The sequence below is a fragment of the Amblyomma mixtum genome, chromosome 2 (genome assembly GCF_055824585.1).
Source record: "Amblyomma mixtum isolate Tamu chromosome 2, ASM5582458v1, whole genome shotgun sequence".
Lineage (NCBI taxonomy): Eukaryota > Metazoa > Arthropoda > Arachnida > Ixodida > Ixodidae > Amblyomma > Amblyomma mixtum.
The window spans coordinates 130304609-130427687 of NC_143013.1; the positions used below are offsets into that span (position 1 = coordinate 130304609).

Consider the following 123079-nt stretch of genomic DNA (forward strand, 5'->3'; position numbering starts at 1 on the left):
AGCACCGATCAGACCGCCCCTTCGAGCCTGTGCAGTCCTTCTTACCCGCCTAATATGTTATCAGGCAGTCGTCGGCCTCACCGCAGCTCCCATAGCGAGACTTCTTGCAAAATAAGGAAGATATGGTAACAGCCACTGATGCTTCAGATTCTAGTGGAGGCTGTTATTTATGTCTGTCAGTCAAGCAAGGTCTCCTTCAAGCAGTCGCCTTCCGTTTGTTACGCAGAAAAAAGGGAAAGTGAAATAAGTTCTTCTCGCTGCTTCTTGTAATCTTTCTTCTTTTTTGCGGTCTTGGTTACCTGTCTACTCTATGCTTAACTCTTGAACATTTTATCTTGCTTGTGGCTTGACACGTGCTGTGATTCTAGTTTTACCCTAGTGGGTGGTTCCTTGAGGGTATATATGTGGAGGTTGGCGCCTTTCTCAAATAAAGTTGCAGTTCAGCGCTCGTGCGTGTGTTTCCTCGTCTTGTGTCCTTGTGTAGCATGCGCTGTTGAAATTATTATTAAGCAAGGTTATGTTATACGTCCTGTTTTGCTCTCGAACAGCGACAAGCAGTTTTTGATTACTCTGCCCTTTCATAGACCAAGAGTGTATCAAACAGAGCGTGTGAAGTTGGACAGGGCATATTTACTCTAACGCATGCACGCACACGTAGAGGTATCATGAGCTGCCTGCTGTCTTCTTCTGGTAGCTGCTGCTATCGAGCGAGACACTGAACTCTCGCTGTTTCGGTTTAGATTTCGTTAGTACAAAACTAAGGCTCCTAGTTTCCTCTCACTCCCGTTGACCTTCGCGGGCGCTCACTTCTGGACCTCGCCGAAGTAGGCGTGCACGTTTTAGAAAGCACTCAGGTCGGCGTTGTTGAGCATCTCTTTCTAAACCTCTTGGTGGTCTGCAAGACCGGAGGCTTCATCAATGCATCCTGTGTAGGACCTCAGGGTATGGAGAAAGAATAAAATAAAAAATCCAACGAGTATTTCGCAGCCACGTGGTTAGCACGAGCTGTTGCCACTCGACGAGCACGGCGCTGCTTTTGCTTTGTCATTTCTACGGCCATCTTACGCCACGCACCAGGAGTGGATGCCAAAGTTCGTGGTCGCCGTAGACAGTTGGACAGAAGGCAACAGTGGAAATATGTTCCACTTTCAATCCCCGCAGGGCAGCAGTAAGAGAATAGAACGCTTACGGACCTATTGTACTTATTAGCTGCGCAAGCATTTTCACATTTCGAACACGAGCCACAGCAGTGTATACCGATCCCTGCGCATGCTTCCTCGGGCGCAACGCAAGACAGGGAAGAGCGCGAACGTCTGCTACTCCTGCCAACAAGCGCTTTTCATTATCAAGGCAACCCGCTCTCAGCCACCATTTCCTACAGGGCTGCACTTATGCGCTACACCCCCAACGTCTACCTCAGCCCGAAAAGGCCGCCTCTCTTGATTGCAGTATAGCCTGGTTACCGCAGCGCACGAAATGCTGGCTCCGAATAGCCGTTTTCTCGAGATTTTTTTTTTATTCACGAGAAAGCTGGGCCTTGGCAACATACAAAGAAATTAATGTCATAATACGGCAAAAAACTTCGATCATTTTGTTCATTTCTTTCCATAAATTTAGGGGCGGCATAATATTTCGTGTGTTCAGTTTTGTGCACATTCAGCGAAGTCATGCTCAAATTAAGCTTTTAAACCACGCTGTTGTCTCGAACATGTGCTCGCAGTTTTAACGCACACTATAGCAGGTGCGATGAGGCACAAAGGAATGCCATTCGAACATTTATTAGTACTTCTTACCAAATACATCGTAAACAGTTTTGCTTGGATCACTGGCAGATTTCGTTCAGTCTTCTTGCGGCGCACATTTCCTGTCGATGACCTTGAGCTTTACCTCGTTGGGAATAAGAACGAGGATGCTTGGGTGATACTTCGGAGGGATCTGAAAAGCAGCGCAATTTTAGCCCTCGCGAACATCAGTTCAACACGACCACGCATATGAACAAACAGGTGTCGTAACAGCAAGCATTTTAGACAGTGTTATCCTGAACGCAATCAATTTTTTTTACGACCACAGCCAACCTCCATTCCGGCCACTCACAGCCAGAAGCGGCGGTGATTTTGAGGAGGTAAGATAAATCTTTGCACCATTAAGGGGCACTTCCGTGCCCCTTCCGTGCCCCGGCGCGAACTCGCACATTTGCACTTTCCCAAAAGGTTGTAATGTATAATTGTCACACCTGTGCAGCCAGGTTGTGATCATTACCGTTGCACCTTTTCTACCACTGCTCTACAGCTCCTTAGGTGTTTACTGTTTGAAAAGACGCTCGTCAGTTGTTTTTTTTTTTTGCGTGCTCTCCTGGAGGGAACCTAAACATTACGTTCGAAAAGCTGCCGACGACCTGTAACTTTGCACTCCGATTGTGGCAGGCATTCCCAACTGTAATTATGATACCCATATGCACCACCTGTTCAAGGGGAAAAATAACCGAGACAGGAAAAGGATGAGCGGTCGAGATACCCTTCGTCCTGTCCACTTCTCTTCCGCGGTTCCTTTTGTCCTGGAACACGTCGGACCAACTGGCCCAGAACTTCACCGTGCTGAATATGCACGGCCACTCGATCTGCCAGATGTCTCTTTTACGGCGTGTGTGAACCTATTTGCTGTGAAGTCATATTTAGGATGCCTGCTGATTTTTCTGAGTATATTCCAAAAGGAAGAAAAAAGCGTCCCAAAAGATGCCAACCTGCAGCAAACCCGCTCTCATAGTAAGCAATGCTAGCATGTGCCACGTATTTTTGGCACTATAGCTTAAACGAGCGTAAGCGCCCTTAAAATGAGCCATACAATGCTACTGAGGTGGCAGAGCTCAACTAAGAAAACAGCACGTCTGCACGCTGTACTTACTTGCCTATGACGGCCATACTTTCGCCAAGTTTACATATGCCATTTCAGCGATCCCCCATTTGTGGTCAGTGATCCTTAGCACTTCAGCTCAAATAATTCCGTTAAATATCACATTATGGAGGCTCTAATCGCAGTCATAGCTGGAAACACCAAAGCTGCAGCTGTCATTTATTGGAAACGTCGAATAGCTCACGTAATTTTTAAACAAAATGCTTAATAGAACTACTCCAAAGTTATTAAAAAAAATCAAAGGTTATCCGTATACCTTTACGCACCCGTGCACCGGAACAGTACAATACCCTTGCACCCGTGCACCTTTGGAAGGCTGCATATGGGTGTATCAACGGTGCGAACGTGCTCAGCGCACCCTTTCAAAACAAAAAAACCAGAAAAACAATGGTGTGGAAAGAGTGCCGTCATGACTGTTAGGCTTTCAGGGGTGAAAAATCTTTTACTGTGTAGGGGTCAGTGCCAGTCTGCTCTGCAGTGAAGTTCATTCGAAGTGCCTGATCAAGGCGAGTGCCAATACCTATAAAGAGCGCGATAGAAGCGAGCTGTTAGTTAAAGGCTGCCCTCTTACAGGCGCGGAATGAAAATACACAAAACTATCTTGATGCTAACAGCGCGAAAGACGCGTACGAAAGATGGAAGAACACAGGACGAGTGCTGACTTCATTTCTAGTACCTCGGGCTCTGCTATTTGTCACAACCCTTATCTGGGTAACCCGGCCCTCTTGGCTTCGTTGATGGCTGTGTGTGTGACAGCGCTCTCCTCTGTTTCTTCCTCTTTTTCCCCTTCTTTTGCGCTTTTACCCTCAAGAATGCACAACCACCTCGCCCGTTTCGCAGTACTAGTGAGAGAACTGTGTTCTTTAAATGTGGGACACTGGTATATGTGTACCTTAATATGTAACAATGTCTCTTATTTCTTCCTTTATGCTGCTCGTACACCAATTTATTCGTCTATGATCGAATTCACCAACTTGAAGCGTGTCCTTTGTTTGCACCGTCCTTGAGCTCGGTGCAGCATGAATGAGTGCTTACCGCTGTCTCGGTGCACGTTTCGAATGAAAACCTTGACAAGACGTGAAAGAGGCCGAGCTTCACCATGAGCAAGGCAAACTTCATGCCGGCACACTGTCTCGGGCCCTCGCCGAACGGCAGAAAGCTGAATGGCTCAATGCTGTCGCGGTTTTCCCCTAGAAACCTGAAATCGACCCAAGGAAAATTGATTTAAGGGCTTTCTTACAGAGCCTGGGCACAGCATGCACTCATTTCTTGTGCGATTGATGGCACTAATGGTTTTCTTAAGCACTTCTTCTCCTGGAGGACCTCCGCAATTGTCAAAGTGCGACGTACTGTTCGATGCTAATTTATGGCATTATAATCAAAGAAATAGCATTGTTGCACTTTTGTCACCAATTTAGCACCTATTTATCAACAACATTTTCATTTACACATTTACAATTTACACATACTGTCGTCATGTCTCCTAAATTGCCCCGAAAAGTAGGCGAGCAAAACGCTGCTATTGTACAAAGCACTCGACGTAGCTCTTTGTGTTGACAAGTATGGAGCTGGAATACATTTCTCTCTTTGGAATCGGCACCAGGCTCATTTTCAACATTAGCGCTGACCTTTGGGTCGGTTACTGAAAGATCATTGCAAAAAATCTGCGCAACAAAGACGGCTCTTCTGGCAGAAAAGCAGACAAGCTCGAATCTGCACCTGTACTGTAGGAAATCGGAATCGAACCAAGGAAGTAAGAAATCTCACAGTTACTGGTGCACAACACACTCAAAGTAAAAATTAGTCTATGGGAGCAAAAAAGAGAGCAAGCTGCGCAGCAGCGCTCTCTCTTTTAGGGGAAGGGTATGCTGCGCAAGTACTGGGCTAGAATTCGGTCAATTAATATATGAAACGCTTTCTCTTGGCGACGGAGGCCTATTCCCACCACAAAAAATAATACCCTGATGCAGTCAGCAGTGAGTGGAGGCTTTTCAACGCTGCACTGCAGGCCTTCGTTTTATCAGTTGGAGGAGATAGAAATCGCGGATGAAATCTTTGTAACTTGTAGGACTTCCACGGTTTGAAGGAAAAATTTGTGTTCGTTGCCAACCGCAAGTATTCGGTAAGTTTATTGACAGAAATCTACCCCATGGCTCGAGCGGAATACCTTGCCCCTAAAAGGCATTGCACTAGAGGAAAGCTTACTCCGTTGTTATTCCCGTATACGCTTATTCGTACTTAGAGTGCAAGTGTAGAAAGAATCAATATCTGCGCTTCTATTGTCTGTGCCCCACATCATTACAGTAGGCGACAAAAAAAGTCGTTGCACACACCTTTACAGTAGCCGAACAAAAAAGTCATTGCAAGTGATACACAACTGTGCAATTTCTTTTATACTACACAACTACACGCGTGGCGGTGTTATTGATGTATCAATGGTTTCAACTTCATGTAATACCGCACAGTCGATATTTCAAAAGTTCGAATTAACTAAATCATTGCCGGTCCCCTAAGTGCCGCCAGTTGCATTAAGCTCACCATCAAGAGCAGTGGCCACCATGACAGTCTCTGAGGTTGCCCATGTAGGCTGTAAAGGTTCAGCGGATATGTTCGCATAGAAGCAATGCTTGGTACCTGGCCAAGTATGCGCACTAGCAGACCTGTTAAATTTCACAAGCACCCGGTTAAAAGAGTTACACGAAAACGAACGAGTAAACCTATTATAAATGCGCCAGCATACATGAAGGCATGGGGAAAATTCAAGAGACACTTCAGGTCCGCGTTAAGCATATCACTTGATAGCATTAATCGGTCCCTACAGCAGCATGGGGCCGTCTTCACATATCCTTTCGCAGACACGAACACTGTTCTTTTATATTTTTTTATTTGCCATAAAACACACAAGGCCAGCCCGCCCTAAAATCAAGTCGCACGGATGTTCCTCAGTGATCGAGTGGTTTCAGACGTTGAACCCCGTTTTATCCTTTGCAATGGTGCGATCTTTTTTTTTTCGAATGAGCTGCAAAGGACGCTAAAGAAGGACTTTGTTTTAAATTCCCACAGTGTACGTTACAATGTGGCCACTCAACCTGATTACGAAACCTGTGACATGTTTTCTCTCATTGGACTTCGTAGCCTGTGGAAACCGCGTGTGTTAGACCGCAACACTGAACCTCTTGTTTCAGCCAGCAGCCATTTAAGCCGAATGATGCTCCATCTCATGGACATTTATGATGCCAGAGACCCAGTGTGGTGGAAATTGTTTCCCTGTAGAAATTAGGCCTGTTCGAGAGGGTAATGGCACCAGAACCACATGACCTCGCGCGGGTAATTCAAGCATCCCACATTACAGTACAACAGTGATGATGTCACTAGAAATTACTCATTAGTCTACTGGGTCGTGACGTCATTCCACACCATTACGTAGTACCTTTGTAGAAAGACAAGCAATTGCACTGAAAAGGAAAACGGCCGAGCCGGGACTCGAACCACTGTCGCTTGGATCGGCGCGCTGAACTTCGTCCACTGAGGAACTTTTTTTTCCAACAGTATTCATTATACAAGGTTATGGTTTCGTTTATGAGGTTCAACGTCCCAAAGCGACTCAGGATATGAGAGACGCCGTAGTGAAAGGCTCCGGAAATTTCGACCACCTGAAGTTCTTTAACGTGCGCTGACATCGCACAGTGCACGGACCTCTAGAATTTCGCCTCCATCGACTTTCGACCGCCGCGGCCGGGATCGAACCCGCGTCTTTCGGGCCAGCAGCCGAGCACCATGACCACTGAGACACCGTGACGGCTTTTGTCCAAGGTTATGTATGTACAGACTTATGCCAAACTTATGCACTTCCCTTATGTATTCCTGATGGGAGGTCCCCCAGACAGTTTTCACTTTGGGACGTCCTACTGAACTAACTTTTTTATGAAACTTACAACTCATTTGTATTTCGTTTTAATAAACCTTCAAACCTTCAAGGGGCTATATGCAGGTTATTTACAAATACCTCAGCAAGTGGCCGCACTCCACTGCTTTGTCAGAAGACAACACAGCAGAAAGGCTGGCAACGATAGACACCGTATCAACAACGGAAACCAGTCTGGTAGAAAGCACCTTCATCTTAAATGTCCCTGAGCTGGAGCCTCAACCGGCTGAAATAGCTTCTGGGTGAAACAAGAGGTCAGTGTTGCGGTCTAACACGCGCATTTTCCACGGGCTAGGAAGTCCAATGAGAGAAAATATGTCAGAGTTCATAATTAGGTTCAGTGGCCACAATATAGCGTACACTGCAGGAATTTAAAAGAAAGACCTTCTTCAGCGTCATTTTCAGCTCATTACAAAACAAAATCGCATACTTTCAGCTGATAAAACAGTGTTCAGTGCCTGAAACCACTCGATCACCGAGCAGCATTCGTCCAACTTGATTAAAGGGCAGCCTTGTGTGTTATGAGGTAAATATAAAAAAAAGACAAAGAACCGTGTTCGCGTCTGCGAAAAGATATGGCAAGAGTACGCAGGCATCTGTACGGACCCATTAATGCTTTAACGTCAATGCTTAAGGCAAATCTTAAAATGAACGCCATTTTTTTTTTTTGAGAATTCGAGGTTATCGAAGAATTCGAATCTAGGAAGTTTCTACGTAAGCATGAAAAGTGTTTCGGCTCTAGTATTTAAAATAGATTTTTTTGTAGAATAAATACACGACGAAGTTCACGCTTCTCTTCAATGCGTTAGAGAATGCGGGTGAACTCGTAGTGACGTCACTATCACCCACATTTCAGATATCCGCTATCTTCGCCTGCACAATGCTGTGCGTTGTCCGATGCCGCCAAAAAATGCTTAGTGGGCTTCCCCTTCAATCGCGTTGGATTTCTTCCATGTAACGGCAGTTTCTTTGCTGGAAACGTAACGCCACTGTAGGTGACGTCATTATCTGGGGCCGGCTTCTGCCCGTCGCAGAGTACTGCTGAGAAGCCTCAGCGCTAACGCCACCTTATTCGGCGATTACGCCACTATCTCAAATGCCAGCGTAAAGAGATTCCGCAGGCTTTACGAGCATTTTTTACAATTCGGCCCTTTTTAATTCATCGAATTCTAAAACCTCTTCAGCTGCCCTTCAAGTGTCCCCCGAATTTTCCCGTTCATTCAAGTATGCTGGCGCATTTATAGTAGATTTTCTCGTTCGTTTTCTTTTCCGTTGTTCATACGGTGTCTATCGTCGCCGCCCTCTTAGTCGTGATGGTCAGGCTGGTGGAGTGCGGCCACTAGCTGAGGTATTTGCAAATAATATGTATATAGCCGTTTCTGTACGTACAATCGGGGACAAAAGTCGTATACTCCACGCGGCGGGAGCCGGGGCAACGGAAAACTGCGGCATTTTTTCAAGCTAAAGTACGAAACATTGAAACGAACCAAGCGGCATGCCTGTTGATAATAAAGGTCATGCATTGGCTGTCTCGATCCCAGATGCCGCCTGTAAATGGCGCTACAACGCAGTTTTCCGTTGCTCCAGTTCCCGCCGCGTGGAGTGTACCGCTTTTGTCCCCGATAGTACATTGCCACCTGACTCGTCATCAACAACTATGATATGTACCACGTCCTGGCACCAACTACGGATTGGAACATTAAATTATGCTTTGCCTACCCTGCTTAACCGGTTCGGCCTACCCAATTTTTCCGATCGGTTGCCCCCACACAAACAAATATAAGCTTCATTTCTGTGAGTGACTATGGCACTGTATGTAATGTTTGAATGATAATGTATGACATTTTATGTAACCTTTGAATGATAATGATTGATAGTGCATGTAATCTGTATGTTTGTATGAAAATGCATGCAGTTTTTTTGTATATAATGGTCACCTATCATATTAGCCATTTGTTTTCGTTGTAATGGTGAATTACGGAAGCACTTTGAAGCTAAACAGCTCTTAGTTATCTCTGCAACTGATGTAGCTCAGGGAAGGGAAACAGGGTCAAGCCGCTACACTACGGTTTGTTTCCTCCTTCTCCTCAGCCATGTGATACACATGTCTGAAATAAAAAGCCTCGAAACATTGAAACCTGGTAAAGACTAAATTCGAAACAAAAATAAAAAACTACCTCAGTGGTCGAGAAGCAGCGCGCCGATCCAAACGGCAGCGGTTCGAGCCGCGGCTCGGATGTTTTTTCTTTTCAGCGCAACTGCTTTTCTTTTTTCAGAGGCACGACGTAATGGTGGTGCAATTAAGTCGCGACCCTGTAGAACAATGAGTAATTGTGTAGTGACGTCATGACTGTATTACCGTTGCGGGGTGTTTGAACTACCCGCGCGCGAGGTCATGCAATTGTGACGCCTAAGACCCTCTCGACCAATCCCAATTTTCTCGACATGTCAACTACGGTGGTTTCTGCGCTGAATTGAACACTTAACGATACCGCGTTAATGTTTAACTCAGGACAGTCGAAAAATCGCTGCATGTCGGGAATTCAAAGTGTCGAGTCGACTAGCTCAGCCCGGTTCCTGCACGGAGCGTTTAACACAGGACAGTGTACCTTCCATCCTTACCCATCTCCTAAACTGCAGAAAAGTTGTGCATACTTTATGTGGATGTATAGTGGCAGCAAACGACGTTTGCATATGTCCACAAACACGTGCAATTGACTTGAAGGAACCCTATCCGTGAGTGGTCATACTTAATTGCTGTGCATCTAGTTTTCTCTGAAAACAAAAACATTCTTGCAGCGATTCCTACAAATCTACTCGTATGAAAAATTACAATGCATTCTCTGGAAGCCCGAAATATTTTCTTCTTCTCAGTGTGGAGGTGGAGGAGCAGAAAACGTTTATCACAACACTGTACTGAATTGGGAAAAGGTAGGTGGGGATGGTCGTTGTGCTTTGTGGAAGTCCGTATTCCGGCACGCATTGGCCGCCGCCGCTACCCGTACTCTCTGGACAAAGGCCCGCTGAGCCTCTAGGTCCGAGCTGGGCAGGGCCGCAACCCAGCCGCCCCCCCCCCCCCCCGCCCCCTAGTTGGCTGACTCGTAACGGCTATGTGTGTAGTGTACTGGCATGCCCACGCCATGTGGTATACGTCGGTGTGCAAGTGGCTCGAATATGCGCCAAACAGGGTTAGGCTTAGGAGCCTACAAGTGCGGGATACTTAATTATCACAGAAGAACCTAGTTTGCACAGGCGAAGACAAAGTGAACACCCACGGCACTGCCTTTCAACTAAGCCTACTAAAACGTTAGAGATTACTGCGGTTACCAGCATTGGTGGAATGCGAAAGCACTGACGCCTCCTCGGCACTCGTCGCCCCTCTTTGCCCCTCTTTGCCTCTCTTTGATTTTCTTTGCACTTCCTGGTAACCGTGCTGATCAATTATCGATGAACTGATTAATTTTAGATAAATTGATTAATTATCGATTTTTAAAACTTATGGGTTAATGATTGATTACCCATTTCGTTGTTTATATTCGACGCCTTAATTAATTTTCCGGCCACTTACTATACAGGGTCTGTTCTGAAAGTAGTAGGACTGGTTTTTTCCTTGGCGAACGGGCGCACGAGAGGTGGTCTGCGCGTGCAGGATCGTTGAAGGGGGATATTGGGAATGCTGGGGAAAATCGGCAGTCGGCTCTCGGCCGTTGAAGAGAGGAGGTCACTTGTACTGCGAACCCCTGTCGAAACGTCTCGTCACGCAAAATCGTCGAGCGTTTACTGGATCAGCGATACGCGATCAAATTTTGAGTAAATCTTGGTAAAACGGGCAAACGGACTCACAACATGATTAAGAAGGCGTACGGTGACGTTTCCATGGGTAGATCAGGTGTTTTTTGAGTGGAACAAGCTTTTCCGAGAAGGTAAGGAATGAGTGGAGGAAGACGACCACTCCAGACGCCCTTCGACCAGCAAGACCAACGAAAATGTGTAGCGAGTGAAACATTTACTTAACAGTGATCGTAGAATGAGTATCAGAATGATTGCTGATGACTTCAGCATTCCTCAAACCCAACTTTTTGAGATCGTGACAGAAAACTTATCCATGAGGAAAGCGTGCGCGAAGTTGGTGCCGGGAGTGTTGTCAGAGGAGGAAAAGGCCAACCGGTAGGATCTTCTTCATCATATGAATGAGGACCCGATAAACTGTTTCGTTTGTGAGCCTTTGGCTCCGACCCATTCTCTGGCTTGCGATCGGGGAAAGCTAGGCACCAAACGACCAAAATTCTCTTTTCACTTGGTAGCTGGTCTCCGCAGAGCTTGCCGCGCTGAGCCGAGGGTATCTCCTTTGTGTCCGAGAGCGCTACCCCCACACGCTCTAAGGTTGTCTGGGAACGCAGCGCTAAAGTACGCGAAGTGGTCACACGCGCCACAACCCCGCTTACTAGAGAGAAATAGGCGCCTTTTCGTTAAGTAGTTCTTTCTGAACCAATCTCCGACACAACGCCTCTTATCTTCCACGAGAAAGTGTGCCGGTCTACAAGAGGCGAGCTAAAGCAGTAGCAGAGCGCTTCTGTCAACGCAACATGTGCGGCTCGCAGCCCTATGCATCTAAAAAGCACCACACACTATGCAAGCGTGATTCGCAAGGTTTCTTCATGGGCTGAGGGGTGCCACTCACAAACAACGACAACGCCAGAGGGTCCCTGCGGCTTTACCAAACCGCTTAGCGAGACAAAGGCCAACTTATCGGGCTCCTAAGCCGGAATCCACTTATTGTAACTTTTAGTGAGAACACCGTCACTCTTACCTTTCCGGGTCAAACGTCTCAGGACTGGAGAAGTACTTTTCATCGTGGTGAATGGAGTAAATTGGAATTCTGATGAGCGTCCCTTCATCGACAGGAATTTCACCGACTACAGTGCTGTGAAGGCAGGTTCTGTATGTCCTGCGAATAAAAATAGAAAATGTCGGTAGCAGTTTCGCAGTGCATGCGTCTGCAAGTGGTAGTGTTCAGATGTTTCCCGCTTAAGTGCTTGAGTTAGTTACTAAATGAAAACAAGCAATCAAATGAAAGAAAATATTGGCAGCTCAGAACTGTGGACCGCAATACAAGAATACGATATGCGAAGAGCACACGCTCTTTTGATCACTTATTTATTTATTTATTTATTTATTTATTTATTTATTTATTTATTTATTTATTTATTTATTTATTTATTTATTTATTTATTTATTTATTTATTTATTCAGTGCATACTGCAGGCCCATGTGAAGGGCCCTGGCAGGAGGGGCACAATAAACACAATACAAAAAGCACAAAACAAAGTAGAAGGCAAATCAAAAACATCAATGAACTGCCTGTTCAATGGAATCAATGTCAACTGTTGATGATGATGGTAACTGATTCCACTCGATTTGTACATCAAAAGGAGAATTTTCCATTACAACTTGCCCTATATCCGCCCTGCTTACTGAAGCGGCTGTGCTTCGGCCGGCATTTTTGAGTATGAGTATCTTAGACACAGACACCAGTTTAGCACCAATCTTTCAGGTTGGGAATTTTAGGTTACTCGCTTCAATAAGTCGTCAAACACGCAATTTTAGCGAGTGATGACGTTTGCGATGCACTTTCAATGTCCTGCTGCGGGAGACGAATGACAGAAGGGAATAAAAAAGTGGTTAGTTTAAGCCAAAGAAAGATCGATAGATTTCTTTTTTTTTTTTTTGAAGCGAGAGCTTCAAAACGGGACCTCGTGCTTCGATCACCGGGTGTCTAATTTTGGCCTTCAGTTGAGTTAGAGGTGAAACCATGAAAAAAAGAAAAAGAAATTCAATCAATATTCATGACTGGGAGTCGAACGCACGGCTGCACGAACATATCTCGTTTAAAGGCCGCTCAACGAGACCACTAGGCTATCGCCACTTTTTATTCTTTATTGCATGAAAATAGTGCCGAAAAGAAAAATCCAAGCACGCTTACGTCATAAAACACCAGGCCACCATACCCCTGCATGGCCCCATGGGAAATTTTCAGCGTTGCGTGTTTAAGAAAGAGCACAATAATCACTTTTTTCCATCCTCACGTATTGTTCCTTGTATTCAGGACACTTTCAAAGGATTTGACGAGACAGCTCTTACGGACTGACGGCCTATAACTGCCAGAATCCTCGAGTATTCTCGCTAGTAGTCAAGGACCTTTCAAAGGATTCGGCGAGGCAACTCAAGCGGGCTATTGGTCTATAACTGCTAGGGGAGGTAGGCGGCTTTGCGGTTTACAGAAGCGGTACAATAATAGCTTTTTTCCAATCCTCAGTTACTCCTCAACACTTTGTTGAAATTTTCAAAATTGCCTCTACCGAAGGCTTGGAAAGCTTGGCCAATATTCAGTGGTGGATTTCGTCGGGCCCCAGAGTAGCTTGTTTTCCAGAAAACATTACTCTATTGACTTCTGGGAGTGCGATGAGACCGTTGTTTCGTTCACTTGCGCTGCCGCTAGGTGGGAGCCTTTGTTTCTCGGCTAAGTTTATGTGCTTAAAATAAAGTTTGTGTGGCGTGAGGAACTCGAAACTGCAGCAATGTGCTCCGCTAATATATCTGCCTGTTCCCCTGTACTTCTGTGTACCAGTTGTTGCCAAAATAGGAATTCTGAACGATGAGAAGTTGTGGTTTAATTTTCGAACCTGCTCGCCCATTATTTTTTGTGTGAGTGATCTGACTATTTATCGATAAGACATAGCTGTGTCATGAAGCTTTCTCGGCGCTGCGACCGACGTACTAGCACTAGCTGTTGCGTTTTTAAAATTTACGAGGTTCTCCTATTTCGGGTGCCTCCGAGATATGCCTCAAGCTTTATGTATTTTTGCATGCTTGTGTCCACCACGAGAGAGAGAGAGACTCTTTAATGAAGAGCAGAGAATTTAGCCGGCGTTTAAAAATCGCTGGCATGCTACTCTGCGTAGGGAGGGGAATTTGGGAGATAAAAACAGAAGGAGAGCAGAGTGGAAGAGGTAAAAAAAAACGAAGATAAAATGCGGCCATGAAATGGGTACTAAGGATGCAATGGCGAGGATTGATGTAACCTATGGAATGATGGAGTGCATAGTCCGTCAAATGGGCTGACGAAGTTCACTGCATGAAGAATGCATGAAGGTAACGTGCAAGTGAATTTAAAGCGTATCGAGATGTCCAATGTCTTAAATATGTGAATAGAAAGTTCATTGCAAGTCTCTGTTGCCTAAGGCAGGCTAAGGGACCTAAAACTTTGTCCATTGTTAGGGGCACTGAGCAGAGCTTCTGCATGCAATGTTCATAGTACGCACGCTCGTTAGCATACGCAGGGCACTCAAGCAAGATATGCTCCACCGTTTCTATCGCGGCACAGTTGTCACAGTGCGGACTGTTCATTGGTCTAAAACGGTATCGTAAGCCGTTTGTATTTGCAGCATTCAGACGAAGTCGATGAAAAAGTGTTTCCAGATGTCGAGGAATTCTGGGTGAGAGTCTTAATCTAAGATGTGAGTCGATTGAGTGAAGAAATTGATACTGATGTGTCGGCAAACTCCAAAGCCGATACGTTTCTTCGGAAGCAAAACTTTTAGCCATCTGGGACGCATCAGATTTCGTGAAAAAAGTTCTAATGTATCTCCGATGTTGATGGCCCTTACGGGCCACTTCATCTGCTTTTTCATTAGCCTGAATGCCACAGTGAGCAGGTACCCACTGAAATGTTATGCAGTGGCCTGCGGCAATAGCTAAATGATGTAGATATCCGATGTCCAGGGAAACTGGCTGGTGATTCGTTTTCTTCAGCAGGTTGGCCAGGATCTGCAGAGATGCTTTCGAATCGGTGAAGATAACCTAACGGCCGGCGGTTCGGCGCAGGATGTAAGAAACAGCTTCCTTAATGCCGTGAAGCTCAGCTGTCGTAGAGGATGTCCTCCGCTGCAGCCGGTAAGAAAGGGCATGGCCTGTTGAGGGCACATAAAGGCCACATGAAGAGGTTTTTTTAGTAGTTGAACCATCGGTGAAGATATGGGTGTGTTGCCTATATTCCTCCGTTAAGTAGGCAAGAGTAGTTTGCAGAAGCGCTGCCTGTGGCATGCGGCTCTTTGCATTCACACGTGGAACAAACTTCTTCACCTTTAGAGGAGAGAGTGTCCATGGAGGAAAGGCCAGAGGTAGTAGTTTCTCTGGCTGATTAATAGTAGGGATGGGCAGGAGCTGCACTGCCTGGTCAAAGCTAGAGTTGCTGTGAGTTAGGTGGGCACGGTGCAGGAAGTGCTTCTTCCCTTGAAGAACATGGCGGAGATGGGTACGCAAAGTTTCCTGGGCTGCAATCACCTCTAGTGGGAGACATCTTGCCTCCGCTACTGTTCCTGATGCAGAGGAACCCTTTGGGAGGCCAAGGCATATTCGCAGGCAGTTGTTCCATGCGGCAACGAGTGACTTATTGCTTGATGTAGATAATCTTTGAAACGCTGGTAGACAGTAGCGCAAGGTTCCTTCAACGTAGGCTTTTTCAAGCTGTCCACCACGCATTGTGGTTTTGTCCGACCACTCCAGAAGACTGAGGAATACCTAATAATATTTTTCATTTATCTCATCGATGTTAAGGCTATCTACAGCATATTCTTCTAAAGTGGCTTCGGCTCTAGAAAGTTGCAATTCTGCTAAATGAAGCTTCCAAAGTTGCCGTTTTGTGGGATGACTTGCGGCTAAGATGCTAAGCTGATTAGTACAGGAAGACGGTCGCTGCCATATGGGTTCTCGATGAAATCCCATTGAACATCTCCAGAAGCAGGTGGTGAAGTAAAAGGCAAATCTAAGCCGTTCACTTTCTCAGAGGTTGTTAGCAGTATGCAGTTTTACCAACAAACGAATATTACTGCTCGTAAGAAATCATCTATAATTTGACCTTTGGTATATGTGTTCTCGCTTCCCCAGAAAGAGTTATGAGCATTAAAATCGCCAACTACCAGATAAGGCTCTGGTATTTGATCCAAAAGGAGTCCCAATTCTACGTCGGTTACTTTCAGGTACGGCTTGAAGTATACGGAGCACATTGTTATAGTTTTTTATGTAAGCAATTAGTTGTAAGTTTCCTTTCATGGCCTGTTTGCTACTTTGCACGACGATGGCTACCCCTCCCGCTAGCCTGCTTGCATGCTTTCGGTCACGGTAGAATACCTTATATTTTTAGTACAATTGTAGCTGTTGTCCTCGGTTAGTTTCCTGTAGGCACAAAGCAACAGGGGAAAATGAAGTTCAGATGTCACCGAACTTATTTAAAACTCCAGTGCAGTTCCAATGTATTATGAATTCCATCTTATTTTACTCATGTGGGGTGGGAAACTAGGTCTGGATTCGTCCCGTGATTCTGGGCTTGTCTTTTTTTTCCGACCCTGGGTGTTCAGCCGTCCTTGCGACGTCGACGGCACGGCGCTACCCTAGCACGTGTCAGCCACTTTTTCATCGGCGCTGGGCAATCGTACAGACGGCACGTGCGTTTTCGTGTCAGACCTCGCCTCGTGGGCGGAGGGCTTGACGCCGGCCGACCCGAGAGGCAGCGTGACCTGCTTTGGAAGCTGTGGAATAGTGTTAGCCACTTCCACCTGGGCGACGATGGCCCTGCCACAGTCTCACTGCGCGTGGTCTGGGAAGGTGCCAGAGGCAGTGTGATGGATCGCCGAGTCACACCATATCGGCAAAGTTTGTGTGTACAATGAGAGAAAATTTTTTGTCATTCTGATACGTGTTCTTGCCTCTTTAAATAAAATATTTTCTATTCTTTTCAATTATCATTTCTTTTTCGGACTTGTACGATGGACAAGACCTGGAGTAGGCGGGTTGCTGCCCGTCACATTCAGCGCAGCGGAATGCTGCATCACAGTGCTCAGAGGCATGCTCCTTTGAAGCGTGTTTCGCGCAGGTTTTTCGACCACGGCAGCTCTGGGAGTGATGGTCAAATATTTGGCGATTGAAGCAACGTCTCGAACTCGGGACGTACGGGCTCACTGCAATCTTTGTCTATCCTCACTTCATTAGAGTCAGGGAGTGCGCAACAAGTGAAAGTCAATACAAGGTGTTTTCTTAGGACTTATTTGTCGGCATTCCTTATTTTGTTTCTTTTTACTTTGGTGACATTTTGATTGGCAAAGCCGACCAGCACTCCTCCTTGATGAGATTCAGAAAATCAATTTCTGAAATCACACCGCGGACAGTGTTTAAAGGCCTGTGAGGTGTGACGAAGACACGAATATCCCAAAATGACAGAATATGTGAAAAGTTAGGTACCGGGATTGTCCCGGATCTCTACGAGAAAGGTGCCGCTATCTGGTCTGGTCACCTTGTAACCGAGGTCCAAAGCTTTTTTCAGATATTTAGCACCTATCAAGGGGATATTTTCCTTGCTGGTTTTTCGGGATCTGCTCTGTGGATCACGTATTATTTCACAAAGGCGTCTTTTGTTTTTTGGGCAAAATGTTTCGTTACATCAGTACGCCCGCTCTTGTGAGGGTGATCATTTGATGTCAGCGGGGAGCCATTGATACCGTATGTGTTTCGGCTACGATTCCAGCCACCCACCATGGAGCACAACGAGGGGATGGGACAGGAACTTGCAAGCAAGCCCTGCCCACGCCAGCTGTACACCCTTCCTATAGCCTAATATGACACAACTAAGTGTAGTTGACCACACAAGGTTATGTCTTGCGGCCAGGAAAAAAGAAAAACAAAGAAGGGAGGAAGAGACAGGCGAGTCGTGCGAAAGGAGAAATGAAAGTGAAAAATGAAGGGAGGATCGGAAAAGGCGACTGCCAATTTACCCCGGTCGGGTCAGGCCGGAGGTGCCCTCTACTGGACGCTGGGGCCAAAGTGGCGTCTCGGCATCGGCTAAACCACCAGGATCCCCTTTTCACGGCTAAGCGCGCGTGCTCGGGTCCGTCGTGGTGCACTGCTCACCATATTCCCCCTGCTGGGATGTCCCTGAGGATGCTTGGGAACCCGTGGTATCGCAACTGAGCAACGTCTGCATGTTGCAGACGCCCCTGCGGGGTCTCTACCTAATAATAATTCAAATAGCTTCCATTATATTAACAATTAGTGCCTCCCTGCGGAAATCATGTAACTATGCTTCGTCCTTCTTTCATGTGTCACCTTTGCAGTCTGTTCACGCATGGCATTCTCATTGATAAATTACACAGTGGCTACCGCTAGTATTACTTAAAAAATATTGCCTACTAGTTGGGAGATTACGGTTTCCTCCACGAAGACAACCTTTTCGTGTTGTCTGAAAGGCATACCACACTACCCTGGTGTGGTGTGCGAGTTACTCTTACCCCTGGCCTTACTTTCCCAACCTATGGAAATGAAGACTTCTTAATAGTAAAAAAGGGTTGTTATGGTGAGGTTCTGTTAAGTGCACGAGATAAAAATGTTACATGAGAAAGTAACGAAAGCAGAAAAATGCTGTTTGTAGCGAAAGCTACACTAGGCTAGCAGAAGCGGATTTCGCGCAGCCGGGCAATGGACACTACTGCGCGTGCGCCGTTACCATGGCAACCAGTTGCGCTCGAGCCACAGGTGTGCGCCGCATGCCGTCACTCCGCCGCAGCCGCTGCGCCGAGTTCCGCCACACGTTGACGTCATCACTCCGCTATTGGCCGTGATGCGCATGCGCAGAGTCGCCCCGCGCAGCTGGGGTATAAGCCGGAAGCGATGCGCTCGCTCCTCAGACGCGCACCGTGGAAGAAGGAGAGAGGCTGTGCTCGTCACGGCAGCTGTACAGGCTGCGTGAAATTGAGTCTTACGATCCAAAAGTCCTCGCATGGTACAAGGCCGGCCGACAGCGTGACAACGAGGCGAGAAAGGCTAAGCGGGAGGCCGAGACGCCCGAAGAACGAGAGGAACGTCTCGCGAAGAGACGCTGCCAAGCTGCTGAATGACAGCGACGACGTGTCGCTACCGAAATGCCAGTAGACGAAACTGCTTTCGTTATGTATATCCTGGCCTAGCTCAGCTAAGCAACTGCCAATTTGTTGTCAGCTAAATACTCACATGTGCACAGGTGGATTGATGCGAAGTACTTCCATGAGGACGGCATCAAGATATTCAAGTCCCATCAGGACCTCGTAGGTGACTTCATCCTGGGTAAGAAACATATCCCACCGTATTACCAAATTTCCGATTTTGAAGCAAATTGCTTAGAAGTGCAACGATCACATTGTCTTGATCGGTAAGTAAAAGGTGTCCTTTAAAGTAAAGTTATCATTATCATCAGCCTGACCACGCCCTCAGTGGGCAAAGGCCTCTTCCATATCTCTGCAATTGACCCCGTCCTATACCACCTGCGGCCGCCATTTCCATGCAAGCCTCTTTATCTCATCGACATGACCAGATGGGATTAAGATGAGATTAAGGCCACAGCTGGCAGAGGACAGGGTTGATTGGATAGATACGGTAAAGGGAGAGATATGGGAAAGGGCGCAGTAAGGCTGCTGAGGATGCTGCACCCTCCCCCAAGTTTCCCCCCAACTCCCCCAACTGTTCTTGTAGAACGCATTTACATAATAACGACAATATTTCGCTGCACTAATTACAGCAAGAGTGGATTGGCTGAATTAGGCAGTTTACTGTGCGAAGAGAGCCAAACAAACTATATTGGGTAATAAAACGCGTGTATCAATTTAAATCTACAGTCTGTCCAATTATCCAGTAAAGCTTCAAAGTAAAGGCCATCTTAGGTACAGTCGTGACATTTTGCTGCACCTTAATTCCTCCTTCATTATTTTCATCGCGCTTTCGACGCCTTCAAACATCATGCTTTCAAAGGCTTTTTTTTTTTCTCTTGGCGGCGTCCAGAGGGGTCACAGAGAAAGAGAGAGATAGCGTGAACAAGCTTAGTCACTCGTCTCTGCATGATGCATTTCCCAATTGGAAGTTAAAATCCCCATTAACAATATCACCATATGAAATGGCTATCCAAGATGAATTCAGGAAATACAGCACTACTTTTCGCCTTTTCGGGGCGTCAAGGGTCTCGGGAACGAGTTTATTCTCAGAGTGGCAATTCACCATTTATTAAGCGGGAAACCCAGTGGTGAACTTGTGCTTTGCACCAGGCACCATCGCAGCGCACCCTTTAGAACCTACTTCTTTCTGCTTCCGTGTCATTTGCAGAAACTAAAATTTCTTAGCAGCACAACTTTCAACTTGTCAGCCATCCAAACAATTGCAGAAAACTGACAAGGTGCCAAAATAGTCATCTATCAATTGGCACCGCATTATCACTAGACGCCGGTTATCCCCGCGACGCAGAAAGGACCGCGCAACTTGCGTGGGAGTGGAACGCTTCCGTCGCTAGAAGCACACTGCGGGACGCAACATTCACGTGTGTGTTCGGACGAAAAGGAAGAGAAGTGGGGCAGTATATAACAACACTGTACTGTCTAATGAGGTCACTTATTAACTCTATAACCTTAAAAATATTGAGAAGCATGTCAAGTCCAGCGCTTCAACTGTGTGTACTCCCCGAAGCCTCGCGCGCCTAAGGGCGCGTTCACACTACACCAAAGTTCCGGCGAGCGAAGCGGATTTGCTTCGCTAGAAAAAAAGGGGGCTGTTCTCATTACCCCACCCGCGACGGCGGATCCGACGCGGAACTGCGGCTGCTTCTCGCTTTTTCACGAATGCAGCGAGACCTCATGGCAGTTTCTTTTCCGGTATCGGGAATTCGCGAACGAAGCGAGAGCGCGCGTGAGCCCCGCAGACAGTTCGCGCGCTTTTGTCGCTGGTTGTTCGGCTGCACACTGTCCTGCGCCGTTTTATCGCAGAATGGCGAGCATTTCAGAGGAGGAGGAGATTGTTTCGATTCTTCTCTGCAACTCTGTAATGGCTATGCTGGAAGAGTTGCGGAAGGCAGAAGAAAGACCAGCTTCGCGGCGGAGGCGGTGGTAGGTGCGCTCGTAAGAGCAATATAAAATTTCCACCTCACCTGATAACCTGCGCCAGGCGCTGATCTACGGGTATCGCCTTACGTAATCTCGTGTCTTTTTTCTGAATACGAGCGCGAATACTGGAGATTTTATAAAAGAATGTTTATAGAAATGAAGTGTTGGCATTTATTTCATTAGTGCGCCTTTCGAGAATATGACTCCATGTATCTACGAAACGACATCAGTAGGCCGAAAGGAAAATTGAAACTCCTTTGCTTGGTCCTTTCCAACAAGGTAATTAGGAAAATTTTTTATGAGCTTTACCTCCCACGAGCAGGGACCAAGTTTCATCTCTAAAACTTCGAAGAACTGACTGTAATTGGTTTCCACATAACCGGCGTGAAACTATAAATCACATCTGTTCCGCTTAAAACCAACCAGTTCCACTAAACGAGATGAAAGGAAGCTGCCTGTTTCACATAAATTAAGCTGGTCCATCTAACATGAAGTTCAACTCAAATTTAGATGTGTGTATCACAGGACACGCGCGCGTTACTAAAATTGTACAAAATTGAATATTCATCACATGTCACTATGTCAATACAAACATGCATGCTAACTGCAGGGAATAAAAAGTTAATTACTCCATTGGTTAAAGATAAGGAGCTCTGGGAAAAGATCGGCAAAGAACTGGGAGTGAGCGGTACGTACAATTGCTTTTATATCTTGCTTCACGCCGATACACGCGAGAATCGTTTTTTTTTTCGGATGCCAGTGTAGTACGTTTCGCGTTGTTCTTTTTTGGGTGCGCCTCCTAGCATCACATGATGTTTAAATAAAGGCATTTTGTATTTGTATTTGTACAGTTCAGATGTGGTAACTGGGCGCTCACATTTTCCTCGGTGTTATGAAGGTACACGCTCGTAAGCGCACACAACCAAGCTGGTACAGGAATCAAACTGATTATTTAGAGGATCCCCCGGCGGAGCCACATCAAGATCCTTGGCTTCACTTTTCAACAATATTTGGGATTCGCCTTTCGCCCCACGAAATAAATCGCTAAAAATGCATCGCGCTCACGGTCCGCCCCAGAACTTGCCACGCAACTCCCAGCGCTGCTACCGTGATGATATACACTCCAAGATATTCGTACGAGCTGAACCTGCATGGGACAGGAGCTGGCAGTGGCACAAGCAAAGTAACGAAAGTACGTCGCGCGTGCTCGCACGAGCTGTGCGTGCATGCGATAGATGCAAACAGCGGCATAAGCAAAATAAGTGCGCCGGTTTTTCAGTGCGTAATGCATGCGTCGTACGATCGCGCGAGTCTGAATGCGTGGTATAAAAGCTAGCACCGGCGCGAAAACAACCATCCTTCCCGTAGGCTCAAAACGGGAAGACCACGCGAAACGTATACTGTATACGCCAAAACGTATACTCTACTGGCACTCGAAAACAGAGTTCTCAACAGCGGCATGAGCATGCGTCGTACACGATCGCGCAAGGTCCGCATGCAAGGGATAAAAGTTCACAGCATAACGAGAACAACGCGAAATGTACTACACTGGCATCCGAAAAAAAAAAAAAACGATTCTCGCGTGTATCAGCGTGAAGCAAGATATAAAAGCAATTGTACGTACCGCTCACTCCCAGTTCTTTGCCGATCTTTTCCAAGAGCTCCTCCTTATGTGACACGTCTTTAAAGTTCAGCTGCCGCTTATCGTAAAGGATTGGGTGCTCCTTTATAGCGTCTAGTAGCATCTCCACCGAGAAAGCGCTACCCGGCCCGCTGCCATGCTTGCCGCCATGCTGAATTTGTCCGGACATGACGTCAACGGCCCGTCGTCGCTTCCGCGGCGAAGGCGGAAAAATCGGTCCCGCACCGATCACCCTCTCGGCGCCGCTTTCCGCCTTCGTCGGCGTCAAAAGCGGCCGAATCTGGCCGAATCCGCTTAGCTCGCCGGAACTTTGGTGTATACTGTGAACGCGCCCTAACTCCTGAAAAAGCGGAAAAATTTCAGGGGGCACTTTGGCTCTCTAAAGTGCTGCAAGGCGAAAGCGTTTCCTTTTTATTTACCTTTTTATTTTTCATATTTTGTTTTGTATTTATTTTTTCCTGCTTTCCTTAAATTTATTGTTTTTTATTTTTATTTTCATATCCTATCTTTATTTTGTTTTATTTTTGTTTATTTTTGTTTTTATTTTTTAGTTTCCTTTCTTCACTTTACTCCTTTTATTTTATTTATGAAGCCCATGCATTCACTAGATGCGCCTTTATTCATGCTGGAACCTTGAGCCTTTTAAGCAGTGACGCCGAAAGGTGGACGAATCTGCCGACGCGTCTCTCGACACGGCTGCCGGCACGCCTGTCGACACGGCTGCCGACGCGTCTGTCGACACTCCTGCCGACGCGTCTGTCGACACGGCTGCCGACGCGTCTGTCGACACGGCTGCCGACGCGTCTGTCGACACTTCTGCCGACGCGTCTGTCGACACGGCTGCCGACGCGTCTGTCGACACTCCTGCCGACGCGTCTGTCGACACTTCTGCCGACGCGTCTGTCGACACGGCTGCCGACGCGTCTGTCGCACTCCTGACGACAGTATGAGGCATTAAAGGCTTTCGCCTTAAAAACAAAGGCGCGCAATTCTGGGTTGAACGTTAGGCTCTCCCAGCGTCTCATGATATCATTAGCATGGCTCGCAGACACAGTCTGTTATCGCATAGACTAGCACCTATAAAATAGGCTCAATAAAAGCTTTACATAAAATGCGCTCGGTCCTTTCTGCTTGCAACGCGGAATGCCTTGCAACATGCGGCCTTTTACGAGGATTGGCGCTAGGAAAGCTTCATATGCTCCACAGTGGTGTCGCGGAATACTGTGGAGCCCTCCATCTGCTCTAACGAGGCGCACGCATGGCCGTAATCACGAACGACGCTTTTCGAGTACAGCGTTTACAGTAACACCTCTCCAGCTGATTTGGTCGTTTTCGTGCATGGTTCCAACTGGTCGCAAAATAAGCCGAAGGAAAGAAACTGTATTATGCCGGCGAGTGCAGACTTCCGACTTTATACTATAAAGCCCAAGAAGGAGAAGTTAAAGCGTTTTCATATAGCAAAAATATCTAATGTTTGAGTACCATTGCACTGGACTGAAAATTCGAATACTAAGGGAGCATAAGAAAAAGGACACAAATAAAAGACTTCAAAATGAATTTCACATAAAAGACCTGTGGTCCGGCAAACATTACGAAAAACAAAAAGCAAAAATCATATGATCATGAATGTCAGCTCTCTCACGAATCGTAGTGAAGCAAGTGCTCCTTGTGCTGGACATTGACAAACACCCTAATTCGCGTGTCAGCGATAAATGACAAACAATTCACCTACTAACGGAGTTCATAACAGTACGAAAGATACAAGGATACATGTCTAGAAATAAAATGCGCAGTCTTGCACCAACGAAGAAGCCTACGTCAAAGTAAAGACACCATATGACAGCTAAAACCTAATAGGAAACACTGACGTTCCAGCCTAAAAGAAGTATAATTACAACCAGGAGCACGAAAGCTACCACAAAATATAACAGTAAAATTAAAAGATAGAGGCGCACCCGAAACGCTGAGTCACTCTTAGAAAACTAGCGACGAGTAAAAAAAAATACAAAACATTCCGCATTTCATTGTACTCGTTAACCTCCTCGTCTTTCCTCTACCTCTTTCTCTGGCCACTTCCGCTGTCGAGTAAATAGCGGCTACCCGGAAAACGCACGCACACATTGGTATTATTTACGTGCCACTGTCAAATCACTACTCTCTGCGCAAGCTCCTCCGAGCGTTGACATTTCTACTGGTTCAGTTCGATGGGTTCCGACACTCATGCTTTGGCGTTGGTCATTCGGATCTTTTTTTAATGCAGACCTCACCATCATCCTATCTGGCTACCTTATCGGCTATTTCAATTGAACTTTCCATTATTATACGGGTTATATTGTCATTTATCACCTGTATGCGGAGCTCTTTTTCGATGAAAGCGTAATATCGCAGAAATGCAGAGGAAAGCGGTATCCCCAACTCCGGTATTACCTCTCAGTTAACGCTAACTTTTTCAGATGTGTCTATTTATGGTGCGGAAGGCATGGCACGGTAAGGTATGGCATGACTTGACATGGTATAGTATGGTATAGTATGGTACGATATGGTACAGTCGGTATTGTATAGTATGGTGCTGTCCTGTTGCGCTTCTTTAGCGCTGTGTTTCTTCATAATGTTCAGTCGGCCAACAACTAACCTTCATGATATGGTACGGTATGATGCGGTATGATTCGGTATGGTACAGTACTGTACTTCACTGAACAGCATGGTACGGCATGTGCGGCTTAACGTCCAGTAGCTGCACACTGGACATGAGCACCGTTGTAGTGAAACGGTATGTGCTAATTAGACATCCTAGGGTTCCTTAACCTGCATTGGCACCGGACCGCCACGGGCGTTTTCGCATTTTGCCGCCAGCTAAATGCGGCCACCATGACCGTAATTAGACCCCGCATCCCTGGGCTCACCAGCCGAACACCACAGTCACCGGGCTACCAGGTAGGTAAACTAGCTTTAAACCTACGCTAAAAGACACGTCACCATCTGCTGGCCGCTATAGTTGACGTAAATATCCTGCACGAATCGGAGTGGCCGGAAGCAATTGTCTATGTCAGCTTTATTCAACCCATCCGGGATCTTTCGTTCCTGTTCTCCCTATAGTGGAAGAAGGTATTCATAACATACAAAATATTCCCTGTGCAAATTACCCTAACAGTTACTCCGCATACATCTCTGGTACTCCCGGATATATGTCATTGCCTTGTGGAAATATGGGGGTCAGCCTTCCGTCCGCGCACTTCCACTCCGCGGATGCAGCGTTCCCGCTACCCAACCACGGAGGGGTTCGTGCTGGATGGAACAAAGGGAGGCACGACAAAGCGTGGACACTCATCTGCTATTTATTACACTTGCACTCTGCCTATCAACTTCACAACGAATGCAGCAAAAAGTATTTAGGGTTATGTAGGCATGCGCGAAGTGTCACATGTAATCTCTCCAGAACGTCCATGATATGAGCTGACTTCAAGCACAAAGAGCCGCTGGGCGGGTTTCAACTTATAAAAGCGCGGGTACGTACGTATTTGCGAAGAGTGTCTTCAATTTCTGCTATCAGCCGAGTCTGGATTCTCTTGTGTCGCGCCAAGTAGTAGACAGCCATGGACATCGCATTCGTCGTCGTGTCGTATCCGGCGATGAAAAACAGAACGGCTTGCGCCAGCACTTGGTTCTTGCTTAAAACTGCAAACCAACCAACCAGCAGAACGCACACAATCAGCTAGATTTTGAAACCTCTTAAGAGGCGACGGTAGTGCTCCTGAGTTTAAAGGACGGTCAATAAAATATCTTCAGCTTCTATTCTAAGCATCATTCGTTTGCCAGGTATCAAATACTGCATACGATAATTCACGCCAGGAACATCCCTTTTTTACTCCTTATTGTCCCTATATTCTCAGTCCGCGAATTATGCTAGTTTAAGTGCTGTCAAGTTGAAAGGTGTCTCAGTTTTTTCTCCGCAATGCAAGTAAGCATGATGCAGCATTCCTTTTTACTGCGCAGCTCTTAAGCGCCCGTAGGTGGGGTAAGCCGCGTCGCCGACCCCGTTGTAGCTTTCGGTGAAGTACCTCCGCTAGCTCATTGATGGCGCCAGCGTGGTGCGCGCCGCGTCCGTCGTCGTCCATTAACACTGTCTGCATGCGCGGATAGGATGGCTGGAGACTGCAGGTCTGTCTGCGGCCGCACGCACCCGCGCGCTACCTCCTCGCAGTCGCGCCACGCTCCGCTACGTTGGCGGGCGGTGCTGTGAAATCTGCTGCACGCGACAGATTGTCTGCGTCGGAAACACCACCAACCGGAGTCCACCACCAGCCGATGGCGCCGACGACGCAGTGCCGGTGCCGCCAGGTCTAGGCGTTCGGAGGAGCTCGGTCCTTCTCAGCAGCTCGAGGCCAGTGCTGAGCACCTTCTGGATCTAGTCTCCCAGTGGCTGCACGCATGGGAGGTCCGTCCGGCCGCCCAAGCTGGGGAAGTGGAAGCTCTCCGGCGCGACATCCGTGGCCTAGTGCCAGCCGACCTGAACACAGTAGGCCAGGTGACTCTGGGAATCACCACTGCCGCTGTCTCCGACTCTGCCATCGTTGGGCCTGCGGGCGCTGCCGCCAATGGTGTGCTCGGCGCGGGTGCGTCGTCGCCGCAGTGTTCGTCGCGATTTGTGGATTTGCCCACGTTTGACGGCACTGTTTTGTGGGATGCTTACCGCATCCCATTGGGTGACAATGCGGAGGACAGAGGTTGGAATGATCAAATGAAGGCCAGCATGCTCGCCGCCAAACTGAGAGGCTGCACGACAGAACTGCTGCAAAATGTGCCGCCCGACCACCTAGGCTGCTACACTGTTCTGGCGAGCCGACTCGCCCGCAAACCGTTGCAGTGCCTCAGCGTCCCGGTGCGGGCTCTTCGATCCGCATCCCCTACTGCGGCTTCTGCCCCTCAGCGTGACCTGCTTCCGCTGCGGCCAGTGGGGACACTACGCGAATGACTGCCGGCCCGCGCACGTCGGGAGACAAATTGGCGGAACTCCGGGTACCCAGTTCCGCCCAATATAGTCCGTCCTCACCCTTCTTCGTTCTCTGCGTCCCCTCCTTTCATCGCCTCCGAATATACCAGATTTACCTTACTGGCTCGTCGACGTTTCCATGCTTGACCGGCAAGTGAGGGCCTTGGTCGACACCGGAGCGGCTGTCAATGTACTGGACAAATCGGTTGTTGTTAATGCGCCCACGTGCTTCTGCCAGCCGCTGAAAATCTGGCTCTTAGCTTTTAACGGCGCCCTGGTAGAACAAATCGGAGGTGTCATCGCAAATGTGCAACCACTCGTCAAGACCTTCTCCACCGAGTTTGTTGTCGGAGCGTTCTATTTGGTGCGGAAGCTGCCAGCAAGCGGGGATCGTCCTCAATTTCAAGCCCACAAAACCGTGGGCGAACCAACCTCTTTGGGGGGTCGGGTTGGCTTAGCCGGTTTTCCAACCTCGGTGTCGGCCTTTGCCAGTCTCTCGTGTCGGCGACCAAGCGTGCCTCAGCGATTCTGCGTTACCTCGCAACGAAGTGTCCACATGGAGCCCAGCCGTCCGACGTGACCACCGTGACTGCAGCGTCCGCCTTGACTGTGCCACCGGGTGCAGCAACTTGGGTACGTGCTAAGCTTGACATCCCATCCCCGTGACGGTGGACGTGCTTTTCGAACCCGCTGTTACGCTTCGCCTTCGTCGTGTGGGAAAACCGGCGCGGCTGCAGCGGTCTGCCGATGAGTAGAGGCCGGATTTTTAGGCACTAAAAAGCACGTTTTAGGCGCCATAAATAGGCGGCTAAAATTGCATTTTAGGCACCTAACGGAGAAAAATAGGCACTATAAACTTTATCAAAAGTGCACACAGTTCCGAACTTCAGCGCGCAATATCTGCCGTAAAATAAAACAAAAACACAGCAGGAATGATGGATCTTAAGCAAGGTGCGAACATTAGAAGTCGTTTTTTTAAGGCTGTCACGCAACTTTTCGTACAATACACATGCTTCAGCAGAGCAAAAGGGACGGTTACCAACCCTTTTAAAACACTTTGGTATACCTCGAAACAAACAATTCGCTTGTCGTGTACAAAAGTAGAAACAGTGAACACCTTAACAGGAGGCCATGTATTTAGAAATTGATAGAAACATTGTCAATTCAAAGCATCTGACAAATGAGTTCAGTCTTTGCTCACACAGGAATTGAACTTATTTATTGCAGGCATACACGATGCTTCAACAGTAATAAATGTGTTGTCATTTGTGTAAACAGTGTTTTATAGTTTATGGCTTCACGTGTCTGAAGCCACGCGACTATCAAATGGTGCTTGCCATTAGACGGGTCTGGAAACCATAAATTCGAGATACTAGAAAATGTTACACATAGCGTTGCCTGATGGGGAACATGCCGAAAAGAATCATAGTTCTGCACGGGCCTACGTACATCCACGAGGATCCATGGTAAAATAAACATCATCCATCTAGAAATCAGTGTTAAAGCTACGGAAGCAGCAGCAGACAAGCACCATCTGGGGCACAAGGGACGAAAATAAGGCAGGTTACCCAGGTGGAAATTTTAATCAGTTAAACTGTTTCCAGCAGGTTTATGGACCATTTTACAGTTGGTTTCAATTGGAACCAACTGGGAATTATTTGGACGAACCTATAACTTACTCCGTATACTTTCCGAAATGTGGTGCCATGTGGTCATCAACAAGCTGCCACGATAATATGGCAGAAAATAGGAAAAAGGTTGCTTCGATATTTTCAGCTGACGTGGTTGGTATTGTGTACACAGCCGGCGTAGGTGCAGCGTTCACCACAGCCAACTGACGAGGTCATCTAATGTTGCCACGTGTGTGTTCTACTCATGCCGAAATGGATTCGAAAGCAAAACGAATCTGAAAGCAAAACCACAGCGTATTTCAGGCCCATTCTCTTTAAAATAGGGCATTTTTAGGCACCGACGTCGGAAATAGGCATTTATAGGCACTATAAAAAGAGTATTAAACATATTGTCAACAGATGGTTTAGAAGAACGTCAATTTGGGCTAGATGGTGCATTATTTGAGACAGAAAAGGAAAACAGCGCTCCAAAATATTGTCAGCTCCTAATTCGGGCTCATATGTGAAAACAGTGCACCTACGAAGCGTTGAAAAAAATAGGCATTTGCCTAAAATCTGGTTTCTACCGATGAGTCACTAAAGGCCCGCGGGGTCAACTCCCGGATTGGCCACGGAAGCGGCGACAGTAATAGTTGAGTGGCGGGGTTGTTGCTCAGGAACCGATCGCGCATGCTCCCCGAAGCCGGTAGCTTGGCCTCCTTGGTTTTTTGTGCGTTAGCTTCTTGACGGGGCTCCTCCAGCAGCCACCATCCCAGCGCCACCGAAATGGGTATTGTTTTGAGACAAACGCGGCAGATCGCAGCAACGACGGTTAACCGGCAGTCAGGAGGCTCGCCTTGCAAGGTCGCGTTCGGGCCGCTAGACGCGGCCGATGCGCGGACCCCTGAGGTCTCGAAGGGTGTTAATAAGGTGCATTGGTGAACTAGTTGGTTGAAGATTGTATATTGAAGCAGCAGAAAGTGAACAAGGACGTTGAAGAAAGATACAAACGAGGACGATGCTGCATCGTCCTCGTCTATATGTTTCTTCAACGTCCTTGTTCACTTTCTGCTGCCCAATTATACGATCGAAGGGGGGCCTGTAAATTTATTGGTTTCGACCGCACAGCGCATGAAGGACCGGATGTCTTTGAGGGAAGCAGTAGTGAAGGGGGGGGGGGGGGGGGGGGGGTAGGCGCGATTAGGGCAGTGCGCGCGGTTCAGACTGAGTGTTCACCTTCCCTGCTCTCCCGCTGGCGTTTTTGTGCATTTGTGTGTGTCGGTGCTGTAACCAAGCGGAAATGCCCATGGTCTTCACAGAATTCGCGCAGTGCTCGTAAAAACAACCCCGTGAGCACCGCCGTGCTATTGGCTCCTTCAATTTGAACAAATTTCTCCTGATAGTCTCTGACAAGTGCATTTCCTATTGGTCACTAAAAAGGATCCCCTGAGTGCTCGGCAAGGGGATTTAAGGGCGAGTTTTTTGGCGCGGAAAGGTGAGATCAGAGGGCACGTCGCTGGTAAGCGCCCGTGCAATAAAGTACATAGTGTCCCCAAGAAATTGTCCAGTCCGTTCCGCACGTGGCGCCGGATCACAGAACCATTAGAAGATTTCGAGATCACCACCATGGATCTTCGGTCACCACCACCGGCCCAACATCCTCAAAATAAACTGCAATCCTTCCCGAAAGTAGCCAGCGCCGCTCTGTAGTACACCCTCATTTACAGGACGAAGATAGCTGCCAAGGACAGCAACTTGACCTTCCCGAGGGGACCAGGGGGTCAGCTGGGTCCAGTCATCAAGTTTGACAGCGGCATCCGTCTTCCAAGAAGAAGTTGACGGCGAGCGTTTTCCCTACCCCGCGATACTTTGCACGTAGCCTGAGCCCTGCACTGCCGAGGGGCACGTGCGACCCCCTGAAAAGCGTGGGAACGCCGCTCGCGGGCATTCCGGCGTCCACGCGACGTAAATGGCGCCTTCCTCTCAATCTCAACACGTGACGGTGGCGTGTTCCCTAATGAGAGAGGGTGTGATGGTAGCCACAGTAACTTTTCAGGACACGCCTTACTCGGCAGGCCCGATCTCCATCTAGGTATTTCAGGGAAAGAAAACCCTATAAAACTCCACACCGAGTACGGTCGAGTAGCTCCTTGTCATCGAGACTTTTACTGAGACGCACTGTCAGTTGCTGTTTGTACATAATGTAATTAACTTGTATAAAGTTCTCCTTGTCTCTCTCGTAACCTAGTCTCCGACCTCTCTCATCCCCTCTCTAGCCTGACCATGTTACGTGAGTCGCAATCGGTCGCCAGCGGTGGGATCGCGACAACGGACGTCAGCGGAGAGATGTCGTTAGCGGTGTGCTGAGCAGCAGAACGGCGAGTCGGGGGCAGTGCAACGAGCCCTGTGTGATGACTGGTGGCCTGCAGCAGAACGACTGCGCTTGGTTCTTGGCTGCGAGGTTTGGTGAGTGCGGGGCTTTCTTCTGCTTATTTTTGCCAGGCTTTTGTTAGTGTCAGAAACATAGCAGGTAATTGGTTGTCCTTGAGGCCGGGTTAGTTGCGGCAAGACAATTGCGGGCACTAGAGAAAGCAGCACTCGGAACAGCCATGAATTTGAGGTCGATGCGGGAACCGAAATTACTGCATCTTTCAAAAGAGTTGGGTGTGGATGTCTTATACAAAAACAGAAAATAAGAACTGCTGAAGGCTATTCTTGTGTTGGAGGCTGAAGATGACGAGCTTTCGGAATGCCTTGAGACGACTGAAGAAAGGGAGATCACAAAAAGAAAACGTAGAGAAAAACAAGAGAAATAGGAGCAGGAGCGAGAGCGGGAAATTATGCATAAACTTAACTCGATCACAAGGCTAAGAACGCGATCTCGGTTAAGTGAGTTCATAAGAGAAGAAAATTTGAGGAAATTTCTAGAAACTTTTGAGGTAATTTGTATGGAGGAGCAGGTATACCTGGGTGATTAGCCAATTGTGTTGATAGGAGCCCTCCCGTGAGAATCCGCCAACTTATTAGCGCGGTTGTCGAATGAGGATGCCGACAATTAGGCGAAAGCTAAGAGTGCGCTTTTCCCGCACTTTGGATTTTCCGTAGAGGTCGATTTCAAAAGCCAAATTGACAATGGTCAGCTACCCTACAAGAGTGTCAGATACCAACTCAGGAGGTCCGCTCTGCTCTGTCGCCGGATGATGCAACTGCTGCTCAGAACTTCCAGGATAGGACAGGTTTGGTTCAAGAAAGAAAGGCCACTTCGGCAGCGAACACCGATGATGTCGGTCGAAAAGCTAACGATAAGTGCAAATCCGCAAGCCATAAAGGGTCGAGGGATAGTTTTGGCACTAGTGCTAGGAACAAGGAAAGGTGCAAAGCGGTGGTTGTGAGCCCATAAGACCATGCACTTTCTGCGAAGGAGGCGCATTCCTGCGGTCGAGAGGATAGTAACCAGGAGAAGAACGCCCAAGGTTTCAGTGACCAATGAAAAGTCGTCCTTGGTCTTTTGAGGAACGGGAATTTAATGAAGGCCGAGTTTAATGGGATCCAAGAGTTAACTGTGAGTAGCAGCAACCCCGTCGACAACAAAGCGGAGCGAACTGCTTCGTTAGCGAGCACTGTAAACGCTAATAAAGGAAAAGCGGCCGTCTCTAGCCCGGAGGCAGAGGCTGCTTTGACAAGTGCGGCTGATGCTTTCCCTCACGAAGAGAGTAGTGAGCTCGCAAGCAGCGCAGGGAAGGAATCAAAAGACACCCTCCTTCGATGCGGCTGGCGAACAATAGTAGCCAAGTGTGGGAGAGAAAGCTTTGCTCTAATCAGAGTGACCGTGAGTCACCTGAGTGCGTCGCTGAAACCCCAGGCCAGAACGCAACGTTAGACAAAGAGCGTGGCTCAAATCAAGTTGCGAGCCAGGAAGTTAGGGTCGCGGAGTCCAATAGCAAGCTTCAGGAGAGCAAGTTGTTATGCTCAGTAGAAAATAAAGGGTAGTCGGGACAATTAGATGCTACGAAGTGCAGTGACTCATCGAAAGTGCGAGCCGATAGCCCAAATTTAAATGGGAAATGCAGCTCGATGCTGGGTCCAAGAGCAGATGCGGAGGATGAATGCACCCCAAAAAAGGGAGGCGTGCAGAACAGAAAAGAGGGCAGTTTCCGGAAGGCGGCCGCACGCAAGGAGAGCCAAGCCAAGGGGTGCTCTCCAGAGAAAGGAGAAAGTACAAGCCGAGGGCATTCTAAGGTTCAAGGCAGGCCAACAGTGTAATCGTCGGAAGCTGTCACCGCGGCACTCCGGATGCGATAGGCACTGCTCGAAGGTCAAGCTGACTAAGTGGGTTCGACAAAGCGAAGCCACCTTACCTTTTGTGGAGACACTGCGGAAGTTGTTGCAGGACGAGTAAAACTCGCAGCGGGCGACAGAGAAGACGCACTACTACCTCACGAAAGAACGCACCATAACGCGCTCTAGTGAAAAAAAAAATGAAACGAAGGGTATTCCAGAGTCGAGAGATTACACGCAGGCAGTTATTTTATACACGACCATCAGCCCTTCGCATTCGACTGTTCAAGTGCTGCTCGGGTGTTGGAGACGCGCGGCCGGGGTGCGGAACAAATTGTTGTTGCATGGCGTCTGGAGCTCTCAGGTGTCAACGCGCAGTTAAGCCCTTCAGTTTTTGTCGGTTGTCGGCTGCTGAAGCCACTCTCGGTCGGCGACCGCGCATAGGTGAACACACAACCTCTTCCAAAAACTCCTACCCTGGAGCCCCGCCTTACAACAATATTCATTTGAGATGCGTTTAAAAAAATGGGAGTCTCAACGGTTAAGTCGAGGACCCTAACGTACGAATTAGTCTCAATATTGCTATTTGCTGGCGTTTTTCTTTTTTTGCTGATGTAGCATTTTGATCATATTGCTTTGTTTAGTTTTCCGAAGTAAGACGGGTTTTCTAGTGTAATGCGCCGATTTGGGGGCACTTTCTAAGTGCTGCTGGACTACTCTAAGGGATTAAATGGCTGTATAAGAGGGAAAAAGCCTGGCATTGCTTAGTGGGGATTGTGTCGTGCCTGCTGACTGAGCGGTTCGGTTTTCGGCATAGTTGTAAAGCTAGCGGAGAACGAGTCACTTCGAAGTCACTTTGCAGTGGCCTTTGTGAACCAGAACGTGCGAAGGAAGCCTTCGGGGTATGCTGGATTCAGGAAGCGCCGAGAGACGACCGACTCCGGTTAAGAGCAGCATCGAGCGACATCCCTCCGGACAGCGGATGCAGCCCCCTGTCCATCGGTATCTACTTCTCCCGGCGGGGCAGTATGTTGCACTTTGCATTCGTAGTGTGGGAAAACCGGCGCGGCTGCAGCGGACTGCTTATGAGCGGACTGCCCAGCCAGGCAAAGCGTTGCTGGTCCGGGCACCCTCTCTTTCTTTGAAGTTTTTTGTTACCTTTTCTGAGAGCAGCACTAAAAAAAGGGCATCATTGCCTCTTCTTGTAGTCCTTGGTCCTCCCCTGTCGTCCTCGTACGTAGGAAGGATGGGACACTGCGCTTCTGCGTCGATTATAGCAAGCTAAATGCTGTTACCCACCTCGACGTGTATCCGCTGCCTCGCATCGACGACGCTCTGGACCACCTGTAGGGGGCCCGCTATTTATCTCCTTTCGGGATAGTGACAACGCCTCTTCACTGTGTCGTCCGTTTCCTTGCTTTTTGTGCTCGTCTTCGTTCGAGCTGTTTATTCAAGATGCTTAACCAACTAGCCCGCCAAAACGTGTTAACGCAACTTATTTCTTGTTCTTCGGGCGTCCCTACGGGGTATCTTGAGCCTCTTCGTGTTATCCTCCTTGTAAACACAGCGCTGTGTCGTTCGTTTCCTTGTCTTTTGTACTCGTCTTCGTTCGCGCTGTTTATTCAAGATCTCTGCAGCTCCGCCAGCTCAGGCTCATCCAAAAGGCGAGAGAGTTCTGGGAAGTCAACGGCGCCCTGGACTGACGACAGCGACCAGAAAAGTGTCATGAGGACCTGAGGGCAATAAAGTTTTTCCTCATCATCATTCGTTTCTCCTTTGCGTTGCTTCTTTTCTTTGCTGGCCGTTTCACACTGAACCCTTTGAGCTTCCAGTATGCGATGATAGGCTGGCGCCTCTGCTGCTCGTTGGAGCTGTTTACGGGATTATTTCCGAGGCCTGGACTGGGAACAGTTGGGGATAAGACTTAATGAAGAATACCCAAGTAATCTGCCATTCGCTGATGACATTGCTTGCTAAGACACTCAGGACATCAACTGCAAAGCATGATCAGTAAGTTAGACAGGCAGAGCAGAACGACAGGCCTAAAAGTTAACATGCAGAAAACCAAAGTAATGTTCACCAGTCTAGCAAGGGAACAGCAGTTTGCAATTGGTAGCGAAGTGCTGGAAGTTGTAAAGGAATATGTCTACTTAGGGTAGGTAGTGGTCGCTGATCCGGATCATGAGAGGGAAATAACCGGAAGAATAAGAAAGGGCTGCAGCGCATATGGCAGGTTCTCTCAGATCATAAATGCAGTTTACCAATACCCCTCAAGAGAAAAGTATACAACAGCTGTATGTTACCGCTACTCACCTATGGGGCAGAAGCATGGAGGCTAAGAAAAGTGTTCAGCTTTGGTTAAGGAGAATGCAGCAAGCTATAAAATATATATAATAGGTGTAACGTTAAGAGACCGGAAGCATACAGCATGGGTGAGGGAACAAACGCAGGTTAACGATATCGTATTCGAAATCAAGAGGAAGAAATTGGCTTTGGCGGGGCATGTAATGTGAAGGGAAGATAACCGCTGGTCCTTAAGGGTAACGAACTTGAGTCCAAGAGAAGGCAAGCGCAGCAGGGGATGGCAGAATTTTAGGTGGCCGGATGAGATTGACAAGCTTGTGGGGATACGGTGGCCCAGCTGGCAAAGGACATCGTTAACTGGAGAGACATGGGGGAGGCCTTTGGCCTGCAGTGGGCTTAGACAGGGTGATGCTGATGACGATGATGATGGAGATGAACACGTTCTTCCGCTAGCCCAGCTCACTTTGCTGCACTTTGCTGGTGCGGGACCTTCGATCTGTCTAGCCTCTCCCTGTCATTTCGTGTGTCGCTTTTGCTGCTCAACGCGGCGAGCACGCCGAACTGCGTGTAGGTCTCAGCTTAAGTGTGAAATACATCTTCGCTAGAATACTGGGGCTTGACTAATGAAATCCGGGAGTGCGCTAAACAATGACTGGCGAAGTGAGCCGGCGCGCAGATTTCCGGATAGAAAAGCACACTTCCGGAATCAAGCAATGTCCTTACAGAGCGAGCGACAGAGGGACCTTGGAGCCGCGGCCGCGCCTCTCTACTAATATTCTCTAATATTCTCTCCTAATATTCTCGCCTAACTAACTAATATTCTCTACTAACTGGTGATGACACTAGTTCCGGCAGACGTCACTTCGTGACGGGTGCAGCGACTTTCCCCATTACCGACCTCTCCCTTCACTATCGGCGCTGCTTCAGGCATTGCTCTGGCTCTCACGAATCCCAAGTCAAAACACATCATCACCGACTCGCGAGGGGCCTGTCGGAACTACGAGTTGGGCTGGGCTCCCCCGCTTGCCTGGCGCATACTGGAATATAACTGTCGATGCGAATATCCAACTCCACACAACCTGATTTGGGCCCCCGGTCACCAGGGACTCCAGGGAAGCGAACAGGCCGATCAGGCCACCCGCGCACTCTCTCCCCGGGCTATCTCCCTGTCCTTAGAAGGGTACTCCCAATCAGACAATCTGGCCCTTACATTCAAACAAATCACCGATTACTACAAGGAGGAGCACCGGCGCTACCCGGCCCCTTGTAAGGGTCTGGATCGCGCTGACGAGCGCCTCCTCATCAAAATTCTTACTAACACTGTACTGTGCCCGGCGGTGCTTAAACATTTCAATACATCCTTTGATGTCGCGTGCCAGTTCTGTGGGGAGGTGGCTGACACCTTCCACATGGTTTGGGCGTGTCAATCAAACCCATCTATCTCCCCCAACCCCAACCCCACCAGAGAGGACTGGGAGGCGGCCCTGCTCGGCTGTCAAGACCTAAAAAGCCAAAAGGCTTTGGTTCAACGGACGCGGGCGGCGTTGCTTGCCAATGGGGCACCGGAATAGGGGCTCCAGCCAGTATTGTAAGGGGAAAGGGCCAATAGGGTCCTACCCCAATCACCTTTCTGTAAAAAACTTAATTTCCCATAAATGTTTTTCACCACCACCAGACTATCAAGTGATCGTGTCGCTGACACGAGTGCTGCCAGGCACTTATCGTCCTGGAACTTACTACCTTGGTCCTAGCTTTGCGCCTTAACCTCGTCATTGCCAACGCGATGTGCACGGGGCTTCACGGCACCCTGACAGCAGATTCCGGAGGGGCAGGAAGGCGGGACTCAGTAGGAGTGCCTTTGCAATGAAGCGAATGAAGGATTGTGAGCCTGGGAGATGTTAGCGGTCGTTTCAAGAATATGCCGCCGCGCCCACTCACCGCGCCTGGTGTTGTTCTTCGCTGCGGTCGCTCCCTCGTCATCCCTGCACTCGGCGTTCATCAGGAGACGCACAAAGTCGGGCCTGTCCTGCAAAAATAAAGGAAAGACCGCCGTTCGCACGCTTTTCGCATGCCGCGATACAGCGCCGAGACGAAGTGTCTCGCACTTGATCTTTTCTGCGAAGCTTCAATGCAGCTCCTGGACACTTGGAAAACTCATTCCATTGCCGTCTTTTCCCCTTTTTCCTCTTTGTTCCCCTCCCGAAGTGTAGGGTAGCATACTGGGCATCATCTGGTTAACCTCCCTGCCTTTCCGTCCATTTCTCTCTCTCTCTCTCTGGGCCCATTAAAAGCGCGACCGCATTTAAACTCATTACTCAAGAAGCTACTCAAATGAAGTCTGGAGTTTCAGTGGGGTCTTCATTTCTCCACACTCAGCTGATTGCAGAGTGATGAATGCAGCAGTATAAACAGCACGTGTTTTGTATCTTTATGGTGGCCTGTGAACTTCATTAAAAGGAACAATGCCAGGTGACAGGAACAGCTGAAATTCCGCGAGTGGCCGGAATTATGTTTGAAAATTGTTATGCCTTTACTAAAAATGGTGATCGTCAAATAGATGCCTTCTTCAATGGCTCTCTGTTGGGCTTCGCGAAGCACGAGACTATTGTACACGCTATTAATAAAATCAACAAAACGTGTCAAGTTTAAGTTCATAACCAAACCCTCAGCGTCGTAACTGCTATCTTGACGACGGGTAATTAAAGACTAGTCTATTTACAAAGTGTGCCGCCGCGGTGGCTCAGTGGCTATGGTGCTCGGCTGCTGTGCCGAAAGACGCGGGTTCGATCCCGGCCGTGGCGGTTGAATTTCTTTGGAGGAGAAATTCGAGGCCCGTGTACTGTGCGATGTCAGTGCACGTTAAAGAACCCCAGGTGGTCGAAATTTCCGGAGCCCTCCACTACGGCGTCTCTCATAGCCTTAGTCGCTTTGGGACGTTAAACCCCATAAACTAAACTAAACTATTTACAAAGTTCTCAAAACTTCAGCGCCTACTCAGCAAGTTTCAGCAACTGTTTTGTTTGGAGTCTATAGAGTATCCGTGACTGCTGTAATATGAAAGAGGAGCCACTCGTTCAAAAATTCGTTAAAGATCACAGCCTAATAACTTGGCTAACACTGACCCATGGGCGTCCGGAGGGGGGGCAAGGGGGGGCGGTTGCACCCCCCTGGAAAATCACTCACTCGAACCGTGAGTGATGGCCGCACACCAGGGGCGGTGGTGCGCTCAGTCAAAAGGGTAAAAGCAGCCCCGCATGGTCACATCTGCGAAATGCCGCGTCCGGGCGTGTGTCGTTCCGCCGTTTTCAAACCACGCCATCGTTAGCTCTACTGAAGGGCGACCTGTTCCAGACATACAGCGGCACCGGCGAGCATGTGTTTCGAGCCGCCTTGAGATGGGTGTCTGTTTCTTTGATCTCTAGAGAGATAGCGACACGGAGGCAGACAGTGCACGGGGCATCTTGTTTTCGCCTATGTCGTTACGCCGGTCACCGATGAATTCTTAAGGAGGGAAGGACAAATCAGCCGTGTCCACCCCCGCTTTGTCGGGCTGCTCAGGGGCAAGCGGGCGATGAGTTGGCGCCGCCGCCGCTCGCTGTCTCCTCCGATCCACGTGTAGCGCAGTTCGGTAGAAGCGCCGCTTTCAGAATCTCCGGCAAAGGGGATTAGCTGCTTTTGTTCACGGCGACGCAGTCTCCCGAGGCGCCCCCACACCAGCGTTCTTTGCGTCTTCTGTGAAAACCAGCGCCTTTGGTCAACGCAGCCCGATGGCGCCTGCCTGGCTCGCCTGTCACCTCTGGCTGGGCCTCAAATCACAACAGCGCCCATGTACTGTGCGTGTCAGTGCATGGTAAAGAGACCCAGGTGGTCGACATTACCCGGAACTCTGTACTACTCCATCCCTCATAGCCTGAGTCGTTTTGGGGCTCTGAACCCCATAAAAACACAAAAACAAATTTTCCGACCGGAGTGGCGAGTGTCCCTTCCCCTCGGAAGTTGCGCGGCGTTCCTTTCACCCCCAAAGTGCGCATTCGGGGATACTGCGGCAAGTAAGCCCTCGCACGTGTGCGCGCCTCTGTGTTTGTGCTTGGGTGTTTTTTAGTGGCCGGTTGTCAGCGAAGCTGAGAACAACCAAGACAGCGGACGAGAAAACGACGAGCGGCGAGCAGTGTGTGTGGGGTTGCTCGACTGTGCGGATGCGCAAGCAAGATGGAGCGAGGTGTATGAAGCTGCGAGCGTGCATTTATCTTGTAAATAAGTTTTCGTTGTATATATAGTCATCTTTTGTTTTCAACGTACGCGTTCAACAGTTTTTCCAATCAATGTGTATGATGAGTGTGCACCGAGAGCGTGTAATGAAGCACAGAAGTGAATTTATCACACGTGTAATTACGCAATTCGCCCAGAAAAATCCGAGGCGCCTACAGTTGCTGTTCAAGGAAGACTGACTGAGTGACTGTAGTTGCGTGTTTGCGAACATATTGTGCTGTGTGCTGGTCATCAATCCGGGTGAGTCGAGAACCCGTATGCAGGAAGACTGAGCACTCTTCTCCACGAAGTGATATAGCATCTTTTTGCATTTTTTATTAATTTTAGTTGTTTCTTCGTTGATAAACTCCAATGTACCTCTCCTAGCCGCGCTTTAATTTGCTGTTTGTAATTTTTCTTTCATGTGTGCATTTTGTTTAATTTTTATTTCGAACATACCCCCCCCCCCCCCCCCCCCCCCCGGGGCACCAACGGGGCCCCCCCTTGCAAAAAATTCTGCGGACGCCCTTGACTGACCTTAATCTTCCTTTCCGCTCAACCCAAAGTACACTTAGTGAAAGCAGCGTCCACTTGACTTTCAAAATTTCTTAATCATCTGGCCGAAAATAAAACGAAATAGCTTTGTACATGCACAACCATCCGCTTCTCTCTTGAAAGGCTGCCTCGTATATCTTTCTGAACCTAAAATTCTTGAAGGTGACTTTCCAAATTCTGAAATGCAATTTTGTAGATGTGTACGAATGAAAAAAAAAACAATTCAGCTTAGCCTACGCAACAATTTTATGTTAAGCGCCCATAGAAAAACCAACCGCTAGCAATGCAACAACCGAAAATACCTTGCCTTTGTTTTCTTTGCGTCGATTTTCAAGCCACTATGGTTATTAATGTACCACAAATCGGGTCTTCACAAATAAGAAACGTAGAGAGTAGGGCTAGTTCTTGTAAATTCACCTTGGGAAACAGCGGGATTTTCCAAAGGATATCGCATTTATACCTTACCAGTTTCTTTACAGGCGCTAGGCCAAAAGTTAGTCGTTTGCTGCCGTTGTTTACACGCCTTTTAGAGCCGTTTTTGTTGTAGTTGTTTGTGTTTCGTTCACCTTTACTAACAGTTGTTCGAACTCACATTCTCATCCTTGTTCGTAGCCCTCCTCCGCAAAAGGTCAGCCATGACACCGCTGAAGTACTGCACGGCTTCGGGACAGAAGATCCTGATACCCAGCATAGTGCTCAGCCGAGGGAACTGAACTGGAAATGATGGAGTGAACGCGTCAAAATAATGTCTTTTTCTCGTCGTTTTTTCCTTGTTTATCATAGCAGGCACACTGTGTTTTATTACTGCCACAACGTTTTGTTTGGGGCTGTTGTGAGAGATGTTGGAGCGCATATTGCAGCCCCGCGCAAAAAAAAAGAGGGACGAACAGAGGAAAATACAGTCCCTCGTCGTTTTGCGCGGCTGCAATATGCACTCCATTGTCAACCACCAACTAGCCCGCCTTCACTTGTTACATATGAGAAATGTTTTTTGGCTGCGACAGCCACACGGCCTTGTAAATTTACTGTGCGATAACTCAAGCTTGTTATCGTATACTTCCTGTGGCCTACCTACAAACAGTTACCAAGTGTATGTTCTCTGCGTGCGACTAGCACTATTCTAGTCGCATGAGAGATAGGACTGGACAGGCAGGATTATTTAGATATCAATGGGAGATGCCTTTATTCTGCAGTGGACCTAGCAGGCATGATGATTATTACTAAATCAAGCTTCAGTAGGCTGGCAACGACTTCATTGCTTTGCTGTGATCAGTACCTAGTTCTACGAAGTGGTCTCTCTAGTCTCTAGGACCTACCTAACTTCCTCCAACACCAATAAGCCAAGCTCAGAAAATTTCTAACATTTCACACCATATATAAGAAGCCGTTTGCAACTTGCTGGAAGCCGTTTTCCCCAGTCAAACATAGGTGGCGGCATGCCAGCGTTAAAGTATGTTACGGCATGGTATAGTATGGTGTTGGGTGGTAAGTTATGGTACAGTATATTTATTTATTTAATTATTTTTGTTTTCATTTTTCCTTCTGTGGAAGGAGAGCGGCAGCCGCGAAAAAGCTGCTTCGAAAAGTAGCTTGAGGGGCGACTCCCCCAGTATTTGACGCCATTCGACAGCAAAAACACAACGAAGTCCATAAGACAAAAAACATGACAATAATACAAAAAAACACGTGGAGGGAAACAATAGCTTACAGGGTGCCTTGTACTAACTAAAACGAATAACTTATTTAGAGTGCGGTAGCCAAGAACGCATCTTCAGTAATAGCAAGAAAGCTGTGTTTTCCTTGTAGAGTTGCGCATTTAGTACTCTGCACCTGTAGCACGTAGAAAAGCATAGAACGGCACAAACCCTCTGGTGGAAACAGGCACGAACTATAATATAAAAAGTTCATGGACTTCTTTAAAGGGAACAAGCTTAAGGCATTTGCCATTATTAGATGAGTGTTGGTTAAGTAAGGTGAAAACACGGAAGCGAAGCATCAATTCTTTGGCAGACAGTGACGTGCTATCGTTCAAGATTACGGGCGCTATAAGCACGGAAGTTTTCTTGAAGCACCGCTAACAGTGTTAGTGTGTTTTTCTTTTTGCGGACACCTTGCTTATATAGTAGACCAATGCCTCTGCACCGGCAGGTGGCTGTTTCAAACACGGCCACCTAAGGGGCTTGTGAGAGCCAGGTTGCCCTTCCCGAGCAAAGAGAGAAGTAATAGCTTCTGCAAGACTCATTTTTGCACACACAGCTCTTTGGGAGGCTGTCTAATTTGCACGTAGGCCTGCTGTTGCCCTTTGCCCTACAAGTGGAGAGGGGGAGGGAGGACGGTTGACAGGTGGAGGTGGATGGTGCCACATAATTAAAAGAGAACTTATAACATGAACGAAGATGGTCGACAGATACAATTTTCATTCCCTACGTTCTGTCATCAATGCGATTTTGCACATCGTGCGTTTACCTACTGTCATCTCCCAAAAACTGAAGTTATGTTTTCTTCTATTTTGCGTCCAATGAGTCGCTGCTGAACTTTTGCATGAGGCGCAGACACCCAATGCGGCGTTACCATGCTGCCAGCTGCGCACAGGACATTTTCCCAGCAGTCATCGACGACAACACAGCTTGGCGACTTCACTATATGCAATAATAAAAATGCACGGCGCTGACCGCTATTCCCTTCACCACTAACATTTTGTGCTCATCTGCGATGCTTAATACTAATAATACCAATAGTATATCCATATTCAAGAACTCCTGCCTTGATTCATGTCTCAAGTTTTGGGCATAAATGGAATTCGCAGAAGCACTATTTCCTCTAGCAAGTAAAAACAAAACAGGCGTCTGCAGGTAAATGTTACAGCAGCCCGTCCTACATGCAGCCACATCACACAAATAATGTATTTAACTTGTAAAGCTTGGAGGACAAAGCACATTCAAGAACTTACACTCATGTATTCCAAGGCCTGAACTGATAACAGTTCTGTATAACAGTTAATAAAAATACCTCAGTCATCTGCGATTCGCTAATGACATTGTCTTACCAAGTCGCTCGGGGGGATTATTTGTAAAGCACAATGAGTGGCTTAAATAGGCAGAGCTGAACGGTGGGTCTAAAAATTAAGATGCTGGCAACCAAAGTAATGTTCAACAGTCTTACAAGGGAACAACAGCTTACACTTGGCAGTGAGGTGCTGGAAGTGGTAAGGGAATACGTCTACTTAGGGCAGATATTGCTGCACATCCGGATCACGCGTATGAAATAACCAGAGGCCTTAAGAATGGGGTGGAGCGCATATGGCAGGTTCTCTCAGGTCATGAATGGCTGTCCGATCTCCCTAAAGGGAAAAGTGAACAGCAGCTGTATATTATCGGTACTCACCTACGGGGCAGAAATGTGGAGGCTAACAAAGAGGGTTCAACTTTCATCGCGGACATCGCAATGAGCTATGGAAAGGAAAATGAGAGGTGTAACATTAAAGGACAGGAAGAGGACAAAGTGGGTGGCGGAACAAACGCGAGTTAATGACATCCTAGATGCAATCAAGAAGAAGGAATGGACTTGGGCAGGGTATGTAATGCTAATTAAGATAACCAATGGTCGTTCAGGATAACTGAATGGATACCAATAGAAGGCAAGTGAAGCAGAGGGCAGCGGAAAGTTAGGTGGGCAGATGAGATAGCGAAGTTTGCATTGATAAGGTGGCCAAAGTTAGCACAGAAAAGGGGTTAACTCGAGAGGTGTGGAAGAGGCATTTGTCCTGCAGTGGGCGTATTCGGGCAAATGATGATGCTGATGATGCTGACTCATGTAATATTCGAAGAGGTCTGCACTCTTCTACAGATCAGTATATTTGTATTGATGAATTTCACTCAAAAGGGCTACCACCCCTTATCAGCTTGCACGCATGGCGGTTGCAAACCACGATGAAGCTCCCACACGCTACCCAACGATTACACATGTGGCCGGAATGAACGATCAGATGAAGTTTATGTGATCACCAGCTTCAGCGAATGCAACTTCGTCCAGCAGCTATATTCATAATCGATTGAAAACGGTTTCGGCTAGGCCGCTAGGAACGCTCAATGCGAAATCTTCCTGCACCGCTGAAGAACGGCAACAACAAAATGGGCTTTAAATGAAACTGTTCCTATCAAAAACATGTTTACCGCGTAGTTGTCCGCCACATGCTGTTCCGGAAGCCTCCCACGCGTACACATTCTTGGAGAAACCCTATCTAGGAAAGAAAGAAACCTGAGGTGACCCTTAATGTACACCTTAGCCCTGCCTTAAGGGCATGACGCGATGGTGCTGCGTGGTCTCTTCAGCGGACTAAGGCCCTTTTTGCGTGTACCTGCTAAGTAACGTTCAGCAACACATAACGCTTAACGTGCCCTTCCCTTACAAAAAAAGTTTTAGACAGTCTATCGAGTGTTCTAGACTTCTGTCTATAAAGTCTATAGACTGTCTATAGACAAAAGTTTACAGGCAATACAAATGCCATGGACAGCCTATAGATAGTTTGTAGATTTATGGCCATACACTTTTAGTAGACTCTTATCTACAGACAGCCTATAGACTATGCATAGACAACCGCACAAGTGTTCCTTCTCTGTCGCCTAGGTTCTGCCTACAATACCATATATGCCGAACCGGTCATTGTCTACATTCATTGATAGCGGGGAGTCTTCGTACCATTTCTGGCTCAGTAGCGCAGCAATTATGCGATGCGCCACTGGCCCGTCAAGTGGCTGTTTAAAACAGAGCCATCAGTGGGGTTTGTAAGAACACGGCTGCTCTTCCCGACAAACCATTCGCGACCAATCACTAATTTAATTGCCACCTGCCACGATGGACAGTTTGCTTGCAATCCAGTGCGCAGCGTTTCTGCTCGATAACACTGTCGCCATTTTTTTTTTTGTAAAAGAACCCCAGGTGGTCGAAATTTCCGGAGCCCTCCACTACGGCGTCTCTCATAGCCTTAGTCGCTTTGGGACGTTAAACCCCATAAACCAAACCAAACCATTTTTTTCCTTCGAAGATTCCAAGAAATGGATGAAGTTTAGAAGCGGTATCCATTACTCGACGGTTTCGATAACAAGGGGACGTGCCATTTTTTCAATACTGCTTACATGTTTTTTCAACCTAGACTACACTTATTTACTGGCTAATTAGCAATCTGTAGTGCCGGTCCAGTATCTCAATCACTCTGCGATATACGTACAGTCCCGAGTAAAAAAAAATTAGCACTAGTGACGTGCCAACGGAGCTCCAGATAGCAGCGCTGGTCACTGCAGTTACGAACACGCCGATAACAAATGTGCCAGGTGTGTTGGCAAAGTCGGGCGCCGCGCCTGCCGCGAGGTGTGATTTTCACATCTCCGGTGACGTCATTGTACTAATCTTTTTTACTCGAGACTGTACTTATCTTTTAACCGCCCGTACAGCAGGCAAAGCACCCTGCAGGGCACTAGCCATATAAAATCACACCAATAACTGAGAGAAAATCGACTTCCTACGTACCAAACCGGTACCAATGTCCACAGATTATACGTATACTCTTCCATCAGACAACCAGCACCACTCCTTTTCCTGTCTGCAGAAATACCTGTTTGTTGAACACGCCATCCTCCTGAAGCCATGTCTGCTAGACGGTTCCGATCCCCTTTAGACATCCTAGGGCCGCATTATCTGACCCGTCGCTGTGGCTCGATGGCTTAGGTGACGGCTGCGGGTTTCAAGGTCGCGGGTTCGATTCTCGCCAAGGTGGCCGTATTCCGATGGAGGCGAAATGCAGAAACCCCCATTTGCTGTCCATGTTAGCCCCCGCTACAAAACACCAAGTGGTCTAAATTAATCTAGAGGCCTCCACTACGGCGTCCCATATAACCGATGTGTCACTTCCGTGCGTTAACGACCACATTTTAAATTTTCCTTTCCTCCTCGTGCTCCTTTCCAATGATTGTGTTAACGGATCCGGCGAGCCGCATTGCTTCCTGGCTACCTGCCATGATCTCACACGTACCCGCTGCGAACCATAAAAACCACCAATATAAAAGAAAGCTCAAAAACCATAAACCCACAATTTAAAATGTCATAAGCACACCATAATCCGCGGGGTTCTCTGGAGCCTCGTGAGAATGATCAGCATCGATTTTATGTGTCCGTCTTTGAAAACTCGGCGACCAACATGAGAATTGCTTAAATTGCACGTACAGCAAAAGAAGGCCCTCCAGTTGTATTCAGCTGCGAAGAAGCGCTTGGCTTGGACGGAGAACGGGTTGTGCACGTCGCGATGCGAGTCCAAGCTGAAGCTGAACGTTGTCTGGGCTACGACGTCCAGCCCGAACGCTCCAAAGATCCTGCATGGAGGAGCGCAACACAGAGAGGGCATGTTCCGGCACCTTCCGTGAATGCAACAAAGACACAATTGCAACAGAACGTTGGGCAGTCGGTCGGTTGGTTACAAGCCATTGAATATTTAGCCGTCCAGTGAACTACGGGACCGATGAGGGTCGGGACAACACAAAGCAAAAATGGCAAATATATTTGTCTGTCTGAAAAGACACCTGAAAAGGCTTGACACCTTTTAGCGTGTTCACCAACAGGTGGTGTTCATGAACAGCCTTAGGGAGTTTATAGCTTTCTAGCAACACCTTAAGGGTGTTCGTGAAGACGCTTGTTCTTGCTAGGGTGTTCATAAACTCCTTAAAAACATAAGGGTAACCCTGTTTGGTGTTCATAAGCACCCAATGAACATAACAGTGTTCACGAACACCCTTAAGAGACGAAGACAAGTCCCCTTGTCGAAACGTTGGCTCTAGCAACCTGAGGTTTTCCCCTCCCTTGTTCATTTTGTGATAGCCTCAAATGATGTTAGTCTTGGGACAGAAGCGTGACACCTTAAAAGAGGTGAACATTTTTAGAGGTAGAGTGTATCTGAACCATCATACTGGTGAACAGCGCAAAAAAGGCGGGACAACGACAAGACAAGCGTGTTTTGCGCTGTTCACCAGTATGGTTGCATACCAACTCGCCCAGATCTCAGCCTTACTATATCTGAACCATGTTGTTCAAGCGTGAAGTGACGCAGAACCGGGCGAAGGTTTATTGAATGGGCATTTTTGGGCTTGCTTTCTCTTTCATCAGGAGTGGCTGCTCCTCGATCTGTGCAGAGTGGTCCCCGATCAACTTCGTGGAAAAAATGAGCGCAGACCGCAGGTTATTCCCACATCACGAGCAAGCGAAACTCCGGGGCGATGGAAGTTTACGGACGCTGCAGGCTCGAAGGGCCGTGCTGTTCCGCCAGTAGCGCCGAGCCACGAGCCGTTCCAGCAATAACCAGATGATCATTGTCTGTCCAGGCGAGCCAGCTGGACTCTCTCTTCTCTACTCAACCCCCTACCTTCGAATGCGCAAAGGCGACGAGGACCAAATCGAGGTCATACATCCCAAAGCCATCAAACGGACTGTTCACCTTCCCCTTACCACATTCAACCAGCGTTTGTTGGACCTGGGGGTGGTCAACACCTACGGGGAACCCCGATACTCCCATCTCATCAACCATTCCACCCGCCTATCACAAACGACATCGGGTCGCCGCATTCTTGACCAACTCCATATCCAACACACCATCACCTTTGAGGAACGGGTACGAGCGACAGAAACCTGAAGACGCACCCTCAGGGCACGACTCATTCCCTGCAACATGTCACTCTCTGACTACAATGGTCGTCGCCAGGCGCGTGTGGAAGAACTGGAGCGTCATTATGGTCGACAACAACACGTGTACTACATAGACACTGCCGGTCCCCACCGTGGGAAGTGGTTCACCGCAGCAGTGATCCGCAACACCAACACTGGCAGGACTCAGGTTCCGCGCCTACAGCACAACATATGCGTAGGCAATCGCGATTGCTTCGCCCGCTCCCTGCCACAAGTGAAACATATCATTACCGACTCGAAGGGGGTTTGTCAGAATTGTGAGCTGGGTTGGATACCTCCTCTTGCCTGGGCTACATAATTACTGTCCGTGCGGCGACCCTCCAAACTGCAACCTCATCTGGGCTTCCAGCCACCAGGGACTCCGAGGCAATAAGTTAGCCGACCAGGCGGCCCACACGCTCTCTTTCCGGGCACTCACATTTGCTCTCGAAGCCTACTCCGAGCCCACCCAATCTCTAATTACAATCGAAGACATTACTACATATCATAAGGAAAATCAACGTCGCTTTCCGGAACCATGTAAAGGTCTCCGGAGAGCAGAGGAACGGCTCCTTCTCAAAACGTTTACAAATACAATGTTGTGCCCGGCAGTATTGAAGCACTTCAACATAGAATTCGATGGTGGCTGCAGCCTGTGTGGGGTGACATTCTCAGGCGTTTTCCACATGGCCTGGGTCTGCCCTTCCAATCCCCCCCATCCCAATTCTTCATCTCTTGTCCTTCTAGGGAGGCCTGGGTGGCGGCGCTGCTCAGCTGCCATGACCTGCAGTCCCAACGGACCATGGTCGCCATGGCGCGAGCGGCGTTAGACGCAATTGAGGCTCCGGAATAGGAGCTCCACTTAGATTTGTGAGGACCTGCTCCAATGGGACCTCGACCCAAACACCTCCTTGTTCATAGTCAATAAATGTGTACCATCACCGCCACCACCGTCGTAATCGCCTCTGTAACTTCATTCTTCATTCATTCACTCGTTGTTTATTCACGCCATATCTTGCAAAATGCAACCGAATTGCTCGACCCATAGCTGCAGCAGTGGCTCAGGGCTATGACGCTCTGTTTCTGACCCGAAAGACGCGGGTTCGATCCTGGCCGCAAAATTCTAGAGGCCCGTGCGCTCCAGCTGCTATGTCAGTGCACTTTAAAGAAACCACATTTGGTCGAAATTTCCGGAGCCCTTCACTACCGCACCCTCATGGCCTGAGTCGCTTTGGGACGTTAAACCCCCATAAACAATAAACTATAGCCCTATGCTAGTGTGGGGTCCATGGTTAACATAGGATACAAACCCAAACGCAGCAGGCAAAAAAAATGGAAGAAAAAATGGAAGAAAAAAAGGAAGCAATGCATAACTAATTGATGAAACATGCACGAGTGTTAAGTAGGGCACAGCATCCGTATTCAGGCTTCCACTCAAGGTGTCGGATGTGTCTTCTCCTGTGCAGTTCTAACTTAAGTGTAACTCCTACGTATTTGTTAAAGGCCACCTTCTGTAGTTTTGTGCCGCGTAGGGATACTTAAATTGAACATTAAATTAATGTTTGCGATGCGGTTTTGTAGTTTAGAACATTACCGTATCCTAGAACTGGGACGATGTAGTCTGATCTTCATCCCCGAAAAGTGCCGCACAATACCGAAAGAAATAGTTTATCTCCTTTTCTGACGTGCTGCGGTAGTGTTTCGGTTCTGCTCTTTTCGGAAGCTGGCCTTCAGGTCAGCTTATAAATCTTACCGCAACTAAATGTAAAAACATGCGAGTCCCTCATCGTCAGTGCGATGATCCTACCCCTTTATTCCTCAACGATTCCTTGCCAAAGTCAGTAACATAAAATAAATGTGATTCATGATTTACAGTGGTTTAACGCCCCAAAAGCGACTCAGGCCATGAGTGACGCCGTAGTGGAGGACTGCGGAAATTTCGGCCAACTGGGGTTTTTTGACGTGCACTGACATCGCCCAGTAAACGGGCCTCTAGAAGTTTGCCTCCATCAAAATTCGACCGCCGCAGCCGGGATTGAACCCGCGTCTTTCAGGTCAGCAGCCGAGCGCCATAACCACTCAGCCACCGCGGCGGCTCATGTAAAATAAATATGCTGACAAGCACATAACAAGCCACTCTTCGGAAAAATACACACTGCTTTCGTAACTAATAGAGCGAATCGTCTGGTGGGATTCTTTCACCGCGATCTTTCATTTGTCGCCAAACCTTCAATGTCCGCACCCCAATTTTTGTTACGCATGCTCAATTTGCCACCTCGGTCAACAAAATCTCTCACAAGCCATTGAAGCTATATTGAGCCGTGCCTTCAGACTTCCAGACCTCGTTTCACTTTTGTCTCTTCCTTAAAATATTGTCTAACACCACCGTTAAACGCCGCTTTACCCTACACGGTCACCGGTTTCAGGTAAGGAGTTCGTCGCCCGGCATCGGCATTCAATGAATTCTTTCATTTCCCGCACTTGCAGTGAGCCTAACCTCATACATCTACGTCCATCACCACCACGGGCAATCATTACATCTTTTATTATGCGCCTGCAATTTAGTACGTCTCTCCACACTCAGTCTCGGAGCCTTAAGAGAATCTAAATAAACGTAAAAAAGTCACAGGGACACATAAATACATAATGTGTTGGCAATGCGATTCCATTGGAGTGCCGCCTTTACATGCCTTTACATCGAGTTTTGTACACTTTTTTTATGGTTGTGTTCTCGCAGACCCGTACAAGTCTTTCTGCACACAACCAGACGTCTCATTGCAGGTGTTCTATCTGGGGGTTACATGTTTCCTGGAAGGTTTCTAGAGGTGGCGACACGGATACAATTAAAGCTACATTAAAATGTAAAACTGTCACAACCAGTCTGGTGACGTCACTTCCCATTTCGTGAATTATGTGACTGACTACGCATTTTTTCTAATGTTTCTAAGCTATCACACTGTAGTAAATTACAATTTACACGCATGACTCCATAAAACCGGGTCGGCTACAAGGCGCTCAAGGCAACTTTTCAGAGCCGTTAGTCAGCTTGTCAGAGCGTGCTGATAGCGCTGCATGGGCAAGCTTAAGTGTCTCTGCATTTCATTGCTTGCACAGAGCATGACACACACAAGCATGGCATTGATTCATTCAGGCCAGCCTCAGAATGAACGGTTTATTGGGGTTTAACATCCCAAAGCGACTCGGGCTATCAGTGACGTCGTAGAGAAGGACTCCGGAAATTTCGACCACCTGGGGTTTTTTTAACATGCGCTGACATCGCACAGTGCAGGGGCCGCTATAATTTCGAATCCATCGAAATTCGACCGCCGCGGTCGGAATCAAAAACGCGTTTTTCGGGTCAGCAGCCGAGCGCCGTAACCACTGCGCCACCGCGGCGACCGCCTCGCATTAAACGACTCCCACGTTGCTACGACACACCAGTACGGCAGCGACTATCGACAACCCCGCAGAGCAAGGATAGAGTGACGCGTGGCTAGGCCTAATCATAATCATAATATGCCCTACTATGCCCACTTCAGGACAAAGGACTCTTCCATATTACTCCTATTAACCCTGTCCTATGCGAGCTGAAGCCACCGTGTCCCCGTAAACTTCTTAACCTTATCCGCTCACCTATATCTCTGCAATCCCCTGCTACGTTCGCCTTCTATTAGTATCCACTTCGTTACCCTCAAGGACCAGCGGTTAGGTTGTGTTCGCATTACATGTCCTACCCTAGCCCATTTCTTCATCTTGATTTCGAATGGGATGTCATTATCCTGTGTTTGATTCTTTATCCACTCTGCCCTCTTCCTATGTCGTATCGTTACACCTATCATTTTTCTTTCATAGCTCACTGAGCTGTCGATAAGTTGAACCCCTCTCGTTAACCACCACGTTAACGTTACGTAGCCAGGCCCACAAGTACGCGCCAAACCTGCGCCGCCGGTTCGCCTCCCATCGGTACCACTGTTTGTTTTGCCAGTTGCTCTAGACAGCACTCAATTGACGCACATCGTATTGGCAAACAGTACCATGGTGTAGTTTCGAACTCAGTAAAAACGAATTAATCTCGCCTAGGCTAATATTAGGAAACGCTTGTAGCAGAGGAGCACAGCCAAAACAGGGACCAGTGGTAAAAAGTGGCCACAGGACGGCGATAGAGAAAGCCACTGCGAAGAATGCAAACCTGGCACTAATTTCAGATAAGCGCAGAAAAGAGGGAGATTTTCTCAGCCCGCAGAACTAAAACTGCCAGCGTTAAATGAGTGGAAATGGTGCCTAAGCAACTGGAGTAACAAATAAAGAAAATTTCACGGGTGAACTGACAAAAGTTATTGGTATTTTTATATCTGTAGAAAAGAAATTGCGATTCAAATCCGTTAGTTTCCGACAGTTTTGCTTGCAAACTGTTTACTTTAAAAAAAAAACGTGTATACAAAATTTCGTCTATTTTATAACAATGAAATAAACAAGGACTGTACACTGTATACATGCGGCGATGGCGTAGAGGTAGAGCATCCGCCTCGCGTGCAAGAGGACCGGGGTTCGAATTCCGGTGCCACGCAATTCTCCACCGGATTAAAAAAAAAAAAAGAAACTCCGCGTGTCGATGGAATTGCATAACCAGGCTTGGAGTGCGGCCTGATTTCGGTGACCAGAACCGACAACGCACTTCCTCACCAGAACAGGATTTGGCCACACTAGTGTAGTACTTGGCCACAACCTTCTATGAACAAACCAATTAACCCTCGGCCCTCAGTCCCCAGCGGCTGCGGAGCAACTGACCAAGGCGGCGGTCAGATCTGTGACGCAGCGGAGGGTGCTAAGAATCTCTGGCTCCGGACAGGCCACCATTGGAAACTGAACCTGGCAACGTTTAACGCAAGAACCTTATCAAGTGAGGCTAGCTTAGCAGTGCTATTGGAGGAATTAGCCGGTATTAAATGGGATGTCATAGGGCTTAGTGAGGTTAGGAGGACAGATGAGGCGTATACAGTATTAAAGGGCGGGCATGTACTGTGCTATCGTGGATTAGTAGATAGGCGAGAACTAGGTGTGGGATTCCTCATTAATCAGGATATAGCTGGCAACATCGAGGAGTTTTACAGTATTAACGAGAGAGTGGCAGCTATCGTAATTAGGCTTAATAAGAGGTACAAGCTGAAGGTGGTGCAGGCCTACGCGCCTACATCAAGCCATGATGACCAGATAGTTGAAAGCTTCTATGAGGATGTGGAATCGGCAATGACCAAAGTAAAATCACAGTACACTGTACTGATGGGCGACTTTAATGCAAAGATAGGTAAAAAGCAGGCTGGAGACAAGGCGGTAGGTGACTATGGCATAGGTTCTAGGAACAGTAGGGGAGAGTTATTAGTAGAGTTCGCAGATAAAAATAATTTACGGATTATGAATACCTTCTTCCGCAAACGAGCAAACAGGAAGTGGACTTGGAAGAGCCCCAATGGTGAGACTAAAAATGAAATAGATTTCATATTGTGCGCACACCCTGGCATCGTAGAGGATGTGGAGGTCCTCGGTAAGGTCCGCTGTAGCGACCACAGAATGGTAAGGTCTCGTGTTAGCTTAGATTTGAAGAGGGAACGGAGGAAACTGGTGAAGCGAAAGGCTATTAACGAGTTAGCATTAAGAGGGAAGGTAGAGGAATTCAGAATGTCGCTGCAAAACAGATTTTCCGCTTTAACTGATGAAGACGACCGCAGTGTTGAAACAATGAATGATAATCTTACAGCTATCGATACAGAGTGCGCCGCAGAAGTAGGTGGTAGGATGGTTCGACAGGATACCAGCAAGTTATCTCAGGAGACCAAAAATCTGATTAAGAAACGCCAAAGCATGAGGACGTCTAACTCCACAGACAGGATAGAACTAGCAGAGCTATCGAAGTTAATAAATAAGCGCAAGGTAGCCGACATAAGAAAGTTTAACATGGAGAAAATTGAGCATGCTCTAAGGAACGGCGGTAGCCTAAAATCAGTGAGGAGAAAACTGGGCATAGGTAAAAACCAGATGTATGCGGTAAAAGACAAACAGGGCAATGTCATCAGCAATATGGATAAGGTAGTTGAATTAGCCGAAGAGTTCTACACAAATCTATACAGTAGCGAATGTAATCATCAAGTTACTGAGGGAGGCAGTCAAGCACAGCAATGGGACATCTTGCCAGTAACGAAGGAGGAAGAAAGCCTTAGGAGCAATGCAAAGAGGGAAAGCAGCTGGTGAGGATCAGGTAACAGCAGATTTGTTGAAGGACGGAGGAGAGATTGTGCTACAAAAACTAGCCACCCTCTATACGCAATGCCTTGTGACCTCGAGAGTACCAGAAGCTTGGAAGAACGCTAACATTATCTTAATTCATAAGAAAGGAGATGTGAAGGACTTGAAGAATTACAGACCAATCAGCTTATTGTCCGTTGCCTACAAGGTATTTACTAAGGTAATCGCTAATAGAGTCAGGACAACCTTGGACTTTAGTCAACCAAATGATCAGGCAGGCTTTCGTAAAGGATACTCGACATAGACCACATTCACACTATCAATCAGGTGATAGAGAAATGCGCAGAATATAACCAACCCTTATATATAGCCTTCATTGATTACGAGAAAGCATTTGACTCGGTGGAAACCTCAGCTGTCATGCAGGCATTGCGGAATCAGGGTGTAGAAGAGTGTTATGTGAAAATATTGGAAGATATTTATAACGACTGCACAGCTACTATAGTTCTCCATAAAGTCAGCAATAAAATTCCAATACGGAAAGGGGTCAGGCAGGGAGACACGATCTCGCCAATGCTCTTCACTGCCTGCTTACAGGAGGTATTCCGGGGACTGGAATGGGAACAGTTGGGGATAAGAGTTAATGGAGAATACCTGAGTAATTTGCGATTCGCTGATGACATTGCCTTGCTAAGCCACTAAGGACAAGAACTGCAAAGCATGATCAATCAGTTAGACAGGCAGAGCAGAACGGTGGGGCTAAGAATTAACATGCAGAAAACCAAAGTAATGTTCAACAGCCTAGCAAGGGAACAGCAGTTCGCAATTGGTAGCGAGGTGCTGGAAGTAGTAAGAGAATATGTCTACTTAGGGCAGGTAGTGACCGCAGATCCGGATCATGAGAGGGAAATAACTAGAAGAATACGAATGGGGTGGAGCGCATATGGTAGGTTCTCTCAGATCATGAATGGTAGCTTACCAATATCCCTGAAGAGAAAAGTATACAACAGCTGTATCCTACCGGTACTCACCTATGGGGCAGAAACGTGGAGGCTAACAAAGAGGGTTCAGCTTAAGTTAAGAACAACGCAGCGAGCTATGGAAAGGAAAATGATAGGTGTAACGTTAAGAGATCGGAAGAGGGCGGAGTGGGTGAGGGAACAAACGCGGGTTAATGACATCTTAGTTGAAATCAAGAGGAAGAAATGGGCTTGGGCAGGGCATGTAATGCGAAGGCAAGATAACCGCTGGTCCTTAAGGGTAACGGAGTGGATTCCAAGAGAAAGCAAACGTAGCAGGGGACGGCAGAAAGTTAGGTGGGCGGATGAGATTAAGAAGTTTGCAGGGATACAGTGGCGGCAACTGACAAAGGACAGGGTTAATTGGAGAGACATCGGAGAGGCCTTTGCCCTGCAGTGGGTGTAGTCAGGCTGATGATGATGATGATGATGATGTACACTCGGATAAAGTTCAGTCATAATTATGGGCGTTAGAGGTTCTTCCGTGTCCATGTACCCTCAAAGGGCGACCACTTCAGTCAACTATCCATATGTCCAAGGGTACATTTCCTGAAACTAAGTCAATAATCCAGTCGCGGAAAATTACGTGGAATTTTTAAGTTCGTTTCTGCCATAAAATTTACGGCACAAGAGTTCATGACACAAAACCATAGAGAAGCAGGGGCCCGAAAAGGGGAGGGGGGGAGGGGTGCTTGCGGCACTGGCGTCCGTAACAAGCCACCGACAGCGCCTCTTTGTGCGACAGCAGGGTATACCTACAGTTTCACGTCGTAAGGTTTTCCCTCCCTCGCAGCGTCCGCGAAGTTCCGCAACGTGTCCTTGGCACACTCGTTCACTGTGGGCACCATCTGCAACAGGACAGCCGACACTGAGTGCATGCGAAAAGCTTTGGTCGAACCTGAGAAGTACTCGAGAGCGAAACATCAAAGAAAACTGCTCGGTCGATGAAAGAAAATAGTGAAGCACGAGGGAGTTCTAATTTTAATGCCAAATAATTACCAGTCCCATTAGGAGGAAAGCCGGTGGCGTGTACTAAGGCGAAAGTCTTTAATGCCTCATCGTTGTCGACAGAAGGTTGTCAGCAGTAGCTTGTCAGCAGAGGTGTCAGGCTTTTGACGAGTGTGCAACGAGATATGTGAGACAGTTAATGTGTAATTTCCTTTCCTCAAATGCAATTTTCATTTCCATCATTAAAAATAAATTAAACTAAATTAATTTGGCTTTTGAGGAAAGGAAATTGCGCATTCTCTGTCTCGCATATCTCGGCGGACACCTGAACCGCGCCGCAAGGGAAGGGAGGAAGGTGGGAGTGAAAGAAGAGAGAGAGAAAGAAGTGCCGTAGTGGAGGTCTCCGGAATAATTTCGACCACCTGGGGATCTTTAACGAGCACTGACATCGCACAGCACACGGGCGCCTTTTGCGTTTCGCCTCCATCGAAACGCGGCCGCTGAGGTCGGGTTCGAACTCGGGTACTCCGGCTCGGTAGAAGGGCGCCTTACCACTTAGCCACCGCGGCGGTACTTTCATTACGCGCCCTGTTTCCTTCATTATGGCCCATCTTTCTCTTTCTTCTTTCACTCCGACTTCCTCCCTTCCTGTACGGTGTGGTTCAGGTGCCCGCCGAGATGACAGAATTACCGCGCCTTTCCCTTTCCTCAAAAAGCGTTGAGTTAAAAGGGCAAGTGTGGTGGCGTTCCGCGGACTCCCTGGCAGCACTACAACATGCTGTCGCGTTCCACGACATAAAGGTGAAGCTTAAGCGTCATTAATTACCAGTTAATTAGTATGTCGGAATTAATCAGTGATTACCCATTAATTAGTAATTTGACATTAATTATGTGTGACGTCATCTAGTGGTGACGTCACCAGTGCCACAAAGGCAGTCAAAGTGGTGCTGAAAACGCTTTCGCCTCTACACACACCTTAGACAGTCAAAGTGCCCCCTGAATTTTTTAGTGTCTGTACTCGCAGTTGGAAGAGAAAGTGCCAGTGGTGGCAAGAAAGGGTGACGTCATCAAGCGGCCGTAGGACCTACACAGCAAGCCGAGTACCACCACTGCCGACAATCAAATACATGTTGTTCGCCTATACATACCACCCACTAGCTCACCTCAAATGGCACCAGCTTTCCTAACTACATTTCTGTCAAAATCCTGAGCAACCGTTTGTCGTACAGCGTTTCGGGTGGTATTATACAATTTCTTTTTGCATGTATCCTACACGTGCTAGTCAAGTTGGGGGCTAGTTTGCGACAAGGATTCGAGCCGACGCGATATGCAACCTCAAATGTATGCCTACACAAACTCTTTGCCTCTTTACCTCTTCTCTTAAGGCAGCTGCCGCGGTGACTCAGTGGTTATGGCGCTCGGCTGCCGACCCGACGGGCGCGGGTTCGACCCCGGCCGCGCCGGTCCAATTTCGATGGAGGCAAAATTCTAGAGGCCCGTGTACTGTGCGATGCCAGTGCACGTTTAAAAACCCCAGGCGGTCGAAATTTCCGGAGCCCCTCACTACGGCGTCCCTTATAGCCTGAGTCGCTTTGGGACATTAAAACCCCATAAACCAGAAACCAACTTCTCTTAAGGCGTGGCTGCGATGTCTACCGAGATCTGAGGCGTTGAGTGCGCCACTTCTTTTCCAGGAAAATCAATCTCCGTATTGAATTTGTGCCGCAGCTGTTCGTTGTACACTGTTTATCTGCAACGGTGTAAATGGTGTACACCGTTGTAGACCGTTAGGTTGGAGGCTAGCTCGCGACAGGTACTCGAACAGAGATTCCGAGTGTTTGACTCGGACCATTGTGGATTAAGCGCTCATGGAAGCAACGCTCGGAGGTTCGTTTCTTTTCTCAGTGTGCATACTGAATGGAGGTCGAGCGCTCGCTATGACACACCAATGCTTTTGCCATCACACGACGTGAGCAGTCTTAGGTGCCCTCGCAATACTTTCTTCCCTTAAACTTCCAAGCTGATTAGCACTTTAACCGCGAAATGCAACGAAATGTCTATAGTTCGCATCAGAAAGGAAACAAAACTGAACATCCTCCATGTATGATCGGAAATTCTTGACAACTAATTACTCAAGAAACCAGTCACCAACAGTACATTTCGGCTGCTTTTTTGCGATTTGTTTATTCATGGCCTGAGCGGAGACGAGCTGACGATCTCTACTTTCCATTATAGTAGGGAGATTTCTTTGAAGCTGGCGTGGGAGGTTCAGCAGATGAGTGCAGGCGGTGCCTGGCTGTCCTTGCCTCGTGATAAAAATGCAATGTGGTTTATTATTTTTAAAGAGAAAGCATTGACCACATCCTCACAATCAGCCTGACTACCCCCAGTGCAGAAAAAACGCCTCTCCCCTGTCTCTCCAATTAACCCTGTCCTGTGTCAACTGCAGCCATCCTATCCCCGCAAACTTCTTAATCTCATCCACCCACCTAACTTTCTGCCGCCCCCTGCTACGTTTGCCTTCTCTTTGAATCCACTCCGTTACCCTTAAGGACCATCGCTTATCTTGCCTTCGCATTACATGTCCTACACACTCCAATTTATGTCCACACCCATATCTACCGCCCTAATGACGCAGGTTGGAACCTGGCCGGGGAGCTCGCGCTTCGATGCAGGCGAAATTCTGGACGCCCGTGTGCTGTGCGATGTCAGTGCACGTTAAAGATCCCCAGGTCGTCGAAATTTCCGGAGCCCTTCACTACGGCGTCCCTCATAGCCTGAGTCGCTGTGGGACGTTAAACACCCCTAACAACAAACTAAACAATTTCTTCCTCTTGATTTCGACTAGAATGTATTAACGTGCGTTTGTTTCCTGACCCACTCTCCCCTTTTCCTGTCTCTCAAGTTACACACAACATTTTCCTGTCCATAGCTCGCTCTGGGCTCCCGATTTTAAGTGGAACCCTTTTCGTTATCCTGCACGTTTCTGGTACATGGGTTAGTTCCGGTAAGATACAGCTCTTGGGTACTTTTCTCGAAAGGGATATTGGTAAATCAAAAAATTGAACAGTTGCTTTTTGAGGAAACTAAATGGCGCAGTAATTGTCCCACATCTCAGTGCACAAGCCTAAGTCGCTTTGGGACGTTACCCCCCCCCCCCCCTCCCAAACTAAACTAAACTAATCATCAGCGAAGCGCAGACTACGAAGGAATTCTTTAACTCTTATCCCCTGCTCTTCCCAGTCCACGTCTGTGAATAAGTCCTTTAAACAGGCGGTGAAAAGCATTGGCAGGATCGTGTCTCTCTTCCTGACACCCTATAGGCTTGAAATTTTATTCCTTACTTTATGGAGGACTATGGTAGCTCTGCATCCGCTACAGAAATCTTCCAGTATTTCTACGTAAGGCACTTCTACACCATGATTCCGCAATGCCTGCATGACAGCTTTGGTGTCAGCTGAATCAAATAGAATCTCGTAATATATGAAGGTATATAGAGTGGTTGGTTATTTTCTCTACATTTCTTTATCACCTAATCGATAGTGTGATGATTGTCCTTTTGCCGAGTGTGCTTTACGAAAGCATGCCTGATCATTTGGTTGGTTAAAGTTGGTTTTCCCTCAGTCTATTAGAGATTACCTTAGTAAACACCTTCTGGTCAACAGAGAGTAAGCTGAATAGCCTACTTTTTAAGTCACTGACCTCTCCTTTTTTATGAATTAATATTAGCGTTCTTCCAAGCGGCTGGTAGGCTCCAGGTCAAACGCCTTTGAGTATACAGAGTGGCTAGTTTTTCTAGCACAATCTCCCTTCCGTCCTTTAACAGATATACTGCTATGTGGTTCTCACCAGCCGATTTCCCCCTTTTTATTGCTCGGAAAACTTCTCTTCCTCTTTCGTTACTGGCGGGATGTCCCTGTGCTGTACTCTGCCCCTCTCATTAGCGTCCTGATTGCATTGGCTACTGTTTAGATTTGTGTAGAACTCTCCGGCTTCCTTAAATATCTTATGCATATTGATAATGACGTTGCACTCTTCGTCCCTTAACTCATATATAATTTGCATACCTGCATATTTCATACAAAGAAAGCATGTAGACATGGAGATGCACAACACTAATAAACGCTCCTCGCTTTGTCACTACGAAAGAGCGAGGTGGACCACCTGCTTCATCTTGGACGTGCTGAAAACTGGCGACACGACGCTGCGGGTGACGCGCCACTCGGAGTTCATCAAGGAAACCAGCATGTTGTCCAGAACCACGTCGCCCACCTGTCTGATGAACTGCGTAAATATAGAGGTTTACGAAATGGCATGTGCGCTGAAGAGCGAGACAGTAGGCGAACTGTCCTGGTGTGGAGTTTGTGACGTACCTCTAGAATTGATGAAATCGTACATGAGCAGCACACAAATGGTATGCTTGGGAAATTATCGACCGGGCTTTCTACCCGTTAATAAAGCTGTTCCACAAGGAAGCCTCTTAGGGACTGTCTTGTTTAATGTTTTTATCAATGATTTTGTTCCCACTGAAAGATCAGTGAAGTTTATCATATACGCTGATTACTGTCCCATACTTATGCAGTGGCAAGATGCAGGTATTTTGGTAAAGCAATGATAAGACTTTCTCTTAAATTTGTCCTTGTGGACGCAATCCAACGGACTGAAACGTAGTCCATCTAAAACCAAAATTATTGTTTTCAGAGCAAAAAAACAAACATTTCAGGTCAATCACCCTATAATTTATGAAGCCCAGAGTACTGAAATTGTATAATCACACAAAGTACTTGCAGTCTCATTTGAGAGTAACTTGAACTGGGACATGCATGTTGTGAGCATATGCAAAAAATTTCCACAGCTGCTGGGGCGATCTCACACTGCCAACCGTTCCTCCCAACGCAAATAAAGATCTAGCTCTATCACGCATTATTTGCGTCCGGCATCAATTATTTCAGACTTGTCTGGGGCACCAGTACAGGTACTAACAAGCATAAAATTCTTAGAGTCTAAAAAAGAATCATTGGGGACATCGGAATTCAGCCGTACCTCTAGCACACTGGTCATTTGTTCGCAACCTATACGATAATCCCCGTGACATCTTTGTACGACTTTAGAATTTTACGTACGTTTTGTTCTTCGAACAGCCCATTTAATGACTTTCTAATTGCAATCACACCACCACAACACCACGAACTTATCGTTTCTACTAGACACACTACTAACTGACCCATTCCGCGCTTTCGAACTAATTATAAACATCAGTCACTAAAATGTAATCTTCCTTCAGTTTTAAACACGTACACATTTCAGACTAAGCCTACGATAAACCAGTTGAGGCAGCAATTTCTTAACACGTTATAAATAAACATTTAAACACTGCCCTCATTGTTGTTTACTTAAAAATACTGTTGATTTTGCTGTTTTTATAGTGTTGTTCTTTTTTAATTAATCGTGTATAAGCATTATTTCCTTTTTTATTTCCACTTATACATGCAATATGCTTTCCTGTATGTGGGATATTAGAAAATGCGTCACTTGATTTTGAAATTTTGCTTGAAATATTAAAATTTCGTTTGATGTCTCTTCTGCTTCAGTAATGCACACAGAACATCTAAATGACTGATGTTTAATGATCCCTTATTGCACTGTTCCAATAGTTATTACTTGTCTAGCTACTTGCTATATATTGCTTGTCCTCATTTATGAACATGCCAGTTTCATTGTTATATTTGTTCCCCTGATGTTTCCATCTTTACGGTGCCCTACCTTGCTGTGGTCTCTTGGGCCCAGTCAAGCTGCCTCGAGCAGCTTTTCGCCCAAGAGTTCCTACCATGTTTATGATGAAATAAATGAAATTGAATTGAACAGAACCCAGATTTCATGCATATTATTGCAGCGGTGCACAAGGGACACGCAAGAATCGCGGAAAGCCGCACAGGGCTTTGCAGAAACAAGAAAGAATGAAAAAAAAACGTGACACCACATTGTACGCAGAGTATAGTGGCTGGCAATCTATTCCTTAATTAAACTTCGACTAAATTCTCGGATTTCACACCGAAGCCAACAGAGCATACTCATGCGCATATAGGCACAATCATGACATTGCTTCGCCTCTACATCACATCCTCCCGGTAACATTCCCGTAAAGGCTACTGCAAGGAGCAGAATGTCGCTGCGGACATATCATTTGCTCCTTCAGTGTGCCTTACCACGTTGTCCTGCCTTCGTCAACACGCCCGTGGCCATACCGTCAGACCCGCACGCCTAGAGGCTATCCTAGGTAGAAGTAACGTGAAACGATAGCTGGCCATGCACAAGCGCGCAAGCAACAGTATTAAGTGCAATGCAGCGCTAACACATGGGAGCGTTCTATTTAAAATTTCACCAGCGCTGCGACTAGGAACAAGAAACAGAGAAGGAAGACAAGGACAAGCGCTACTAACAACTGAAAGTTTATTTGAAAGAACACAGAATATATGCACACATCTGACAACCCAAAGCGCCTGCGCTTCCCGCAAAAAGCACGCAAAAGAAAGTTAAGAATCTAGATACAAAATTTCACATTCATGTAAGTTTACAGATGGTGTGCTAACGCACGTGTCGCTGTTCTTGTGAATGTGATAGGCTTCACACAACTCCCTAGTCAGCTGATCTGGATGTCTGAATTTAATCTTTGCCCTGTTAAGCAGTGGAAAACATGCTTTTTTATTAGACACACCGGGTTTGTTCAGATGACAATCTCTGTAATGAAGGGACAGATTTGATGAAGGAGCACCATTCAAAGAGGTTTTATGCTGACGTAAGCGTGTATTTATGCATTTCCCGGTTTGCCCAATGTAATTCTTGCCGCATTTAAAAGGTATATCATATACCACTCCCTCTGCACATGGCACAAAGGGTGATTCATGATCCACCTGGCATGCATTATTTCTTTTGCCTCTTATTTGCTTATGTTCCCGGGCTCTTTTGTCAACAATAGCACAAACCTTGCCTAGTTTATTAGGGACCGAAAAGAGCACTTTAACCCCATATCTAGTGCCAACCTGCTTAAGCCTATGGGATAACTGATGAATGTAGGGTATTACCGCATACTTCGTTCTATCATTACCGGAATTTTCCTGTGCTTCATGTTTACCAAACGACTTCATCTTCTTCAGGATCTTGTTGCTAGCAAGCGCTATTACATCTTTGGGGAAGCCTGCTGACCTTAGCCTTTGAACCTGCGTATCGAAACTGCTGCCTAAAGTATGAATACATGATTTAGTAAGTGCAGATCCTAAACAAGACACTGCTATGCCGCATTTAACTATTTTCGAATGCCCAGACTGATAATTTAGCAAAGGCTTTTCCGACCGCTGTAGGAAGGACCAACAAACATGATTCACCTTTTTCTCCAATCTAATATCCAAGAATTGCAGCTGATTTTCTTCCGGTAATTCAAAAGTAAATTTCAGACCAAACCCGCAGTTTTCAAAAGTCCTTAAAATGTCATCCACCTGTGCTTTGAAGTCATGGGATTCAACAAAAACAAGATAATCGTCTACATACCGGAAGATTTGTTTTACACGGTTGCCTAAGTTAACTTTAATGCTCCTATCCGCAGCATTACGCAGCATTGATACGCAGGTTCAAAGGCTAAGGTCAGCAGGCTTCCCCAAAGATGTGATAGCGCTTGCTAGCAACAAGATCCTGAAGAAGATGAAGTCGTTTGGTAAACATGAAGCACAGGAAAATTCCGGTAATGATAGAACGAAGTATGCGGTAATACCCTACATTCATCAGTTATCCCATAGGCTTAAGCAGGTTGGCACTAGATATGGGGTTAAAGTGCTCTTTTCGGTCCCTAATAAACTAGGCAAGGTTTGTGCTATTGTTGACAAAAGAGCCCGGGAACATAAGCAAATAAGAGGCAAAAGAAATAATGCATGCCAGGTGGATCATGAATCACCCTTTGTGCCATGTGCAGAGGGAGTGGTATATGATATACCTTTTAAATGCGGCAAGAATTACATTGGGCAAACCGGGAAATGCATAAATACACGCTTACGTCAGCATAAAACCTCTTTGAATGGTGCTCCTTCATCAAATCTGTCCCTTCATTACAGAGATTGTCATCTGAACAAACCCGGTGTGTCTAATAAAAAAGCATGTTTTCCACTGCTTAACAGGGCAAAGATTAAATTCAGACATCCAGATCAGCTGACTAGGGAGTTGTGTGAAGCCTATCACATTCACAAGAACAGCGACACGTGCGTTAGCACACCATCTGTAAACTTACATGAATGTGAAATTTTGTATCTAGATTCTTAACTTTCTTTTGCGTGCTTTTTGCGGGAAGCGCAGGCGCTTTGGGTTGTCAGATGTGTGCATATATTCTGTGTTCTTTCAAATAAACTTTCAGTTGTTAGTAGCGCTTGTCCTTGTCTTCCTTCTCTGTTTCTTGTTCCTAGTCGCAGCGCTGGTGAAATTTTAAAGATGTACCAACTAGCTCAAACCACCATTTTGCTCCAGAGCGTTCTATTCTACCACAAGGGCACAGCACTTTTGTGGTACTGAGCATACGGCGAAAAGCTACAAAATTCGGACGTTTGGAAGTAAACATTCCGCATTTTTCTTGAGGAAGCCTGTGGTGTGCCAGTTAGTGAAGAAAGAAGAGAGTCTCCCACAGAGTCATCCACAGTGCTTTACTCCTCTACGTCTCAAACAATTTGGCTGTCCACGGAAAATTTATAGCGACAAGTCGCAGAGGGACAAAGTTAGACGCATTGCAAAGGGCATTTCAAGGGCTTCGTCCTTGGAACTTGCAGACAACTTGAAACAACTAAAAAAAATTAGGTCATGGCTTAGTGCCTCGAGTTCTTACCGATCACAGCAGGCAGTTCGTAGAGAGAATCCTATGACATCACATCAGCCGCCTGATCTATACTTCTTGTCAGAGATAGTCAGCTGCCGTCAAGTTTAGGTGATGTCAGCTGTCAGATGCGACTCGCTGCTCACACGCTGGCTGCTTTAAACCTAATCAACCCGCCATTGACCAGGACGTTTTGAATGTGTGCACCCGGTCAGCACGTAACGCAGCTCACGCCAGCTTTAACGCCACCTTTTTGCGCCTCTCTAGTGCAGACTTCTCAATGGTCCACATCTTCCTCCAGGGCCATTTATTTTACGCGCTCTTGCTCCGGACAGATCTCTCAGTGCGGCAGTCGTCGGAGGGGTTCACTAAGGAGGGTCGTCTCTGCCAAAGTGATCCTCTCGGCTTTTCGCAATATTTTCAAAGCAAGATTAAAGCGCTGAAGAATTCATGACGAAACTTTGCGCAAGCATGCTCCCGGATTTAAAAAAAAAAAGAGCGCTTACTTGGGTGTTTGGAAACGAATTGAAATTCTTGACCATGATGTCTTTCAGCAGAACAGGATCGGCGACCATCAATGTTGGAGTGGCCATGGTGAATGTGCTGCGCACGTCATAGAAGAAAATATCACAGAACAGCAAACTACCCAAGCATTGGACATCTGCAGTAGAGAAACAAACAACGAACACAAATGTGCTTGAGCACTATCTCGGAAAGTTTTTATAGCGTAAACTATTTTAGCTTTCGTTTAGCCTTTTAGACTAAGATTTCGCGATAGAGTCGACCATCGTCCAAAGCTGTGCCGACCATGTACACTGAAGATGTACCGAAGCGTGAAAAGTTGGACAATCGACCCTTATAAAAATGGTCCATAGAGTGTCTATAGACTTCTTATAGGCTCTGTTGCCTTCCTATAGATAGTTATTTGTCTATTCATAGCCTATAGACAAAAGTCTGCAAATGTCTACGGCCATAAATCTATAGATTGTCTATAGACTGTCTATAACATTTCTATTGCCTCTATACTTTTTCAACGATTTGTCTATAAAAGTCTATAGACTTTATAGACCGAAGTCATTTGGACAGTCTATGGACGGTCTAAAAAAATTTGTAAGGGGGGGCGCCGGCAGGCGCCAGCTGCGCTACAGCTGGGGTGTAGAGCAGCTTAGAAAATCAGCAACGAGTATCAGAAAACTGGTTTTGCTTGAGCGCAACAGTTCGGTGGCCATTTTACAGTGGAAGCTGCTTGAGCTTTCATTTATGCATTCAAAGCAGCGCTTTCTGCTGCAGTCGATTCAGTTTTGGGGAGGTCGCGACGAAGAAAACACGCCGTAGAATTTGCACGCAGCTGTTACCCCGCGATTCTGCCATATTGTGGCGGTCGGCCGGTGTTTGGCTGTCTGGATGCCATGTATTCAGCACAGGGTAGTGAAACTACGGTGTTGAAGTGACGGTACCTTCTGCACCATGAAGCCCGACATGGCGTCCGTTGAGTGCGTCGGGAGCGAGATCCAAGAGACCACCAAAAGAAGAAAAAGGCAGTGTGTGCATGTACGGGGTGGAGACGCTAAAACAGACCTGTGAAATGCTCAATGGGACTGTCGCCTGTAAGATACCAAAATAAATCTATGAGGTATACCTTACCGGGTAGACGCCTGGGATGCGCCAAAACGTGCCTACCACTGTAGACCGCTCGGCTGATAATGCAAAACTGCTTTCGCTGATTGATGTGCTAAACCGGGAAGCTTAGCTCTGCTGAATTTATGGCCTTGTGACCGGCGGGTTATGATACGGGACGGCAGCTAGCCATGGGCAGACTAAATCTTTCACAGAACGACCAGATTGTGTCGCCAAAAAAAGTGACGCACCAGCAACGTCAAAACAAGCTTTTCAATTAAGGGAAGTTTCATGTGTGCAGTTCGGCAGCTCGAGGGTATGGTATGTCGTACACGAACCTACTGGGAAATGAGGAGCGGCGGCACTCAGGTAAACCGGAAGGTGTCATCAAGGCCTATTGTGAAACAAGGAGGAAGTATAGAATGCTGGGAAAAGTTGTTATTTCAGTAATAAGGAGCGCTTCAAGAAAGCGACAGTACGAGAAATATCGTGTATTGTTAAAGCACACTGGCGCTCGATTTGTTCAGATGATCTGTTGCTGCCGTGTATTCACACTCAGAGAAGAAAACCCTTGTAGGAAAAATGCCTGAATGCTTCCCAGCGAATCGAACGTACACAAGAAACCGCGCTTCCAATGTGGCTGTCGTCGTGCAGCGCCGCCTCTTTTACATGCTGGGCGTGTGCCGATCTAATCCCTCCCTCCACCCTATTCTTCTGTGCCATTCGAAAGGACGAGGTAAATGAAAGAAGCGAGCTCATGAAATTATATAGAACAGAATGATGAGACCGTTGCTACGACATATCAGCAACAGCAGCCGACACAGAGGATGAAGGCCGAAGGTGACCTTGTGGGGATTTTGCTTCTTGAGCAACCTCAACGCTCCAGCGTGTTACCGCCGTAGGGTATCTGCGACGAGCTGCGGGTCTTTTTCCACAATACAGTTATGAGGAAATTTCTGCGAAGCAAACTCTTATAAACAACAAAAAGTTATTTATAAGTTATATACAGTTAGAGACGCTGCTTGTCTCCGTGAAAAGGGAGCTCTTGTGACAACTGTTTTAAATCACCCTCCTTTCACTTCATCCCTATTCGACCTGGCATCCCCATTGGGTCAGTTAGAGTGACGTTACTGGCATTGTTTCGTCGATAGTTTGCGATCGGGAAATGGACGGGGAGACCGTCATCGACACGCTACAGCAATATGCGTAGAGTTTTCCTCCTTGTTCTCTGCCAAGGGACCAGGAAAGTGGGCTGTGAGGTGCGCATATCTTGTATACGTATCCTCGAGTCCAGCGGGCCCGAACGGAGTCCTGATGCATGCCCGTACGGTGCTTACGCTCCAGAGTCGGGAGGACCTGATTTGACTGGCTATCTGTCCTCGCCGGTCATTGCCGGTGGCAACACGCAACAAGTCATCGACGTGCGACTTAAGTGGGCAATATGTGTTCCGTACATTCCCCGTCCTTTTTTGGGTTGTCCAGCGCAATGAAGCCCATGTGGTACGCACTGCGGCCCGCGAAAAACCATAGCTCCGGCGGGAACGCGAGTGTAGTTGCACAGCGAGAGCAGCTCCGCGGGCCCGCCTCCGGTTGCTGCTGCAGGGATAAGGGTTGAACTATGGTATGCGGGTTTGTGCATTGTGATAGGTGCAACGTTAAGAGACCGGAAGCGGGCAGAGTGATTGAGGGAACAAATGCGGGTTAATGAGATCGTAGTCGAAATCGAGAGGAAGAATCCGGGCATGGGCAGGGCATGTAACGCGAAGGCAAGACAACCGCTCGTCCTTAAGTGTGGCAGAGTGGATTCCAAGAGAAGGCTAGCGTAGCAGGGGGTGGCAGAGAGTTAGGTGGATGGGTGATACCAACAAGGATACGGTGGTCGCAGCTGGCAAAGGACATCGTTAACTTAAGAGACATGGCAGAGGCCTTATTTATTTATTTATTTATTTATTATCAATACCTCAAATGCCCTAGGAATGGGGTATTACATGAGGGATGGGCTGAATGTGTCACTAATTGAAGATTGGATGGCAGCCTTGAAGTGCAGTGGATCGGAGTGGTGCACGGAGTTGAATGGCAGGCCGTTCCAGTCTCGAGCAGTTTGCACGAAGAATGAGCGAAGATGAGCTGTAGTCTGTGCTGGGGGAGGATAGACTGTTTTGGGATGGTTGGTACGGCTTGATAAGCTATGAGCTGGCAGGATAGCTGAAACATCAAGTTGGCTGTGATAAAATTTATGAAAGAGGCAGAGCCGAAAGATGCAACGTCTGGACTCGAGATTAGTAAGATTAGCCTCAGATTTAAGTGCAGTGACGCTGGTGTGATACGAGTAGTCCGAAAAAATAAATCTAGCTGCGCGATTCTGAACTGATTCGAGGGTGTTTGAAAGGTTAGATTGATGAGGGTCCCAGACTGAGCATGCGTACTCTAACTTCGGCCGGACAAATGTGAGGTATGTTAATGTTTTAATTGAAGCAGAAGCGAGTCGCAAGTTCCTACGGAGGAAGCCAAGAGTGCGATTGGCTTCGTTTGTTATGTTTGTTATGTGCGCTGACCAATTAAGTTTGTTAGAAAATGTGATGCCGAGATATTTATACGATTGAACAGATGCTATTTCAGATGCACTTATTTCATACTTGAACGGTTGATAGTTTTGGCGCCGATGGAAAGAAAGCAATGACGTTTTATTAGTGTTTAAGGACATTAACCAAGTGTTGCACCAGGCTTCAACGCGTTTAAGGTCGTCTTTGCCCTACCGTGGGCGTAGTAGGGCTGATGATGATGATACTGTGCAATAAACGCTTGTGATCTCAATTACCTGCGGATTCTTTCTTTCGGAGTCACCGCGCAGGCGGTGCAGTGAACGATGGCTCAGCTTGCTCCCCCGCCCCAGACCCTCCCCCCCCCCCCCCCCCCATCTTGATCCGGCCCGAACCCGCGATATGTGTCCGAAAGACCACCTAACACAATCATTTCTGCCCCACAACACTAAACAGAAGATTTATTTAATAACGAAAGAAAACACGAAACGTATACATATTCGTAACACTGGGTGCGCTGAACTGAAACAAAACGCAACCAAAATGTTATTCATTCGGAGTAGTGGACATGCACCAGGTCACAGTAATGCAGAACAAACGAAGAGTTTCATACACGCAGGTCCACATTCTTGTGAGCTAGAATGGCCCGAGTGATTTCCTCGTCAGTTAGTCTGTGCACCCGAATAAATGTTTCTGCCATTGAAACTAGGCTTTTAATACTATGTATGAAGTCGTTGCTTATATACAATGCAAGCTTAAGTGAGAGGACGCCGCATCCAATAAAAGAGTCCTGCAGTCACGGAAGCGAGTATTCAAGTGCACACGAACATAGGTACCTGTCTCAGCCCGGCGTCTTCGAAAAATGAGCAGCTATAACTCGGTGCGCCTGAGAGAAATTTTTATACACCTTTAGCACAAACATACCCTGCTTGCGAAGATATAGGTATACACAAGTAAACAACTCTGGCAGAATGAACACTTCCATGGGAACAACACTAATTTTACAGATCCTCCCAGTTGAAACACCTTAAGACTAATGACCATGAAAGAATAATAAGAGAGGAACGAGTATAAGATCGTCAATCGACGCTTGCTTTACCAGTGCTCTATAAATGTTCTTGTATTGTTTTGAGAGCGTTACCTCTAGTTGTAGCTAGAGAGCATCGCTTTACGCAAAATACGAATGCTGCCACGCTTACCCTGCAACAGGCCCGTGTTTTCGGTAGAGTTCATCCCAGATGAAATGAAGAGGCTGTAATTGCAGTATTAGAAAACATCTGTTATATCGAACAGAGTGGCGAAGGCTCGGAGCGGTCCATTATTACACAAGATGGTTGCCAAAACACCATTTGGAACTGCAACAAATTAATACGAAGAAGGCATTAACTATCTTGTGAACAAAGAATGCTTATAGAAGTTGTCGAGCCATCATGAAAATTTAAGCTTGTTTTCAGGACAAAAGCAACTCGTTGCAGTTGTTCGGAAGTAAGGCTCAGCGTCTCGGTGATGAAAAAAGAAAAACATGCTCCAAAAGCAGGCACTCTTCAACTAGAACCGCGCTGATTCCCATTCATTCATTCATTCATTCATTCATTCATTCATTCATTCATTCATTCATTCATTTCTATGAATGTGCACATACATTCACGTAAGTGTTGGGCCAATAGCCGAAGCTAGTGTAGGCCCATAAACAGACATATTCGGCAGTGAAAACACGTCTCCGGAACACATGAAAAAAAAAATAATAAAGACAAAAGAAGAGAACGCATACAGTTAGCTAAATTGATTTATGCAAGTAAAAAATAAGGGCAGCAGGATTACAATGCTGAATTATGCACGCAAATAAACATATTGTCACGTTGTAGTGACGGCAGTCCAGTGGTCAGAAAGACAGTAACAAGACTTTCAAACGAAGCTCTTTATTTGGGCTGACTTGCGCTCGCAAAAGAACTAAGCAGCGCGGCAGTGGCGTAAGCGAAAAATGTGCTCGTAAGTCGTCGAACTACGAATGCCCGCCGATCGCGGCATTGCTCAATTTAAAGCCGGCAAGGAAACTTCGAGATGACAGGACATCATCTATAGTAATCTGGAAAAACGTAGATGCAGCTCTTCATGGCTGCGATTAATCCAGATTAGTCCGGTCGCTTCTCGCGTCACGAACAAAAATGATAACAACCCTTTCCAGCGGCTTTGAGCGTGAACGAACGGACACTACAGTGGTACGTGGCAAGATGAGAACACCAAAACGAGCATAAGCATTATCATATTCTTTTGCAGAATACAGTTGTGAGGAAATTTCCGCGAAGTACAATCTTTTATAGAAAATAAAAAGTTCTGCAGACTTGGCAAGTGCCTTGGGTATAAAATAATCCGCATTTTTCTAATAACCGCGGTTGCAACCGCGTTCAATGCGCGTTGGCCCATTTCTTCTCTAAGCTATCTTGTCTCTTGCAACGCTGTGTGGTTGCAAATATAGAAGCCATCATCTGTGGCTGCTTCCCTAAGCTGCAACTGCGCCCATCATCCGGCAGCCGTGTATCAATGTGACAGCACCTGCTTGAGTTATTTCTTCACTTGCCGCGTGGCGACCCTCAAGGTGTACATCTGACTGCAGTTGCCAGTCTGTTTCACCGCGTAATAGCACGTGCCTCTTCAACCACCCGATAGGATGAATGTCGCAGCGCCATTATTTACAAACAATACATACTGCCTCTACTCGTGTACTGAACACACTTCTCTTGACGCGCACTCCGATGATGATGATAGTGGATGGTAGCAGCTGCCCTTCCATTGACGCTGAAACCACAGCGCAATGATATGAAGCCCCATTAGTCGAATGGCAAGGCTACGACCCCACATCCTAGGTGAAGAAAGGTGTAGAAGAATTAAGCGGACAAGCAGAGAGAAAGGAGGCGCTCTTTATGACATATATGACGGTAGACAATAGCCACCGAAACCAATGAGCATGGGGGTGTTTCTTTTCTAGCCGCATGCCGCCGTGGGGATTCGAACCCACGACCTCCGAATTTCGCGTCCGGTGCTCTACCAACTGGGCTACGGCGACGGCTGTCAAATCTTCTGCTTTCGCGGGTATTTACGTGTACACGTGTAACCGAACCTGAAGTGCTCACAAGCACCATCCTTGTCCATAGCAACGGACGTAATACGTTCAGTATTATATTACTGCGAGCACCACTTAGGAGCGTGGCCGAACGGTGAGGGCGGAAGCTGCGCGAGAACCCTCTTATGGCTACCTATGGCATCAATACTGCCAGGATGGAGGCCCTCGGTATCTACTTAGCATACAAGAGAAGGCAAAGGAGGGGCTCCTTATGACACATGTGACGGAAGCCAACAGTCACCGAAACCAAGGACCATGGGAGATTCTTCCGTTTTCTTTTTCAATTTTTGGCGTTTATTAATTGGAGATTAATTGCGTAATAATATCAGCTTTTCCTCAAATGTCATACCCAATAACTTGTTTTCCTGTTTTATTGGTAACACTGCCTCATTCAGGTACAGGGTGGGGTCAGCCTGTGAAGCTCGTCTGAGCCAGAACAGCACAGTCACTGATTTTTGTGGAGAAAACATTAATCCATTTCTATCTGCCCAATTAGTCAATTTATTTAGTCACCTGTTCCTGTCTCTCACATCTTGATACACTGCAGTACGTACATGTAATTTGCAGGTAATCTACATACACTGAATACATAATCGACTTGGGGATTATTTTTCGTATGAAGACCAGTTTTACTTTTAAGAGTGTAGTACTTAGAGCACAGTCCTGAAGTACACCGCTCTCCTGGATGAAAGTCACTAACAGGGTAGTACTTAAACGTACTTAAAATGAGCGGTCTGCTAGAAAGTAGTTCAAACAGTTCAAAATCCTGTCCGGATGCCTAGATCTGCTAGGTCGCGGAGTAGGCCGAACCTGCAAGTGGTGTCGTGCGCCTTCTCCATGTCAAAGGAGAGCGCAAGACAATGTTGCTTGTGTATGAACGCCTGCCGCACTGTTTTTTCAAGGCGGACAAGACGACCAATGGTATAGCATGCTTTTTGAAGCTACACTGATTTATGTCGAGAAGCTGACGAGATTCGAGAACAAAGGCTAGTTCACCACACTTTCAAATGATTTTGCTACGCAGATGGTAAGAGTAATAAGTCTGTAACTAACAGGACTTGATAGTTTTCCAGGTTTACAGGAAGGTGCTTAGTATCTTTCTTCCATGCGTCAGGTATCTTTCCTGAAAGCCAGATTTTGTCGAAGAATTTTAGGAGTGCCTCAACGGCGGCCTCAGATAGATGTGAAAGCACGGTGTAGGACATAATATCCAAGCCTGCTGCTGTTTGTTTGCCCACAAATAGTAGTCTATTTAGTTCCTGTATTCCTATTTTTTTGTTTAATCTTCATGCCTGCTCCTGTAGGAAGTTCTTTTTCTGCTACGGCTTTGTATTTTTCAATTGTGTCTGTGTGGTTGGATGAACTGGAAACAGCAGCGAAGTGCTCACCTAATATGTTTGCCTGTTCTTCTAAATTTGTTTGTGTACCAGGAGTGTACAAAAGTGGTAAAGTGTAAGGAAAATAGTCGCCACTGAATTTCCGTACCTCATTCAACAATTTCTTTGACGGTAGAGAACTGCTTATTGCGGATAATATTTTTTCCAGGACGTTTATTCGACATTTCTGCGAACATGACGCCTTTGTCCCTTGCCCTTTTAAATAATAAGTTTCACAGCTGTGCGGTACCTTCCAAATATTCTCCATGCTTTGTTTTCCGTTTTTTTATCAAGTCTGCACTCCTGTGTCGACCAGACCTTACGATTTTTTCTTACTTGTCCTGATGTTTATGGAATCGCTATCTTTGCAGTACAAATTGTACAGGTAATAAACTTTGCATTTATTTCATCTACTCTTAGTCTGTCATCGAAATCTTTACCTTTACGTAATGTGGCATTTGTGGCATATAGTGGCCAGTGAGCTAGTTGGAGCTTCCAGCGCTGAGGTCGTGTTGGAATGATTAGGATTGAAGATGATAATTTTAAAAATGTGCCTAATTGGTCACCTCCTTGTAAATTAAACTAATTAAAAACTGATGGCGATGCGAAGGTTCCATCGAGGGAGCTCATTTTTCCTGAGCTAGAACAGCAATGTGTTGTTTTTTTTGTGTATTCATTAGGCATATGTTTTTCGTAAGTATACGATCTGCAATTATTTCGCTTCTTGTGTCTGTGTGCTCACTGCCCAAAAGGGGCAGCGCACATTGAAATCCCCAACTACCACATATAGTTCATTCAATTCTTGAAAAAATGTTTCCCAAGTTTGGATAGCAACTGTAAGATTTGGTGCTATATACACAGATTATATTATTTATTGTTTTTTATTGTGTAACTATACACTGACGCCTGCAGCCTCAAAGTTTGTTTTCAGCGACATTTCTCTTGCAGGGACGCAGCTTTGCGTTATGACGGCGACGCCACCTGAGAGTCGGTTCGCCGCCTGTTCTCTATCTCATCAGAAAATATTGAATTTTTTCAAGATATTGGTGAGTTTTAGCAGTAGGTTTCTCTCCTGAAGACCCAAAGCTATAGGCGACATTGATTTAAGTATGTCTGTAAGGTTTGTGTAAATTCTCTCTGTTCTGCTACTGTTGCACTCGACCAAAAATGCCATTTTTTAGTGTGTTGGGAATCGGGGAGGTTAATTTTCAGGAGGCATCATTCTTGGCTTCCGTTTTTTTTTTTTTTTGTCTAGAGAGAGAGTTACGCGGCCCCTCCAACACGGCCATGCTGTGGGTGGTATCCATCGCCTCACTGGAGGCGCTGAAATCCAGTGAAATGACGGGCGTACGAGTGGTACGAGCCTCTCTCTGTTGGAAGATATCTTGTGGGCTCCTGACTCGGAGGTTGACAGGCCCTGTTTCGGAGTTGGCAGGGCAGCTCTCACAGCGTCCTCCTGAAGGGTGCATTGCTCTTTCGGGGCCCCGATAGGCGACGCCTGGGCAGGCGCTGAAAACCGGTGTTGTGCACCACTCCATCGCATCGGTGAAATCTGTGCTTGGAGCAAAGAAAAACTTGTTCGTTGTGACGCGCCGCCTTGCCTCCTTGAATGTGATGTTTTCATATGTTTTGAAAGTTACTATTTTCTTTCCTACTTTCCATTGCGAGCACGATTGGGAGTAGGCTGGGTGATCCCCGGAACAGCTCTCGAAATGAGGTGCAGCAGTACATTTGTCAGAGATATGTTCGTTTGAGGAGCATTTTGCGCATTTTTATTGACCACGGCAGCTCTGCGAGCCATGGCGATATCGTTCGCACCTGAAGCAGCGGCACGGGTTGGGGATGTATGTTGAGACTGCATTTTTGCGTAGCCTACGTCTGTTCGGTACGGCAATGTCCAGGAGGCATAGGTGAGGACTATGTGCTTAGGAGGGATTACTTTGTTTTTTTTTAGATTTTTATTATGTGGACATTTTTTACATTCTGCTCCTCCAGTCCTTCAAATATTTTTTATTGTGTCAGGCAGATGACGTCATTACAGATATTACACCATGCACAGTATTTAGGGGCCGGTGTGGTGCACAGTAACTGGACTTTCTCCGGACGTGAAAAAGTTTGAGAGTTTAGGTAGTTGAATTTTATCCCGGATTTCTAGTAAGATGTCAGCAATGGCTAACTTCGTTGCCTTTTAGCCAGGTCCCAAAACTTCTGTACGAGTCTCCTCTACGAACAAAAGTTAAATCATTTTAGCTGTTTTTCTTTTGATTCACTGTGGAGTATGTGGACTGGCAAAAGGTTCTTTCTTTTTGTTGAGAAATTTCTATATCACTTCGGTCCGCCTTTTTTTTAGGATGGCGCTCATCTTGTGATGGGGAGAAGCCTTAAAATATGTTTGTTGCTCGGCCACGGTGCCAGTCATCCAGCACGCAGCCCAACAAAGGAACGGGACAGGAACTTTGAAGAAAGCCCTACCCACGTCAGCTGTACGCCGCTGTAACCAAATCTGATGTACCCAGGGCAGTTACTCATATAGGGATAACCCTAACTGCCTAGAAAAAAGAAAAAGCCATTAAGAGAGGAGAAGACATGGCAGTTCTGAGAAACAAGATAGGAAACTGAAAGATGAAGGGGGAAGGGGGTAAGAAAATGCCACTGCCGATTTCCCCGGAGGTCAAGCCAAAGGTGAGATCTACAGGCAACTGAGGCAAGAATGGTGTGTTGTCTCCGCTGAGAGGACTTAAATGTACAAACGCTCGTAATCGACTCAACCACCAGGATCCCCTTTTCCCCGGACACGGCTTACCCACTCACGGCTAAGCGCAAATCGTCGGGTCCGTGGTGGCCCACTGATCATCATCCCCCTGCGGCAATGTCCCTGTGGATGCTTGGGAACCTGTGGTGGCGCAACTCACCAACATCTGCGTGTTGCATACGCCCCTGCGGAGAGTTGTTTTAAGTAGTGTCCAAACCATCAGCACATCTTTCATCGGAGTACGAGACTAGCCAAGGCTACGAAAACTGCGTGGGGAAAAGCAGTCAAAAGCAGCCTATATTTCAAGGAAAACGGCTATCGCGATGCACCCAGCATGAAGGAACTCTTGAAGTGATGAGAAGAGTGCGATGACATCATCAGCCGCTGACCAATTTTGACAGAACTTCTTCCTTCCTTGTGGATACTCATTTCGGCCTTCTAGGAACCATGTGAAGCGCTTGCAGATCATTCGCTCTATACGCTTAACTACGCAGCTCAGTAGGGCGATGGGCCGGAAGGATGCGTACCTTGTTGACTGCTAACAAAGTTCCAAAACAGGCACAACTTTCGCCAGCTTCCATTCCGTTGGTACTTCCCCAGTCATCCAGGAAGAATTCTAATATTCCAGGAGTCGAAAACCGGAGTTGTAGGGCAGCTTTGAGATGGCGTCATGGGACACCTCATCGTGACAAGGAGACGTGCGTTGGCTTGATTCCGCGATAGTTGTGGATAGCTCTTCCGTTGTGAAAGGCAGGTCCAACGCTGGCATTGCCGCCTGTGGAACGCCTTATTGACCATCTGCAGAGATTGTTGAAGACACTTATCCAACTTACAGTATTCTGCTTTATACTTCTCAGACTTCTTTTATGAACGAAAGTTCATAAAAGAAGTGGGCACGGCGGACCGAGAGCGACCATGTGGCCTAACAGACCATTCTTGTGCCTTGTGCAGGTCCTTGCTTTTGGTCTCGTCGGAACAAGAAAGCAAATCAACCAAGTTGACGGGCAGATCAACCTTCCAAACCTGCCAGATGCAGTTGCTGACCCCCGATCTGCGACTGCGTCAAGTTTATCAAGGAACCAAAGCTCTCTTCTTCCTTTGGCGATATCTTTACTGCTCCGTGATGCACCGACAGCGCCACCAACACGACACGTGACCTCATCGCTTTGGGATATAAAAGAGCAACTTCAAGCCTTCGACTTCAGTGGGCACGGCAGACCGAGAGCGACCATGTGGCCTAACAGACCATTCTTCTGCCTTGTGCAGGTCCTTGCTTTTGGTCTCGTCGGAACAAGAAAGCAAATCAACCAAGTTGACGGGCAGATCAACCTTCCAAACCTGCCAGATGCAGTTGCTGACCCCCGATCTGCGACTGCGTCAAGTTTATCAAGGAACCAAAGCTCTCTTCTTCCTTTGGCGATATCTTTACTGCTCCGTGATGCACCGACAGCGCCACCAACACGACACGTGACCTCATCGCTTTGGGATATAAAAGAGCAACTTCAAGCCTTCGACTTCAGTGGGCACGGCAGACCGAGCGCGACCATGTGGCCTAACAGACCATTCTTCTGCCTTGTGCAGGTCCTTGCTTTTGGTCTCGTCGGAACAAGAAAGCAAATCAACCAAGTTGACGGGCAGATCGACCTTCTAAACCTGCCAGATGCAGTTGCTGATCCCCGATCTGCGGCTGTGTCAAGTATATCAAGGAACCAAAGCTCTCTTCTTCCTTTGGCGATATCTTTACTGCTCCGTGATGCACCGACAGCGCCACCATCACGACACGTGACCCCATCGGTTTGGGATATACAAGAGCAACTTCAAGCCTTCGACTTCAGTGGGCATGGCGGACCGAGAGCGACCATGTGGCCTAACAGACCATTCTTCTGCCGTGTGCAGGTTAGTGCTTACTACAGCTCTGTTAAAAGCGACAACCGTGGTCTTTTGGTCTTGCCGTGCCCACAGCAAGCTGTATTAATGGTGTATGACGTGTACTGCGTATGGTTGCTCCTCTTGAGCGGAGATATCGAGTTGAATCCCGGACCTGACACGGAAGGTTCCAGCACAAATGAACTGCTTGAAAAGCTGCTTTTGGGACAGAATAAATTAATTGAGGATGTTGCAGCACTTCGTATACAACAAACTAGCATGGAAGCACGTCTGGCGGAATGGGAGACTCGATTTGCAGAAATGGAGAAACAAGCCGGGCGCGTGGAAGCACTTGAAAGCACGGATAAAGCCTTAGAAGCGAAAATTACGGATTTGGAGGAAAAAAGTAGACGCTCGAATTTACTGGTTTTTGGGGTATCAGAGGAACCAGAAGAGACAGAGGCTGTACTGCGTCGTAAAGTTCTAACTGATATATTTTCTACCAAGTTACAAATCACGTGCAAGTCTGTAGCCCGAATACATCGGATCGGCAAGAGCGATAAAACGCGGCCAGTAATTTTATATTTTCAAGATTACGAAGAAAAGAAAAGTATCATGCAAAATGCTTTCAAACTCAAAGGTTCTAATACTTCTGTTCAAAACGATTACTCACGAAACACGCTCAGGAAGCGTAAGCTTTTGTGGGACAGTACTTCAGAGGAAAGGGAGCACAAAAGAAAAGTTCAACTAATCAACGAGAAACTTCGAGTCGACAACGACCTTTACATTTGGGATGACGCTAAAAACTGTAGGAAAAAATTTGTAAATATAACATTGCTAAACAAGACTGACATCTCCGGCCTGATACGAAATATATGCGCCTATTAAATATAAATGCACGCAGCATTGTTAACAAAAGTGATCAGTTAGAGGCTATTATCTTAGGTTACGACCCGTACAACGTTGATTAGACCGAAACATGGCAACACAGTGGCATAGATGATGAAGACGTCTTTCCACCATCTTACAGTGTTTTCCGTCGTGACAGATCAGCGAGGGGAGGCGGGGTGGCTGTGCTGGTAAAGCAAAACTTGTCAGCAACTCTCTTGTCTCAGGCTGATAGCATAGAAACTATTAGCCTAAATATTTCTTACTATAGACATTCATTCTTGCTATTTGCCGTTTATCGAGCGCCTGGCTCACCACCCCAATTCCTGTGTGATTTGCGTGAGCATGTGTGTTCATTCGTACATAAAAAAATTTTTTTAGTGGGGGACTTTAATCTTCCAGGAGTTAACTGGAAACCTTGTTCTCCTAGTGGTGAATTTAGCACTCATGTTAATTATATGCGTGAAATAATATTATGCCACAATTTGCACCAAGTTGTCAACTTACCAACGCGAGTGCATGGTTCTTCATCATCAATGCTTGATCTTGTCTTCGTGAGCAAAACAATCCAGCATTTTTTAGTATCAATTGAACATGGAATATCTGATCATAGAATGGTGTACTATTCGTGTCATTTAAAAAAATGTACCGCTAAGAAGGCAAAAACTGTACAAGTTAAGGACTGCACACGTGCCAGAGACGAAAGCGTGTTAGATTACCTCGATATACACCTCAGCACCTTTCACGGAAGCAATGTAGAAGAACTTTGGGACGAGTTCAAAAAAATCTGCACTCATTGCATCGAAAATTTCGTTCCAACGAAAACAATGAAAACAGGAAATGAAAACCCTTGGATAACGCGTGAAGTCATTCACTTGAAAAGAAAAATAAAACGCTTAAGACGACGGAATGCCTCACGAACTACAGTACAGAACTTACAAGCTACGCTGAGCTCGTCAATTGGGCATGCCAAACGGCATTATTTTAATAACACTTTGCCGCACTTTATTCGTACGGCTTCAGAAAAATTCTGCAAATTTCTGAGTAAAACGAACAAGGCAGTGGATCAAATAATAAAAGATGGCATTCCCGTTGTCGAAAAGCAAAGTATCGCCGAAGACTTTAATGCATTCTTCCACAGTGTGTTTATTAACTCAGAAGAGCTTGCACTTCCCTTTTCACCTTTATCAAATGTATCTCCTGAATTTGTATCCGCCCAAGGTGTGCTTTCTATGATCCTTAATCTAAAAACAAAATCTACCCCAGGACCGGATAACATACCGAATGTTTTTCTGCGCCGATACGCAGAAATGCTGTCACACTTTCTGGTAATAATGTTCTGTGCGTCACTGTCCACTGCAGCCCTTCCCCCTGACTGGCGAACGGCACGTGTAGTACCAGTGCCTAAGAAGGGAGACCCCACAATGATTACTAACTACCGACCAATTTCGCTAACATCATCTTGCTGTAAGATGCTTGAACACGTCATAGCCAACTTCATCAGAGATTTTCTGGAGGATAACAATATACATTCACCTGCGCAGCATGGTTTTCGGAAAGGATTTTCTACGGTGACACAATTAACAACGGTAATCCATTCCCTTGCTAGAATTTTAGACAAATGCGGCCAGGTGGACGTTATTTTTTTAGACTTCAGGAAAGCCTTTGACCTTGTTTCACACTCTAAGCTTATTGATAAACTTAAAATGATTAACCTTCCTCCTTTTATTACTAACTGCGTTGCTGCGTATGTCACTGATCGTAGACAGTTTGTTAATATTGATACTTACTACTCCCATGAACTTCCAGTTACTTCAGGCGTCCCTCAGGGCAGTGTGCTAGGACCATTGTTGTTTTTAATATATATTAATGACATTGTGAGCGTTATTACCGCACCCGTCCAAATACGATTGTTTGCAGACGACTGTGTGCTGTTCAGGGGAGTGTCAAGCGAGGATGACCAGGTAATTCTTAATAATAATTTACAAAACATTCTTTCCTTGTGTCACTGTTGGGATATGCAGTTGAACGCTGACAAAACAATGTATATGAAAATAACCAAGAAACTTAATAACCTTTCTTTTCCCTACGCCCTCGGGACAGAACCATTAACCGAAGTCAGCGAATATAAATATCTTGGTGTCACACTAACAAACAGCCTAAACTGGAACACTCACGTAACTAACGTATGTGACACAGCTTTTCGGAAACTTTGCCTTCTCCGTCATAAATTGAAGCACGCCCCGCCGAAACTAAACTTTTAGCTTATACATCATTAATAAGACCAAAACTTGAATATGCATGCGTAGTATGAGACCCTTATACCAAAACTAACATTGACGCTCTGGAAAGAATCCAGCGTAGGGCAGTCAGGTTTATTTTTTCTAAGAACCGTACAACTGATTCCCCGACAGCACTAATGAAACAACATGGAATACCGACACTGGAACTGAGAAGAAAAATTCAGCGCTTAAAATTTATGTTCCTTCTTAAAAATAACCTTCTTGCTCTAACTCCTGATCCGTACATAACACTACTTACGGCACGCCGAACACGACATCGACACGATGACTCTCTAACGCCATACAGCACCAGAACTAATGTTTTTAAATATTCTTTTTTTCCTCGCACGATAACAGATTGGAACAACTTACCTCTGCCTCTTCTAACCAGCATTGATTCACTTGAAACCTTGAATTGATCTTGAATATTTTTCTTGTCTGCTTTTTGGTTGCCCAAACTGATCGTGTTTTTGCCTTGCTGCAAGTTTGACATTTCATTTTTGTATATTTCATTCATTGACTTACTTCTGTTTGTTTATGTTTGACTTTCCCAAATGAAGAGCTCGGTTTGCATTTCGTTTAGTCCTTGCTTTGCTCATGTTCTATTGCCCAGAGAACAAGTGTTTTGAAATTATTATTTGCTATCTTCGTTCTGTACACTTATGTCATTTGTATGCCCCTCCTGCTTGGGCCGTAAAGGCCTGCAGTATTGAATAAATGAATAAATAATGCAGAGCGAGAGAGCAGCGAAGGGGTGAAGCTGTTGGAGTGGCGTACGCATACCTCTAACGACCTGCCAAATATTGGTTACTCGTTGGCGTAGAACAAAAGTCACGCCATCTTTGCTGACTGAGTTTATCCAGATAGCGCTGAATGCGTCGTTGTGCCCGTCGGCAGGCGCGGAGGTCTTCAATGTTTTTTGTCCGCAGAGATTTTCTTTCAGCTCGCCTGCGAATAGCGCACAGCCTTTGAAATGCCTCGTCATTTTCAGGTTGCCTACATATTTAGCTGTAATTTGTGTAATTTTTGTAATTTGTGTATTTGTGTACTTTCTCTCAAGAAATGAGTCATGGGCGATACTAATTCCTCATTCCGAGTAGCGGCAGGTATTGCTTAGCTTGCATCATCGTTCTATGCATCCAAATCTTCAAATTATATAATTTCTTCAGCGCCGCCTGCGCTCGGACAGCTGGTATGAGGACTGGGTAATGGTCACTTCCACGTGTTTCCAAATCGGTGCAGCAGTCAAACTTGTGGGCAACTGAACTTGTTACAAACGTCACGCCGATGCTGCTGGCAGTCGTCAGGCCTGGGAGGTGGGTTATGCTGCCATCATTTAGCGACTCGGTTGAATTTGTTGAGAGAAGTTCTGCAAGCCTAAAACCTCGAGCACGTGTGTGTTAGCTGCCCCACATTTCATTGCGAGCATTAAAATCTCAAAAGATATAATGCTATCAAGTTCCCAAGCCTCGAAGAGTTGAATGGCGTGCCTGCCTCAAGATACACTACAGCCAGCGTGTACTCTTGTCTGCCAATTACTGTTACTGCGCCCACGTATTCGTTGTCACTGTGGGGTGAGACATAACCAAGGAGGCCGGGATATCCTTGCGAAAGCCTATTAGCAATCTGCTGACGTCATCTCGTCGTTGCGAACAGGGTATCCGACCGGAATTTTTTCGGGTTCGGTTCAGATTCCGTTTCTCGCGTTTCGGGTTCACTTGCGGGTTCAGCTTCAGAGCGACATTCCATTCCGGTTCGAACCGGTTCCCACCCTACTCATCATCATGATCAGCCTGACTACACCTTGTCAGGCTGTTTACTTTTCCTGGCACATAAATATATAAAATGAAAAAATGAAAAAAAATTTGTTCAATTCGAGACGTTATCACTTTACCCACTATGTTTATTGTCCGCGGCAAAAACACGAATTTACGGCAAGAACCGCAAAATGAAATGAACCCGAAATTAATGCAAATCAGCTATGTGTACGCTATATCTGTCTGATGAGGTATAAGGCGAAAAGCCGGTGGATTTTGCATCTACAAAACCCTCCAGCTTGAGCAGTTTCGGAGACCCCGTCCCACGAGTAATTGGCTTCCCCTGAAGCTCGAGTCAGTCGGGAATTTCTCATACGCAATGCACTTAGCGGGCGCCAACATGACCGCCGCACGGGGCCTCTACGTTCCCGCGCTCTACTGAGAAACGGAGCTGTCATGTATCGGCACCTATACACTCACAAACACCTTTCCGCCCCCCCCTCCCCACTCTTTTGCTACATGGTACAAGAATATGCGAGAAACCCTCCACCACCCTTCCCTCACCCAACGAGAGCCTCGTGGGAGCACTGGCTCTCCCTAGCGTCCAGAGCTTACCAAACGTATTTTATTAATACGAAAGCATTACTAGCTATGTCGGCGGGTTTGTGTCCGCAAATAACGTGTCGGCATCAGTTGCGAGGAACTATAAAAAGATATCGTCTTCAAACTGGTTATAATCAAGGGGCGGGGGGGGGGATGTGAGGATGTCGGGCAAAAACTTTGGTGCCGATCGGATTGATTAGAGCCAAAAAAGCGACCAGAAGTGCGCGTGGTCGAGGCGCCAGTGGCGGTAAATTTCAATCGCCGGAAGTGTAGTACCATGTGTAGTACAACGTGACAGGATGTGTGGGCGGAGCCATCGCAGCGCCAAATTTGAATGCCTGAATGAATACCTCGGTGAACAATTGGGGGAGGGAGGGGGGAATTTAATCGAATTCTAATCAATACTTCACACTTAAATAGTAAATGGAGATGATGCATTAAGTATGGGGAGGCGACTAGGAAGCGTTAATGCTTTTGCATTACTCCAATGCGGTTTGCGTAGTGATCTCCAAAGTTTTTTAACTCACCTCTTTGATATTGCCTTTGTGACAAGAGTTAGGTACCACGAGCCCCAATAGCTTAGTATCTTCAAAAGCTCAGATAATCATGGCTTCTCGCTAGTATAGTGAGAAATTGCGACTTTGGCTTATTATGATGACGTCGACCTCTTTTGTTCTGATAAAAAGAGTATGATAAAGGACGCTTGGATGGGTTGAGGACGGGTCGTTTCAGCACGAACACAAATTGGCAACATCTTCGTTGCGATGTGCGTTGCAACTTTCTTGCAAGTGCAGCAATCTGCGATGAAGAAGTTATACTTGCACTGCACAGAATTTCTGTAACTTTTTCTGGGGCGCTATCAAAGGAAGCCTGTGCGTCTACAGCATTTTTTGCAATCTTGATACAGTCCGGTGAAACGGTCGTGCACCATTTGTCCACCAACTTGCTTCGGGGTATTTATTTTCAAAACTACAAACCCCTTTCTGGCAGCTATGCTTAATAGGGGGCCAAGTGTTCGTCTGTCTTTTATGGACACGGTCGTGAGAGAACTCTGTGCTGATACATACAGTTTTCTCACCCTTCGCCTTTTCTTAGGATACCTGTACGACCTCTCCACAAGGCAGATTACAAAAGTTGTGATCGGTCATTACTTCCTCTACACACATTACCTACACATTACCTACACACATTACCTAGCCTTTCTTGATATCAGTGTATTAAAACGAATTGAAGCGGATGCAGTCGAGACCACTTACAACGGCCGCAGATATAACGCACGCTCGCTTATTATGAACGGGTCCAGTGATACCGTCAAACTATGCATAATGATTTGGTTTGGTTTATGGGGTTTAACGTCCCAAAGCGACTAAGGCTATGAGAGACGCCGTAGTGGAGGGCTCCGGAAATTTCGACCACCTGGGGTTCTTTAACGTGCACTGACATCGCACAGTACACGGGCCTCTAGAATTTCTCCTCCAAAGAAATTCTAGCCACCGCGGCCGGGATCGAACCCGATGCATAATGACAATGGCAATTCGTCGCAGATACAAATGAATCACTTTGCCCACACCACTCGGTTATAGCGAACGAGGAGGCGCCGTAAACTATGCCCCCGAAGTTGATGATGTTGTGCTCGCAGTAAGTGCGCAGGTGAAAGAGCGCCTCTCAACCTTCATGACACCGCCCCGTAAAGAACATGTCGACCCAAAAATGCAATAAGAGTCGGCACTGCTGTGCGCAGCGCTAACCGGAAAGTCCGGCGTCCGGTAGTACTGTAAACGGTAACGTAAACACGGTAAAGATATGCTATAACTCTCTATTGAGACAGTCAGTTACCGCCGGCCAAGCCCGCGTCGATGGCCTACGAGGGCAATCCTTGTCCGAGTGTTCGCCGGCTGGGCAACGCATCCCAATTGAAAGCAGCGAGGTTCGCGTGAGAGAGGGGCACCGTCTAAAGTGAAGCTACTGACCATGGTTGGGGACAAATAACAGCAGTGATTTGAGAAATTTGAAAGCCTTTCTGGCCATGCTGGTCACGTGGTATACATAGCCTGCTCAGTCGGCTCCATCTTTAGCTCTGCTACCACGTGCAGGCAGCGTCATACAGCGTACAGTCCAACATATGCACTCTGTGCCATGAGCGCTGCGCTGCTTTCGTCGCTGCATGAGCCCAGGGACGACAGAGGCATATTCGTGAAAGACATGAGAGCGCAAAACGGGGACACGGACGAGGAAGGGAACAGGACGAGCGCTGCCTTTCCGTCTCTCATGTCTTTCACGAATATGCACCAACAAGCCCAGTTTCAAGTACTTCTTACGACAGAGGCAGCTCGGAAACACTCGCTATCATACGCATGTACATTTGTGACAACGCTTCATTGACCCATAGCTGGCCAGATGTTTCCTCGGATAACTACTTTCCTGCAGACCACAAAATCGCAGAAGCGCGTGCTCTGACGAAGACGTTGAAGACCAAGTACGAGCACTCCCGTACTGCCTATAATCTTATTTATGAGGACGCCCTACCACCATCTGCTGTGGACACTTCCACCATGATTAGTTATATCCCGTCCCTAAATTTGATAGTTGGCAGCAAGGGTCTCGACGAGGATTAAATGACCGCCCTAGATAGCCTGGAAAGAGCCGCGGCAGCTCTGCTTTGCACATGTAGGCGCGCATAACGCAGTTTTATAAGAAATAAACGCCACTTTTAGCGGCCTTAGTAATTTGGATGTTATACAGAGAGTCCACTTAGTGTGAACATCGGATATAACCAAAAGAATCCGCGTTACCTTCAGGTTCATTATAAATGGGCTCGACTGTAGTTTCAATCGGCATCAAAAACCTTTTCCACGCTTCAAACATGGACCTTACGAGTTAGACCGAACCTTCGCGCCATGAATAACGAGGCGTCTGTGCCGTGGTTAGTGAACTGCTACCTTTGGGAGCATTGAGAAATCATTGAACAATAATATATATATTTTTGTCGTAATGCTCTGTTTTTTGTAGACATGCTTCAGCAGTCTCTTAAAAGAGACACTGAGATCTTGCACTTCACTTCAACATTGCTGTCTGCGATGAAAGATTTCGTGCGAACTCATCGTGTTCATAGGACCGCTTGTGGAAAACACGCATGGTGGATGAACATGCAGAACCGCCGCGTTTAAAGAGATCATTGTTCACAGAACGGTGCTTTTTAACGGAGGAGGAATATGCTGCGCAAGTTCAACTTCCTGACTCGTTCCGGAATTCAGATTCCGGAGTAAGGGAGTCATGGTGATACCAAGATCTCTGAATTCGACGAGATCAAGCTAGGAACAAGGAAGGTTACAGAGATTCCTAACGTTCCATGCAACAACGATAAAAAGAAGCCTCGGCATCTTTAAACGGAGCTTTTCTGTTGCGTCGCCACTGGTAACAATCCAATTCGGAGTATGCATGCTCTTTTAGTTGTTCTTTTTACGGCGTTAGCAGGATAGCCTGCTTTCCCAGATAACCTCACTGTGTGCGTTGCGTGGGCGTGCGTGCACTCACGCGTGCTGGTCCTAATGATGATGGATTTAAACAGCGCACTTTTTCTCCCACTCGATTCAAACTCGCGACGTCAGACCAGAAAGGCCCCCTGATCCAGTTTTAAGAATTACAAAATTGCCGAGCCTCACGGGCTTCGACTACAAAAAAAAGCTGTCTTCAAGTTGCCTTATTTCCTGAAAACGGCCGAGGGCAAAGGTGCATGTATTTTCTGCGAAGCATATTACAATAGGTAACCCAAGCCCTTCGTGACGGTTACACGCCGTGCACACCACGTCACACAATGACGTCACCACAGATGAGAGACGGGGCTCCAACTCGTGCCGTCGCTGCGGTTGCACGCCGTGCAGACCACGTGGTATGGTGACGTCACACCACGTGACACAATGACGTCACGACAGATGAGAGACGGGGCTCCAACTTGTGCCGACGCTGCGGTTGCACGCCGTGCAGACCATGTGTTATGGTGACGTCACACCACGTGACACAATGACGTCACGACAGATGAGAGACGGGACTCCAACTTGTGCCGTCGCTGCGGTTGCACGCCGTGTGAATCACGTGGTATGATGACGTCACACTCCCGCGCATTTCGAACGCGCGTTCACACTCGGTGTAGGTGAAACGCTCGCTCCACCGGGCAGGCGGACGCGGCTTCCGTGGCAATCCAGGCGCTCACCCAACGCGCGTCTCGGGGTTAGTCGGCGTTCCGCTGTAGCCATGCCGTTGTCTTCCCCCACGACGAAGGCTTCTAGTGGTTGTATTAAAATGACCAAGTATTCAACCAACGAAAGCCATGTATTACCAAGCCTAGCCATCAATATGCTTCGCATCTGACTAGGCTTAACCTTAGCTAAGCCTCGGCCATTTTATTTTATACCTTTGCTATCTAATAAAAAGTTAGTTTACTGTGAAATCTGCGTATATGTCATAAGAGCGATACAGGTCCCTAAAAATTTTCCACACCGTTTTTTAAGCGCATGCACCACTCAGAATACCCCTGATTCGGTTCAGCACAAAAACATCGCTCCCCGATCTCCTGTTTACTGCTACCGTCGTAGAGCACCCATTAATTGGCATTAAAAATTGTTTTTTGCGGGAGCAAAATGGCGCAGTAATTGTCTTGCTGCGTTTGGCGTGTCACCGAACTGAAGGTATTCGACCGCAGAGCCCCCAGCCCATATCCCACTCACCGTGTAGTATGTGCGGACCGTGTTGCGTAGATACTGCAGGAATCCAATGTCCGCCACACCTCTGGAAGCCCAGTATTGCCGCCTGCGGTTGGCCACCCTGGAGCAGGAAAGGAAGCGCGCCTTAGCTACAGTGTGCTAGAATAGGCGCAGTGTGTCCACACAGCGGAGCGCGCAACACACTGCTTTGAAGCCGGTGGCGTAAAGAGGTCCCGGATGTATGCGGCGGCGCTGCAGTCGCACGGGCTGTACGGATGCGTTCTCCGTGCGTTGCGGCTTGGGTAGCGGCGTGCTTGCTGAGCGCCTCCTTGCTTGCGAAGAAAAGACGCATTTCGGTCTCTCGAGCCGTGTGATGTTTTGCTGCAGTGTTCGCGAGTGACAGCCGATACCTAATCACCGACGGCAACGTCATTGCTTTGCGCCGGGGGTGAAGATTTCGTCTCGCTACTTCAGTCACCTGATTATTCTGACATGAAAGGGAATGTTGCGTCACTTTATGAGTTAGTTGATGCTGGAAATCTGACGCTGGTAGAGGTAGAGCAAAGGCTAAGCAGTGGTCCAGCTGAGCACCGGGCTTACGTGGAGGAAAAGAGCGATGACCGCCTCACCCATTATATGGCGGGGTATGTTGCGCGGAAATTTTTAACTCGCAACAAATGGGAGGAGTGCTGCTTTCTTGTTTTGCAGAACTCTAGCATTAGTAGCAGTCTCATAATTCACAAAACTTTGTGACAGGGGAGGCGTGCTGTATCCCTCCAAGTTTCTTTTTGAAGCAGTAAAGAAACTTGAGGGAATATTTACAACCTTCATCAGCCAAGAGGAGCTGTGCAGTGACAAAGCCAAGTTTGGCTATTCCATTGGGTGCAAACTGCATACCGACGATTTCACATCAGCAGCTGTGCGCTTTTATGTCCTTACAAGGCTGCATTTCTATGTTAAAGGATTTAATCAGTCTCGAGAAGCACGCCGAAAAACGAAATTGCACTTAAAAGTTAGCCACTGTTCATAGCAGGCTGGTGCATCATGTATACTGAGACTCCATTCCATTTTTTGTGTAGATGCACACTTCTTTTTGGTGCATTCAAGAAGCTAACTTTATGAATGGAGTTAAAAAATAAATTAAGGAATTCATTTAAGCGTATTACTTCCGCTGTAGGTATTCATTGGGTGGGTTGAAGTGTACTCGCACTGTTTTTCTGTGTTTTGACATATTGTGTGCCATTCTTCAAGAAATCCCTTTTACTTGGCATCTTTCCGACCTGTTTTATTCCTTTCATAGAAATGTATGATGCCGGTGTGTCTCAGACGCGCACATAGCCGGACATTCAGGAGCACTTCATGATATAAACAAAAAAATTCACGAATAAACTGTGCAAGTGTGTATGTAGTCTTCGCTGGTGATTCGCAAAACAGAAAGAAAGAACGAGGGACAAATGTTTATCGCGAACGAACGTAAATGCCAAGCGAGGAAGGTCTTTGGCTTTCTGCCATGTACAGTTTTGTCTCCTCGTCTAGAACAGCGGCTGAGCAATACGTGCATGACTACGAGTCCCCGATGCCGCGGCCGCATATTATGAATGCGAACTGAAAAGAAAATGTGTGCACCTGGAATCCGAGTTGCTTCAAAACAATTCCAAAGGCCTTTACGACGGTGCTACTTGCGGCTCGAGTGTTGCTTGCCGATATTAAACACATTAGGCAATGAGCTTTCTTTTTCCCTTTAATACATTCCGCTAATAGGCGTTGAGATGCGCTGGAAGTACACGTATATTTCATTTCTTATATGAACGTGAGTTCCGGCATGCATCTTCACATCCGCCGAGCACCACTGCTAATTTGTATACGGTAATCGTGGAGGGAGTGCTGCTGTCGGGGCAAGAGGGGTGGGTGGCCACTTACAAGCCATAATGTGGGCCGAAAACTCGAATGCGAATCCTAAATCCTTTACTTGGTGCCATTAGGCAAACAGGCGAGGTTGTTTTTGTTTTCACCCTGGAGACCGAAAGAGCGAAACAAGGTTAAGAGCATTCTACGATCGGACAGGGGCACAGTATAACGCCTTCCCTTCTTGCACTACTCCGAGCTCGAGGTTCATTCATTTCGTCATCCCTGCTCCTGTCAGTCCTTCGTGGCTGTGCGGCTCACGTAATGGCCGCATGTCTGTAAATTGATCGCCTTCCCTACTGTTGTGATCGGAGGCCCAGCCAGTGGAAACAGGCCACCGGTGTGGCCCGTCCGATCTCGTGTATCCCACGATCAGGGTGGCCGCATAGCAGCCAACGACCCTTTGGGCCTGGTCGGCCCAAGAGAAACCACGTAGTCCGCGACTGCAAGCCGCCGGGATTCCTCCTTGCCGGCACGTGTTTCTGTGGTGTGTGCGCGGTCACGTGGTGAGGGCGGAGCCTATGTAGACGTCCAAGGCTCATTGTACACTCGGCCAGAGACCGCATTGCCTAGCTGGGTGCCTGGGGAATATGAGCTGTATCTAACCCGCAATCTGTCGTGTGTCACAGAGCTTCCTTTCCTGACTCTTGATCTCCATGTTTATGTTGTAAATATGTAAATAAATATCCAAGTCTACTACTTCCCCTGAAGACTTCCCTCCGTAGTCTGCCCACCTCACCCTCATGCGGCGAAGACCTCGGTCCCGATCCCAACGATCACATCGCTACCTTAGAACTCCATCGCAGGTACCAGGAGCTACGGTGTTCTTTGTTGATTCATTATGCTGTGCAGACGATCAATAGGGCCCTGTATAAAGGGGTATGGACATTTGTATCAAACACAAAAGGCAAGGGTAACAAAACAAAAAGTGAAAACGAAAAGATGGCTTCCTTTTTTCTCGAGGACTATGGACTTTTTTTTCGAGGTGGTGAACCTTTCAACGTCAGAATCATTTTTAGTGGCCACTGTTCCTTACTTGTGATCGCTGGGCATTCTTTGCTACCGCTCCGCCGGTGCCAATTTGCTAATAACTGTGTATTGTTCACTGTTCAATTCTATTATTCTTTTTGTATTTCATTATTCTTTATTCGTCATGGTACGACAATGATTTCTAAAATTGTAACTTATAATGCTTTGTAACCACTCTTCTCTTGGCTACCGAAAGGATGCCGGTAGTATTGAATAAATAAAAAAAATTAAGGGAGTTACGTAGCTTCCTTGTGCTCTTCCGAAGGTTTCCAAAAAGTTCGAAATGTGCGATTCGGCGTTGAAGAGAATTTAATACTAGTGGTAGAAGACGAAAACGTATGTTTACAACATACTGAGTGGATTTAAGCAGTGATTTGTAGAAGTAGAGTCATAGACTTCCGCGACGACTTAATCTCTGAATCAAATGCATTAACACACACACGCATTACGCTTTCAGAGACATGAACTTAACAAAATCTTGAATAAGAACTGGGTATGGAATGCAATTACCTCAATGGCGAATTCCCCATCTTTTTAACAGTTACCCTGACATTCTTGATATAATAGATCTATCATCCTCCTTGCCCACCTTCAGAAAAAAAGCTAAATTGTACTTTGTGGAGCATATGTAAGTATTTCTCTCCTATACCTGTTGTGCTACTGCATTTGCTCTATCAAAAATTGTTTCCTAACGTTATTGATGTGATCGCTTTCATGTGCCGCTGCTCCTCAGTATTATGCAAGGCATAATAATTATGACCGTGGTCTGTAACTGATTAATTTTATTTAATTCTTCGCTGCTGTGTGCCTATACACTGCCTTCTTATACTGCACGTATCTTTTCTGGGGCCGAAGCCCCGGTCATGTGACTTGCTTGTCACCTTTTGCCTCGGTTCCATGGCAAAAAACTGCATCTGCCGAAATTTCATCTAATTGCGATTTCAGTACTCGTAGTTAGAGCGCAGGCAGTACAGCGGTGCTAGGTGATGACGAAGCTCGCGCTCAGGGCAGGAACTAGGACTGCCATACGAGGCTTTCTATGCATATTTTAAAGCCTCGGCAAACAAGTACATTAAAGCGGTAATTTTCAGTGACCCCAATCAGGTTCTACCACGAGGTAGCCATTGACACTCAGTATTGAGCGCAACCTCGAACTCGGCGTCCTTACAATGAAGTAAGGCGCAAATATTACAACTGCAAAGATGGAATACTAGGATTCATTTTTTGAATCTAATGTTAAAAATGACAAGAACGTTCTTTGTTACCGTGTATTACAATCTATTTTGACTTGAGTGAGGGTATTTCAGCGGAATAATTTGGCACATGTAGGCGTGATTACGAAAGAGTTAAAAAGGAGCAAGCAGTCGCCGCTTACATGACGACTGTAAAAAAAGTGCCGCGATTGCTGAGCGTTTCGCTACGATTTGTGTGGTAGATTCGTGGCGTTTTCTGCGCGGCTCCTCACTTGCAAGATAAGTTTCATTTGGGGGCCCCACAGATAATGGGAGTTCAAGCTGCGAAATAAAAAAGATTAAATAATCTAGTTTACTGGCGCCATTGTTGGAATCTGACATTACGTCCACACTGCGTGATGTCTGGGCTGCGAGGGCTACACACGCCATCCAACGCCGGAAAAATAACCAAATGCGCTATGAGCGCTGCAGACTGCCTGCCGGAAGACTTTGCTAGAAGAAAGATAATCCACTTTTTCACACATACTCGTAGGCTATGTTTGTCCCGTTAGGAATGTCCTCGAAGAAGCCTCTGGATTCAGCAGCAGAACGCCACGGTTTCCTAGGTACTGCGGTTGGCGGAAAGGATAGCGTTCCACAGGTGATCACCATCTTAAGCAGCCTATCGGCAGGGGACGCAAGTGTGAAAAACTGAGGCCACCTCTCGTTTCTTCTAACGAGGTTCATTAAGCCTAAATTTCCTATGCCATGCTCTCTACAAATAGGTCGCCACTTTAAAGGAGCCTCCCACTGAACTAAAACTGTTGTCGAAATTAAAAGTTATTGCCCAATGTTCATAGAATCAGACATGCCTTTACTGGTTTATTTGCAGTCTACTAGATGATGAAAAATGATAGGTGTAACGTTAAGAGATCGGAAGCGGGCGGAGTGGGTGAGGGAACAAACGCGGCTTAATGACATCCAAGCAGAAATCAAGAGGAAGAAATGGGCTTGGGCAGGGCATGTAATGCGAAGGCAAGATAACCGCTGGTTCTTAAGGGTAACGGAGTGGATTCAAAGAGAAGCCAAGCGTAGCAGGCGGCGATAGAAAGTTAGGTGGGCGATGAGATTAAGCAGTTTGCGGGGATACAGTGGCCTCAACTGGCAAAGGACAGGGTTAATTGGAGAGACATGGGAGAGGCATTTGCCCTGCAGTGGGCGTAGTCAGGCTGATGATGATGATGATGACGATGATGATGAAACTGCATGAAACTACAGGAAATGATCCAAGCGCATAGCCTCATCTATGGCGTTTTTTTGTTTAGATTTCTTGCTCAGGACTTGTTTTCATCATAGTGCAGCCGCCCACAGACTTAACACGAATGACGGAAAGCGTCAGCGCCACGAAGTGATGGTCATTGGCGCGAGACAATGCGCTGGTATGTTTGCAATGGCTGATGATAGCTGGTGCGCAGCTCGCTTTTACTGCTTATCCGTTTGCTCCTGATCGCCGCGTGGACAGCGCGCTCGTCACGGGGGTGTTTCAGAGCTTCGGCCTTCACGGCCTCGGCAACGCTCTTTGCAGTTTTCTTATCGCGGCAGCTAGGAACTGCCCGCTAAGCTGCCGCTGTTCGCACCTTCTATCGTCAGACACCGCAAACATTCCGAGGGCATTATCTCGCACCCGATGACTATCGCTTCATGGCGCTGACGGCAGTCCAGGCCACGCATTCCGTCATTCGTGTTAAGTCTGTGGGCGGCTGTACACGCAGTACTCAGTATAGCTCGTTGTGTAATTAGCGTTGATGTTAAAAGCGGCACCGCCATCGGATCGACGAGCCCAGCTCCAGAAGAGCGGCAATCCTCGTACCATGGCAGTGAGCGTTTGCGTGGGTTCGCGTATGCAAAGCACAGAAAAAAATATTATAGCATTAAACTAAGCAGCATTCAACAAGGGATGCACCACGATGGGAACTGCATTGATGCGAAATAACTCCTTCGGCTAGTACCCCATTCATTTGGCATGTTCAACTTCGGCCGCTGAGCAGCCGACATCTTGACTACCGGTAATTCTTTACAACATAGGCGCGCGCAAGAGCGAACGTGTCGGCATATCAGGAATTTTTTCCCCGCAACATTCTGCATCCTTTCTAAAGAAGCCGTTCGGCAATTCTAAACTTCTGATTGCACGACATAGACTGGAGCTGAAAAGATGGCTGTACGATCGTTTTGGGACGACGGCGAAATGTGCACCTCACCAGCACAAGAGCAGGACCAGGCCGACGACGATGAACAGGGGCCACATGGTCACCGGCCGAGGCTCGGATGGGCACTGGACGGAGCCGCGTCGAAGACCCGTTTTTCCTAGCACGTCGCACAGCACAGCGCAATATGTCACGCGCACACGGCGCCCGATGTCCCGTCACCGGAGTTTTCCTCGCGCCCAGTTATTTTCGACAGTAGGCACTGGGCACTTTTCCTGGAGGAAGGACACCACTCCATGTGCAAGAGAAGCGCTGTCTTAAAAATACAAACCCTACGGGAAAATAGTGTCACTGCGTCGGGAACTTGACGAATGAGCTCTCAGTGGGTCTAGTTCGTTCTCCGGAACCGCAGAAGTGGAAGTTGTTTGTGGAAACAGGACAGGTCAAGTGCGCGCCTTTTAATTAAAAGGTCGCTTGTAGCGTTTTCTGGCGAGCGCGCGTAGCGACTAGTCACGCCCCTCATTCTGCTAACTACACACATAGTGGCGCTAAAGAATGTAATGGCCAGCAGCAAACGGTGAAAGGGGGACGGGGGGGGGGGGGGGTGCAAGTTTTGTAATCTTTCGGAACACAGGTGCTTCTTTGGTTTGATGGTAGACGGCGGCCCCAAGCGTAATTTGGCATGTTGTGAGAACTGCTTTACATTACCGCTGTGCTGTGAAAACACCATCCTCACGCCAAGACAATTCGGAGGCAGGGGTAAAGCATGTAGGCATGATAAATAACGAGCTGAAACATTCTTTCTTCGACAACATTCGTGAAGTGCGTGATAGCGAAATTTTTTTTGTGACGTGCGTGATGATTTGACGTGCGATATCGTTGGTAACCCGGTGTGACTGTCTTTTTTTATTTGCATTGAATTTAGTTCTTGTACTACAAATGCAATGGAAATAGCTATGTATGTTTGAAGGAAACCTGTTATTGCATGTATTGAGCATTTATGTTGTTTTTGTTCACGTTGCAATCATGCTGGAAGCCAAAATTTCATTTGCATTAAGCTTCTTGCCTATACCGGCCCCAAAACAGGCAAGAGCGTTGCATTCTGCTTTCCACAATGTGAATACAAGCGAGGATGATTTTCCAGCCCTCCGGCTTGTCGCAAGATGATGAAAGCCGGAAATTCACCCAGTCGTAGCTGGCAAGCACTTCGTAGCAGCTCCCAACTGAACAATAATTATAATAACAATATTAATGATAATAAAAATTTAACCACCAGAAATGCAAGATGGCCAGCCCCATTGGGCTTGAAGGGCACAAGTGCCAGGCAGCGTTTCTAAAGGGCAACATCCTCTACGAAAGCGCTTTCTTCCATTGCAGGAGTCTGAAGCCGGGCGACTTGGTAGACTGATTCATCACAGCACTGCACACTCTGGTACAAACGGACACTCTGACGTCGACCTGCAGCATCGACTCTAAGTGGACTCTAAGAGGTTTTGAGTCCCTTCGGGAGCAAGGATTACCGCTAATCTTCCGGAAACTAAGCTTGGCCAGAGAGAAAACTGCGGGACGAGGTCGCCTCGTCCAGATTTCAACGACCAAATGTTAAGTCAAGGAGATGAACAAAGGCACGAACGGCGAGATTTTCAGTCCCCGCTGTAAGGTTGTGTTCCGCTGTAAGTCACCAACTTTCTTATTCGCCACTTAATAAATTGTGACCTTTGGAAGTGTAAGTACGAGAGTGCGCGCAAAACACAAACAAAAACAATGAGGTAAAGTAAGCTAAGGCGCCAGGCGCAGTGAGTGCAGTGACGCTATCGCTGCGCTCATCGGAAAGACGACACCACGAACAGCGACGGCACCGGCGAGGAAAGAAGATCGCTCATATACGCCGCCGAAAGACAGCGAATGAACCTTGGTGCGATAACGGCACTGCCGGCTGGGAAGCACTTTGCGTCATTTCAAGCACGGCTGGACCGTATTTGTCGCGCGAGGAAAGCCGTTATAAGCGCGTGTTTTATGTTTTAAAGCGTATCAAAACCTGCTACGAAAGCATAGGACAATATAACAGCCGCATAGTGGCCCACTGACAGTAATACGACCTATAAATCGTAACTGGCTGCATTTACCTATTCCATATGTATTGCATTTTATTTATTTATATTTAAGCAAAATACCTGCAGCACCCCCCCTGGGATATTGTTGTAACGGGGAAAAACCTTATAAGAGCAACAGATGGAATATAGTAATTAAGGTAAATGATGCAATATACTGAAAAAATCCATGGAATATGGCCAGAAAGGCAAAATGAAAAGAACGTTGCAGAAAAACAAACACGCCCGCGACGGACGCGGAGAAAATTACATTCAAAATACAGCACTGTTTTAGCAACACAAAACTAGAACACAGTGCACGAGTGTAAGAAATATTGCTACACTGATATTATCAATGATACTAACAGTCATTGTAACTTAATACAATCATATTAACAAGTGGTTTTGCAAACCGTTGTAAAAAGATGTGGGAGTGGAAGCAGTAATGTGTGCAAGCAGACTGCTCCAATCATATATTGTTCGTGGGGAAAAACTACATTTGAATGTGTTAATTCGGGGATTGTACTCGCGCACTTTTAGTGGGTGGTCGGTGCGGGCGGAACTTAACTTGGCTCATGCATGTATTTCTCTTTTGGAATGCCAGTTTTGCATTAAGCACATTGTAAAAGAAAGAGAGTCCAAAATATTTTTTTTTTTTAAGCAACGGCCACCCAAACTTGTCGGGCTAACCAGAACAGCTTTTTTAAAATTAAAATCGCCAGAAACAAACCTGGCAGCCCGTTTTTGGACACGCTCCATGCAGTTCCTCAATATTCTGTTTTGTATGCGGGTCCCAAGCGGTGCAAGCGCATTCAATTGCAGGGCGTACGTTGGACATGAATAACGTCTCTTTGAGTGTAATTGGCGCATCCCTAAATATAACCCAGGTATCGGTAGAGCTGCAGCCGTTAGGTATGTCGTATTATGCGCTATGTTGATTTACCACTGTTTTCCACAGTGTTTGTACATAGTTCATGTGCATAGAATATTGCATCTCTGTAATGTATACCATGATCAGAAGAAAAAAATAAGCGGTGGCCAATTGGATAGACCGCCTGGCACTGAACAAACGAAACACGGGTTCGACTCCTATAGCCTACATGGGATTTTTTTCTTCTGTGAGCTGTTGATTGCATAGGATGAAAGGCTCCACTCCTACGTTGCTCCCCCCGGACGAAGAGTTGAGCCCGAGGAATGGTGTGGCTACAGACTTATAGTTAGCTTCTCTGTATTCGGTTTTGAGAAGGACTTATGATTGAGGCAGCGCAGTTCGTCTCCCGAAAGGACCAACTTTGATACAAAAGGAGGAAAAAACTCCTAGGCGTTGCTTTCAAGCTGCCCAACGCTTGCATCGATGCACGTCTTTAAAGTCCGTCGGCTCCAGCAGCAGTGGCGGCGCACCTGCGACTGTAAGTCCCTCCCAGCAGTGCAAGCTAAGTACGTGGACGCCACCGGAAAGAACGCCATCTTACAGCAGCACCTTGGGCTGGGGCCTCGCCACGTCACACAGCGCTGTCCATTCTGCGGAGAAGCAATGCATCCGAGAACGGCGTGCTGAGCAAAGACGGTGAAGTGCTACCACTCCAAAGTGAAAGGACAGTACAGCACTATTTGATAAAAACGAACTCATTCCCAAAAAGGTGAAAGTATTTTCGCTTCGTAAACATTCTTGGTAAAGTTGGCTGTGGCTACACGATTGTCAGGTCAATGTAAGTTTTGCGCGAGAGCTTTCGCGAGGGTTAAAACGGGCGTGGAGGTTTCTCTAGTGCCTTCTAGGTTTTCTGGTATACCGCACAGCTTCGGTTTACTACCTGGGATGGTTCCAACACTACGAAGAAGGAAACAAAAGTTTTTGTAAAGTTCTCCGTTGCTATCAGTTGTAAAATATCAACCATCTATCGCGCTATTCAATGGCACAGGTGTTGACTAGTAAGTTCATAATATTGCCACAATCCTGGGCACTCTCGTGGCGCCGTCTTCCGGCCGAACTGCCTTGAACGCTATTCTGGCTAGCCTTAGCCATGGTGGCGGGCAGTGTCTTCTTCTTCGTCGTCTCTTCTGTGTGGTGCCCTCGGGAGTCCGCTGCTGCCTGGTGCTACACAGCAAAGCGTGTCCTGGCCGTCCCGACTGTCTAGCCGTGACATATTTGGTGGAGCCGTGCTGGGTAACGTCCCATGTACACTGACTCCGAAGACGCCTTTGAAGCCTGTTCTCAGGGCCTAGATACAACCCCCGTCCACAAAGCGAGCCGCCGCCTGCTAGGCCTACAGCCAGAGTTCAGCGGCCTGACAAAACCAAGGAAGATGACATCAACCACTGGTAGCCAGACCACTCAACGTTTTGGAGCTGACGCTCCGTTCGTGCTCCACGCGCCCCGGTCACCGCCGACGTTCCACGGAGACAGGTTTGAAGACGTTGAAGATTGGTTGGCCAGTTTCGACCGTGTGGCAGCCTTCAACCAGTGGGACGGTGAGCGGAAGTTAAGGAATGTCTACTTCGCGCTAGAGGACTCTGCAAAGATCTGGTTCGAGAACCACGAGACCTCTTTTGCCACGTGGGAGGTTTTTCGGCGTGAATTGCTAGCGACATTCGGCAACAGTGAAAGAAAAGAGAAGGCTGAAGTCGCTCTGCACTCCCGGTCGCAGCAGCCAAATGAAAGCGTCACCATGTTCGTTGAGGACATGATGCGTCTGTTCAATCGAGCCGACCCTGCTATGGCCGAGGCCAAGAAAGTGCGGCACCTAATGCGGGGTGTCAAGAAACAGCTCTTTGCTGGACTTGTCCGCGACCCTCCAAGGACAGTGGCCGATTTCACAAGGAAGGCAATGAGCATGGAGCGCTCCTTGCAGGAACGCGGCGCGCAGTACGGCCGTTAGGCTAGTATGGCAACCGCCCAAATCTGCACGCCTACAACGCTGCCCGCAGAGGATCTTCGAGAGCTCGTCAGGAGCATTGTTCGCGAAGAACTAGCGAAACTCCGCGTCGAAGCCTCACAGCCCAGCGTTGCTGCACTGTCTAACGTGGTGCGGGATGAAATACGGCGAGTGGTGCAGCCAGCACCAGTGGTTCCGGAGCCGCAGCCCTACATCATGACCTAAAGCGAAGCACTTCGACGGCCTGCGGCAGTGGCACAAGCTTTTTCACCTGTGCCGGCTGTGCAGTACCCACGTTCAGCTGTGCCCACCACCGTGCCGCAGGAATTCCAGCCCGCCATGCGTAAAGCGGACGTGTGGCGTACGCCAAGGAACCGGCCACTCTGCTACCACTGCGGTGAGCCCGGTCATATCCTGCGCCACTGCCCCTACCGTCGAATGGGTTTAAGGGGTTTTGCTTTGGACGCTCCTCGCCCACGCTATGGCGAACGACCTCAGGAGATTGAACAGAACCTCACTTCCAACCTGCAGGCTCCGACCGTGCCGCAACGTCAGTCTCGATCCCCATCGCCACGGAGATTCTCTTCTCCCAGCCGTCCACTAACCTCTGGCGTATTCAGAGACGTCCCCACGGCGGGAAAACTGAAGACGGCGTCCTCCGGGGGTAGGGCCGCCGCGGCTGGGAAGAGACCAGAGCCTGCACTCGGCGATTTGCAGCGACGACGAGACCAACGACCACCTGACCCGACGAGCCCACCGACGAAGAGCCAGCGATTGGCTTCAATGGAAATGCCAGTAACCGCCGATAATTTAGAAATAACCGCACTAGTAGATACCGGCGCTGATTTCTCTGTGATAAGCAGCCAGCTAGCCATGACCCTCAGGAAAGTTTTGACACCTTTGACTGGGCCGCAGATCCGCACAGCCGGAAGCCATGTTGCGACGCCGACCGGCGTCTGCACCGTGCGAATTCAGATCCGCGGCGTCACTTTCCCCGGCTGCTTTGCTGTGCTTCCTGAGTGCTCTAAAGACCTCATACTCGGTTTGAATTTCCTCCGGGAATACGGGGCTGTCATCGACTTTAAGGAGCTCATCGTCTCGTTTGCCGCACACCGCACTGTTTCCAACGAACCACAGCAACGCAGGACTAAGTTGCGGATCTGCGATGATGACGTGGTGATTCCGTCGAGAACCAGCATGTTAGTAACTGTGGAGTGCGATGACAGCGCCGGCACCCATGGTATCGCTGAAGCTAACATGTCGCTGCTCCTGGGTCGGCAAGTGTGTGTAGCTCGCGGGCTTAAAGAATTGAACAAAAAGCGAGCCGAGCTTTTGATCACAAATTTCGGATGTGAACCCCAACGTTTAGCGGCCAACACAACGGTTGCTTATTTTGAAGAACTCGGGGAATGCGCCGGAGAGTACTCGCTGACGGGGGCTACGAAATCAGTAGAGTCCACGAATGCTCCTGTTAAACTCGACGTGAACCCGAATCTCCTGCCTAGTGAAAAACGCAACCTGCAGACTGTCCTTGACTTTTTCCGGGACTGTTTTACGTCAACCTCCAGAGTTAGGCAAACTCCGATAACAAAACACCGAATTATAGTCGACGAAAGCCAGAGACCTTTACGCCAGTCGCCGTACCGTGTATCTTCAAAGGAACGAGACGCAATTCGAAAGCAAGTTCAAGAAATGCTCCAGGACGACGTGATCCAGCCATCGAAGAGCCCGTGGGCGTCGCCTGTGGTCCTAGTTGCAAAGAAAGATGGGACGTTACGGTTTTGTGTTGATTATCGACGCCTGAACAAAGTAACTAAGAAAGACGTTTATCATTTGCCGCGCATTGATGACTCCCTCGACCGCCTGCGCCATGCCAAATACTTTTCACCACTCGATTTACGCAGCGGCTACTGGCAAATAGAGGTGGACGAACGTGACCGGGAGAAGACCGCATTTATTACTCCGGACGGTTTATACGAATTCAGGGTGCTCCCTTTCGGTCTATGCTCGGCTCCGGCAACTTTCCAACGGATGATGGACACTGTGCTTTCAGATCTCAAATGGCAGTCCTGCCTCGTGTACCTGGATGATGTTGTCATCTTCTCCGACACTTTTGAAGAACACCTCAGCTGCTTACGCGCTGTTTTCGAAGCTATCCGTTTAGCCGGTCTCTCCCTTAAGCCAGAAAAATGTCACTTCGCTTTCGAGGAGCTGAAGTTTTTGGGCCACATTGTGAGCGCCAAGGGCGTCAGCCCAGACCCCGACAAGACTGCCGCCGTCGCTGCTTTTCCCATTCCTGCTGACAAGCGAAGTGTGCGCCGTTTTCTGGGTCTCTGCGCCTATTATCGGCGTTTTGTGAAGAACTTCTCCCGAATTGCTGAGCCCCTTACCCGCCTCACCAAAGATAACGAACCGTTCTTCTGGGGTCGGGAGCAACAACATGCCTTCGAAGAGCTACGCACGCGTCTTCAAAGTACACCCATACTCGGGTACTTCGACGAGGCAGCTGCCACAGAACTGCACACAGACGCGAGTAACGTTGGCCTTGGTGCGGTCCCTGTACAGTGGCAGGATGGTGTCCAACGCGTAATCGCTAACGCAAGCCGCACGTTATCACGATCTGAGGTGAACTATTCCACCACCGAAAAAGAATGCCTAGCTATTGTGTGGGCAGTAACGAAATTTCGCCCCTATTTTATGGCCGCCCTTTCCGAGTGGTGAGCGACCACCACTCGTTGTGTTGGCTGGCAAACCTCAAGGATCCTTCAGGGCGACTCGCACGCTAGAGCCTCCGACCGCAAGAATTTGATGTCACCATTGTGTATAAATCAGGGCAAAAGCACAGTGATGCAGATTGAACCGTGCTCCACTTCCAACCAACAGCGCGGACATCGATGACGATTCCCTTTTCCTTGGGGTCATCTCCGCGTCCACCCTGGCTCACCGCCAACGAGACGACATTGAATTACGGCCCCTGATTGACTATCTCGAAGGACGCGCTCGGACTCCGCCCCGCATCTTTTCACGCGGCCTGTCATCATTCTGTTTACGGGGCGGCATCCTGTACAAAAAGAACTATGGGCCGACGGAGGCTGTCTATCTGTTCGTTATACCTAATGCCTTTCGTGATGAAGTCTTGCAGGCGTGCCACGATTACCCTTCCTCTGGTCACCTTGGTTTGTCCCGAACTTTGGCACCCATACGACAAAAGTATTACTGGCCCAAGCTCGCGGTGGTTGTGAAACGGTACGTCCGAACTTGTCGCGAGTGTCAACGTCGCAAGACGTCGTCGACTAAGCCGGCCGGACTACTGCAGCCTATTGATCCACCACACGTTCCTTTCTACCAAGTCGGCATGGATTTACTCGACCCTTTCCGGAGTCTTCGCTCGGTAACCGGTACATTGTGGTCGCCACCGACTACTTCAGTCGGAATTCAACGTCTACCGAAACGATCGGAAAGACTCACGGGGGGGCGGTGTTCTTGTTGCAATTCACCGAGGTTTATCATGCTCTATTGCACACGTCACATCTGATATGGAATCATTATGGCTAATTATTCGCACTCCCCCTGTAACAGTACTTCTTGGCGTTTGTTATAGGCCCCCGCAGTCAAATCCAAACTTCTGTCGACATCTGAATGATACCATAAATCATCTTGTTGTTAAATACCCAAATGCGCGCATTCTCCTTTTCGGGGACTTCAATTATCCGGACATTGATTGGCAGAGTTTAGGCACTTCCTCATTAACATGCAATACAGAAGCCAAGAACTTCATTGATGTCTGTTTAAATTTTAACCTCACACAGTTAGTCTCGGAACCTACTCGTGTCACGCATGCAACCGCAAACACCCTTGACCTAATACTAACTAATAGCCCTGAGTACCTATCATCCATTAGTTATCTTCCAGAAATCAGCGACCATAAAATCTTACATGCTCTATTTTCATTTACCCCAGTTCAGAAGCACCCATCCAGAAAAACAATAAATCTGTACGATAAAGGGAATTACGATGCAATAACTGAAGACCTTAACATGTTCTTTTCAGAGTACCAATCCACATTCGACAATCACTCTGTTCACGAAAACTGGTTGATATTCAAAAATAAGTTAAATATGCTCTCTAATATGTTTATCCCCAGGGTATCTTTCCAAAATAACCGCAATAAGCCATGGTTTACTAAGCATCTAAAACGTCTAGAAAACAAGAAGAAACGCCTGTTTCGTTCAGCCAAACACACTGATAATCAAGCCGCTTGGGAAAAATACCTTTCATCTGAGAAATCATACTTACTTGCAGTTCGTAGCGCCAGGCGCTCATTTTATCACACTGACTTACCGAAGCTACTAATCAGCAATCCTAGACAATTCTGGCAGGTTTTAAATCCTAAGCACACTCATGATATTACACTCACTAACGACTTGCACGAAGCGGTTACTAACGATGAATGCGCAGAAATATTTAATAACGCATTTGCATCTGTTTTCACGAGTGAATTTGACATGCCTTCACAGTTACCATCGCTCAACACAGAAGCCATCATGCCAGCCATCACATTCCTCGCTGATGGTATCGCTTCCATAATTGATAACATGAAACTCTCATCATCAGCTGGTATGGACATGATTAATACAAAACTGCTTAAAAATGTGAAATCAACATGTGCAGCCTACTTATCTTTGATTTTTTCGCAATCGCTCTCTTCAGGGATCATTCCAGATGACTGGAAAACGGGGAAGGTCGTTCCAGTCCACAAATCAGGTAACAGAGACTCCCCCATGAATTATCGCCCCATTTCATTAACTAGCGTACCCTGCAAAATCATGGAACATGTCATCTACTCTCAGATCATAAGTTTCTTAGACTCAAACGATTTCTTCCATTCTTCACAACATGGGTTTCGTAAGGGCCTCTCTTGTGAAACCCAATTAGCGTTGTTCCTTCACGACTTGCACACTAATCTTGACCGTAACATACAGACTGATGCCATATTTCTAGATTTTGCAAAAGCTTTTGACAAAATTCCCCACCGTCGTTTATTAGTAAAACTTGCACAGCTGAACTTACATCCTAACATACTACAGTGGATTGAGCAGTTTCTCACTAATCGTTCTCAATCAGTCTTTGCTAATGGCCACCTGTCTAACAGCCTCCCGGTTACATCAGGCGTTCCGCAAGGATCTGTACTCGGTCCATTACTCTTTTTAATATATATTAATGATTTACCTGACCACGTTTCCTGCAGTATTCGAATGTTCGCTGACGACTGTGTTATTTACCGCACTATTAATAACTCTCGTGATCAACTTAGTCTTCAAACCGATCTTAACAGCGTACTTAATTGGTGTAACAACTGGCTCATGTCCCTAAATCCTAATAAATGCAAACTCTTATCCTTCTCTCGTCGTCATAGCCCGCATCGCTTCCAATATTCCATTTCTAACACCTCGATTGATTCAGTACCATCTTATAAGTATCTAGGAGTCACCTTGTCTTGTGATTTATCTTGGCGCACCCATATTGGCAACATCATTTCAGCATCGAATAAAACGCTTGGTTTTCTCAAGCGCCATCTCCGCCTTGCCCCTCAACACGTAAAATTACTCGCATATAAATCGCTCATCAGACCAAAATTAGAATATGCATCTGCCATATGGAGCCCGCACCAAACTTATTTAATTAATGCATTAGAAGCTGTCCAAAATCGTGCCACTCGATTCATCCACTCTTCATACTCATATGACGTCAGCATTTCTTCATTGAAAGCGTTATCAGGACTACCGCCCCTTTCGTTCCGTCGTCGCATTTCAAGTCTCACCCTTTATCACAAATTATTCCATTCTTCCCTCAATCGGTCACCGTATATCACAGCTGCCGCACGCATATCTCACCGCACCAGTCATCCCCTACAGGTTGCCCGGCCACCATCGCATACTGCCACCTTTTCTGCTTCATTTTTCTTTCGAGCAGCAACGGACTGGAACGGCCTACCCCGTGACATCGTCAACATCGCTTCATCCTCTACTTTTCAAGAACATGTAACCGATCACCTTCAGTGCTAAATAATATTCGCTGTTTTGTTTGCTCATTTTATTAAGATCCCACCCCTTATGTAATACCCCCGAAAGGGGGCCTTTAAGGTAAATAAACTGAACTGAACTGAAATACTGTGAGATAAAAGCTCTTCCCCGTGGAACAGCTGCGGAAATTGCCGACATCGTGCTTCGTCACGGCGCACCCACGGTCGTTATAACTGACAGAGGGACGGCCTTTACCTCGGCGCTGACAGAAGTTATGCCACTCAGCGGCACGAGCCACCGACGAACAACAGCTTATCACCCGCAAACTAATGGACTCACTGAGCGCCTAAATAAGACGATCGCCGACATGATTTCTATGTATGTGGACGACGACCACCGCAACTGGGATGCAGTACTCCCTTACGTAACTTTCGCATATAACACTGCGCTGCAAGAGACGACTCACTTCACACCGTTTCGCTTTGTACATGGTCGCGAAGCCACGACTATGCTCGACGCAATGCTTCTTCCTGGTAGTGTAAAATCCGCTGTCGTGGGGGCCGACCGCTTTGTTCGCGAAGCTGAGGCCGCCCGCCAACTTGCTCGGCAAAATATCCGGCATCAACAAGCAAAAGACGCTCACCGTTACAACCATCGCCACAGGGATGTCACTTACCAGCCCGGAGAAAACGTTTGGGTGTAGAGACCAATCCGCCAACGAGGGCGCTCTGAAAAGCTGCTTCGGCGGTACTTTGGCCCCTATAAAGTGATACAACTCGGCGAGGTAAACTATGAAGCTCTCCCTCAAGGAACTGTTCGTTCCTCTAGACGACCAACGTCCAAAGTTGTGCATGTCGCACGAATGAAGCCTTACCACGCCCGCTAGCAGCTCACTCGTCTCTACCTGCGGACGCCGAAGACGACGGTGTTCAGCGTGCGCGCCCGTCGAGATGGTGGTCGGCCAGAACCGCCTCATGGAATCCCGCACTCGCCCTGCTGTCTAACCTTAACACGCTGCCTCTTGAATACTCCGTCTGACAGACTCGATTTCGAGAACCCTCAACGACCACGTGCTGCTCGAACCGGAAGTAGCAAATGTCCAGACGACTGAGAGCTGTCTCTCCCTCCTCGTATACGAGACCAAGACGGCCGAGACAGTGGATTCCGCGCCCGCCGACGATAACTGCTACATGCACCAGGTCCACTGCCCCTCTGCACGGGCGCCCCATCAACAGCAGGTGTTCGTGTGCCAAACTTCCGTTCCCGGGGGAGCCGCCGTTGGTCCACACGACCTGCCGCGCCGAGGGCGGCGCTTCCCAGAGGGGAGAGCAATGCCACAATCCTGGGCACTCTCGTGGCGCCGTCTTCCGGCCGAACTGCCTTGACCGCTATTCTGGCTAGCCTTAGCCATGGTGGCGGGCAGTGTCTTCTTCTTCGTCGTCTCTTCTGTGTGGTGCCCTCGGGAGACCGCTGCTGCCTGGTGCTACACAGAAAAGCGTGTCCTGGCCGTCCCGACTGTCTAGCCGTGACAATATTTCGTGCTGCACAGATAAGTAAGTGGTACTAAAGAGGAACCATGTGGTTGTTAGCAAGACATGGTTCAACCGAGGGGGTACCGGACTATTCGGTGGTGGGCTTTTGTCTTCTAAAATACCACCACGGCAATGAATTCATCTATGCCCATGATGACTGACAGCTGGAAAAGTGTACGGGTGCTCGTGCGAGTACGAACAGAGCACTGTCAGAGAATTGTGCCACAAATGGTTGACCTTAATTATTATCTAAGCGTACTTGAAGGAATTGGTGAGCGCTAAAAAACACGGAAAAGGGACGAACACACAGGACGAAGCGCTGGTTACGCGCTGGTTAAGCTTGGTTACGGTGAAACAATTAGAGGCATATTGCACTAGGCTATAGCCCCACCTGAAGCTTACAGCAGCCTCATTCTCTCCTCTGGCTGTTTATTTTCCACCGCAATAAAGCACCATTTAGGACCAGGAAAAGTGGCATTTTTTTATTGTCATAGGACGGCACTGATTCTTGCGCCCTTGCTGCTAGTATTCTTGCGCATTGAACCAGCGGAAGTACTCAACGCTGTTACGCTTGTGGACCGAGTTGCATCTTGTGAACCATGGCAGAACCGTTATGACCTACTCTTTAAGCGTACAGCCTTCGAGATGTTTAACAGTATCGCACGTATGATGAACACGCGGCATGTCAGCACCTTCGCTGTTACTTCAGCAGGATACGTGCCGTGCCACAAAATCTTCAAAAATAGGCGTGAGTGTGCTGACACCCCCATGGCTATGTTTCCGCTTACAGTGGCCTACACTCGAACAAGGTTCACTTTCCAGGCAGTAATTTGTGCGAGCAATAATCTTTCTATCTTGTCTTTTTAATGCAATAGAAGTAGAGGTTCCGTTCACCAGAAAAGCTGCCATCCGCCAGTGCCACGCAAAAACAGGTGGTCCACCTGCCCACCAAGTTGTGGCTAACCTACTCGCTACGGCAGGTAGCAACAAAATTAATCCAAATGAATTCAATGTTTTGGAGAAGACAATGAAGCGGTTCTACACCTGTACTCCAGCCCTTCGACCCTTCAGTTTCTTTTCAGTTTACGACATTATAAGAGACACTGCTGCTTTAATGGTGACGGCGAGGGAAATGTACGCTGTTAGAAATCAGTCGGGTGGGTCGGCCGCAGCCGTCCAGAGGAGACGTCTTCGCCTCCCGAATGACGCAAGCAGCCAGGCCGCTGTGGAGTACTCGGCTACCAGTGATGACTCTTTCGCTGACGACAGCTTCATCAGAGTCCTAAGCAAGAAGGCCAATCGAAGAGTGCCCAAAGGTGAGAACTGGTCGTCATCGAGTATGTACGTCCACGATCACAACGGAGCGAGGATCATCGGCACATGCTGTCCTGTTTGTGCAAGAGACTCTCACCGACAATCTCATCCACATCAAAAGGCGAGCCACGTCTGTGTTCCTATAGATATAACATCGCATGAGCAATTAAATATGTGAGCGTGAATAGTTTTAGGAATGTCGTCGCCTTTGATGTCACGGACCGGAACGCGCTTGAAAGTTTCAGGAGTATCAAAACGCTTGGCGGCATTAGCGTTCGTTCCCATGTCATTCTGGAGAGGGTTACTACGGCAGGTGTCATCTACGACGTCGACGTGGCCATCCACGACACTGATCTGCCCAATTTGATCCAAGTAGCTACCGGCGATTTAACCATAACGCATGTTCAGCGCCTTGGAGGACAAAGTTCATCAAGTTGACCTTCGAAAGAGGCTGCATTCCAACATACGTGAAGGTTGCGCACTTTCGGCACGTCGTTACGCCTTTTGACCTTGCTTGTCGCGCTTCCTACAGACCGCATTGCTCTATTTCCTCTTCTCCTTTTACGCCCCCTCCTCGCTCTCTTCCAGTGCAGGGTAGCAAACCGGAACATTCTTCTCGTTAACCTCCCTGCCTATCCTCTACCACTTTTCTATCTGTCTCTCCCGAAGAACTATCTATGCAGAAAATTGGCAGTGGCTTAGCTAGGTCTGGATATACATAGCGAAAGCTATGTATATCCTTTCTTTCCTCCTTTTGGCGCTGTTGGCCAGCCTTGTACTATTCAGCGACTTCGCAATCGGAAGATTCAATTTCACGCAGCCTGTACTGCTGCCAAGCACGACCGCTCTCCTTCTTCCACGATGCGTGCCTGAGGAGCGACCGCATCGCTTCCGGCTTATATCCAGCTGCGCGAGGCGACTCTGTGCATGCGCAGTGCGGCGCCATGGTTGTCATGTCACTGGTTGCTTTGGTAACGGCACATGCGCCGGAGTGGCCTTTGGCAGGCACCGCAAAATGCGCTTCTGGTAGCCTAGTGTAGCTTTCGCTACAAAAAGAGACACCTAAAACTCCTTACGTGGGAGGAATGCGAAATTGTTGATGGTTCACTGTTCATATTAATATAGCACACATGCAACCGGCCGGAATGAAATGCAGAGACGAAATGACGCGCCGCAGGCAGAGCGCTCCACTGTCTTCGCCGTTTCCGCTGGCACAATGTACGACGCGGGGCAGTGGCGGTCCATTTAACCGCTGCATCACTTCGACAGTAGTGGTATGAGGACCCCCCCCCCTCAATTTATGTTTCTATGAAAGAGATGTAGTGCTTGCGCGCGAGGTATCTCCAATGCTATCGCGTTGTACTTTTAAGAGAATGTTAAACATTGTCCAAGTTTTTTACGCTAGAGCCGAGAAAATGTTTGGGACGACGACGATGCGGCTGAGGATGCAGATTAAATATGGCACCTGGCAGATAGGTCACGTCACCTTGTGACTTGCCCAGCGCGGCTTGTGGTGAGCTGGCCACCGGATTGTGAGCCTCCGCCTGCTAGGTGCTGTTTAGACGGAATTTCCTCTCTGCACCCTCCAGCTGTCACCATCCCCCTCTCCTCCTGTCCCTCTCCACCTGCTTACCTCCACTTGGAGGACAGAGGAGGTAGACACCAGACGCAGATCGACTAATAAGAAAATGACTCAAACAACCGGACGACGTACAAAAAAATTGGCTGTGGCTTAGCTAAACTTAAGCCTGGATATCTCGAAGCGAAAAGCTCTCGCTGCTTTTGAGCCAACTCCCAAGCTGCCACTTCTGGATCGGTGTTTCTGCGCCGTCCGACTGTTGCTTCTTCTTCTCCTTCCATGGCGAGTGTCTGCGCCTGTTCTATGAGCAAGCGCGCCTTATATACCCTTCCTTTCAAATGCGCATGGCTGCGGCGAAAAGTCAAACGATGGCGAGGAGGAGAAGCGGCGGCGCACATGCGCAGTAGCGCGCGGCGGCGGCGGCGAAAGGGTCAGGCGACGGAGTAAGCGCGCAGCGGTAACTGCGGCTGCGGCAGCAGCGGCCACCTGCGCTCCGCGCGACGTCACTCGGTTTCGCGCATGAGCAGCTGTGGCAAATCTGTAGTGTGGCTCACGCGTAGCGCGGTGTTGACTAGCCTTGTGAAGCTTTTCGCTTCAAAATATGCAAAACCCCCCGAAAAGCCATCTTAGCGAAAATGAAGTTTGCGGGAGCTATTCGTTCTCGCATTGGTCGGAAAGAGCAACCTGGTTCTTACAAGCCTCAAGGGTGGCTGTGCTTGAAACAGCTACTTGCCATTGCGGTGATGCACCGCTAACGGCAGCGCTACTACGCCGATAGTCCTATGACGACTCAGTCGCAATGAAATCGGAACTGGAATGCACTGAGGGTGACAGGTAATGGGCTCACATTTGGAGCAGAATCAGGACGGGTATAGACTCCAGAATAAAAGAAGCATGCATGCTATGGCACTTCCTCATCAATGCAATTGATCGCCGTTAATATTTTTTTATCTTGCCTCCCTTTCGCATGCGCGACATGCAGTAATATGAAAGAAAAAGAACGCGCGACGCAATGACAAATGTTAGTTACACTTGCGCTCCACACTGGATTTTTTCAAGCGTGTATTGTGGCACAGGGCGGGACCTCATGAAGGGAGCAGTGTATCCGACGACGCTCGCAAAGGGGGAGGATTTCAGGGCTTGTGCGAACTTTCGGCGATTTTCCCACTTATCGCCATTATAAAGTGTTGACATGTGACGAGGTCAACGGTCACGCTATAAAATCCGGAAGCCTGTACAAACGGGATCACCGTTGCCATGAACACACGAGCTTGTGGGTTTGGAAGCTATCTTAGCCCTCTAACTGTGCCACATGGAACTAACAAGAACGCACAATGAGATTTTCTTCGTTTCGTTCACTCGCTCTATGTGCAACCAGTGCGTCGTCTGCTGCGCATGCTTTTCTTGCCACCAGGAAAACTGGGTGTAACCTCCGCGCTTTGTCCGCCTATGTCTGAAAAAAAAAAATGTGTCTGTTTTCTAAACATTAACAGTGCGCCACATTTGCCCCGGGGTACGTCTTAGACCTGGCTGGAAATACACCGCTAGCTGGGCTCATATCGCACGATTCGACATGAGGAACTGTGACGGGGCAACAAGCTCTCCTACTGACAAGCGTAGTCAGCGGCCATTTTTTTCTAAATTGACTCCACGCTCCCCTGAACCTGTACAAGGACTGTACTGGCACTGTACTGTACCGCATCACCCGCTGTTGCTTGACGTGTCTGTTCGCGCATTCAAGCGCTGTTGTCAGAGTTTGCGGCAAAAGTAAAATTCAAAAGCCCTCTAGCATGGTCCGCGAGTACTGCTAGGAAAAGCATGAAAAACATGCAGGGTCGCTTCGGTGCTGATATGTTGTTCAAATGTCACGGCAAAGTGTGATGCCGGACTTACCTCCCACGACGTCTAGGCGCTCTATCAATGGGGCCCTTTTCAGGAATGGTCTAGCTTCTAGTGTGGTTAGTTGTTGCTGCGTATACTACACTCGTATTTGCTTCAATATACAGTCGTTCGAACTAGGCAAGCTGTGCGTGGTAGGCGGTTTTCAAATGGCATGATAAGCGAACAGCGCAGTGTAGCAGACAGAGACGTCGACGTGGCCAATATCTGTTAGCAATGCAAGAGCGGGGCTAGTTGGTGCTTCATAATGATCAAATCGATCAAATCGCACTAAAAGGCACAGAAAGACGAAAACACAGACCAAAGAAGCGCGTACTTTCAACTAGTTTACTTCACAAAACGTGTCGCTTTTATCAGAGCAGGATGGCATAACGATCTAATAAAGATATAATCAATTTGCATCTGAAAAGCTGTCTTCACCTTCCTGTCTATAATCTGGCCAGTGACCTCAACCAGTATAATTCGTTATCTTGGAGAGCTATTGACGGTGTGCTGACGCAGAAAACTCCGTCAGCACACCGTCAATAGCTCTCAAAACGAAGGTGAAGGCAGCTTTTCAGATGCAAATTGATTATTTTGTTCTTAGATCTTTTATGCCATCCTAATCTGTATAAAAGCGACACGTTTTGTGAAGTAAACTAGTTGAAAGTATGCGCTTCGTCCGTCTGTGTTTTCGTCTTTCTGTGCCTTTTAGCGCGATTTGATCATTAGGCCAATATCCCCGGCCGCCGATTGTACGCATGGATGAATGGATAGATGCTAGTAGCGACCCTTCGAAGCGGCGTGGTGGCGGGTGCTACCAAACTCGGAATTTATTTTTCTCCACATTGTCACGTAGTAGTGACTGCAGTCCGGCGAGCAGGAAAGCATCGGAAATGGCTTCTAGACGAAACTCTTTATTCGGGCTGACTTGTGCCCGCAGAGAACTGAATCACTCGACGGCGGCGTAGCAACAGGCGAGCTCGGCGGACATCGAACAGAACGCCCGCCGCTGTCGGCCTTACTCAATTAATAGCGGATAGCGAACTTTCGAGATAAACCGTGCAATGTTGCTAGAACATTCTGGAACAACGCAGAATCGGCTCCGCATGGATGCGATCAATGGAGATAATTCTAGGCGCATTTTGCATCACAAACAAAGCCATAAAGCGGCGTGAAGGCAGCTTTGAAGAATGAACAAACAAACGCTACAGAGATTTGCGGCACTATACCAGATAAAATAATTAAAGGCTAAAGCACCAGGCTACACGAAATTGATTGTTTATATTCAGTTGAATATACCGAAAAGCAAAGCAATTTATATTCTTCGTGTAAATAATATATCCCAAACTAAAATTTTGCTCAAACTCCTAACTTTACACCTATCATTTTTTATTTCCAGAGGTCACCCTCTTGTCCTCAATTTAATTGAACCCTTTTCGTTAGCATCCACATTTCTGCCCCACAGATGAGTACTGGTAAGACACAGCTCTTATACACTTTTATTTTGAGGGATATTGGTAAACTGCCATTGATGATCTGAGAGAACCTGCCATATCTGTTTCAATGTAATCTGTTTCAATGTAATAACTTTTGTTTTGTTGATTGTGAATGCTCACTTTTACTTTTTTTCCGATGTATGGTGGAATCTCAATGCATGTAACTTGTAGTTCCTGACCTGTAACGCAGTTTTCTGAAACGTTGAATGCTGTCGTTTTATGTTTTTTCCCCTCTCTGTGCTCAAAATAACTAGTGCGAATTTCTGTGTTTAGTTATATATTTTGCAGACCCCTGTGTGATGTTGCCAGTGCGGGGGCCTGTGACCTTGTCAAGCTGCCGTTGTGACAGCTTTTTCCGCAGGCCTCCGGCATCATGTATGCATGATGTGAATAAAGTTATTATTATTATTATTATTATATTATTATTATTATTATTATTATTATTATTATTATTATTATTATTATTATTATTATTATTATTATTATTATTATTATTATTATTATTATTATTATTATTATATGCGCTCCACCCCATTCGTATTCGCCCCGCCGCGTTGGCTCAGTGGTTACGGCGCTCGGCTGCTGACCCGAAAGACGCGGGTTCGATCCCGGCCGCGGCGGCTGAATTTCGATGAAGGCGAAATTCTAGAGGCCCGTGCGCTGTGCGATGTCAGTGCACGTCAAAGAACCCCAGGTGGCCGAAATTTCCGGAGCCCTTCACTACGGCGTCCCCCATAGCCTAAGTTGCTTCTAGACGTTAAACCCCAATAAACCAAACCAAACCATTCTTATTCTTCTAGTTATTTCCCTCACATGATCTGGATCAGCGGTCACTGCATGCTATAAATAGACCTAGTCCCTTACCTCTTCCAGCGCCTCGCTAGCAATAGTAAACTGCTGCTTACTTGCCAGACTGTTGAACATTACTTTGGTTTTCTGGATGTTATTTTTAAAGCCGACACTCCTGCTCTCCGTGTCTATCCCATTAATCATGCTTTGCAGTTCATATCTCCTGATTGACTTGGCAATGTCATCAGCGAGTTGCAGATTACTTAGGTGTGCTCTATTAATTGTTATCCCCAATCCAGGCCTCGAAATACCTCCTGTAAACAGGCGGTGAATAGCAATGGTGAGATCGTGTCTCCCTGCCTGACGCTCTTCCTTATTAGAATTTCATTGGCGACATTATGAAAGAACTGCAAAATACCACACACAAACTACACTCATGTGTTTTTCATGTTTGCAGGCCATGGCTGTGAGTGGACGGCAGCGGAAACGAAGCTATTGCTTGACTAATACAAACAGTATTTTCCACGAGTGGAGCCAATGAAGAAGTTCAGGAACAAAAAAGAAATGTTCTTAAAGATTGCGGCGAATCTAAAGGAAACTCTTGGATTGGAGAGGACAGCCGAGCAATACATAACTCGCTACAAGACTGTAATGAAGAGGAAGAGAAGCGCAACAGCGCAGAACAACAGGTCGTGCAACTGCCCAACGCCTGTGCCTTTTGAAGAGGAAATAGAAACAGATACCCTAACTCGATGAGACAGCTTAGAGCCAGCAGAGCTGCGCGACAGCTATGGTGTAATATCGAAGAAGGCAAGACAAACACCCCCCTCCAGTACAGCAACACAGTCAGCTGAAAGTGCCACAACTGGCCCTTCCAGTGATCCTGCCAGTGTGTTCGAGGACTGGCAGCCCATCACGCCTAATGCCTCTGCAGGTTCTTCCGAGGGCCAGGGAAGCGGCAAAACTGCACGAGCGTCAAGTGCACGAGCACGGGAGGCTAAGATTTTTTTTGATGAAATGGAGCGGCTGCAAAACAGAAAAGAACAACAGAAGGCTGCTCGTGAAGAACTGACAAGGGTGCGGCAAGAGGAAAAAAAAGAACACAACGAACAGCTAAACAAAGGAAGGGCTGCACGGCACGAAGAAAAAAATGAAACTATTTAAGCATGAACTCGGATTATCCGACGAGGATGAGTACAGCAAGATGTTTCGAGCGGTTGTGATGTGCGCAATGTGTGCAAGGTGAATATACAGCGCAAGCCATAAGCGAGTCTTTCCTTGTTTTGGACTGCTGTATGTATTCAGCGCAAATAGGCTCACAGCACAAAGTGTTCAAAAAGAACATATTCTACATTACTTACCACCGTGCCATGCTCAACAACCGCTGTGTTTCTTTTGCTGAGGGTAGCAACTACCGCCTTCTCGCCGGAGGTACTATAAGTCTGATATCCTAAAAGTTTTGCGGTCCCCCACCGTTTCCTGAAGAGCGGTCACGTCAGGGTTGCCTTTACCAACCAGCAGTTGGAGAACCGCGCGCTTGCTGCGGTATCCCCTGCAGTTCCACTGCCAGAGCTCATGTCTATTCTCCTTATGTTGCCTGGCCATTTTGTAGTTGTTGAAAGGCTATCATTATTAGCGTCTGTCTTGTTCTCTACGGTCTGTCGCCATGTATTAATGGTTATGAGCTCATTTCCTAGTCTTTTGGTTTTTTTCGCTAGTTCCTGAACGACGTTAACAATCGACTGTATTCGGGTCTGAATTTTGTTATCTGCGGGCTGATTTTGCTGTGGCTCAGTGGTTATGGTGCTCGGCTGCTGACCCGAAAGACGCTGGTTCGATCCCGGCCGCGGCGGCTGTATTTCTTCGGAGAAGAAATCCTAGAGGCCCGTGTACTGTGCAATGTCAGTGGACGTTAAACAACCCCAGGTGGTCGAAATTTCCGGAGCCCTCCACTAGGGCGTCTCTCATAGCCTTAGTCGCTTTGGAACGTTAAACCCCATAAAACCAACCAAACCAATCGTTAATTTTTCTCCTATAGCCTCGCATGCCTCTCCGACCGTGTGCACGGGCTGCGTGTTGTAGCCTTGGATCTCTCCAAGGCCTTTGATCGCCTGGACCATCAAGCGATAATGGCGGCTCTCTCGCCCTTGAACATAGGTGAACGTATGCACACCTATATTCAAACATTCCTTACTAACCGCACGGCCGAAATTCACTTCGGTCCCCTCATATCCCCCCATACACCCTTATTGGGGTCGGAACCCCCTAGAGGTCCGTCCTCTCCCCTTTCCTCTTCAATGTCACTCTCATTCCCCTTGACCGCAACCTACAAACCATCCCTCACCTTCGGCATACACTCTATGCCGATGATATCACGCTATGGACCACCCATGGCAGTGATGGAGACATAGAGAACACCCTACAGTCCGCAGCTACCCCCACCCAAACACATGAGCGGAGTATCGGACTCTCCTACTCACCGGAGAAGTCGGAGCTCCTCATAATCCGCCTCACAACACGAAACTGCCCCACAGCCCCCATCACCGTGACACTGGAAAACCGGCCCATCCCGGAGGTGAACACTCTCCGGGTACTTGACCTCCACATCCAGAACAACGGGACAAACACACTCACCATACGGAAACGCAAGCAGACAACTGTGTCGATATCCCACCTTATCCGCCGCGTTTCTGCACACCACCGGGGCATGAAGGAGCATGACCTATCTCGTCTCATTCATGCCTTCGTCCTCAGCCGCTTTATCTTCACGCTCCCTTACCTGAAACTCCAGGCCGGAGAAATCTCAACTCTGGATGCCATGATTCGAACAGCATTTAAGACAGCACTACACCTACCCCTAAGTACCTCAACCGAAAAACTCCTTCAGCTAGGCCTACACAATACTATAAGGAAGCTTATCGAGGCCCACAGACAGACACAATACATACGTCTCGCGAGAACCACCACCGGCAGACACATGCTACACACCCTCGGTATACGCCTACCAGCCACGGATCCCACACAGCTCCAGGTCCCCCGCCAAATTCACCGCGAACTACTTATCAAACCTCTCCCCAAAAACATGCACTCACCTACCACGAGCCCCGACGCAGAGCTCGCGCTCGGGCGCTCCACAAACACTATGGCACGGAACCGTTTGCGGTTTGGGTTGATGCAGCATGTACAGGGGAAGACGCGGTTGTGGCCATCACAAACCCCTCCCTCCAACCAATTGCCACCCTTCACATATCTCTCTATGCCACATCCGAGGAGGCCGAAGAGGCCGCTATTGCCCTGGCCATCACACGCACGGAGGCTCGATATATACTGCCAGATTCTAAAACTGTCATACTAACTTTGCTCGCGGGAGAGTTCACGTCCCTGCATTTCGCATACTGGACTCCCTCGCCGCGCACCTTCCCCGCCATGTGGAGCTGATATGGGTGCCTGCCCACTCCGGGAATCCCGGAAACGAGGCCGCCAACGCTTTAGCCCGAGCTTCTCTCAACAGGGCACCGGCGGCCTCCGACCTGGGGTTCTCGCGGGAGCGCATGCACTCATTCAGTGAAATGACGCAGGCCTGCAATGCCGAGCGTCGGCTCTACCCCCCACCTCATCCCTCTCTCGACAATTACCATCAGACACTTTGGAGGCGGCTCCAAACACGCACTTTGCCCTCTCCTTATATACGCTCGCGATATCACCCAGCCCACACGAACCCTTCCTGTACCCTCTGCCCCCACCCCAAAGCAACTCTCGACCATATTCTTTTCCTCTGCCCGGCGGATCCTCCCCCCGCGGGGCCGGGAGCACCTTACCACTTGGGAGGCATGGGAGACCGTACTGCGCTCCGAGGACCCGGCCAAGCAAGCCATAGCCACATGCCGGGCTGCCAGCGTCATGAGCCTCCGGGACATGAACGTATGAGTGCAGTGGGGCCGTGCAGGGGCCCAAGGACCGACGTGTCCAAAACTCCCTTCTTCCAAATAAAGTTTTCATCATCATCATCATCGTACGTCTTCCTTTTTTTTTACGCAGAGGAAGCGATAGTGAACGCCACCAAGGTTTCGGAAGAGCTCACGTCTCCGCAGCCAATCGGGGGTATCTGTTGTTTCAGCCAGCGTCTTCGCTTCGGCGGACGCGGACCTTGCGACGCGCGTCGCTTCTTGCACTTTTTCTTCTTATCTTTCAACTCTCCTCTATCTGCACGTGGCAGCGGTGGTGGCTCGGCTCGAGCCAGTCGGCAGGCCCATGCACTTTCCTTTTCATCTTTCTCTCACTCGCAACAACACAACAGCCATAGCCGAGGCCGCACTATGGATGGTGAGAACTCGGCCAGCCAGAAGGAGGCCAGGGATATCCGTAGAAATGAAGTGAGGAGGAGACAGTGCGCTGAAGAGACTCAAGAGGAGCCATCCAGAGGAGCGCAGCCGGGGGTCTGTAGCTATCGCTACTCGACTAGGTTTAACCAGAGCTAAACCACAGCCAAGTTTTTATAGGACTTCACTGCGTGCCAAATGATTAGCCATAGAGTTACACTTTGGAAGTGCTTGTGCAAGTTCTCTCGGTTCTGTATTGTCACATGATTTTGATCTATAAATTTCGTTGTTCTTTTCAATAAAACTTTAGTAGCGAGTCAACGCTCGTCGGTGGTGTCTCTTTTGTGCTTCCTCCAGTATGGCGCTGTACCACCCACAGTGAATTTGTTGCAGGCAATGAAATTAATTCCAGTGTTCACCCTGTTCCTTCCGGCTTTCCCGAAGGCACCATCTTAGGGGCCCCTGCTTTTTCTTACATTTATAAATGATTTACCCAGTAATTTTTCTTCTTGTGTTAATTTTTTGCTGATGACTGCGTTCTTTTTTGCGAAGTAGCAAATGATAGTGACAAGGACATATTCAGTCTGACCTTCACGCTATCTCATCATGATGTAAAACTCTGCACATGACTTCGAATGCTGCCAAATGCAAAGTTTTGCGCATTTCTTGTGTTAGCTGTGATTTACCCGTATAGACCCTTGCTGGTGAATTACTTGAACCTTTTGCAACATATTATTACGGGATTTTGTTAACGCCCAAACAAGAGCAAGGCACTCCCGCTCCGTAATGGAGTAGTTACGTTCGGAAGGAGAGAGCAGGCGGCTGGCGTAAGCAATCACGAAAGTGCTGGTGTTGGCGCTGCGCAAGAATGGCGCCAATACCATGGCCACTGGCGTCTGTGCGAAGTTCCGTAGGCGCAGATGGGTCGAAGTGGGCCAGCACAGGTGGAGCAGTGAGGGCCGCCACAAATGCCGCGAAGGAGCGAGCTTGGTCAAGGCCCCAGGAGGAAGGGACATCCTTCTTCAGGAGGGTGGTAAGGGGACGGGCAGTGTGGGCAAAGTTCGGGATAAACCGGCGAAAATACGAGCAGAGCCCGAGGAAACTGCGCACATCGCTCGAGGAACGGGGAGTGGGGAACTCACGAACGGCACGAACTTTGTCAGGGTCGGGTTTTACACCAGACGCATCAACCAAGTGGCCGAGGACCTTAATTTGGCGCTAGCCAAAGGTGCACTTCTTGGAGTTCAGTTGGAGACCAGCGCGACGGAAGACCGCAAGGATAGTAGCAAGACGGCGTATGTGGCTTTCGAACGTGGAGGAGAAAACGACAACGTCATCTAGGTAGCACAAGCACGTTGTCCATTTGAAGCCACGCAGAAGCGAGTGCATCATGCGCTCGAAGATGGAAGGAGCGTTGCAGAGCCCGAAAGGCATAACTTTGAATTGATACAGGCCATCGGGGGTGATAAAGGCCGTCTTCTCACTATCCCGTTCGTCAACAGCGATTTGCCAGTAGCCTGAACGGAGATCAATAGAAGAAAAGTAGCTGGCACCATGGAGACAGTCGAGTGCGTCATCAGTTCTCGGAAGAGGATGGACGTCTTTCTTCGTTACTTGATTAAGGTGACGATAGTCGACACAGAAGCGCCAGCTACCATCTTTCTTTTTCACCAAAACCACAGGGGATGCCCAAGGGCTGCTAGAATGCTCGATAATGTTGTTCGCCAGCATCTTGTCCACCTCTGTTTGGATGACATGGCGCTCAGGAAGAGAGACACGATAGGGCCTTCTGTGTATAGGGCTGGCATCGCCCGTATTGATGCGATGGGCCACGACAGAAGTTTGGCCAAGAGGACGATTCCCGAAATCGAAGACATCACTGTAGGAGGCTAAAAGGGCGCAGAGGGCGTTGGCGTGGTCAGGTGGCAAATCCGCCGCGATCATTGCAAAAGTAGGGTCCGGGCGTGAAACGGCCGAGCGGGGAGGAGCATGGAGATCAGCGTTAGGCTCAGCTGTTAGAGCAGAAACTGTACATTTGGTCAATGGAACCAGTTCAGCGAGTGCGATGCCACAGGGTAAAACTTGGGGAGAGAGGCTGAAGTTCAGAATCGGAAGGTAGGTGCGGTTGCCGGTGACGGTCAGGACTATGTGTGGAAGGATGACGTTACGCTGGAGGACAACGTCCTTGATTGGGTACGTGACGTAGACACCATCAGGAACGGCGGGAAACGGGGACATAGGGACACAGACTGCAGCGTCACGTGGCAAGCGAGTATATTCAGCGGCACGCAAGCGAGGCGGCTTGGTATCGGCGCTTTCGGAGCAGAGCGGCAAGTCCAAACGAAGAAGGCCTGTGGCGCAATCAATTAGAGCCGCGTGCGTCGTTAAAAAGTCGATGCCGAGGATCACATCGTGGGGGCAATGGTCGAGGACAGTGAACGCGACAGGTGTTGTACGACCGGCAATGGAAACACGCGCAGTGCACAGTCCAACAAAGGCAGCAGCACTTCCGTCGGCGACGCGAATGGCTGAGGAAGCGGCAGGTGTCACAACCTTCTTCAGACGACGGCGAAACGAGGAGCTCAGGACAGAAATTTGGGCGCCAGTGTCAATAAGAGCGGTAACTGGTGAACCGTCCACGCAGATATCGAGAAGGTTGCGGCGAGGAGCGAGGGTCAGGAGAGGATTTTCGGGCCGGGTCATCAATGCAGCATCACCTCCGGGAGCTTCATTGGTTAGTTTTTTTGAGTGAGAGCCAGGTAAGGGTGGAGTGGATGGGCGTCGAAATTGCGGAGAACGAGAGCGGCGGATCTGAGGGGAAGGTGAGCGGCTGGACCTTCGCGGGGTCGAAGTGTCGAAAGCGTGTGGAGACTCAGCACGGGAAGACGTCTGGCGTGGTTCGAAGCCGGCACGGCGATCATAACTGGAACTAGGTCCGTAGTCTGCACGACGATCGTAAGTGGAACGAAGGTGAGGTGGTGAAAACCAACGGCTGCGGCAGTGACGGGAAATGTGGCCGACACGCGAACAGGTGAAGCAGATTGGGCGGTCGTCCGGGGTGCGCCAATCCCCAGGATTCCGGTAGCGGTAACGTGGTTGTATGGTCGGAGTCGGTGAAGCAGAAGCAACCAGTGGAGCGATGTTTGGCAAACAGGGCGACGCAGACGGCAGGCCAGAATTGAGGCCCACGTTCGCAAACTCCTGGCGAACGACGGCCTGGATCAGCGCAATCGTAGGGTCGGCCGGTTGAGGGGCGAAGGTGACGGGAGTCATAGCTTCCAGTTCTCTGCTTACAATTCTAGTTAAATTGGCAGGATGGGACGGTTGTCGCACTGTTGGCAGGTCTTCGCAGGAGGACGTCGCTGCCGTGTTCGGAAGGCGATCAAAACGAGAAGCAATACGGCGGTGTTTTGCCTGCTCGAATTGCCGGAGTCGACCGTTGCACAGTCTTTACACAGAAGAAGGTTGAATGCATCATCAGCAATCCCCTTCAGGATGTGGCCCACCTTGTCGGTCTCTGGCATGGCGCTGTCTACTTTTCGGCACAGAGCGAGGACGTCCTGGATGTACGAGAGGTATGACTCCGTAGACGACTGTGCTCGAGAAGCAAGGTCTTTTTTAGCGCCCAGCTTGCGTCCAATTGGCTTGCCAAGTTAGTCTCGGAGCTTTTCTTTGCAGTTGTCCCAAGAGGTGAGGTCTTCCTCATGCGTCTCAAACCAGACGCGCGCCGTGCCCGCCAGGTAGAAAATAACGTTAGCAAGCATGAGCGTCGCGTCCCAGCGGTTGTGCTTACTGACTCGCTCATACATGGCGAGTCAATCCTTCACATCGACGTCATCGGTGCCACAAAAGGTGCCCGGGTCGTGAGGCTGCGCCACGACGACGGTCGGCGCTGGTGGTGATGCTGCGGCCAGAGGTGGGTTGGACGGCATAGTGATGGCTCGAAGCTGACGACCGCTGCGGAGGTCCAGGCCAGGGTCCCGGTGTGATACCCAGCACGACCTCCACCAAATATAACGGGGGGGGTTAGCCCAGCAGCAGACGGGACAGGCCACAGTCAGAAGGCACACCGAGCTAAATCACTCCAGCACAAACTGCCACGTCCTCGTCGTCGTTCACTGCCAATGTCCAAAACAACGTCGTCTTCGCCTAGCAACTATGCACCGTAACAATATAAGTACCTAGGAATGCAGATTAC

General features: G+C 47.7%; 1 protein-coding gene across 1 annotated transcript; it reads right to left on the reverse strand.

The window, feature by feature from the left end:
- Window positions 1-1762: 1762 nt before the first annotated feature.
- Window positions 1763-89308, reverse strand: LOC149360901 (cytochrome P450 3A11-like). Its single transcript, XM_089567952.1, has 14 exons — window positions 89276-89308; window positions 88700-88834; window positions 70530-70582; window positions 65680-65776; window positions 60490-60609; window positions 56137-56225; window positions 46631-46776; window positions 41004-41125; window positions 37547-37634; window positions 25941-26101; window positions 18893-18981; window positions 11646-11783; window positions 3946-4108; window positions 1763-1935 (listed from the first exon to the last, which is right to left on the reverse strand). Exons 1-14 carry the CDS (start codon window positions 89306-89308, stop codon window positions 1840-1842), a joined length of 1530 nt encoding a protein of 509 aa, XP_089424078.1. The 3' UTR covers window positions 1763-1839.
- Between the last annotated feature and the right edge of the window lie 33771 nt (window positions 89309-123079).

Bases quoted from the DNA above. Each gene is read 5' to 3' on its own strand.
- LOC149360901 (XM_089567952.1), bottom strand. From the start codon at position 89,308: ATGGGTGAGGCGGTCATCGCTCTTTTCCTCCAC. The intron at 41,126-46,630 runs GTACGTGCAATT...CATCATTTCCAG, and splicing joins CTGGAGGGCCTTCTTTTGCT to TTCAGTTCCCTCGGCTGAGC. The intron at 1,936-3,945 runs GTAAGCACTCAT...GCTGCTTTTCAG, and splicing joins AAACGTGCACCGAGACAGCG to ATCCCTCCGAAGTATCACCC.